The following is a 144,179-nucleotide window of genomic DNA, read 5'->3' as shown; positions in this document are numbered from 1 at the left end:
GTAGTAGTTCCTTTCAACCTTTGGTTATTTTTTTCAACATGGCCTCTGGTGCTGCACATCATGGCATACTCTTTTCCACCCACAGAACTTCCAGAATCACGAGAGTAAAAATATATATTTTCTCCTAAACAGCTGTGAACAGCATCCATAGAAGGTGGATTTAGCACATTAGATAATCCGAGGAGTTTTGCTTCTCCCATCTCTTTTTTGAGTTTTCAGTATTAAACTTGGCAGATCAGCAAGGTGGGTAAACAAGGTATCAGCCTGCAGAATGTATTACCTTAAAATGTATGTATGTATTTATTCATTTATTTTTAACTACCTATTTCTGAAATCTGGAGTCCCTAATAAAGAAATCACACAAAAAAACATCTTATATTGAAATTATTTTCACGGCATTAGCCAATAAACAATGAGACCATAGTGGTGACAAGGAACAGGGCTAGAGGTCGACCTCAGAGAGGATTCATGGACAGGGTGAGATAGAGAAGGTTGGTTTGCTGTGGCATCCCCCTTATGTGACAAACTGAAAGAAGAAGATAATGTTGACACGTAAACATATCACTTGTCCTAATTTGTTTTTCCTTTTCATTATGATCCACTTAATGTAAGAAAATCTGCACCAATACGATTCACTTATTTCTGAAAACAAAAAGGAAATGAAGATTAAATAAATAGCGTATAAATTTGAATTTAACACCCAAAGCATCAGAGCAAATGGGAAATACGGCAAGAAACAAAGGGAACTAAAGAACTAATTATTTATTAGCTTAGTGCAGTAAATAAATTGTATGTATGTGCTTTAGCATGGGGATAGATTAGCATATGTGTAAACAGAACACCTAACTTCAGCATATTCTAAGCCTCCCTGAGGACATTTTCCATTTCATTTTCTTCCTTGTTGTGTCATTACTAATAACCTGTAGAATTTGAATTTGAATTTGAGAGCGTAGATTTGAATTTAAATTATATCTAAGAAATTGAAACAGTTGTAGAATTCTGTATTTTCACACAGTACAGTAGATATTGAACATATATATATTTTGATCTCTGCTAGCTTTCAGGAACCATCCAGTGGAGCTGTCATCTGCAAACACTATGCAAGAGTTTGAGAAATACACATATAGCAAACACATAGCGGTAGAAACACATGCATTAGAGCTTTCATTGCACAATCGATAAAATTCACTGGCCCAAAGAGAGGCCGTTGCTTTTGTTTCAGCTCCACTTGCCTTTACAAGGACGGATACATTTAGATACATTATATCAGATGACAGTCCTGCCAACCAAGGCCTCGCTCATATGTCCTATTTATTGAAGCAAAACAATCTGCTGTCTTGTGCAATGGTCGACCGCATGGGCTCAGAAAGTGGGTGATCGACTCATGCTCAGACGAGCCAAGCACAAGCAAACCTGGGCATGCGAAGAACTGAAAGTGATATTTCCATTGCATCTAACATTTCAATCTGGTTTATTCAACTCTCATTCCCCGCTAAACATCAACTTTCCTGACACTTCTGTATCAGTTTATTGCCTGTCACCCGCCGCCGCTGCCAACACTTGATGACCTTCAAACATCTGTGATGTTTCTCTTGCAGCACAAGACTAAAACTATCTTGTCTTCCTCTCAGTCAATCAATTGACACTAGTGCAATGATGTTGTTTTCAGTGTTTAATGCCAGATCAATGGTTCATTGTCTTTGACCTGGGTTTTCACAGCTTTCAATGGATTTTGAAACTTAACTGTGGACCAATTAATTAAAAAGACAAGTGACAATGCACCTTTAGTGGTGTGGTCTGCAGGTAATATTGAATGTATATGCTGTGAAATACGAGCTGAATTTTAAAGGCACCACATTTTTTGAGAATATCATACCAGTCATAATATTTGGTAGCCAACTTCAAGAGAACTTCTTGGTTAACTGAGATGATGTATGATATACATGTAAGACACGTGTGAATGTGGACATGAGGAAGATTCACATGTGAATAATTTTATCCAAAAATAAAAGTTGTAGCTGCATCTGAAATGGCATGAAAGATCCATCAGTATGGTGAAATGCAGTTCTTATGACTAATTAATAATAAATAAATGACAATAGTTATTGTATAAATGACAACACATGCAGGAAGGATTCTGACGTACTGCATTTCATAAATAGTCTGGTATTATGAGTAGAATCAGTGAATATCTTGCAATTGCAATATCAGCAATCTCAGGATAGATGTTGTTCCATATATGACATTTTCTGCATTATCAAATATAATGTATTAGCGCTGCATTGCATTCCAGCATGCGTTTATGTTTATGGCCACTTTAATCTCACTCTGAGATCATATATAGGATATTATTTCCAATCTTGGCATGTGGACACCAATCTTTGGTTGGTAAGCACAATCAGGCTTCCCTCAGGAATCACCATTTTATTACTCACCATGTTTTATGTCCGGTAATTAATTTTCATTACGACAAAACTTGTCAGAAAATTGCTTTTGTGAGCTTGTTTTGCAAGCAGCTAATCCAGGTCAGTCAGAGATGTTGCGATGTAGAAAAAAATATTTTTATCATCAATTCTAACACATATGCCTACTGTATTTATTGTCATTGATATAATGAGACACTGCTAGATTACTGAACTTTCATTGCTGCTCGGCCAAGTTTGTGTCATGGGAATTCAAGCTTTTTTTGGCCCAATTAAGAATGTGCATGTTGAGTTGAAATAAAATCACATAGGAAATGCCCCAAAAATTAACCAGTCAAGCAATTCTAGAATCCTTCAAGGGATTTTATACTGGGAGAATGGCTCCTGACCATAATCCCATTAAACAATTAAAAACCCTGTATCAGACGGCTGCAAATGGGGCACAATGCATATATCATTGGGTCTGCATGCCTTTAGGGAAATATCCATCATTAATATTGTAAGGATTTGCAATTCTAGTCATTGTAGGTACTTAAATGCTGATGAAATGATAACACACTGATTGTGAAAATATAACTCCACCAAATCATTAAAAAGGCATTGGGAAATATAGCAGACACTAAAAACAAGAGACAATAATAGAGGATTGTGTCAGCCTGCACAATCACTGCTCATGTCTATTCAGCTGATTGCTCTGTGTTTCTATGCTGTGGTTTTATTACTGCCTAGATATATACTGGTATATCCTCCTGGGACCCAGCTTTGCATTAGCATGTCATCTGTAATGGACAAATGTCCACTACATAGGACATGCTAACTGTCTGCGTCTCAGGAGGATATATATTCCAAATGCTTGGACCAACCATAGACCATTGAAAACATTCTATTCATGATCTATTTATAAATTCAAATGGCCTTTTCATTTTTCAAAATTAACAATTCCAGACCATTAGCCACAACCCAATTAAAAACGATATTTACAATTTTGCTGACAGTCGGTTTAAGTTTTGTTTGAAGAGCAAATTGGACCTCACCATCCTGTAATTTTCCTTTTGAAAATCTACTGCCCACAGTCCCAGTAGCTCCCAATGGATTTAATAATGTGCTAGCCCATTTAGTTCTTGCAATTACATGTAAAGTGTCCCATTCCTCCCCACAAAATGTTAATGTAACATTTGAGCTGCGTTATCACAGTGACATTTGTCATTCCTTTACCAGATTGAAGCACAACTTCTTGTGGCTTGCCTGCCCTCCTTATTTGGGGGTGGCTTGACTTCCCGCACACAGACATGCTACCAAATGTGGCTGGCTGACTGATATTTTCAGCAAACATCAAAATGCACCATAGCATGCAGAGCTTTGCTGTGTCTCTGTGATGTCATGCGGCAGTAAGCTTGCTTTTTTTTTTTTTTTTTTTACATGCGTCTGCATGCATAAAAAGACAGTGTGAACACACTGATCTGAATGTTTGGGCACATTCATACACAGCACAGACTATGCATTGCATGTGTGAGTGTGTGCGCAGAACCCCGTGATTGATATTGCAGAGGCCAAGGTTGTTAATCGCCATGTTTTGCATTGCCACGAATACTCGTCTGCAGCCATCAAACATGATGTATGTTGATATAATACAGAAGAGAGATAACCCCCCCAATAGGGAGGTAGACAAGTGCAGTGACACTAATTTATTCATTTGTCCAACTTCCCTCTAATAACACGGCTTGGGGGTGAAGCTGTATTGTCTGCCCAAGATTTTCATACACTACGGCACATTGAGATTACACATAGTATTAGAGAATAGAATAGAATAGACTTTGTTGTCATTGACAGCACAGTACAAGTACAGTATGGCAACGAAATTACGTTTGATGAGCAAACATCGGGCCGCCACAAGAATGGGAAATTTAATAGGCATTGACAAAAAAGCTTTCTAATACAGTTAAGGGCAGAGTAAACTGATGTTTACTGAAGGGACACTTAAAAGGCATGAGTGAAAAGAGAAAATGTGCGTTGTTTAAAAGAAGCTGCAGGCCCTTAGTCTTTTCAGCAGCTCTACAGACAGCTGAATGCTGGAAATGAGCAGCTTTTTTGATGTGTGAGATTAAATGGATTGAGTACATGAATAAGTTTGTTTCTTCACACACCTGTCGGTTGTCTGAAAGGGAATGTGAAGTCCCCTTCTTTCTCCTCTCTCTCTCTCTCTCTCTTAATTAAAACAATTGTCCCACATTGCAGTCCTCAGATTTGAGTATAAGTGGCTCCTGATTTGATGGGGGCCTGTTGCGGTTTGCCTTGGTGTGTTTTTGAATGCATTTATTAGTAGATTTACTATTTTTTACAGTGTCCGAAAGTGGATGCTTGAAGATGTTTAAATCACAGGCAAATTAACATTTTAGTTTACAACATCTGATGACTGATTTGTGCCTTGTTTTAACTTTTTTTTTAATGTTTTACTCACATTTTAAAATAACTGCCAGTGATCCAAAGCCTATAAACATTTACTACCTTGTAAAACATGTAAATATCATTTATGATGGTTATTACACCTAATAATTATTTATTTAAATAAATAAATAAATAAATACTAGGTGTAATAACCATCATAAATGATTATTACACCTAATATATGCAAAGACTTTGGTTTGTGTCACATGTAGAGGGAGAGTTGATGATTCTGTTATGCATCTGTGTGACTGAAGTCTAAGAGGTTACATAAAGCCAGACAAAGAGAGGGGCACCATGCTTAATCTGTGAACAGAGGGATTGAAATGAAAGCATTAGTATTCTTGTCAATTCATTTTCAAATGCATTAAACATAATTTATAATCTATCTGTAATCCTATCTCTCCTCTGATCAGAAAGAGCAAACAAAGCTTAGCAAACTTCAGAACAATTCAGAATTCGGCTTTGCTCTGTTTTTGTGGATCAAGATGGCGTGCTGAATTACAGCAGTCTGAACATAAAATCCTGTTTTATTCAAGGTTGCTGAATGCAGCACTAAAGTTTCATCTTGTAGGTCAAGTGAGTGATCTGGAGATGGTGGGAGTTTGAAGATTTGAGATAAAACAATTCCCCTGTGTTGTCTGCCCTCATTTTCTTTTTTGCATCTCCATATTGATTTATTACTGATTGATGAAAGCTCTTCTGTCTCTTTCCTTATGAGGAAGGATTATATTGAGCACCATTGTCAATTTTCGTGGACTATTGATGTAGGAAAGTGTGAATCACAAATGCATAAGCTCACGCATTTATGGCTACATCACGTGCTTGCTAAAGGGTCTGCATCTGCATTGTCATGTGTTTTGTCATGCGTGGTTCTTTACTCATATTTATTTGCTACACTTTAAGTGTGGCGTTCATGCATTTCCCAGGTTTCCTAGTGCAGGGAGTGGTTGCGGATGCATGACTGTATTTCCAATGTGAAATGATGCTGACCTGCTAGATGGGAACAAGTTTGTGCAACACATAAGATAACATCCATACCTGAAGTGATAATTGAACTCTTGAGCCCTTTGGACACTGGGCTCAACTAAAAACATGTGTCAGTTATTCTTCAGAAGATATTATAAGATGAGATATTACTCTACATGCATAATGTGTGTGTGTGTGTGTGTCCTCCTTTCCTGATCGAGCTGTTTTTCCACTTCAGCAAGTCCATGCATGCACCAACCAAAGATGTGTGTGCTAAATGAGAGATGGGTTTTTACAAACTGTTTTGCCCCAAGCTGACAGTGCAGTTAAGTTTGAGAGAGAGAGAGAGAGAGAGATGTTGTGTTTACGTGTTATAATCACACTTGGCACCAGGCCAACGACTTTAATCTGTTCTCAGGACCTCATTCTTTCATCCGTCTGACTGCAAGTATATGTGTGTGTGAGGTGAAGTGAAAAACACTCCGGAATCTTAGCACATATAGACAGCCTTTGAATTAATCGATTAAATAAAAGGTTCTTCAGCAATTTTCCCTATCGGGTCCATCAATACATGTTACTGATATTTGTTTGGTGATGTAAGGAGAAAGGAAGGAACAGCACTTAGCTGAGGTGTACACAAAGAGGGAGGTGTTGGACTTTTTCAGAATAGGGCAGCACAGATGCTCCCAAACTCATGCGATTATTTTCAAATGAATTGACAATATTGGCATGCAAATACTTTTAAAAATAAAAATATTGTTGGCCTGTTGCAGCTGCTACATTTCATACAAATCCAGAGGCTTTCCAGCATCTCTAACATTGAGTGTCACATTTCCAGTCCCACAAGCAGAGCTGACCAGATAAGCAGACTAAAAGACAAGAGTCGTCAGTTCATTAAAAACATGTGGAATAACCACCTTCCTCTCTCTGATATTTCTCCAAACCGCCCTTGCTCCCTCTCCCGCTCCCTCTCTCACCCTGAGCCCCCACAAACACATTATCATCTACTGCTTTACTTTATAAATACTTTTTGCTGAAAACTGTCAAGTTGACTAGAATATCTGCTACCTAAGATAAATCGAAGATATATGATTTTTTTTTATCTTCAGTGTGTGTGTGTGTTTTTTTTTCCCTCCCACTTTCAAAAACATGAAACTTGGGTGAATTAGTTACTCCAAATTGTCCGTGGATATGCGTGTGAGTGGGTGTCTGTCTTTTTTGTGTGGCCTTGCAATGAACTGGCGACTTGTCCAGGGTGTACCCTGCCTTTCACCCGTAGTCAGCTAGGATAAGCTGCAGCATAACTCGTAACTGTTTGACTCATTGTGGTGAGTGAATAACAAAGGCTTCTACTCCACAAACTGTTTGACTCCTGCCCTCAAAACATGCACCTCTTTGGCCTCATTCAAAACGGCCCTAAAAATTCACCTTTCAGGGGCACAGAGATGGAGATAGTCATCACGACTCTCTCCGGATCAATTACCCCCCCCCCCCCCCCCCCTCTTTTGTCCACCTACGACCTACGTTGTACATACTATGTGTCTTTTTAATTTATTGTTATTTTATATCTGTGGTGTAATTTATTTTTATTTTATTGTTATTTTGCATCAATTGAGTAATTTAATATTGGTTTTATTGGTATTGTTACATGTCGATGATGTATGTACTAAGTACTTTCAACGGAAACAAGACCGCAGTGGCTTTTTTGAAATGCTCCTCTTAAACAGGATGTTTGACTGTACTTGTACTCCAAAATTCTATCTAATAAATATATTCATCATTCAACTCTGGGCTGAAGACAAGGCAATCATAGTCATCTTGTCTTCATGAACGTGACGACGATGAAAACTTTACAGGATGCCACTCTTACCAAAATGAATTAAGATAGCTTAAATTTTATTTTGCTAATAACAGGTTACAGCTGGGAAACATTTGAAAACATCTCCAGCATTTGTGAACACCACACACCAGCACAGTCATGGAAAGGTCTTAATTTGTTGACAGTGTAGCACCTATTCACTGCCATCCAGACCCAAATGTACATACCTGGGCGATATTAGCAAGGGTGGAATGAGCTTGTTTATTGCTGTGCGTTTAGAGCACATAAATAGTGTTGGCAAGCCAATTCATTTGCTTATGAGTTTATGCGCTGCAGCCGTCTGACCTCAGAGTCAGAAAGAGTTAGAGTGCATTTAGAAAGCTGATGGCCTCCGAATTAGAATTAGTTTGCATCTATAAAAATGAATAGAGAGGGGAGTAAGTAGGACTCAGATGGACAACAGGAACAATTGTATTTGTGACCGGCTGCAAAGTCCCATCCCACAATACACACATTTTAAATTAAAACACAGCTAGTATACCTCCAATTATCTCTGCCTCAGAAGAGCTTTCAAACTAATATTTAATTGTGATACAAGTAAGATAATGGAGACATTGATTATCAAGCTGTTTTGTTGAGGATACATAAAACCCATTTAATCTTGATGCACTCGTGCATATATAAAATCACATAATATGAATATTAATATTACTGTCTCGCGCCGAACATTATTTGTCTTAGCACCTGGAGCTAGATCGGTGTGCTTACCAAACTGGTTTAAAATGTAACTGGACAAGAGACAGCTGTGAGGAACCAAGCTAATTCTTAACGTGCTGGATCGGACAGATTTATCAAAAAAATAAACAACATATTGTGAGAGGGCAACAGCTTTTTTGAATACTTAGAGCGTCACTGTCAATCCTGTGACAGTTCATAATTGTTGACAATGTTTCTACGGGCGTGTGATGGATTACCTGATTAGGATCCTTGGCAGCAGTATGATTCACAGATGGCAGATTCCCCCAATCCACGTCCTTCCATCTCAACTCACTGCTCAACCTCAGCTGAGCACACTCCAATAACCTCTCCAGGACCAAGACTGACCTCGTCCCCACTGCCTTCTCTGTCCGGTATACCTGCATTGGTTTTAGAATGTACATGCATTTCATCTGAGTCATGCTTTTTCAAGTTTTGACTGACTTTATTGCTTCATAGGCACCTAATTTGTTCATTCGCAAACTTATTATATTGAATGTGGGATTTTGCCAAGCGGTGATCCGTTCATATATTGACAACCAAAGTGCTAATAATGTCCCTTGACCTGTTTGCATTTGTTTTTCTGCTCGTCTGACACCCTGTTCCATCTTACTCCACACTCGTCATACTATAAACTGTATTTATGCCGTCCAGAAGTTAAAAGGGAAATATTATGAAAAACGCATATACAAACTCATAATATTGTCCGTATTCATTCTGAGACATCTATGCTACAGTGTGGATCATACAGTTTCTCCTCCCACATAAAATTAAACATTATACGAAATGGCTTTATTACCAATTAACCTGTTGTTTTATGAAATAACTGACTGATTGATATTATTTAAGTTTTATTGTCCCATTGGAAGTTTGTTTTTGTGACATATATCATATTATATCACAGTCTCAGTGATGGTGTTTGCTTAAGATAACAAAAGACTTACAAAGCAAACCTATGGGATTATTTTTTTTTACATGACCTTGTACACAAAAGGTTGGACACACTGTAATATACATGTGAGGGCAGTAGTGGGCAGTTTAACAACCTCACAGAATAAGATCAAAATAGTAGTGCTGCAAATCTACATTAAGGGAACCTCTGCATCACGGATAAAACAGTCCAATGTTATTTGCTGTAGTTCTTTGTTCTGCTTGTACATGGAAATATACTGGGAATGTAATATCTATGTGCAAAGTGGAACTTTGAGGTCATTGTCTTCAGAAATGGTGCACTGCGAAATCTTTTTGCAAAATGCTGCTGTGTAAAGTAATGGCAAAACTGCAAGAAAATTGTGTGTGTGTGTGTGTGTGTGCAATCCGTGTATGACATTCTGTCTTTGTGGATTACTCTCTTTTTTTTCCAGCAGAGGGAGTTGGGAGTTGTAACCACAGCCAGTCCATCATTAATACTGTCTCCTGCAAATGTACCATCATTCTTGACAAATCAGCAGGGCCCACCACACGGGACATTACAATCCCTGCCACACACCAGAGGTACACATGTACCATGAAGGAGAACACAAGTTTTCTCTCAGTGCAACGGTGGAGGCTTCGGTAGAGAAAGGCTCTGGGGTATTGGTGTGGGCTAAGTACTTGAAGAAAGAAAGTAGGCCTGCTTTCTAATGCACAGCTAATCAACCTTTGATGTGTTCTCTCAACGTACCAACCCCAGTCTTCAGCCTGGAAATGCCTTGTTTGCTCATCCAATTAACTATGTCTTCGTTTTATCTCGCTTGAGAAATTGTGTTTTTTTTTTTTTTTTTTGTAATATAAAATGCAGCACTCTAGCTAGCAAGTGGCCTTCTCTCTTGTAAGAGAGGACATGGATAACAAAGAAACAGTTGCAGAGTCAATGTACTAATGGTTTTTACCTGTGTGTGTGTGTGTGTGTGTGTGCGTGTAAGTATTGCCGCCTCAACGCAAAAGAGTCTCGTCGCTCCAGTGGTTTGGAAAGTGCCTGTTATATTCAGTCCACAGAGCAATCGTGGGATGCAGATGGATTCGGAGCTTGTCATGTCTAAGACTCCCCCCGCAAGTGCCCTTTGCAAATGGCACAGACAATGATGGGTAGAAGTGACATGCGGTTCCATCTCCATCTGCAAGCCCGACCAACCCAGGAACAAGTGTGTCAAGTGTTAAACTTACGGTGAAATGAGCTTTATAATCCAATGATATCTTGTCAGCTCAAATCTGCTTCTCTGGACATGCAGTGAAGTTTCTTTCACCTACGCCAGAGTAATAGTTAGAGGAAATATTGGGGTAGATATTGTAGGGTTTTACCAAACCCTCTTCCGGTTCTTGTTCTCCGTTGTGGGTGCGTATTCAATGAGGAGAATGTGGGTTTAGATTAAGACATTTATATAATTAACAGATCAGTACAAGTTAGTTCAGATATCAGCGCTGAGATTCCAACACAGCTCTCGTGCCCACGCTTCATTGGAATGAAGATGCTTCCTGCTTCGTCCTCACGTCATTCTGTCCCCTGAAGGCGGGACTTTGCCCCAGCCAATCTAAGCCCATGTTTATCTGTGTTGTGTGATGTCACTGTTGTGATGCGTTCAATTGAAATCAGTCATTACAATAACAAACTAAACGTGGTGCGTCCCTGTTGTTCTGTCGGCATGTAAACACGTTGTGGAGTCCCATCTAAATACGGAAATTCCCTACAATATGCTCTGGTTCACAGAGCGGGAAAGAAAGGGTTAATGCGTCAGTAGTAATAAATAAATGTACAGCACAAGATTTTATACATAAAACATCACAAAAAAATTCAAACACTTTCAAATGGGTTAGAAACAAATCACTCACTGAAGACTTAAATTTAGTCATTCTAATGCAATGTGTTTCATACACACTGCAACAATAAAGAACACAACCGCAGTAGTGCGTACTACGAAGAACAAACAGACCTACAGAGTGCGTCTGTTTCTTTATGCCCATAACGTTAACGTTCATACACTTCACACAAACATACAAACAAGCATATGCATACACAATTGCATGGCCTGGAAGGAGCTACACTCTCCATCTGCCATCATCGGCTTTTGAGTGGGTAGTCCGTGCATTTGTGCGTCTCATCTTCCTCCATTCCTCTTCTCTTACGAATCCTCCTGTGCATTCACACCCACTCACAACTCACTCTTTTCCACACTGGAGTTCCACCACTCCACCATTTTTGAAGGATGCAGTCTTTTTTTCTTCTTCTTAATATACTCACCTCCCCACACCCCTCTCCCCTGTTCATATTTGCGTTGCCAGGATCGATCGCCAGGTTAATCCTAATATTGGTTGAGAGATGCTGACACTGTGGGCAAGCAACCAGTCCATTGATAACAGAAACATTTTCAATAATACACACACACACAAATGCACATTAGAGTAGTGCTGCAGTTTGGAGACTGTGCCAAAAGCCTGCTTGTAAATGGGCCGTTTGGGATATTAATCATTCGGTGGTAGGTTTGAGTGTGAATCTTCTCACAGTTGAAGTTTCTTCATATTTTAGATTGCTAGCAATTCGTCAAAACCTCACTCACACAACTTGTTTTATTACTATAGCAATATTCAAAATCACCCTGAGCCGTAGGTAGTACTAAGTCATTCCTTAAGACAGTAACCACTTGCCAATGCTTCATACATTATAGCTCATCCGTAGTCCTTTGTTCAGATTTTGTGTGCATGACAAAGACAAGAAAATAACCATGGGATATTTTTATTTCTGGCCTGGTGAAAACTTTATACATCTTCTGTCCTTCTCTACTCTTTTTCCTTCTTTATTTCATCTGTTGGCTCCATAGAATTTATTTCTAGCAACTTGTCTAGTGCCTTTGTGAGCAACACGCAGGCTGAGGATAGGGAAAAAGCGAGAGGTGGAAGGCCCCATTTTTCCTTCAAGGAGGGTTTCACACTCTTCCCTCGAAGGAGACTTTTTGTGCTCACCCCTTTCAGGTATTGGACAAGAACAGAGAGAATATGTGGGCACAACTATATCAAGTTTGGTTTTGCTGGAGGATGTTGAGGAAATGGCTTGCCTTCAACCCACAGAATCAGTTTGCCAGCTGAAAACTTCAGTCAACTAAATGAAAACACACCTTGAAAAGCTTGGCCCCTGACACAAGAGAAGAATAACTGAGAGAGAATTGTCATGGTACATATAAAGGGATTTTTGTTCAGCTTCAGCTCAAAGTAGGCTTTATCATCCTCTTTGAGCAAGCACTACCTTTAGGGGCACTGGTGTTTTTCCTCTGTCTAATACTCTTCTAACAAAATAATTTATCAGCTTCTATTTTCTTCTCTGAAATTTCGTGTTGACAACATCTTATAAACAGGATTTATGAATTCGTATAAAACAAGGCCATTAACTGACTACAAATGACTGTAGTTGTCAAAGCATCTTTAGTACTATTTACCCAGATTTCAACTGGATCTGTTTCCTCAGGTATGAAAGCTAGAACTAGCGAATACGGGACGACACCTAGAACGAGAGAGCCTGAAAATACTGAGGAAACAGAGAAGATATTGTGGCAGAGAACTGTCCAGAGAGGCAGGAGTTAATTAGCTGAGATCTGTAACAGGTGCATCTCCTTCAGTTCAACAATGTCTCCGCAGCTGTGCAGGGGCAGAAATCAACCTGCGGCAAGAGTCACCACAGCAACCTTCGCAAATGTGGTTTTCAATGTTAAAATAAAAGAAAAAATGTCCTGACCTCATTCTGGATCAGACCCAGAAGACATTTTGCATGACAGAATATATCTTGTTAACAGACAGATAAACAAACCAACGAAGGTGAAAACATAACCTCCTCGGCGGACATAATAACATGAATGATGAAGATCTGTCAGAGAAAAGAGAGATTGAAAGGATGAAAGAGAGAGCACCAGGAAATGTGAGAAAAGTGTCCTTATATAATTTTGGAGGGCTCACAAATAATGAACGGCTATCATCGCATGATTTCTAAATTAACCTACAGTATATGGAATCCTGGAGACAGGCTTCTGGTCAGGTCATCTAGTCTAGAGAAAAGGAATGACATATATCATAACAATTAGTCCAAAACTGTGAATGAAGGTTGTGACATAGCTTGTCAGTTGGCAACTAATTATGTTTAGGAAGGAAGATACTTTCATGATTTAATGTTCCAAAGTTATAATGGATGGTCTGAAGACCACATGATGTGAAGCACAACAATTTATATGAATGACCCTTTGATAAAAAAAATATATATATTAGAGATGGTCATTTTTTTATTTAATTTGACAATTATAATGAATGTGCACAAGGCCAACTTTATGCATACATTTTAATTTCGTTTCCAGTTTGTCATTGAGGAAGTTGACTGGTACAGAGAACTCAACTCAACACCAACCTTGTGATTTGAACAGAGCCAGATGTTAGTCGGGTCTGATCTTGCTGATTTGTCGCTCGTATAACACATCAAACGAGAAAAGTACTGAGAGCCCAGACCTTCACCGAGCAGCTCATTTCCCTCCTAATTGGATTTACACTATCCACATGGTGATCTGGATCATCACCAAATGGTTCTAAACTTTTCTTGGTATCTTTATACACCAACCATGAAAAGTAAAATTGAATCGCCGCTGATATCATCTGTGTGATATTTGTTACAATAATTACCTTGGGATTCAAATGTGTTCAAAAAAACTGACGGACATTTTTGTGTTAGTCAAAGATTTGTTGGCACGTAATTGTTTTTTAAACATTTCCCTCAGTGTGTAGGTTAATAAACTCACTTAATAAAATTAAGGAAAGCTTCCTGCACTATTTCATTTCGGACAGTGCCAAGCTCCAATTAATTCACTTATTATTACGTTTGGTTTGACTTTGGTAACTGACTTCTTGGACCCTGCAGTGATGTTGGAAAGAGTCTGGTGATTATTTTAAAGTCACTGTGCTGAATTTTGGAATGGCGAAAGCTGCGTTTGCCTCCATGTGTCACCTTCTGCTTTGGTTCTATGCCAGCATTGTGGTTTGACTTCCAATCGACTTCAGCCCCAGATGTTACCAGCTACATGCCTGGCATGTTTGTGAGTGCATGCAGCGTGGAACTGGATTTTGGCTGTGAATGTGGATGGAACATATGCATATGGGGAGATACTGGATATAAGCTCTCATGGAGCCTTTTTTTTTTTTTTTTTTACATTTTACATGCTCTGCTTTTTTTTTGCCCTGAAAAAATGTAAAGTACTACAAAGGCGTATGATGGCACAATGTGAAATGAAATATCAGTGATCAGTCTTGAAAGGAAAAATAAATCACCTTGAAAGAGAATTATATTTCTTATGATCAGTGACAGTTTTAACAAACTAAATGTTGCGCACTTGGACACAATAACTGAATGTCCAGGCGGGCATGGGTGAATTTTATATACCTTTAATCCGATTATTTGTAAATATAAACTACGGTGTGGAGCTCGACGTGGCTGCGTCATGCAGCGGCTCTTCGTCTCATTCTCCCGTACACATCTCTACACATTGACACCCGCGTAACCTAAGGACCCCTAAAGCTGCCCTCATAACGCCTGCATGAGCCCTACTCATTTAACCATTGACAACGCACCAACAATATTATATATGCGTATGCATCGGAATATTTCACATTATACAACTGAACAATATTTCATACTGCAAAATAACTAAAACTTAAATATGAGAATTGGGGGGGGGGGGGGGGTCCGTTTCCATTACATACTAAACATCATGGGTCCCACATAAAGCACATCATGATAGCATATACTTTTCATTTGCACCCATGATCCAAATCTCACCATTCCACAAAATCTCAATTTTAAATAGCCATTCTATATGTGTATTTTATTTAAGATTTAGGATACTTTACTGGGGATATTGATGGCCAGTGGGGAAATTATTTTAATAATATGAATGAGAAAAGCATCCAGAGAGAGCAGACCTTCTCCAAGCAGCCCATTCCGCTCATAATTTGATGTACACCATCCACATGGTGATCTCGATCATTATTAAAATGTTCTAAATTGTTCTTGGTGTCTTTATACACCAACTATGAAAAGTAAAATTTAATTGGAGTTGATGTGTATTTTTAACTGATTTTTGAATCTGTAAATTGAGTTTTTAATGTTGAAATGTAATTATTTTTTTGAATTCAGTATATTCAGACAGTGTGTTGGAAATTGAAGAAACTCTTCATCAAATGCGATATGCGCATTTAACACAACCCAGCTGCATCCTACTAAACAATATAATTTACAAAAACAATACAATTTAGATGTACAATACAATTGTTTTGTCCAGAAGCAAAATAAGACCGCATGACCTTTGCCAGGATCTGCACACAGTTCTGTGCTCAGAATTTGTTGTGCTGTTGGTTAATGTAAATGGAAGGTGGCACATCTGTCAATAAAACAAACAAGTAATAAAGAAAAACCAATATGTCACCAGAACAAGTCATTACTTTTGAATTCTGCCAATTTTTTTACAGGATTACAAAGGGAATAAACAAACCAAATAATTAGAACTAATGGCAGAGGCAAAATAAAATCTGTTGGAGAGTTTACTTTAGGACCTTCAAGGGTTACTGCGTAACAGTTTAAGTTGGATCCAGAAGCTGTCTCTATGTGTGTGTGTGTGGGTGCGTGTTTGAGGTTGTGATAAATAAACTAATAGAGGCGATCGGAGAGAGACCAGTTCCAGAAGGAAGAGTTGGTCTTGAAGAGATGGAGGCATTTGTCTTTAACAATCTTTCCTTTACAGGTTTACTCAAGCCATGCATGCAGTAATGTATTTTTGACTCCCATTGACTCTCTGCTGCATTTCATTCAGCACCCTACAATCCACCTTCATATCTTACTCGCTCTTTCTTTTTATTGCATCTCATCAGCCATGGGGAAACAGCCCAGCTGCTGCTGTGATGGCACTTGCGTCCAATGCGGCCTGACAGATTCCAATTAAGTTGGAAAATGTAACGTATGAATATTAGAAAGTACTCTGACACAAACATCATCCCCGTCTTTTGTTGCATTATGCAGCTTGTCGTCGGGAGTCTCCGCTAGTCCTCCATTTCCATAATGTTTCTTTCTCTGCTCCCGTCTCTACCAATCTGCTATCTCTCTGGTGCCCCCCTCTCTTTCCCTTCTTAAGCTATTTGTTAAATGGTTGAAAATAGACTCTTATTTTGACCCCAGAATATAACTGTCAATCAATGCATCTCTATTTGGCTTCCCATTTACATCCCATAACACGTGTGGATGGAGGAGTAAAGTGAATGCAGACATAGAGAATGCATAAATAAATGTAAACCCTGTGTGATATCTCATTTCTATTATGCAGTCACATAGTATGAACGGAATAGCGAGACATTGTAATTTATTTTTTCATACAAAGATATTGTATTGTATGTCAGGGACTGAATTGGCAACCCCAACAACTGCCTGCACTGTGGTAGTCACATGAACACAGGGCCCTGAGGAGCAGCTTAGTTCTGACAGACTTCCGCTACCTCAGCACTGAATTAGAACCTTCCTTTATGCTGCCACTTCCTGCAAGAATGTGTGTATGCATGTGAATATGTGTCCCGCTGTTAGCCATGAGCTGGCCTGCAGACAGTGTGTGTGACTTCATCCCAACTTGGCATCCCACTTTACCTCAGATGGCATAGAGTGAAATTGCGAATTTTACAAGCAGTCTGTCTTCTCTGTAAATTGCTTTTTAAACATGGCTACCATTACTATAATGCTGGTAGTCATGAAAGCTGACATGGCACGCTTACATATTATTCTTTTTTATTTTAAAGTCGAAAGATCCAGTTCCTGGCTAAGATCCAGTTACAGGCTAATAAGATGGCACATATGTATGTGATGTTAATGTAAAACAATAGCCAAAAACGTTTTTGATGGAACATTAAATATGCGGATTTGCAATCAAAATAAAATTTGATTTTTTTTCTTTCTTTTTTTTTACTCCACTACAGGTGAGATTCTTTTTTCGTCAGCATCTGATGGCAACTATTATAGTCACTATTGCTCGTGATATATTTTATTCAGAATTATTGGTATTAGCAAAATGTCTGAATTGCCTGTAGTTTCCATGGCCACTATCCTTGGCTTTCCCTCATAAAAGCAATAGGGGATGAAGTCAAGATGCAGTGACTGGGGCTGCAGGACAAGTTGGACAGCTTGGTTGCTAGTTGGAGAGCCAGTGACAGTGCCTCAAGTCAGAGCCTTGGCCAAGGACAGCCTTCCACACATCTCACATGCAGTGATAGCGTGTCTAACCGGGCCAGAAAAATCTGTGAGATAGTCAAAGTGGTGCAGACGCAAATCGCAAAATAGCAGTTTGTCATCTTCAAAAGCATTCCACACAGATATGGAGGTGAGGAGAGCTGAGCAGTTGGAGGAGAATTCTTTGTTGGCAACACATCCTCCCCTTCTGGCTAAAAGAACAATAGATTAGAGTGTGAATGTGTGTGTGCTTGTGTGTGTGTAAGCCTGTATACAGGGTTCATGCACTGTCCGTCACATCACTGCTTTTCAAGCAGCTTAAATGCACTTTTCTTAAATGATTCTCAAGTACTCTGAAACAATAGCACAAAATACATTTTAATGCTACCGAAAACTACAAGTTAAGAGATCTTCCTCCTCACAGCAGTGATATAAAGCTGCATTCAACTGTAATCTTTCCAAACCCAGCGTTATGTAAAGACCATCAAGCGCCAGACAGTGGAGACTGTTTTTTTTTAAAGAGCCAAGTCGAGAGTTGCTGAACGAGTGTGATTACTGTACAGATCATTGTTTGTGCCTTTGTCTTGATTACCATAGGCAGTGCAATGGCATCCTGCTGCTTTCAGCTTTGCCTTTCCCAGGATACATTTATAATTCAGAGGCAGTATGAACAGCTATTTTGTTTCGTTTTCCTCTCATTCTATCACTGATTCTGACTCGGTTTGCTCTTTGTCTCTGTCGGACAGTCAATCATTTTCCCTTTACACGTGGTTCCGTTATTGTTCTGTCTCGCTCGCTTGAACATCAGTCAAAAGAAGGCTGGTCTGTACAGTGCAAGCAAGATGAATTAGCATTAACATATACAGGGGTTATACTGGATGGATGAGCTTCAGAATGAATATGCGTTCCTCTTCATAATGTTAGCTTCAACCAAAAGTTAACCTAAATCACATATTAACCTTTGCAATACATAAATATCCATGCACGATACATAGTGTGTCTTTCAGTACTGTATAAACATCAATGCACAAGAAGCATCACTTCAAATCACACAGAGCCAGTTGAAATTCATTCATTAAAATGCATTAATTCATTTCCCTGCAATTTATCTAATTCCTTTTTTTTTTTTTTCTTTCTTTTCTTTTTTCTTTTACCTTGTCTGCATTCGTGCTCCACAGTGACGGACATAACGTCAGTCACTGCTGGAGTTCTATGCAATTTTTATTCTTATAGTCAATTTATCTAATTCTAACAATCCAGATGTTGACCAGTAACAAATGATTACAGATTGTTCACATGTATCCAAATGACACTCTGCAGTCATATCAGTACTGATTGGCTAACAAATGTCAATCGGCCATTATATAATGTTTTTAGTCATCTAATGCTGCTCGAATTTCACCATGAACAAATCACAAGGAACATCCTTTTTCAGCCATGGCTGTTACTAAACATGATGCACAGTACATAGTTGTAATAAAATGATTTATTGATATTTATAGATCACCGTTTTACATATTGCGGCCCTTTAAATGGTCAAGGAATGAATGGAAAAAAAAGAAAAGGATGGTAAAATCGCGTATATTAGGAAGGGCATTGTCAGTTTATGGGAGCAATGGGGCTTTGCATTAACCCTTGTGAAGTAATACAGTGCCTCATTTTTGAAGATCGTAAGTAGACCAGTCTTTATTTTTTAAGTTGGCTTCATCTTTTGCTTGAAAAATACATCAGTCAGAAAGATGAAGGAGAAGACCATCAGAGACATCAAAAAAATAGAGATTCATTGACCGATTTGCCTTTTTACACCCAGTTTTTACACAAACCCTCCAATGAGCCCACTTGTAATATAAACAAAGTGTTTCTTTCATTGATATGTTTCCTCTGAACACTCAAACAACCTGCTTCCCGACCCCATGACAGTTTACACTGTAATATAGTCAGCTTCATTTCGAAATAAGTTAAAATAAATTCCTTTTTGGTGGGTTTAAATCCCATTTGTGAATTAAGCTGTGGTCCATGAGATCAAGCTTCACTGCTAGGCAAAGGAAAATCAAAGCATGGCAGGAACAGTGAGGTTACACACAAATCTAATTAGCTGGAGACACAGGCAGTGCTAGGAGAGAGAGAGCTAACTTATCCATCAAGCTTTTATTTTGTTCTTTTTTTTATGACTGACTCCTCAGGCATTTTTTTGATTCCCTTAAACATGTTCCAAGATTATTGCATGTGGATAGTAAAAAACAAGCAAGAAAATTAAAACCAATTAGAGACCGATAAAGTTTTGTATGACAGAAGGTGGCGAGACAGGCGGTGTTAATCCAACCCAGCACTCATTCTACATGCAGCGTTGCCTGTCTGACTCCAGGCGGTTGCTCCTGATAGTTGAAAGCAAAGAAAGCTTTCAAGTGATCAGCCAAAGATAACAGTGGACACTTTCATTTTCGAACAAAATACAATGACAGATCATGCTTCATCATCCTTTATCATTTATAGTTTTGGTAAAATAACAAGTTTTACAGTAACAGGAATGTTATTTTCACTAAAACCACTCTAAATTGGGATTGCTTTGAGACGACCAGCTCACCTGCTATGATGCAAAGCATGTAAGCAGTTGTGCAGGGATTTTTTTGAGTATCATTTTGTATTAGCTTGTAGGGTTCTGCTGCAGATAACAAACTCAACAATTTACTTGTGAAATCTTGGAAGCTTTTTGGTTTGAAATTCTATCTGTGGCAGTCTGTAAAATAAGGACAACAAAAAAAAAAAATGTCTCATCCTCCTTGCAAAGGATGTGCCACAGTTTTTTAATATCTTCTGCCCTGATGCCCAGGGGTATTGCAGAGGGGCGGAGGACCGGGGAAGTGTGTGTGTCGGGGGTGTTGTCGGTGCCGGGTGATGGGGCATTACTCTCGCACCATTGACTTCATTACAGCCCCTCTCACATTTCCATCCCTCACCCTCTCTAAATGCCCTTGCCAGCCTCTAATTCACTTAATTCCTTGATTGTCAATTGTGACGGCATTCGGGCAGAAAGGTCAATACTTTTTTGTGGAGTTCACTTGAACTTTACAACACTGACTCACAAATGAGGTGGCTTCATCAAAGGCGAGGCCCGAAAAGATAAGAACATGATGCATTGCAATCAAACCCAAGCAGTTGGAGCCATTAAATTTTCAGCGTTCACACACTCACAGGCAGATTGTGAGAGAACACATAAAAGCGGTATGCCTCAGCACACGCAAGGATATGGAAAAACACCACAAATGCAGTCAGACACTTGATCCACACACCCGACTCTGTATCTTCCCTTCCCCTTTGATGAAATCGAGGTTGCCACGCCGTGACTGTAGACTGCAGATGCACGAACAAGTGTTTCCCCCTTGGGAGATGCGATCTAAATGGGAAAGCAACATGGCAGCTTTCCTTGGAACGGCCACATAATCAAGCACCGCACCAACAGTGACACACTACGACTTCTGTTCAGAAGGCTTTCCACTCTCTGTAACGCATGTATAAGTTACAGTGCAGTCTCCTGCGCTCTTCTGCTCTGACAATGTTGCATTCATCATTGAATGTCCTTTTGTCCTCAGCAATAGTATGTTAAGTTTTATTTTTTTAGATTTTCAGTTCAGTTTCTTGCCCTTTTTTTGAAGTGTTTTTTTTTTGGGTTTCCCTTTGCCGTGGTAACATAAAGCATTTTATGTTTCACCATATTTAGAAATGAAAAACATTTATTGAGCAAACCTTTTGAAGCGTATGAGGCTCAGGTGCAAAGTGTATATCAATGACACAAAAGTCTAGCATTTCACATAATCTGTTGCATGCCCTTGAGTCAATTCAATCTCTGCTGACTGCTTTGACCACAGGCGCTTTATTGAAGCATATCAACACAATCTGCTGGACTTTTATTGACTTATGTTAGATCTGGGGTTGTGGTGATGTGAGCTTCTCTTTCTGCTGTCCTATACATTTCCTATAAATTATGGACACAAAAAACTGTTGTATTTATTAATATTGATTAAAGGAGCTTCTGAATATACATGGCCATGTAATCACATTCTGGACCCATTTGGCATTCCACAGCACCCAGATAAAAAGCTTTTGTCAGCTGGTAAATTGGGTCTTGCTGTGTCATCTGTATATAAATCTGCAAACTGCTGTCTATAATGCAAGGATTTGATTTCCTCTATATTCATAAAAGCTGTCACTTTGGCCGAATGCATGCACCACTTGAGCATCTTGTTGAGTTTGCAATGCAATGTGTGTGTGTGGGCAGTGGTTGTGTGACAGACACAAAACAGACAAATGTGCATATCTGTTTGTCACTAAGAGCAAGATGGAGAGTCAGAGACTGTATGCCGTGTGGTTGGTGTGCTTTTGTGTGTTTATATCTCTGTGTATGTGTGCTTGAATGCGTGAATATCTGTACTGTATTGACTCAGAAATGTGTGGCATCGGAGCTGCCAGTATTAGCTGTCATTTGGACAGATCATCCTAACTCAACACACACACACACACACACACATACACACACACACACGCACACACTACCGAGCCCCTGACAGTTTGGCTGGGCTGACTTGGCTGATTCATCTGACTGGTTTGGCTTCCCTTCACCCTCTTGTTTCTTCTCTCTCTTTTTTGTTCATCAATCTCATTTAATGAGTGAGCTCAACATGAGGGTTCTCCCCACCTGAGTTGAAAATCTATGCAATTGCGTTTATTTTTTACTTTAAATTTGCTGCAGTCTATTAGTTTGTCGATCAAATTTCTTATAGATGAGACCAGTTCGGCATTTCACAGCACAGAGACAATTGTCTCATCTACAGCCGCTTTTCCACTTTGCAGGTCACGGATCCACTGGAGCTATCCCAGCTCACTATGGGGGTGAGGTGGGGTACACCTCAGACGTGTCACCAGCCTTACTTATTAATGACAGTGTTTACAGCTAAATGCTATCATCAGTGTGTTCACAATAACAGAATTTTACACGGGAGTTTCAGTCGATGGTATTGTTGTCTGGGGCTTGTTTCCAATAAGTGTAGCTCTTGGTTTCATTCAAAAAATGACATTGTTCTATCTAAATATTGAAAAGATGTTTCAATTGATGGCGTTGCTAACTGAAACATCAGGTCATTAAGCTCAAGCCATTGTAATTCATTGACAGTCGACTCCTATTATATCCAACAAAGTTTAAGATTTAATGAAGTTCTCAGTCAAACCATAATTGCTTCTCTTGAGACAAAATGCTTTAAATGCAAAACACATTGCAGCTGTTCTTATGTATTATCTGTATAGATGCATTGGTTTTGGAGAGAAGGCTGTGAGCTCATTTCAGAATTAAGGCAGGCCTCCTCCTCTCCCAGCCCAGGTGCTATGTACCCGCTACTTCATTAGCCTGGTTCTGCAAACGGACGCGGATGGAAATAGGGTTCTTGAGCTTCATTCATTGTGACTTGTTGTTAATTAAAATCAAATTATGTGTCAGGAAGCATGACTTGTTCGTGCTGTCGTGCAGGTATTGCTCAACAAGCACGTTGTCTTGCATCAGTGCGTGTCTGAGTTTGTCCTACACAGTCTGCCAGGGCAGTTGTTCTCGTTGCGAGCATTCTGTGCACCTGATGGCTAAATTTTTCACAAAGTTTTCACGGAGATGCTGGTTTTTAGTCTCAGAACACTTTTCTTATTGACTGGTGTTTGTGATCACTTCGGCGGTTAGATTCAACAGATCGTCCCGGTAGATATTGCCGAATAAAATTCATTCTAACAATGACCCAATTTATGGGGATAATCTCAAAGTGCAGGCTAAAAAAAGAAATTGCAGTCCAATCCTTTGCTTTCTTGTGTTAACCTATTTATTTGTTTTAGTAGACAGTAATTAATTGGATATTGTCCTATTAGAATGACAAACAATATGCGTTGAACACTATATCTTTGTCATCAATTACACTAAGATTCTATAAATAAAGGCAAAGGGTTGCACTTATCAATCCCATATCAGCTATTGTCAGTCATCTATTTTTCATGTATTCCCTGCACTCCCATCTGTCCTTTCTTTTGTGTTTGTCTACCAATATTTATTGTCAGTTTCTCATGGCTTAGCACGTAGTTAATGACTTTTACAAGAGACTGTCAATACTTAAACAACGTGCCTTTGTGATATTAGCACAATGATGATGATGCCAGATGACAATTTACAACAGGTCACAACTTAACACAAAGTAGAAACAAATCTGTTTTGTTCAAGCACATGCACACAGAGATATGTGTGTGCATGCTCACACACACTGTACCTTGAAATATCTTCTGGATTTTTTAAAAGCATTTGCCTTTGTCAAAGCATGAAAAACACACACACAGACACTTTATCTAATCAATCACTTAGTTTGTTATTGTCACATTAACTGTCTTCAGCTGCACTTAAAGCTGCACATAAATGTTAATGCCTAAACTTCCAGCTGCCATTATTGAATAAGCAACCAGTGGCTTGTTAGAATCAATACTAATGTTATCACATTGCCCCAGGTGAGCAAGCTATAAAGACAAAATCAGGTGTGACAACATCTCCTTGATCATCAATAGAGTTGCCTCTCTTTCTTTCCACCGACTATTGACTGTTTCTGTGGGAGTGCACCGATATCTCTTGCTTGTTCTCTCAGAGTTGGATTGAATGTGCCCAGTGAGCAAAAGGCGATCAGAGGAAGTACATGAAAGATAGAGGATACAAAACTGGGAACTGGGAGAGGTATAAGTGAATTAAGTAGTCCAAAGGGTAGTAGACCTTAATAAGAGAAGAGTCTGAAAATCTGATAAAAGTATTAACAGCTTAAAGATCCAATCATAGACGAGTTCCACCGACGCAGACACCGAAAACCTTTGCGTAATCATTTTGCAGTGTAATGTGTGTTCGAACCTAAAACCATTCCCATGCTTGTAGACGAGTCATTGGAAACAATGGCGAAATAAAAAGAGTTGCAGTTTCACACTGCTGATGTTAAACAATGTAAGAGCAGCTGTCCTTTTTTACAATCATTACACTCAGATGGAGCTGTCGCTTCATGGCACTTGTGCTGTAGATGAATCATTGCAGTCATAATCGGCAGTCACCATTATCATCTCACAGTGCTTTTCGTGTTTTAAAGTATGACAACGAATAATATAGAATAAGTTCAGGAAAAGCATTTGATGAAAAATTTTAAAAGGACAATAAAACACGTGGAAATATTTATCTGTGCACAGTCTTTTGTTGTTTTTTACAGATTTCACGCTGAATAGTGAATATTGTTTTGTCTTAATAATTGTTTAGTTAATACAAACCATGAATATGTGAGGTTTTCTGCAAACAGTTTAACGCCACATGTTTTTCATGCATTTCTCATTATTCCACAACCCAGTAATGTCTAACAGCAGAATCTGGCTTTGAAAAAAGGATAATTACAAATTAGACTTGCTTTGTTATTTTAAATAATAAAATATAGAAATAAATAACAACCACAGTATTTATATATTTATTCATATTTAACTCAAAATAAATGGAAATGTCCCCTCTTCTTTGTCACCTTTTATAACAATAGCTATCAGCCTTTGAAAGAGGGATATATTTATACTTAAAGTGGATCTGTGATGAGTTTTAAAATATTCATAAAGTTATGAAGGTCTTCTTACAACTGGGGGTATCTCCTGATAGCTTACAAACATGTTTATATATAATTATATATTGAGTGTTGGGGCAAATTACCTGTGAAATTCATAGCTGAGAGATGCAAAAGCATTTTAAAATCAATCAGCGCTCTAAATGCGTTGTAGTGTACATCTGCATCTTCTCCAGATGACACATTTATTTCCTCATCTGTCCTTGTACCTTGATATTCATGTCATGCCTTCAGAAAAGCCCTAACAGGAAATAATTGGGTCTTGTCAGCCAGCAGGAAAGTTAGACCATCAAAGATAATTGCATGCTAATGTTCAATAAGCCTTGTAAGTCGCTGCAGATAAGTGTGGCTGCCAAACAGCTTTGCCAAGGGAAAGCGCATCTAATCCCTTGGCTGTGGCCGGGGGGGAATGAATAGTAAGCTCCTTTGGCCATCAGCTTCCTGTGTGGTTCTAGAAACAATTACAACAACAACCCACAAGAGCAGAAGTAATGGACAACTGCGGAGAAACCCAGATGTCCAGTACAGTACATGCATTCTAACAAAGATGCATTTAGCTATACAAATGATTAAAAGTCATAGAGAAGGATGGGATTAGTTATACAAGTTCACTGGATGATTACGTTTCTGCAAAGGGAGCTCCTTGTTTCAGGTCTGCAATGATTCATCATGTTCACGAACCCACTCTGCTCTATCCTCTGTTTAGATGGTAGGATTGCATCTGTGTAATGGCTAATTAGAATATGACACAAAATAGACCAGGCTCGAAAAGCTGTAAAAAAATAGCTCTTTGAAATTTTTACACAAGCAAGGTTCTGTCTATGGCCTGTTCCTCCCCGAGAATGGCTTTGATCCGGATCTGGATCCAAATTCTAGAATTTTTTAAAGGATTCTTTAACATTGCGAGATATGGCACTTTTTGACATTTTTCTTAATTTCTTCAAAACATATGGCGGTATGGATCTGAAAATCACACATAAGTACTCCTTAAAGGTCTATGACCATGACTAATTTCGTCCGGATCCGGATCTGAGAGCTAATTTTCATTATAAAATCGGCATTTTTCAGGAGTCCATCCTGACCTCAATTTTGGAGCTAGAGACTTCAAATTTGGTGTGCACACTCACAGTCCATTCTAGTTTCATATATGTTACTGTTGTAGTTGTATCTTTTCCTGTTCCGGAGCAGCAAGCTAGCGCAGGTTTGGCCCCTCTGATCCGCAAGCCCTGTTTACTGTCTCACAAGATCGAATAGTCTATTGGAGGCGAGGGTCTGCAATCTCTGATTGTCTCGTGTTATTGATTTGCATTTCAGTCACCTCTTTGCTATGAAAGTGAGTATCAAGAAGCATCATTTATGTGAGTATTGAAGGAGTTCACACTTTCACAGAACTGTTTATCATTAACCGCTGTCATGAAGATGCTAAACAGTCATATCAGAGGGATATTAGAAATAAAGAGGTGATACGTATGTTGTCAAAGAAATATGTTTAATTATAAACCACAGCTGTGCATCTTGAGAAGTAAAGTGGTTTGACACTTTCTGATTAGATTGAATTTTCACTTCAAATAATGGCAAAAACAAAATGATACATTTAAATGTGATAATGCAAATGATTAATGCAATAATTCTTAAATTGAGGACCCAATTATCTCAGATGGATATGCATACTGTTGATACACACTGCTGGCTTACTACTTTTTGCTTGACTGCTCTGTTCTAATAATATTATAATTGTTATACTTATTATATCTCATAATTAATACCATAAATATTATTAGCATAAAATAAAAAATGCATTAAATATGTCGAACTGGAGTATTTTATTTTCACTGTCAGTATAGGTGAGTACAATAACAAATGTTCTACTAGTTAATAGATCATTTTAACCTATTCTTGATCATTATCTGATTGCGTATTTATTCTGTTTAATTCTAAAGAGTGATATCCAGTATATATCCAGTTTATTGAATACAGTTTAAACAGACAAAATGGCATTTTTATCCATAAAATAATATAAAGGGAACATATTGTTAAATCAGACACACAAATTATATGAAGTAAACTATATTAAAAACTATAGAATCAAATATAATATGTGTATATTCAACCATTCAAAGCATTCCAACCCAGATACCTCTGGGTACTCTTTAAAATGGTCTGCTGAGGATTACTGGTTATGTGACATGTTGGATTTCTGTGTTTCCCTAAGCTTTGCCTGCAAGTGATGCCTCCTGGTACCTGGATTTGCTTCAAATAAATCACACAGAGAAGTTCAAATAGTACAGGACAAAGTGAGAAATGTGTGATGTTTTGACACACTGCGCAGAATTATGCATCTACTTTTAGTCCATATATATATATATATATATACACACAATACAATCCCACAACCTGCATTATAAATTTCATTATTGACTGTTGTGACAAGGGGTTGGTACCTCAGACATGACCAATGAGTAACAGTAATGAAATCAGACAATGAAATGCCACCAGCCGTGTCTTGTTGTCATCTTAATGTCTCACATGTAAACATCCAGCCTGTCTGCTTGTCAGTGTGTTCCAGCGATTTAATGGAATAAATTATCTCACCAGGCTGACAGCTTCAGACATGTCTCTTGTATGTAACCTGCATTCATTTGAATACAGATGGCCTGACAGACTGAGCTAAAGAGTGAAAGATGATTGTGCTAAGGCATTCATTTTAGATGCCTGTTGGTTATTATCTTTGTAGAGTAATAGTCAGATGAAATTTATTAATCCGTTTTTTTTTTCATTCTCTTGATTGCTGTATGACTTCTTCAGAAATTTGAAACCTTGAAAGTCTGAAAAATATTTGATAGGTGTGAGGATTAATAGCAATCCGCTGCACAATCATTTCACGTGCAAAAATAGGTATGCATGCACAGACATATATGTACACTCAATCATATGCACACACACAGACAAACACACACATACAATCGTACCTTCCACTTGTGGAGAGCACCAGGTCTACAAGCCTGCTGAGAAATCATTTCCCAGGCAAGCGGATGAGGCAATTCCATCACAGCAAGGAGGAAAAAAGGCTTTTTTAATGGGGAAAAATGGGAGGCAGGGGAAGAGTTAGCAGTAGCAAGCAGGATAATTGATGGCAACTGTTTGGGTACAAGATTAAGATTCATGGGTAGGACCACATATGGGAGCTGGGGGAAACCGGTCTGCACTGGAGACATGAAAGATGAGGCAAAACGTTGACTGGGCCGGCTGGCTTAATTGATAGAGTGTCATACCACATGCGGCAGAAAAAAATAGAAAAGCATCAGAAAGGATTACACGAGATAGAATTCCTGCACCTTGGCCCGAATTATGAAGGACAGAGCTGGGGAAAATGGATGGAAAAAGAGAGAAGGAATGTGTTGGATGCTCATAGGCAAGAGGCAGGATGGCATGTGGGTTACTATCCCTCGACCGGCTGGCCACAACCTTGTGAGGAAAGGGTGCGTTACATTTTCCCACTATTCCACAACTACCCTTGAGGAGCCTTTCAGCAGTGTGCCTAGCCATCCCAGTGGAGCTTCTTAGTGGCCAACAAAAGAGGATATAGGCCTCAGTGCGCATCGAGTCTATGAATGTTATGTAAGGTGTTCATTGAGCCCAGTTCATTTTTATGGATACAGAAACCTATAGTGTAATTATATACAGTGAACACGAGGCCCTCTTTCAGTCAGCATGTGCCGCATGATGAAGCCAGAACTCCAATAGAGGACAGATGTATCACACAATGCCTTGTCTTGGGAGCAAATTGCAGCTTCATTTTGTTACATATGTGACCCACAGAGCTGTGTGTGATTTCATATAATAGTTGCTATAGTTTATTATGTAAATGTAACTATAAACAAAAGAAGAATAGGACAATTGGGAGTAGAAGACAAGGGCCGCTGGACATTATGCTGTTTCTACTATTAACATATAAAGAACATAACCGTCTTTTGTAAGCAGAGGGCTTCTGGGATTGCAGGAGCAAGGGCAAATAGATAGATAGAATACTTTTTTGGCCCTTGATAGCAACCGTAACCATCAACAGTGATAACAACAGACACATGCTCAGATATATTGTAGCAGCTTAGTTACTCATTGTCTGCATCTTCTTGGTTCCACACTCTCGTTCTGTTTTGTTTCCTGCAAGACCCTGCCCTTATATTTACAGCTGCAGTACTGATGAGCTGTTGGGTATGCCTGACATATTTGGAAGCTTATAACTGAAAGAGGGTGTGCGTCGGCTGATCTGTAATGCTCTTCAATACATAGATTCTAGTGGAATGTGTTTACAGACTTCAAACAGGGTGCTAGTGCATTTATTTCACTGGAGATAGAGGTACTTTCTCATGTTTTTCACAATTTTATTTCTTTATTTATTTTGCATGAGACTTTTGGGAACTTGCTAGTGCTCACCAACATTACAAAATATATTTTGATTGTTTTTTCTTCTTTTTCTTCTGGTGCAGAGGTCCTTGAAAATATGCAAGCACACAGCATGGATATACTCTATTATCACCTCCTAAATGTGGTTGCCACTATTTTAGCATGAGCCAAACTCTTAGGAAATAACCTAACTCTAAACTCCAGAAGCATTTCACTTTGTATTTTGACTGGCATTTTCTACATCCCATGTGATGATGGGGAGTGAGTGCACAGTTTTCCTGAGCTTGTTTTTTTTCTGAAAACATCTGCCTGCTGCAGGAAAATGGTCTCATATCGACAGCGAGACTGAATTACACAGTAAATGTACTCATAACCTTGGAGCACTTTGAAATTTATAGGGTACGCAACCAGTGTCATTGGGTGACTGACTGTTGAAAACCCCACAAAGTGTTCTGCTGTGTGCACTACAATGAATGTTAATTTATGGTGTGCTATAAAGAGACAATGGCAGTATCGTTGGTAGGTGACCACAGCTCAATGGGTAGCAACAATCCTGAATTACTTGGGCTGTGCAGTCATCACGGACACTCAACTAGCTCAATTGTTTCTGATGCTTATTAAACCGCTCAACAGATGGACAATAATCCGGGCAATGATTAGCATCAGAATCAGTGGCTTGGAACTCATACAAAGCCAGTAAAGCTCATCTGGGGGAAATTGAAGACAAATGCTCCTGACATAATTATTATTTATTTTTTGAGTGTCCACTGCCAGCCAGGAGATCAACTTCCACAAGGTTCCCCTGTTTATTCAAGGCACATTAGGAAAACTCGGCCATTGAAAGTGTTTACTTCTGGAAGTGACATTTGCAACTTAATTTAATTCTGTCAGTTACTTGCTATTGGGATGACCTTTTATTGGCTTCCTTGACCGGATGCGTATAAGCCTCATTGACATGCCAGCATTATAGCCATTCAATAATCACACAGGGCAGTATTGATGAAGTCAGTGTATGCACTACCTATGAAATGAATTGGCCAGGGAGTAGAAACACAGACATGTAGCTGAGCTGATGAGAGTGTGTGTGTTTGTGTCCATCCATCCATCCAGCCATGTATAAATTGTACCGGATGTGCATTTTCACCCAATCGGCCTATAATATTTTCATTAATCACACATATTGAAAAATTATGAATTAATTTGGTTCATTGCCATAATCCATCACTTCTGAGAGGAAATTCCCCACAAACAAATCTAATCAATTTACTCACAGAGGCAAATACATTATACATACAGAACAGGGGCAGGGAATCACATTGACATTCTCTGTTGTAAGTGTTATGGGAGTGATATCCATCAAACAGATGAGATAGATTCTCTTTTATAGAACAGCCGTATGTTTTTAAACAATATAAAGATGCATTTGTCCTCTCAGTCTGTTCCTACATCCAAAACAGTTGATAGACTCTGTCCAATACAGCACGCCGCCCTGACTCTGCAGACCGCAGTAATATAAAGGGCAGAGCCTGCACTTTATACAACCTTCACTGTGAAATCCAGGCTCATATCTAACATATTGAGCATGGAGACAAATGGATTCGATCATGCAGCGAGAGTGAGGAAATACATCCTGAGGACTATTATTTACAACTAACCCACACAGCCACACATATCACCAGTGGGATCAGCAAGTTTTGCAGTAAACCTGCAACCATCCACACCTCCTGTATACACGCTGCACACAGCACAGATGGTTTTGTTGTGGTTCACTTGGCAGTCAGCATAATATTTGGCTCATGCAGAGCTGTATGATTTTCTAAAGTTTCATTAGGAATCACAAATAAAAAAAATAAAAAATCACAAGAATACATAGATCCAGACATGTTTCGAAAATCTGCAGGTTCACTGAATGAATGCTTAAGGAGCCAAATGGGCATTAAAAAAAGTAAATTTCACCACTCATCACATGTCACAATGCACCTTTCTTCAGATCTCTGTGCCCTGCCCCAAGGGTGCAATAACAGTTTATTACACCTATCCTCACTTTATGACCCCCTATCCTTTGCCCTGCTCCCCTCAAGCCAACACTAACCGTTATTGAAAACACCCAGGTCTGCCATTTATCATTCCTGAGCAGCAAGTTATGCTATGTGCAACCCAGCTAATCACCACCAACGCATGCACGTGTTGTCCCAGCCACATTTGAATAGTTCCACTTATCTAATATCTGCCTGGGTGTAGAAGTGTTTAAACACAATCCCATTTGTCTTTACAGCCTGTGCTGCCCTGAGGCTAAACCGTCCTTCTTCCATATGTGTATGTGCTGTAATAGTGTGGAGTAAATGGGAACCAAAAAAAAAAACCACAGCACCATGGCAGTACAAATGAATACAGATTATATTGCTTCAAAGGAATATATGAGAGCATCCTTGTCTTTAAGATGGGCACAACTGAGCAATGTTACAAAACTTTTAACATGTAATTGTGGCATATAGTCCAAGTTGAGGTCAATGAATGAATGAATGATTCGTTTATTTAACAGGGACAGCGCACATTAATAAACATTTCTGTCAATGTGCCAGAATTAGCCAAAAGGCTATTTTTCATCTGTTGTTCCTGGAATGAAGTCCATCCATCCAGCCATCCATCAATCCATCTTCTTGTAGATGATACGACCTAAATTGTCTCGTCTACAGCCACTTATACGCCTGCTGGAGACTATCCTAGCTGATTATGGGCGAGAGGTTGGGTACACCACGGATCCGTCACCGGCACATTGTGGGGCCACACATGGACAGGCAACCACACATGCACACACTCACACCAATGGACAATTTAGAGTGATCAATTCAATGTCTTTGAATGGGGCGGAAACCGGAAAACACTTGCAGGCACGGGGAGAACATACAAACTCCACACTGATAGGCATCGAACCTGGTACCTTCTTGCTATGATGTGACAGCGCTACTCACTAGGCCACCGTGCTGCCCTTCAAAGAAGTCTCACTCAGAATTTCATCAAATGAAATGTCTGATTTGAAGTAATTTGGTGTCTTTCTAATTATGTGTGTGTGTGTGTGTGTGAATGATGTGTGTTCTTTCATGCTTGAGTGGGCAGCGACATCTGATTGGGCAGATGGCTAGTGTCATCACGGGGGCAAGGTGTATGATGGGTTGAATTGAGTCTGTTTAATTACACGTCAAGCGAGCAGCCCAGCTACCCACTAAAGCGCTTCCATGTGGTCCAGGTGCCCTGACTTTTGGCACAAAAATCTACCATATTCAAAATGTATCACGATACAGGGATCATCCCACATGCACCATTCGAAGACCACCAACAAAATGTGTTTTTGCTGGTTTTAAATCACCCCAAAAACATGAAAGATGTATTTTCTTTCTAAACCAAACACTGCTATATCTACAATGACTGCATTAACACCTCATTCCTCTTTTCCTCATTTCCCTAGTGTGCACTGGTACAGAGAACAAGCTAAGCACGCTATCGGACCTCGAGCAGCAGTACCGCACCCTGAGGAGGTACTACGAGAACTGCGAAGTTGTAATGGGGAACCTTGAGATCACAAGCATCGACCGCAGTCGGGACCTCACCTTCCTCAGAGTAAGGACAAAGCAATAGGGATGCTGATATTTGGTAGTGCATATATCTGGCAGTCTCATTGTACACAAGTGCGATATTTGTTTCATTGGTTTAGTGTACAAATATATTTTGGTGAAAATGTCTGTTCCACACATTTAGGATTTGTTTGATTAAAATAACACGCCTAAATTGTTCTGGCATGCGTCACCATTTCAAACCCCTGTAAGAATCAAAAGAAAATTGAAACAAACATTTTAAAGATTCACTTATCGTTATCTGTCATTAGAGTAAATTCTACATTGTCCTTATTTTCAGGACATTCTGGAACTTCCATAGAAACATCCACAATATGCGAACTTTGCGCAAGAATCTATCTGAAATGAAATGAACAGTTCTGTGTACTTTGTCATCCATGTCTTTTCATTTGACCTTTTTAACCAGAGAATGCCCTTAGCTCAGACGCCTCTAAACCAATCACCACTCAAATTAGTATCCGCATAGCCAATGACAAGCAGCAAAGAAAGTCCTTCCAATCAAGGTTAATCAGACTTCGTCTTTCCAGGCTGTTCAACTGATTGGACTCTCATACCATTGATGACTAAACGCATAATAAGCAAAATCCAAGCAACTTGATCAGATTAATCTCCCTTTGATGAAATGGAATCCTCAGGCAGAACAGGCAGTGCTTTGGGACTAACATCAACTTTTATCATGTAGAAAATATTCAGAGCATCATTCTTGTGCTACACTGAGCATAAAAACAAAACAATGCTGTTTTAGGAAGGAACAGATGTTGTCATTATTTGCATGATTTATAGCTGCGGTGAATGTTGCACAGATTTTGAGGCAGTACATGCTGTTTGTATGAGGGAGTTGCTTACATACATTTTTTGGCTTGATTGACAGATGCACACACATACCAAAAGTGTCTCATGACAGCACTCAGTCCTCCAGGGATCCAGAGCAGTAATAGTGCAGTAATGAGAGGTCAGCAAGAGGCAAGATAAGTTGCTGTAGTGAAATCTGAAAAGGAAAAAAAAAGTGCTTTTTGGCAAAATCGGATGCTGCTGTTGACCTTTGTGGCCCTCCACTTCTCAGGAACATCACCCTCGACCATTCAAACTGCACTCTGCACTGCTAACGCCATCCAATCACAATTGATTCCCATTTATCTTGGGTCTATTGGGCTCCCTTGGTGTTACACTAAAGTGCTGACTGCGCTAATGGGCGAGTATTGCTGTATGAATGTGCTGGGCTACAGAGAAGGCATTTCACATGGAGACAAGCTACTGTATGTTTTCATATTTTGCTCCTCATAGCAATAATTTTAAGTTAATATAAGGAAACAATTTTATTAAATCATTTAAAAAAATAATGGGCATCTCACATTAGCTCAATAGAATCAGAATAATCAGAATTCTTTATTAATCCCAGAGGGAAAGTCCATCAGCAACAGTGCTCCACTCAACAAGACTATATAATAATAATAGCAAGGACCAACAAATCAAGATCTATCAAAGCAGCAAGATAAAATATTAGGTCATTCAGTCTTCTACATTGTGCAATCCTTGCAATAACCACTATGATTCAAAACTGAAATTAGATAGTAAGACCAGGGAGCATTAAGCTCCAGGAACTCAGATTAAAAATACATAAATAAATAAATGAAAAAAAGGCAAGAGAGACGCAGTTCTGAATGCACAAGTGTTTGTTGTTTAACTGCACACAGCCAAATCCAAAAACCTTGAAACAACATTTAACAATATATCATCTGCACAAGATAATTTTACAAACTTGTTTTATTTATTTTGTGGGTTAAGGTTAAAAAGGTTACAATCATTCTATGTCTGCTTCTACATTACACCAACGCTCATTTACAAAAGGGCTCCCCATGGCGACAACTTGCCAGGCTATTCCACCTCTCTGAAGTTGTCAATTAACATAGGCTAATTAATAATGCTAATTAAGAACACAAGGTGCCAAACACCAGGGGAAAAAGGGCAGGGTGCAATGTATATTTTTAGGGGATATTATTATGTTTAAGATAAAACACATTAATAACATCCTTCCCTTGGGAGGAAAAACTTCACCTTGAAGTATTGAAATAGAAAAAAGAAAAAAAAAAACTATTGTGCAGCAGCTTACCATACCACCTGTCTCTGTGAGGTGATTGAAACTGATGCTTCTGCATTGGCTCCTTCTTTTCAAGATAGCCGATAGATTGATGGTTACCTCCCCCCCCAAAGCCCCCAAACAGCTTTAGCAGTAAATAGAGTCCATCTTCCAAACTGCCTCCCCGACAGATGAATCAAAGCTCGCTCTGTGATTAATAACTGCATTTCAGCAGTGAGGCGTTCAGTTCTCCACTCTCGTATGTGTTTGTTCTAGCCAACGGTCTTAGCAGACGGCTTTGCCAATGTCCAGTGTTGACATATTCAAGATTTACATCAGTCATATATTCGTGAACCCTTTGAATCTTATTTTCCTCAAATTATTAGAGTCTAATTCAAAGAACATGCACGTGCATACTGAAGGCATGCACATCAAGGACATCTAGTTTTCTTCACTGGAACACAGACGCAGGCGAAGACACTCTGGCATCTTTCTTTTCCCTCATGTATATGTCTCCCATGCACCCATACGGAATATGTGATTATGAAATATTCATGTTTCCCTTTCCTCCCATCTTCCCAGAAGGGACACAGATTGTTTGTATTGCCATCATAACCATTAGTAAACATGCAACCTTCTCCTCAACTTTAATGCGGTGATCAGATTTTTTACCAGCTCAGTGCCAATACACTGGCTCACCACCTCCCCGTAGTTGTATATAAATTATAGAAATAGAATTTGCAAATAAGCATTTAAAAAAATCAGGAAAACACAGAAGAAGCTTCGGGCCTTGACACCTGTGTATTGTTTTCTAAAGTGGTGTATTGGACTAAAATGAATAAATAATTAATACAATATTATTCTAATAAGATATCAGAACAATGTGTTATTATTATTACTATTATTGATGTTGTTGTTAATTGATTTATTGATGGATTGTATTGATCCTCAGAAGAAAGAAGGTTTATTCCCTGCATTTTACCCATCCCTGGGTTATTATGTACAATAAACAAAGGGAAGTTAGTATTCTAATAGTGTATCAGACAATTACATGCTACATAAATTGTACATATGATATACCTCCAGATACTATTGCCTACACAAGAAAGTAGCATCTATTTCTGCATTCCATCTCCTTCCTCTGCCATCTTTCCTCCTTAAATTTTTTTTACTTGCAGTTTCGTCCCTAAGGCACCATCAGTGCCCTCCTCAGCTTCTTAATCGTTGATGTACTGTTAGTTGAGTTCAGATTACATTGGCCCGTTGCTCCTCAGCAAACTCCTTCAATATTAATGAAGACTGATGAAATGCTAGGGAGCCCTTGTCTTTCAGGCTGTCCTAGATTGGATTGACAATTGCAATTAGCGTCCCCTCAAATTCATTTCTATCAATTTAATTTGACATGAAGAAGGACCGTGGTCTGGAGGAAGCAAGACCAATACTAGAAATCATTCCCGAGGAAAAAGAATTGGGAGGAAAAATGGGGCGACTGAGTTTGACCAAGAACTAATTGGTAAAACAAGGTATAGTTTTAAGGTCCCATATTATATTTTTCCACAAGTTAACGCAGTTCTCAGGCACTTATATGAAATATCTATGCCAGTCTTTGGTCAAAATAGCAAACAGATGCTGCAGGTCAGCGTCCGCCATTACTGTCTCAAACAGCTCCGTCAGAAACGCGCTAAACCCGGAAGCAAAATGCGCTACCGTGGTGACCGTGAGGGCCGTTTTTGGCACAAAATATTTGTTTTTTTGCCAATTTTCGCCGGAACATTATCATAAAAAATAAACGTCATAATAATAAACTACTCTGCTCTTCTTCTTCGACTCGTGCAGTAGACAGGGAGAGCGTTTATGTGCGGAGGGAAGACAGAGGGAAGAGTGTCTCTACACACGCACGCACACACTCGCGCTGAGCGCAGCCTAGTGATCCCTGTAAACTTCATTTCTATGTGGTCTCCTGGACACACAACACATCAACCTTTCTCCTCATCATCATGTCCACCAGCTCTCTAGCTTTTCCCGTCATCGTCCCAACATTCAAAGTCCCTACTCTCAGTCTTAAACTCTTCCATTCCCTCTTCTCTCGTGCTGATGCACCCATTTTCCTCTTCTTCATCTCTGTCTTCGGCCCACAGTAATCTGATTTCCAGCAGCTTCCTGTTGGTCAACAATGCTGGTGGCGCTCGTTGTTAACCCTGGCCTCCTTAAAACATTTACTGACATTTTTACTTTTTCAGAGTATAACTTCCTGGCACGATAGATGGATAACTTACCACACTTACTAATACAAAAAAAAAAAGAAAACGTTTGCTAGTCATTAATCTAAGGTGTTTTCTTTCTAGCATTTCATTCAAAGTCAGCTGGTCATCAGTTTATGGTGTAACACTCAGACAGTGTTCAGTCTGAGGACTAACCAGCAACCCCACTGTCTTTCCTTGTTACTATGCTTTTCTTGGATCTGCAATGCTGGCTTCCTTTTGTGTTCGCATCAACCCTCCTTTCCACGCCCATCCCCAGCTCTCCTTGTGCTAACTAGTCAGTGTTTGAAGAAAAAACTCATTAGGATTACATAGCCATTTAGCTAAGTGACAAAGGGTGTAATTGTACCATCCATCAATTGGATGTAATAACACACATGGAGGAGCTAAATGTTGATTAGACCCTCAGCCAATTTCACATGTTTTCTTTGGGGGGAAGGGGGGGGGGGATGCATAGCCAGAGGAGACTGGGTTAGTTGATGGGTTGTATGTGGCCTGGGGCAGTATGTTAGTTGGGGTCACTGACCCTTGCAAGTGAAATTAACTTGAAAACAGTGTCAAAGGCAAGCAATTTATCACTTTGTGTTCCAAGCTATAGCTTTTTTTTATTGCTCAACGCAGACATGCAATCATCATGTCACTGGGTGTTTCCATACTATTCTTATAGTCCTCGTTTGGCAGCACATAAGGAATTGTAAATTAATGTAAAATACGACTCCACGTTGACACAGACGATTTAGAACACAATCAACACTTTGATTTGTCATTTGCCTTTCAAGGCTGCTTCCTACCAAAGGAGAACCGAACTGAGTCAGCTCTCTCTTGGGGGAAGTGCCATCTCATTTCTGTTTATGAGGCCCTTAATTTCACTCAAGTCACAAATCACAATCTTTTTTCATCATCATCATCCTACATCAACTCTGTTGCTGCAATCATAGATCACAATCCATCTATAATGCAATACTACCTGTAATGACATGTTGAAGCCTAATGCACAGTGGAAGATATTTTACTTCTTTCTGTGATTGTTTCCTTTTATATTTTACTACTACTCTCCAGTATACCTCCCACTATAATTTGTTGGGTAATTTCTTCACTTATCTTTCGTGTGCTTATAATGTCATCATAATGTCAAATTCATATAGACTACACTCTTAATCCTGTAACATATTCCACAAACCACATACTTGCATACTGTTATTCTGCATGTCAGAATGTAATCACTGATTTCTTATCGCCAGAATAATACCTGAAACTAGTGTATTCTAGATGCATAAACTTGTTTGTCACGTTCACATATCCATAGAATATTAAATATTCCTCTCCCTCGGGTTTTCAATTTAGCACGAGTGAACAAATGTTGCTTAGATTTGTTTTAACAGCAGAAAGCCAGCTGGCGCTACTTCCATAGTTTGTGGGGAAAATAAGGCTGCATCATTATGATCGAACTAGAGACAGAGTCAACCATTACCAAACTTAATCTCTCCAAGAGAACTTAAAACGGGATATTCCTTTTTTTTTTTTTTACTGCTGACTGTCTCTGTCTCTGATTGCAAAAAAAAGCCTCCTATTGAAGCACCAGATACAAATATGGTGGAGAGGAAGGAGGAGGAAGTGCTCTTCTCGTTCTATTCAGAATGACTCCAATTATTCTTCCAAAGAGAATAACTTAATTGCTCGTTAAGTTGATAATATTGCTCCATGCTGATAATCGCATCTCCTCACACTGACATATAGAGCAGACAAAGGGATTTAAAATTATATGGGAACGAGTGGCGAGAGTGTCTATGAAAGAGAAGAGGAACATAAAGAAACAGAACATTACCTAGATCATTTCAAAGAGTCTTTTAGTATAATTGCAGCTTTTAGCATGAAATGAATGCATTTTGACTGCCGTACGGTGCCAGCACCATCCTTGTGAGATGTCATGTCTTTATAGCGGTGACCAATGCTTAAATTACATCACATTTTGTTAAGCCCCAAGCACAACTGCCTTGAAATTAAATACGGTGATGACCTTTTTGACATATGCAGTATTTAGGTAATCTAAACAAAGAAATAAAAAAAGTAAAAGAGGCAGATGTAAAATCAAATGAGATAATAGTTAGCATTGTGTGTCGGGAACACAATGTCCAGTTGTGGATATTTCTGGATATCCCAGACATAGTCATTTGCAATTTTATTCCTTTAAAATTCGCCACACCCTTTTCATCCACAGTGGGTGTATAATGATACTTTGTCATTTGTAAATAGGCACAGCAGTTCTATCAAGCATTTGGGTTTTAAGGGGCCAAATAGTTGCGTCTAATTTGTGCTTTCCAAGTTAAAAATAAAATAACTGTGCTTTTATCTGCTCATATACAGCCAAGGTGAAGCGTTTGCCTGAAATGTTAATGATGTGCCGGTGACGCTAGAAAATGGCATCATCAGAACTGGTGTAATGGTGCATGTTAGCCTGTGTAACACTGCTACCAGATCATACTAAATTGAAGTTGAGGTCAGCATCAGTGGTTACACAGTTGAGATGGATCCTGTTTCAACCACAATAACTGATTAAGTCCCCAAATTTGACAAGAGCAATGATTGTTCATGAGATTGATTCTCAAATACCTCCAGGTGTGGTAAGGCCCACACGTCAACAAATGATTCCTGACACCACTTTAACCTCTCATTTTGAATGAGAAAATGTCTTTATAACAAAGTCTATTGTGGGTTCTAATACAGGAGATGTTTGTCTTTCAGCTCCCATCTTCCTCCCCAATGTATCATTTATTCAAAATTGAACTTCCTAACATTCCTAGCCTTACAAAGACAAATAAGCACCTCTGTAGTATGTTTCTTTTATCTATTACATCTGAACAGGAAAACTTTACTTTTTAAAACATGTCCATCTTGTGTCAAGTATATATTTTTAAATAACAGATGTTTCACTGCACACATTTTGACATTTCATTGAAAAGAGCATAGCACATATATTAAAGAGGGATACACATTATATTTAGGCAAGTATGTCGCAGGATGGACTATGCGGATGCTGGATAATCTTAAATACATGACTGCCATCAATAATATGAATGTTCAACCTGTGTTTTTCATGCTATGAGGAGTCTCAACTCAACTCAGTCTCAACTCTCTGCAGAGAATAAGACCCTTTGAATACAAGTCTTGAAAATGTGTTGGATAGATGTGTGATTATCAGTGTTGATTTGTGGTGGACTATCTGGTAAATCAGAGTTATCAGTATTGTAATACAGTGGAACCTCGGTTCTCGAAGAACTCAGTTTTCAAACAAAAAGTTGGAGTTTAAAATGCCCGGGAAGTTGAACAGATTTTCTGAATTCGAACACACGAGAGGAGCCTAGGCAAACCGAAGAGATGGGAACACGAGTTGAGCCGACGCGGACCGAAGACACGCGAACGAAGGCAGAGTCGACTTGAGTAGAATCAGTTTGAGTTGATCTGCCGTAGGAGTCGATCTGCCACCCAGTCATTTTATGGAGCGGCCTCCATTTGAAAGGAATATCCCCTCCCCCTTATTTCTGTCCCTCCACCTCCCTCTCGACACCGCAGCCAAAGCAGGATGTAAATGCTGGAATTGTGTTAAATTAAAGCAAACCTCAGTGCCAGCATATTAGTCATGAACAGTGATGCATGATACTTCGTAGTCTGATGCTGCCTTTATCACTCTTTTTCAGATTCCTCCCTTGAACTTTCAGATTAAATTATTGGACTGTGAGATATGTTACATATTCATTCATTTGTTTTAAAACATTCAGTCTGCAGATTTATACAATTTACAAAGTCAAAGCTGTTATTCAGACTAATGCGATTGAGGGTTTAGGATGTGTGTTCTGTACAGTATTTGTATTTGAAAATGTATTTTATTTACCTTGAAAGTGCCCTACAATTCACTGGTGGCTTGCAGGAATTGAAATGTGTATATATTGATGCTGAGTTCTCTCTGTTTCCATTTGTGCCATTCTGTAATCCCATTTTCTATGTATTTTTTGTATGTATTTTTCATTTTCTATGAATGTGTACTATCATATGAGCAGTAATGTGGCGAAGTGGATAGCGCTGTTGCCTCCCAGCAAGAAGGTTTTGGGTTGATGCCATCCTGTGGCGAGTATGCATGTTCTCTCCATGTCTGCCCGGGTTCTCTCCGGGTTCTCCGGTTTCCTCCCACCTCCCAAAGCATGCAATTTAGGTGAATTTGTTACACTAAATTGTCTGTAGGCGTGAGCGTGAACATGTGTGTTTGTGTTTGTCATTCATGTGGGCCCGTAGTGAACCTCGCCTTCTGCTTGTAGCCAGCTGAGATTGGTTCCAGCAGATCCGTGACCTGCGAGGCTGTAGACAAGATGACTGTGATCTTCCGGTTTACAAGAAAATGAATTGATAGATATCCCTGTACTTTTAATTTGCAGTTGAACCATAACAATGAGACAACATCACTCAATGGCTGTTTCCAATTTGGCAAGACATAGTTTTAATAATAAAAAAGGGGTTGAGAAGTAGATATATATTAATCTAAATAGCTGCTTTCAATGTTGTAACTGAATATTTCCTAAATTATGACCTTATAATGCTTCCATACCTATGAATGTCATACATTAGCCATTTTACTCGGCTACCTTCAATAGGTTGAGTTACCTTCGCACACCCTGTCTAGTAGGACAACAGCAAGACATTTTTGATTACGATTGTAACGCAAAGAAGCAGGAAGCATCAATTTCATCCTCCATTTGTCTTGTGCGTCATAAATCTTGACAGATATGAAGACAGATAGAAAAGGAAAGCACTAGAGTGGCATCCCTTCCCATGAGGAGAACTTGCAACTCCATCAGAGCACTAGTAATGAACGGACTGTGGGGAATTCTCCAAATGGATTAATTTGTAATTGATTCAGTGCATTAATTACCGGCGTGGTTATGCCTGTGTCATGGTTAATATTGTGCAGATCTGACAAGGCTGGGAGGCTTGTCTGCGTTGGGACTGTTTGGGTGATGGCAGCCATTATTCAATTATGCCTCACATATCGGCGACAAAGCAAGTCTTAATCCGAGAGTAATCACTTCCCCACGCTCTGCACAATGTGCCGATGTGTGGGAGGATGGTGTTGAGTTTGGAGTTAGACTTAGATCCATCTAGCTCAGAGTTATCTCCTTTATCAGAGCTGTGGGCCAAATCCCCTCTGTGTGTTTGGGAGTAAACGAGAAGTCTGCATTGCAATGAAAGTTTCTAAACGTTCTGTGATGAAACTTTACTCTAAGTCTTCGTTCCAGTTTCCATGTGTGATTCCAAAACTAGTTATCCAGTTTATCTGTACTGATAAATGATGTGCACATAACATATTTTTGCATAGCAGCTGCTCTTCCACACACAGCAGATATCCCACAGCCATCACCCATATTTGGATTTGCTCCTCTCATCTATTTGTTTTTCTTTCATACTGAACATCATTACTTATATATATACTGTACATGCAACACTTCAGGTGGTACTTCAGGATGGCTGAAGTACCACCTTTTGTGATAGAGTCACTGTTTCCTCTGCACCACCATATAAAATTAAACATATCTCTGATGGCGGAGCTGGTAAGTGAATCAGTTTCTGATTAACAAACCAATTCTGTAAGTCTCCGAGACTACAGCATTATATATCTGCTTGGCTGTTTTGATTTTTGTCATTCTGCAAGCATCAATTTCCCAGTGTCAACATGCATCCATGTGATGATGTCACTTAAACATGCTGTAATAATATCATTTGTACCTGGAATATTGTAGGAATCGCAAAAAGCACAATACATGTAATATAACACTGGAAAAATGGAATCCAACTCCTGACGTTTTGTGATATACATGAGAATTCAGACAAACGTTACCACTGCTTTGCCCTCTGTGCATGGTTCCGAGATTATAGGATATAAGAAATGAAGGCACAAGGCCTTGTGGGTAAATTTCTCTTCACTGTTAAAGGAACAAATACCTGAATTGTTGAGGCACTTGAGTATAATTGGAATGTAATAGATTCTCCCTTTGGCGATAACAACAATAAAACCATGCACCCAACTGATTTGTGTGCCGTGAGAGCAACACAGACACTTCCTCCACTAGATCAGCTCCATTCGGAATGGGACTCTAACATTGTTTTATTTTGTTTATCTCTCGCTTGTATGAAACTTTGATGCAAATTCAATTACAACAGGTCAGTAAATGGCTTAATTTGGCCTCTTTGAGTTTGCTGTTCTCCATGAAAGTAGATTCTATACTCCACAGCGTTGAGAGCTGTCCACTTGACTCATTGCGTGTCCGTGTGTTCCACTTCTACTTACAAAACCATTAAAGGACCCACTCTCCTTTTTCCCTTTATCAACTTTTACTTCAACAGAAATCTGTTTCAGCCCTGAGCAAAGAGCGAAAAAGCTCTTTCCCTTACAGTTCATTAGATTTCTGCTTTGATGTAAGACAGCCATCCTACAACCATTCTCTAAGTTTGAATCAAACACAACAAAAACAACACAGACAGTCCTGAGACTACCAATACTTCGTTGTGTCCTTCAGTACATATTTCAGTGTGAAAAAACATTGGGGACCGTCATCGTCAGTGCCTGCTTCCGAGCAGGCGGGAATCTCTAGTGGTTTGATTTTATTTCATAAATGTCCATGAGCTTTCAGAAATTGTAGACAAAAACAGACAAAATGAATCCAGAGCAGGATGGAAGATTCCCAATCATGATTGCAATTTGTAAGGAGTGATTATTCAATCCTATTGAATAAACTAGGGGCGATTGGTTTTGATAGCACATCAACAAACTGGATGAAATCGTACCTTGAGGGACGAGAACAAATGGTAGACATAAACGGAACCTTGTCCTCGTCCCTCCCGGTAAGCTGCGGGGTTCCTCAAGGCAGCATTCTAGGGCCGTTACTGTTCCTCCTATACATTAACGACATGAATGCTGCCTGTAACTGCAAATTGTTCCTGTTTGCTGATGACTCAGCACTCCTGATTTCGGGAGAGGACAAAGTGCAGGTTGAGGAGGCTCTCAGCTCTGAGCTCACCAGAATCCGTACTTGGCTTACTGATAACAAACTGTCACTACATCTTGGTAAAACCGAATCGATTCTTTTTGGGTCTAAACACTCTCTACGTGAGATAAATGTTAATGATTTCAAGGTCACAGTCGATAATACAGTCATCCCCAGCAGAGAAGAGATTACCTATTTGGGCTGTGTTCTTGACAAATACCTGTCTGGCGATAGTATGGCAACTAAGGTGATCAAAAAAGTCAATCAGAGAACAAGATTTTTGGGCAGAATGTCTGCTTTTGTCAACAAAAGTGCTCTCCGGACGCTTGCTGGAGCCCTCGTTCAGCCCCTCTTTGACTATGCTAGCACCTCCTGGTATTCAAACATCAAAATGTCCCTGAAAACCAGGCTCCAAACCTCCCAAAACAAACTGATTCGGCTACTCCTCAATCTGGGGCCCATAACCCACCTTCTTCCTGGACATTTTGCTAGCCTAAAATGGCTCAGGGTAGAAGACAGGGTTAAACAACGCAAAATGGGATTGGCATTTAAAATAGTCAATGCAGCTCTGCCCTCAGTCCCCTCAATCCCTGCATACCTGACGGAACACCTCCACAGATTTAGTGACACCCACAGCCACAACACTAGAGGGAGCTCAAACAACAACCTGATTACCCCCTCCTATAGGACTAACATGGGTAAATCATCTTTCTACAATACGGCCACCCAAGGGTGGAACGGATTGACTCCCGCCCTCAAAACATGCACCTCTTTGGCCTCCTTCAAAAAGGCCCTAAAAATACACCTTTTAGGGGGACAGAAACGGAGATAGTCATCACGACTCTCTCCGGATCAAACCCCCCCTCCTTTTTTTTGTCCACCTATGTTGCACGTATTAATTGCTTTAGTAATTTATTGTAATTTATGTAAGTTATTTATTGTAATTTTGCATCAGTGGTGTAATTTATTTTAGATTAATTGTTAGTTTGCACTGGCGGTGTAATAACATTTTATTTTTGTTTTTCTAATGTTACGTTGCATCAATTGCGTAATTTAATATTGGTTTTATTTTTATTTGTATTGTTATTTGTGGATGATTTATGTACGAAGGACTTTCAACGGAAACAAGCCCGCAAGGGCTTTTTTGAAATGCTCCTCTTAGACAGGATGTTTGACGTTATTTGTACTGTAATACATGCTACTGTGTGACTGTACTTGTACTCTAACATTCTATCTAATAAATATATTCATCATCATCATCATCATCATTTTTCCCTTTGTCTGCTTTCAAGTGACACACCAATGAACCTTTGGGAATGTTGTGCTGGTCTTAGCATGATTGAAGTAGAAGTCTAGTCAGTCACCTCAGGGAGCAGGGAGGTTTTCTTGTCTCACTGCAGTCCTGTGACTTCAGTCCTCTACTACTACCCCAGTGGGACTGTTAAGTGTTGCTGTGGGGGAGCCTTGGCCATGCTTAATGGCCCCAACAGCATTATTATCTGTTAAAGGTTGATGGGCCTCTTGACTCAATAAATTTAGGAGGACAGGAGGAGAAAAAGTAGTGCTGTGTTAAGGTGAGGTTTCACTTGGGGAATGTATGGATCTCCCTTTATTTATACACTGAGCTGCAACTTCTACAGGGTTTATCTACAATAAGTTTGATCTGAAATATGTCCCTGTTTTAAAGTTTGGATGAGCATTACAGCGGGGTTCTGTAATGCTTTTAATGTTCTATGTATACCCTTTGCCTATTGTGTAAAAAGTAAATAATTTTACTTCAAATTATGCAGATGAAGCGCAACTAAATCTCTAATCTCTATACATTTAGTAAGAATTGAAAACCCAAATGATCAATTAGACCAAACCAGATAGCTAATGATTTAAACAGCCGTTGCCCTTCTACTGCTACACAAATTTGTCAAGGAAACAAAAAACAATATAGTCTATAAATAAATATGGAGTAGGATGTACATTTACAAAAGTGTGAGAGTTTGCATTTAATGAAAAAAAAATCTACTTCCAAGCATGCTTTGAAAATAATGCCCTCATTACAGCTTCTCTTGTCTCAGTAAAGTGATGGCCCCATAAAACCAGTATAAGAGAAAATGAGAAATAAGTAATGTGGCCTTATTCCGACCACAGAGGAAATCTCTGAAATTAAAGATAAAGGTCTTGCTCTCTCCACAGGGAACCAAAGAATCATTGTTCTGACCCACTTGACTGTCCCCTCTCTCTTTTTCTCTCCTATCTATCACACACACACAATAAAACATCTGGATACAGAGCATCAGTATCCAGCCTTTCGATTCGTTTTGGCAGCCAGACAATCGTGTTATTCCAAGATTTTGAAGTGTTCTGCTGGTACTGAAGTTGAAGACTTAATAATAAATAATAATAATAAAGACGAAATAATGTAATAACAAAAAGTGACCAAGACCATTCAAAGAACAAATTAAATCCACCCCAACCGTCACATGGGCAGAGCAATGTGCAGAGAGCACACAACATCAGGGAATACGCAGAGCGAGTAAAACGCATCCCATCCTAATGGAAACGGAAAGCCACTCTAGGTTGTGCAACACGTGTCTTTTCCAGTGGCAAGGTTGCATCAAGCTGTGGGAGTTGTAATAAAATACAACACATGACAGCATTACTAAATTCAATATACATTTTAAGGCTATACCTCAAATAGCACCCTCTCTCTTTGGACAGATTTTTCATTGAATACCAGTGTTGACGGTCACATTATTTTACTTGTCTACTTTGAACCATCTCCTGGATGGATTTAGACGCATAACATTATATATTAACTTCTCAAGCTCTTTTTCCTCCGATGACGAACTTCGATACTTGAGACTCATGCATGAGGCATTTTGTGTGTTTTGTCCACAACTATCTTTTCACACCACTCTGAACTTATATTATGTAGCTCATATTTGACCGTTTCTGTCAATGATGCATGCAACTTACAGGGCTTCCTGTCATCATGCTTGACAAGTCAACTGTCACACTGTTGCAAACAATGACACTCAGTTGTCAACTGAACACTATTGCCTTGGCATAAATGACATGCACACTTTAAACAGAGACCTCTCAAAGTCACCCATTCTCGGCAGTGTCATTATTGAGCGACAGCCAGCCCCAGGCTCAAACACATACAAAAAAAAACACACACGCTGTGATTTAAGTATTTGGCAGGTCGTTATTGTTTTGTTACATCTTGTGTTTGTTATATGCTTTTGTACTAGTCACTTAGTTCTATATGTATGTTTCATCTCACTGAACTTGTCAATATTGCTTTAGTATTTAAAGGAAACGTTCCTTTTGATTGTTTCATTGGAATCCTCGAGGACATCCTTGAGCAAAATGGTGCTCCGGAAAAACATCTGGCATTGACTCAGTGGAAACTAGGGAAGGACGTGGAATAGCAACAGAGAGGATTTAAACCTTTCATGTTAGTTGGAATCTTTTGGCTGTGTTACCATATATGATGACAACAACAGCAACAACAATAAAATGCAATCTCACATCACAGTTTTGTTTTATAGCAGGCATGCCTGCATATTTGGGAGTATGAGAGGTGCCATGTAAGAAACAGAAGGAACAGGTTATCTCTTCATTCTTCAAAGACTGGTCATCAGAGTACGTGCGCACACACAGAGAGATAGAGAGAGAGGGAGCGAGAGAGAGAGCTCAAAATCAGATGTTTGAAGTTGCTCATATTCATATTATTGAGGTTGTGTTTTACAGGAGAGTTTGTGATTTCCCAGACTGGAGGCAGGAACTTCCTCAAAGCAAATAACGACACATGAGGGATTTTACTAAAAATTACTCCTCCAATCAATGCTGATATGATGACACTAAGTCTTATATTCTTACTGAGGGATTGTTGCACCATGAATAGTCAGAATGGAGGGTTAACAGTCATTTATCAATGAATTAATTATTACAGAAACTTACTTTCTGTAATAAAAAACTCAAGAAGATTTCCTGACTTCAACTTGTAGACACTATCTGGATTCGGTGTCTGCTTGCTGATGTGGATGTGGTCTCAGGCAAAGGATTTAGGCAAGTGATATGGAAATAGAGGATGAGGACTTAGTGATGCAATGCAGACCTTAAGCCTTCCAAGTGCACTCCTGTGTATCAGACTTCAATGACCACAGTCCCACGGAGCACGTCGGTATGCCTCAATATGCATAGAAATGAGAGGCAATCATACTAACGTGTGTTCAGTCTCTCCAAACTCTCTAATGGTGTCATTGCCCTTTCAGGTCTGCATCACCCCTCACAACAGTTCACCTTCATCCAGGTCTCCTTGCTCTCTCTCTCTCTCTCTGAGTGTCCATTTATTTAACTGCCACAGGTGTGATTTTAATTACGCCGTAAAATGTACGTAAACTAATTCCGATGCACTTCACTGAGCACCTCCTCCTGCTGTGTGCATTCACGTCTGTCCTACTCTACCCTAAATCCTCCCTCCTGGCCCACTTGGCTTCTTTTCTTTGAGAAGTTGAGGACTGAAGGACTTAATTTGAAAACGGTGCACGTCTCTGTGACTCAAGTGAGGGGTTTGTTTGACTGCCACACTTCCGTTCACAAACATCCCAGCCTCGGAAGGAGACAGGAGGGAGAAATATCTGTTAATCTAGTGAATCTGTCTCTTTTGTTCACTGTTATTGGGACTCTTGATGCATCAATCTCTTGTGGGACATGTGAGTTGTTTATGCAGGGCGCAGGTCCATGCGAGTTGGGGATTTTCAACACAATTCATCCCTCATGCATTGACACAGACGTCTCACTTCGCATTGCACATCGCAGCCATACGGAATAACCTTGTTGACTTGAGAAATAACCTTGATAATAAATGATGATACATTTAAAAAAGCATTAAAACCTGGTGTGATGAAGATGCCCTTCATACCCGTGTCAAGATGGTCGATAAGCTATTTTTACTGGGAGAAATTCAGGACAACAATGTATTATGTTGTTATCTTTAGCAGTTAATTTACTGCTCTAATTGCAGTGTAAGTATATAGACCAGGTCATGCAAATGACTCAGGAATATATTTAGCACAAGCATGCACACAAAATAAATGTGCTGCTGCATTGGCATATGTGCCAAGCTGACAAATGCTTCTCATTCGTGTAATTTGGACTGCTAGTTTAACAAATGTGTCAGTTTCACATTTTAGTGATCATTTTTAAAGGGAGTTGCGGATGTTAAAGCTCGCTTCATTTCAAGTGGCGACTTCCCTAAAGATAATCTTGGCCTGCGCCAGTTGGTGTTGGGATGGGGAGTGCTTGTTTTGTTGATCTGTATTTAATGAAAATGACCACACAGAGAAGGTTTGGCCATTAGTTCAGCAAGGGCCTGTAATCACTACAAGTTGTTTTCCCTTTTCCCCCCATCCCATTCATTATTGAACAAACAAACAGTTGGGAGAAAAAGCATGTGTACCTGCCATCTCCTTCTCCCCTTGTTTTATTTGTCTCTGCAGTGCTGCACTTTGGGGAGTATTGATTTGTTCACTTGAAGAAAAAAGAAAAAAAAACAATTCAGAAATCATGCGAGTAGGGTAATAAACAATCGTTAAAGAAATAATGAAAAGTAAAACATTGAATTTGTGCATTGAAATAATTGCCTGTTGTTGCTTATGTTCAGATTCAGAGCTGATTGGTTTTGCTACAGTGTGAGATCCCCCCACCTCCACCACCATCCCCATTTGTTAGCAGGAAAAAGTACTTGGATTGCAGATAAGGAAGAAAATGTATGGCACATCCCCCCCGAGTCAATGTCACTGAACTATGTATATTTGATTGTGTATCAGGATAAAACAGTAGCCCAATCATCCAGCAGGGCGAATTACTGATCTCAACACACCTCAGCTCTTGCTAATTCAAATCTTAACAGAGAGTAAATTATTCTGGCTGTGTGTCCACACTGATGGCACAACACAAAACATTACAACTGTATATGCATATAAATACATGCATAAATATGGCACAACAAGGACACACCATCTTCCATAACATTTTATATCTAGATAAAGCAGCTCACGTCATCCTCTTTACCAACTAGTTCTGAACTGGTAAACGCATGTGCACATTCACACCAAAGAAATCTCCCACCACTCAATCACATAAATACACAGAGACTCGCCAGACTCTGGCCCGTCTGTTTCTATTAATGGTAATCAGCAGGGTGACGATGACAGTGCTGTGACTGCGGCCTACTTACTGGTGGCTGATGGCCATGCTCTCCGACAGCTGTCAGATGCCATGGCTGCACTGCCAGGCCCTTCTTCAGGACTTATTTCGGCTTACCACATTAGCCGCAACGACACTTCACACACAGACTTGTTGATTATCAGCATCAGCAGGCTGGCGTGGAAGCACTTTTCTGACCACCCGTCTGCTAATAACAGCCACCGTGATGGTGGATCAGAGAAAGAGGACACAGCCTGTCACTTTGATTCAAGCAACAGCAGCCTCAGTTTGGCGGCTCCTTGCCAGACCTCAATAGTTGTGGCACTCCAGCCTAAATGGCATCTAAAGTGTGAAGCAACGGCTGTCCTTGTGGTTCAGTCACCCCGGGCCAGACCCTTGACGCGAGTTCCGAACCCTGTGCCAAGATTTGCATTGAGGTTACACACCCAGGAGTGAGATCTCCTTGCTCAGATGTTGATGCTCAACTCACTGACATGAGTGCAGATGTGGAAAGTGACCTCGGAGATGGCGGCTGTCAATGATCTGATGTATTCCTAACTTCCTTTTCATTATGTTCATTTATTTTTCCTCAGCACTGCATTCTCCGTTCCTCACCTGCTTTCACTGAGTACTCGATTATAGAGGCAATTACTACACAATACATATTTATGTCTCACATATTTTAAGGCCTAAAGTTAGGCCGATTGTAAAACTGTGGGCTGTACCCTTTTTTTAATTTTAAGCTGAATATGAAGCACAAAAAAACACGTGTTTAAATTGATATGTTTCTGACATACAAAGTGCAATTAAAGGAATATCATTACTCCATTGTCCCTTGCAGTTTGTGAAAGCAAGGTAGATGCATGTGATGTCACAGTAGGTAGCTTGCCATTACACTCATTGCACTTACTGAGTAGCAGCGTTAATGTTCAGCTTTAATCTTGCAAATACATGGAAATAAAAACCACTTCAAACACGTGAAAGAGCTGTTGCGTGAGATACTGTACACATATATCTAAAAAGAAATCAAAGCTACATTCCTAAAGAGGGAAAACGTAAAGCTGCCCCAGGTTGCATGTTGTATACAGTGGTGCAATGTTGGCATGCATTACCATTTCTTTCTATATCTCTGCCCACAGTCTATCCGAGAAGTCACTGGCTATGTATTGGTAGCCTTGAACCAGTTTGACTATCTGCCTCTGGAGAACTTGAGGATCATCAGAGGAACTAAACTGTACGAGGACCGCTATTCCCTGGCAATCTTCCTCAACTACAGGCGTGATGGAAACTTTGGCCTGCGTCAACTGGGTCTGAAAAACCTCACAGGTGAATGGCTGAATTCATTTTTTGGTTGCTCTAATTTCCCAGCTCTGTGTATTCCTGTGAATATAATGAGTGCGTTTTTCAAGTGTAAATAGAAAGTGAAATCGATGGCCAACAACATGTAAGATTTTAATTACAGCTGAATACAGACTCTTACCTGAAACATGCTATACTTGTGTCGTGATATTAGCTCGTTTCAAATCACCATCTTGCAATGAATCATTTTTAAAATGTCTTGCATCTGAGATCAGCTGTGATCAGTCCTGCTGCGAGTCTTAACTATATTAATCAGTATTTGTGTTACTTTGCTAAGGATTGTCTACACTCAAGAACTTGCAAACCTACATTTTTTTTGGTCAGAAGCTAGAGATGTCTATACATGTGATTACATAAAACTTGCCTACTAAATAAAAAAGTAAAATATAACCTATAAATCCAGTGTATAATATGTAGCCCACGGGATCTTTGTGCTACTAGGTTTCCTTCAGTCGTTCTGACCCTGAGGTCAGTGAGACATAAAGTTCTTGATTTGCACAAAAAAAGAACAAGAGCTTCTCCAGCACAAGGCTGAGTGGAGCATGCCAGGGCGAGAGTCAGCACAATAAGTGTGTAATAGAAGGTCAAAGGTGTTATTTACTAATTTTGAAGTTAATTCCATCCTCACAAATTGTCTGATGGTTTTGAAATAGTGATAAAAATGTGTTTTGCTGATTAATATGATGTAAAATTGTTATCAGTAAGGGCTCGTCAGTTCTGTGTAGTACAATGATTAAAACATTGCTATTTTCTTATTTTTGTGCACTCCAGTGCAATCATAATGTAAATTACTTCCCTTATTATCTTTTACAGGTAGCACTAAGTGCCAGCCATGTCCCCGTTGAGGGGGAATGTCAGTAAAATGGGCTTTGAAATGATTTTTCCTGATCATTTCTCTAGGGGTATGAACTCACACTGCATTGAGGCTGGAATGGTGGCATACAGTATTGTACTCTGAAGTTTTGTCACAAAGTATCTGGAGCATTATAATAATGCATCAATATGCTGTCCATGAATGCATGTTGTATATACCTGTAAATTTGTTTACAAGAAAAGAAACAAAAAGATAATATGGTAGATTAAAACTAGAAAAGCACACAGTGCAGACCTCCGCCAAGCAGCTTGTTCCCCTTGTAATCGGATTTGCACCGTCCACATGGTAATCTGGATCATCATCAAAAGGTTGAAATGTAAAAATGCATCAGTTGATGTGCATTTTTAACTGATTTTTTAAATCTATTAATCGGGTTTTCAATGTTAAAATTCGATATTTTTTCCAGAACTCATTCTGGATCAGATCCAGAAGACATTTTACATGATAGTGCATATCGGACTCCTTTAGAAATTATGATTTTTGGTGAGTGAATTTAATGTATATATTACAATATATGATTTTTTTTTAAAAAGCCTAGCTATTATAAGTAAATGGGAAAATTTGGATTTATTTGTATCGCGACACTATCCACAATCCGGATTTGAGTCGGATGAAATTCAGTAGGAAGATAGAGGTCCCCACCCTACATGGATGTGGTTGATTATTGACCGATGTTTATGCGGCCAATAATCAACCGAGATATTGAGGAACACGGCCACGCGATGTGCTGGCGACGTGTCCGAGGTGTACCTGGCCTCTTGCTCATAGCAAGCTGGGATATGCTCCAGCAACTGCCGTGACCTGCAAAGCGGAAAAGCAGCTGTAGATGAGACGGATGGATGTTTTAATATCTTGCAGTTCATGTCAAGAAGACATTGATGTTTGTCAGGAAGCAGGGCACTGAACTTGTTTTCCTGCTGCTTTCAAGTTCTAAATAATTCAGTCATCTCTCATTGTTCTTCTCAACTGCTCCTTCTCTGTGATCCCCAGAGTCAAAGGAAACAACACATCCATCAGTGACTGCATGTGCAATGACATTATGTGCTTGTGCGTTATCATCCATGTTGCATTCGTACTTGCATGTTGCACTGTGCTAAGGGAATTTCATTTGTCCAGCACCACAAGTGTTTTTTTTTCCCCTTCCTCTCTTCTTTGTGGTGCCAAGTTCAACCCAATGCTGAGGGAGCCTGAGCTGGACTCTACAAAAGATTTTCTTTGATGTGCCATCTGTGGCCTAGAGCCATGAAGGAAAGGGGAATTCATGCACAACAGTCATAGCCTGAATCTGCTCTACTTATTTCTGCTTTATTTCAAAGTTTTATCCAAGTATTTCTTATTCCTACCAGCGAGTTGAATAGAGCATATTATTTTTAGAATACTTATTTTTATTTTTATCTTTTCCCAAATTCGGAAGTTTGGTAGTATAGTATATTAATTTCAGCCATTCCCGTGGGCCTTGGTAAAGAAGACTCGGCCCAGGACCCAAGTCAAGTTCAACTCTAGTTTGGTCTGGCTGTGGTATATGCAGTGCGGTGTAATTTATTTTAAAAGATACATTACTGATCCCCAGAGGGGAAATCCTACTCTGCATTTGACTCATCCCTTCAGAATAGCAGCCAGGCCTCATGTTTCCTGGGGAGAAACTTGGGGTTAAGTATCATGTTCAAATATACATTGTGCTGGTGCTTGAACCGCCTCGGCCACAGCCGTGCCCAAAATATGAATTTGTAAAGATCTAAAATAACAACTCCATAAGACAAGTGTCTTTCTATGAAGACACTTGTCTTAAAGGCAGTATCACATTTGATTTTTGCACACATGATCCTTACTGTTTAACAAGCTCTTGCTCTGGAGCAAAACAAGTCAATTGTGTCCCTGTTTGTTCTGCTGCAAGGTGTCATCATTCTCCAGTATACTGCTGAGGCAGGGTTGAAGTCTGTTCCACCAGGATGGATCGACAAGTAGTACAGATTCCTTCAATGTTTTTATTGAGTCTTAGACTGAACTTATCATTCATTTTAAAAGGGTTTGATACTGCTGCCATGCTGCTGTTCCTCTGACAGCAGCTCCCAGTAGAAGTGAGAAATAATCAATATAATCCATAAGCACATGTATAAGATGATAAAACGCATTAACTCCATAAGGGACAAATCGAGAAAAGGCACAGTAAAAGACCCATTCAGCACTGAAACCCACCCTCTTTTCTATTTGGGTTGAAATTGCCTTCGGATGAAATCAATTTGTTGTGAGTATATTGTGGCATTGCACTTATTGATTTCTCCGGTGCACTTTCTGTTGGCTGTGAATGCACTCTCTGGATTTGAAGGGACTGCAGGATTGGGTGGAGAAGATCGCTGGCTGAGCAGGGATAGGACTCCCTCTGATGCACCTTTCAATCAAGCTTAGCAAAGTTATCCTCATGAATATGAAATAATAGGCACACAGAATAAAATGTTGAGGATTGTGTGTGTCCACAAGTGAATAGGAGCAGAAAGGAAATGATAAGTCAACCATTGCTTAAGTGTGAAAACTTTAGTTAAATTATCTGACTCTTTATTTTGTTGGAACAAAATAGTTCTAATTTATGTGCCATTCGATGATTGTCCCTTCAAAATAGTACCTCTACATTTGGACCATTTTGAATGTGAACTTTTGAATGCTGCAAACGAAAGATTTGCAAGTTTGTATTTCTTCCTTTCAGGCAGCATACTTTCACATTATAATTACAGCCTGCCTTCCTGGCAAAATAATAACTGCCTCAATAAGGAGCACAGCACAGATGAGCTTTCCAATTTTAACCAATTGTACGCCCACACCCCATCCCATCCCTTCATTCTATCCAATATATTTTCCTTTTTTTTTCAGATTTGTTTAGTGCTGTTGATTCATTTTATATCCACCCTACACTGTCCAAAACGGAGCATCCAATCTGAAGCCCCATCTGCTGAATGATCCGCTCTCGTCTCATGCATGCACACAAGCCTGTATTTTACGCCAAGACGTTATCCACTCTGTCATGGCCCATCTGCTCTCTCTTTGTCTATCCTATTTTCTGTCATTCTTCCATCTCTTTTTCCCCTCATTCATTGGCAGTGTGTCTGTCATCATATTCCAGCTCGCTGTCTTGATTTGCCACATTGATACCTTTTTTTTACAAATTCATGCACTCAAGTATTTGTGCAATTCTGTACTGTATGTAACACGTACTAGCTGAGTCCTCCTCTTTTCACAAAAGCATAATGCAAGTTTTACATGCTGTTTGTCAATGATTGTTTTCTCATCCACTGAATGCATCCTGATCAGCGGGATGGGGCAAGGTGAAAGAGACAATTTGAGCCAGTGTGTTTCCCCCAGACAAGGAACTGCTCGGAGACGGGCATTAAATTGTGGCCTCCTCTGATCCTTGGCTTCCATCCACTGTCGAACGACGGGGAAAAGAAAGAGCAGTTCTGCCACAGGAGGCAGGCGAGCCTGGTTCAGTGCACACCAGCAGAATTCAGCCAAGCCTATTGTCTGGGATCCCACAGACCTTAGATCTCCTTCAATTGTGTGTCTAATTGATTACTTCCCAAGCAATTACTCTGGCGTCACACTCAATATTTCACTGCTCCACGAAGGGTGCAAGAGGGACCGTCTTTCTGAAGGACGACTTTCATATTGTCACATTTGTGAGCCCCTAATGTGGATCACGGGATGGCACATGTTAAACTGAAGTCCGGAACGGGCCATTAGTGGTGGTTGGTGTAAATTGATTGCTGTGTAATACCACTGTGTGATAGCGATAGTGCGGCGGTAAGAGACAATGTTGGGTTTCTCGGCCAGGAGAACAACGTAGTTACATTTCTTTAAAAGTTTAAATGTTTTACACAACTATATTTGAACAAAGCTAGCAAAGAAAGAGACAGGGTGAGGTGCTCAGTCACCAGGGAGGAACTAGGAGTAGTTCCACATCTATTACGGAGGCCCCATGGACGCCTCCCTGGGGAGGTGTTCCGTGCATGTTCTACTGGAAGAAGACCACGAGGAAGACCTAGCTGGCCTGGTAACGTGGCTGGGGAGAGGTAAGTCAGGAGGTCCAGTTGAAATATGGAAGATCTGGAAGATTTCAACTGGATCTGTCTCCTCAGGTATTAAATATAGAACTGGGGAGTTAGGGATGGCACATAGAACGGGAGAGCCTGAATATACTGAGGAAACAGAGAGGATATTCTGACAGAGTACTGTCCAGAGAGTCAGGTCCAAAGAGATGAGATGTGTAAAAGTTGTGGCTCGTTCAGTTCAGCAATGCCTCCGCAGTTCAAAGCGGTGAATGCATTAGGATGAGCCGAGGAAGACTCTCACCTTTCATCAGATGAAATAAATACCCCGATTTGCATAAGCATGACCACATATGCATTAATACAAATTGACCTTCCAAACTGAGGCCCCTATTCACGCGTTTCGTTGTTTCAAGGGGCGCTTCTGCTGGGGTGTAAATGGAATTTTGGTGTGTTTGCAGTGTAAAAAGTGTAACATTTCAATGATAATAAAAGTGAATCTTAATCTTAAAGTGTTAAACCAGTAAACATCAGTGGCTGATTGTGATGTTGAATGTAGACAATATATTACTTTGGTCATATTTTATTTATAGATTTACAAATGTAACCTATGTAAGCTCTACTCAGCTAAGATTAAATATTTCTCAATGACCTTGTCATACGTGTTAATATTAGTTTTCAGGCCTCAATTAACCATTATTTCTGCAATGAATATAATACAACATGTGTAAAAAGAAAAAAAATAATAGCACCACTCCATTAATCTCTGAATTGTTTTCAATGAATCCACTTAAATGTTAGTTACTTTGAATATAAGTTCTTTTTTTGTGACCCTAACACTCAACTCACAGCCAAGCACGTACACATACACTGATTGTGGAAACATTAACACAATGCACTACCTTTAGACAGACACAACATCTTATGCATAAAAGCAAACAAATAAGGGATTGACAGTTAAATTTTTCATTGAGTGATACTTGTATTGTTCTTACTTACTACTTACCTACTTCTTTCTTACATGTAGCATTACAGATTCAAAACAAACAGTCATTCTGTGACTGCCATGTTGTGTTTCCATCACTGACTGTCTGTCAGTGTGGCTTTACCATAGCAGTGTGTGGCTGACAGTTCTTGACATGAGGCTCTTACTTTGATTTTGAAGGCCAGGCAATGTTTCAGACAGGTTTTTGATGTCAGTGATGGTTAGTGCTCTGCTCACCCAAGAAACAAAACAGAAGGAGCAAACACAATAAGAGGTTACTGACAGCTCCACAGATCTCAAAAACCACAGGAATATGTCACTTTCCATCAACTAAGTTATGAGACCCTGAATGCAGGATTTATAACTGTCATCAAAAAAATATATATAAAAAAAAATGAGTGGGAATCTCTGGAAAGGCTCTCAAATGGTTGAGGTCCTACCTTGAGGTCGGAACATATTTTGTTCAGATTGGAGGCTGTGTCTCAGCTATGGTCTGTGAAGTACCCCTGCGGTCGATTCTGGGACCCCTCTTGTTCAATCTGGCCATGCTTTCTTTAGGCCAGTTGATGCGCAGCAATAATGTCAGATCTATGTTTCACTGACTTTGGCACTGCATCGAACAGAGCAGTGTATGGATGAAAAAATGGAATGGTAGCCATTATTATAAGATAGCTCATGCATTTACCTTGTTTGCCTCTCCTGGTGTAGCTGTATAAAATAGAATATAAGGCTAATGTTTAGGCTAATATTGAAGCTATAAAATGAAAATGTATGGCAATATTCAGACCCTTCTGACTGTTTCACATAGAAGGGTCTGAATGCATTACTTATTATGTGAAGAACGAGTGAATGTCGGTCAGTTTTCAACTTTTTTGGCTTCAACAAAAAGTATGAGATTTGACATTTCACAAGCCATTCTGGTAACATAAATAGGGCACATATTCCGTCTCTAGTTGAGGGTGGAAACAGGTTTGACCTCCATTGCCTGTAGTATCGCTACTCTTTCCTTTTTTTGGCTTCTGGCAGCATTTTTTATTTTTTTATTTTGTAAGTTTGTTAGAATGTTTTGTTACCTACAGGCCATGGCAAGGATTTAAACGTTTGCCTTTAAAGACCATCAATTGTCAATTTTGCTTGCCACAAAATATCAACTTGTAACAGCGATGTCATTAACCTCACAGAGGTGCATGTTCTCTGAATGCTCTGCAGTTTTGCTTTAAATGTACATATCAGGCACTGATGCACACCACATGTAAACATTGTTTCCATGAATTGAAAGTCATTGCCTATGCCGAGTAATTTAATGTCTCATGCTAATCTTGGATAAATAAGGCTTCAATGTGCTGTTGCCTTAACAAACCTGTCATGTACTGACTGAGATCAGCTTACTATGTGGCAAAACCAACATACTTGGTATGCTTGTGGTTAGACGCTCTCTCCTTTCAGGCTTTCCATCTTTTCTTCCCTTTCTTTTTGCCTTGCCTCCCCTCCTTTTTTCTTTTGCCCATGTCAGAGAAAGTAGTCCATTTTAATTCAACTGGTAGGCTGAACACACATCAGCCTTGATGAGCTAAGTGGCCCTCAGCAGCAGCGATTTAAGGTTTGTTTACTCTTTTTAACCACAGAGATGTTTTTCCACTGATACTCCTTTTCATCTCACCTTTTTGTCTTTTGTTTGTTGCTCTTTCTTGCATACTTGTCTTCTCAAGGTATTAATATAATTTTCTCCTCCCTCCCTCCCTCCGCCGCCCTATGCATTAATCAGATTGCCAGGGATTTATCACAGTTAAAGTTGAAAGTAAAGAGCCTCCTCCCCAATCACAATTCTGTCATTATATATTTTTCTCTACCTTCTCATTTTTAACCAGATGCTTTGCCTTGCATGGGTTTAATTCCATAATCCCTAAATCTCAAGCCATTTTTTAAAATAAAATCTCATTTGACACAATTGTGTGAGGGATGGACCAAATTTAATCAGGAGTCTGTGAATGCAATTGTCTGGGAGCAGTAGAGGCGTCTGTTTGGGGGATGAGACCATGGCCAGTGCCCCATTTCATTACTATAACTGAGCAAAGATCTAAACAGTTGTCCTTGTTGCTCAGGGAATGTTTTGTTTTTTTTATTATTAAAACAGTGCATCAATTTTAAAGTTTTAAAAGTTCCATTGTGGTCAACGCTTTAATAGCTATGCTCTTTGCTCGACTCAGTCAAAGGATTGGGAATGTGACACCTGGCTGCTGCACTTCTGAATGAGTTGTGGTGAATTTAAGATGCTGTGAGGATTTAAACTGACGCATAGTTTAGCTTGATTAGTTGATTCCAAACACATATATATGCATGTGACCCATTCAAAAGCTCCTGACCACATTGTTTTCAGAGACAGCGAATTCCTAGGCCTCCATCTTTCTCGTGAACTTCTCATAGAGCTCTTTTATGTCATTGAATTAAGGCAGTTGTTCTTTTCAGGTCAATAGTTAAACACATAAAAAGTGCAATTACATTTGAATGGGAACCACTTCACTTCACTTTGGGACTGCATTAAGGGCATTAAAATTACATGTCTTTCCAGTGGAATGTGCTCTATCCATTGACCTTAGAGGAGATGTGGCTTGTGATGCATGCCGTAGTAGATTTTGCACGATAGAACATTTTAAGAAGTTATAGTCTTTTAGGGTTAGGGTTAGCTAAATAAATTTTTGCTATAAAGATGAAATGAAAAGCAGCTTCTCCCTGCGATAATCTGGCGATTTATCCAGGGTGAACCCGGCCTCTGCTGGGATAGGCGCTGTAAATCTACGATCTGGATCTGGATGAGCGGCTGAAGATGAGACAATTAATGATGATCTCACCTGCAGGAAAATTAATGAATGAATGAACGAAAAGCAGTTAGAAACTCTTCAAATATGTACATGTTATTGCTCTTTAAATGAGTCCAGTCAATATATTTATATTTGTTGCCATGTCATCCACACAAAAATTCCACAAGACAAAACTCAGGCATTGGAACACATCATCTTTTTTTATTTAATCCACACTCAAACACACATGCAGGCACACGGATTCGCTTGTGCTTTACATCAGGGATTTGCAAGCACTCCCTTGGCAACAGTGAGGACAGAAGGAAAGAGATGGATCCATGCAGCTGCAGCAGATGACGGATGGGAAAGGAGATCACCTATTTGTTGAGCAAAGACAGAGATTGGCTGTCCTTACGCCTCATGTCAGCAAGGGAGTCGGAGCACAGTGATTGACACAGAGCTTGTTTGGGAACAGGAGCGGTGATTGAAAATTTCGGAAATGTCCGTTAATGCTTGTTATTAATTGTTATGCTGGTTGTATAACATGATTTTCAGTACAAGTGTCAATGGTACATGAGAGGTTGCAGTCTAGAGAGGGTAGTCAAGCAGTTTGATTCACTAATTTAACTCGAAAATCTTTTGTTCTTTCTTGGTGCATGCTAGAACGTGAGTAAGAGAGTGTGGCGTTTATGTGCTATTTCAGGGGTGGGCAAACTTTTTGACTCGCGGGCCACAATAGGTTCTAAAATTTGACAGGGGGGCCGGACCAAGAACAGATGGATGGAGTATTTGTGTGAGCTAATATAAATGACACATGAAAGCTATTGCATTAAAGTATTTGTCCTTTTACAGGTAGCATTACAGGGAAAAGGTCAAATGAATGAGGTTTAATTATAATACAATTTTGTTTAATGATATGATTGGACAAGCTTGGCGGGCCAGATTAAAAAGACCAACGGGCCGCATATGGCCCCCGGGCCTGGGTTTGCCCATGCCTGTGCTATTTTCATTCTAGCTTTTTGTATGTTTATTCACATTCAGTTTAATATAGTTTAATCACAGTAAAACAGTCGTTTTTAGTGGGTTTAAGGGAGCAGGGCGAGATCTGGTCGCCCAAAGGGACAACATGTCCGTGAGAACTGGTATCAATGTTGACACAATGCATATTGAGAAAAGAGCCTCAGTTTATAGTTTTACGGATGTTAAAAAGTTAGATGTTTCATTAGTCCAGGAAACACACATGCAGGAGTGTATGTTGATATATTGTACTTGAGGAGGGGAAAAAAGGACACTTGCTCATCATACTGCGGCGCAGAAGTAATTTTAAAAACAATGGTGCAAAGAAGACTTGCAATTGAATTCAACCATTTCAGAAAATAAAAATGATATAGCTTTAAAGATCTTGTGGTGTGCAAAAGATATGATGTGTTCTGTTATCAATGAGAAGCTTGTGTTTGATCGTTGGTTCGTTTAGTTTATGTGTACTTGATTAATTTATCATTGTCTCCATTATTTATTTATGTTTAGTGTGAATCTTTTTTCCATTTTTCTATTATTTTCCTTTTCTATTTTTATGAGTGAGATTAATATGTTATGTAAATGTTATGTAATTATCTGGCATATCAAAAGCTACCTGTGTGGCTCCATGGTGCTTTACGGTGATGGGATTAACTTTATGGTTTCTTAACTTTACCTGCACAACGTCTTGTTTTTCAGTGCAGCTAATGTTCAGCTGCAGTGTAGTGTTAACATTCCCCCACCATATTTCTATAACTCTTATATGTTAGAGTGCAATTTAATACTGATAGTAACAAGATCAAGCTAATGGATAGTTTAAGTTGTGCCCACGGCATGTATAAAAAGTGGGTACCTCATTAATACCAGACCTGAACCATGTGTTTGAGGCTATATGTGGATGTCCGCTTTATTTGTGTCAACTGGAAATGTCCACTCACCTTATAATTTGTCATTTCTGCTATCATGCATTTCGAGTGGAGCCCAGCGACAGCAGTAGTCCGCCCCTGACACAGTGCTTTAAAGGATGGTCTACACCCAAGCATTTAGCCTCTTTGACCCAGAATGTCTCCTCATCTTCCCACAGAATTTCTCCCCTCTGTTCCTCTGAGCTGATAACAGCACTGAGCTGAAATATTGGAGTCAATAACACAGTGCAGTGGAGACAAAGGAAATAATCCCTTGTTTCCCATTGCAAGAGAAGAGACAAAACACTCCTGTCTGTGAATGAATGCCTGTCAATTGACTGTTTTGAGCATCTATCGGAGTCTCTTGATGCCCTTCTGTCTTTGTAACTGCTGTCCAGCTGATTGCATTTGCTCTCATTTATCGTGATGGTATATTTGCTTCCATATTTATTTATATATGCCTCCATTGGCAGACAATACAACTGTGAATGGCTGTTTATTCTCTCTTTTATGTATCAATGGTAGTTATTGAATATACAGAAGAATACGCAGTCTTGGGAATATTTCACAATTCTGTCGTGCAACTGCGTAACACGTCAACGATTAATTACAGTGACTCTGTTGTCCTACATATTTCTTCATTAAACAATCCACACAACACTTATTAATTATTCTTGCACAAATGTAATGTGTTTGTTTTTTTCTTATCATTGCTTTGCTATTTGCCTCCCAGTCTTAATCAAACTTTTCCCCACACTGCAATAAAGAAAAAATAATTACAAGTTCTTGTCATCAAAATAATTGCCCGCATACATTTGTTCTGCCTCCATGAATTTCTGATTGTTTTCATCCAACGGTCATGCCTGATACTGAAGGTTGGTGATTTTGAAAACACATTATTTTTTTAACCAAAGCTTGGAGTTTCTCTTGGGATAAATTTGGGTTGTGAGAGGTTGTTGGGAAGCAAGAGATATGTGAACAATCTAATGAAGACATTATCTCTACCCACTATATCAACTACAGGATTTAACCATTGAGCTCCCCCTGGCCATCAAGTGCACACCCACCAAATGTGCAAGCCAAGCATTTGCTTGTAATGAAAGAAAGGCCTGCATGTGTTTCACATGTTATTGTATTCCGCAATATATGTTTATTCATTATTCACAGCTTTGTGACAGATGCATTGGGAAATATGTAACTGTCCTGGGCAAAGCGGAAGCAAGGAGCCTATTAAACTGTTATTCAGCTTCTTGAACGTTGTTATGTCACAATGATGCAATTTACATTGATTCATCCCTTCACACATTCATTTATTTATTGTTTGTGGTAAATTTTGCACATTAATGAACATTTCCAAAGCCCATTTGAGGAGTGGACGAATACATTTTGGATATGTTGACTCCGACACCAGCCAGTACTTATGTGAATGCTTGCTTACCTAAGGGCTCAGATACCCCACTGATGTTTTTGCCCTAATGACTGCTTTGTTTTGCCTTTTGGTTCATCCGTTGCCCTACTTAACCAGCAGTGTCCAATTGTACAAGTAATTTGAATTTGAGAGCGATATCCGTCCTGTGGTGAGAGATGTGATTAATTTATCTTCCCATTTCCCACTGTAAATGCAAAAAGGTAGAGGGTAAACTGAGATTGAGGGATGGGGGCTTGTGTACCAAGTAATAACACCACTCTGCATCAACCAAGGAATAGCATTTAATCAGACCTTTGTGGGATGATGTTGTATTTGGGTGTTTCTGAGTGGTGCTGGCAGACGACTTTGTGTGTTGTGTGTCTCATATGTTTTAGTCCTGTGTCAATAATCTGTTTGTAGAGAGATTAAAAAAACACACAAACTCTGTAAACAACGCAAATCTGCTACTTGGCTGCACTTTGCTTTTTATTTACTGTCATAGGTTTCTCAATACTTTTCACTGCCTTCCTTCCATCCATCCATCCATCCATCCATCCATCCATCTTCTTCCGCTTATCCGGGGCCGGGTCAATGGAATGACAGTCATTGGTTTGACAAGGCCATGGCTATCATGATGAGGATTGAGGAGATACATATTTTGGGAGTTTTTTTTCATCAAGGTGATGAGATGGAAAATTCCAAGCATGTCAGCGCTGCTGACCCTTGCTGGCACTTAAATGTCATTTGGAATTTGTGTTGCAATGGGTTCTGACATATAATTGATTATGTCTGCTGAAAGTACGAGAAGACAAGTTACGGTAAAAAAAAAATGGGAGGAGATCAGAGGTTGTAATAGCAGTTGGTCATGGTTTTGTCTTGACTGCACACAAGACAGAAGCATCAGACGATGTTTGTGTCTCAAGAGGGCATGTGCTGGTACATTTTGGTCTTTATTTAGTAAAATTATAGGAAAAGCTGGCACTGCAAAAAAATCCTGGAAGGCAGGATTTCCATATTGGGAGCTTCCTCCATGCAGAACCAGTTAATTCAGAGAGCTTTGTGTACATCTAAAACTGTGTTCTGTGCTCTCTCTCTCTTTTCCACAGAGATCCTGAGTGGAGGTGTGTATGTTGACCAGAACAAGTTCCTTTGTCATGCAGACACAATCCACTGGCAAGACATTGTCAAAAACCCACGGATCCATCCTTTGGTGGTGCCAACCAATAGCAGCGTCTCTTGTAAGTAGTCTGGCAAGCTCAAATGAAGAAGATGAAATTTGATCTGACTTGACTGTTATTTACAGCAACGTTTTTTTTCCAGAGATCTCTACTTTTGCACTGTACTTTCACATTAATATGCATGGAATCTGGATGGTAAATCATAACCAAAACCAAAGCAGCACTGAGAGTTAGTTGTATTTTATTTTTTGCATTATCAGACTTGGTAAAGAGGAGTTAAACCGTTGCTTCTAGAGCCACAAATGATTTTAGGCAACTTCTTCCACACTCTTTATTATGAGGTATTTAAAATGATGAAACATATTTAATTTTTTAAGCTTGGAGTTTTTCAGTGAATTAAAGCAGCATTAAGCCACCTCTTCTGACCGCCTCTGAACAGTCACTGACCCCAACTGTACCCTCTTGCCTTTGCGATGAATTTAGTGCTCAAGCACTCAGACATTTAAATCTGTTTTAAATCTGTTTGTTTTTAAGCTGTCCCCATGGCGTTTTTTCACAAACAAAAAGTGACATCATAAAATATGTGATCATTATGGCGCTGAATAAAATGGATTGCCTCTGCATATGTCCTTGGATTTGTGCTCACAGCACTAGCCAAAGCCTTCACATGCAGATTAACAGCCCCGATCATTGATATTCTGCTCAAACACCCTCCTTTCTACAGCCCTGTTAGCCCTGGATCAGCCCTTACTCCTATGAAAGTCCTATTCTCTGCCAGAAGATCAAATATATCCAAATCTATAATCCACAATTGAGAGCATAATTGCCATGTCATTCTTTTGGGAGACAGACGCTTCATGTTGTTATTACTTCTGTTGACTACTGTTCTTTAAATTTATATTTTGCCACATGCCAGCCATGGCATGGCAGCATTCCTGACATTTTAACCTTCAGGTGCTGTTTTAGGGAAGCTGTAAAAGGTTATGGTGCAAGAAGAAGGCTGGAACAGATTTATTCGAGCCCACTGAGAATTTATAAGTGGATACATTTAGGACCTTGGACACTAAATGAAAAGTTTTTAGTTTGACTTCCCAAGCTACAAAGCTCAGAAGAGAAATATATATATATATATATTTAAAGCAGCACAGGTTCTGCACACTTGCAGCATCAGACAACCACTTTATGTCTGGCTGATATTTGTGTTGTCTTTTTTCCACTTAAATTCCAGGTTTTTAAACTCTATTTTGAAAGTGTTGTCTCAGTGCTAGTTTTATAAGAACAGGCTTGGGAAACAGAAATAAAGAGGCAGAGACTAAAGAATGACAGAGACATGAATAGTGATTCAGAAATAAAGAACCTCCCAGGACTGATGAATCAATGAGAGATTGATTGAGGATGAAAAAGGTGAAACGTGAAGTAGAGATCGGTACAGCTGGAGAAGACCTCATCTGCCCTTATCTTCTCTCACATCCCTTTTAGTCAATTACTACTTAGTTAATAAAGCCCTGTTGGACAAGGTGCCTACAATGGTACTAGCTCAGGGGTGGGCAAACATTTTGACTCGCGGGCCACAATGGGTTCTAAAATTTGTGTGAACTGATATAAATGACAAGTAAAAGTTATTACAAAAGTCATTTGGCCTTTTACAGGTAACATTACAGGGAAAAAAATGAATTTCATTGTGTGTTTGCAGTGTAAAAACGGTAAAACATAATGACAATAAAAAGCAAATCTTAAAAAGGTAAAATTAATGAGGTTTAATTATAATAACATTTTATTATATAATTTGGACAAATTCAGCGGGCCGGATTATAAAGCCCAAGGGGCCACACATGGCCCCCGGGCCGTAGTTTGCCCATGCCTGTACTAGCTGAAGCTCAGTGGGTATGATGCTGCTTTGATGCAAGTAGAAAATGTTCATTCAAGAAGTCTTCTATTCTACATGCTTGTTGGCCTGTATTTTTTATTATTAATATTATTTATATCATGCTGTCATTCACTCCTCCAATGCATTTTCAGTATAGTTCCTGCTGTTCTTGGCTTGTCAATTGAGCTATTAGAAGTTCCTATCAGCTGGTTACATTTGTCAAACAGCAAAGAGACAGGCTGACACCATTAGCCTATCATCTTGTTTCTGTCTACTTAAATATAATTCCCTCCTTATCTTCCATACATTCATGCCATTGTTATTCATGCCCTCCTCCTCCTCCTCCTCCTCATCCATTGCTGCCCAGTCCTTGCAGATTAACCAACTCCATCATTTTATCAGTCTCAGCAGACCCATCACCCACCACCAGTGTCTGGATCTGATGAGGGGATTTATCTCACCGCTGCTACGCGCAGATGCCCCTTTATCACAAAATCTTCCTGTACTGTTTAAGCATCTAAGAAATCCTGACAAGATTTAATCATCACATATCATCTGTTGTAATCAACCATGATCTTTACTCCATCCACTTGTCTCTCGTGATTGAACTGCTTTTAACTCAACTTGATTTGCACAGATATGATTTGGATGGACTGGCATACAAGACGACTTGTGCGAAACGTATTTACATTTTTCTGACATGAGTTTTGAGTACTAGTCAAGGTACATGCTGTGGTGTAGCAAGGATCACTATTATTTTTTGCATAGTAATAATAATACCTGGGGAAAAACATTTTACGAAACATTATAATCGAGGTGAAAATAACCCGTCAACATGTAATTAGACTGGTAAAGTATTTAAATTGAATAAATGCATAAACCTATCATCATAAATACTATTATTATTTTATACTGGTAAGTTATTGTCTTGTGATCTTGTGCACAGGTCAAAGATGCCATCGTTCCTGTAACGGTCGTTGCTGGGGACCCAAAGAGGACCAGTGTCAAAGCTGTAAGTATATTGGTGACATTAGCTTGCGATATCAATCAATACATTTTAGTTGCTCGTTCTCAATGGCACCAAGTACAAATTAGAATTTGAATATTTCTATTTTCAGTACATTCCCTCCATAATATAATTATCATTATTAGTACTTAGTAGTTTAAAACTTTCAGATCTCTGTTTCATTCATTCTTTTATGTCAAATATATCCACCCCACAGGTTTGTGTTTGTGTACACAGGTGTGTACAGGTTTTGCAAGTAGACAATAGGTCAGTTTAGGTAATGAGAATTATGAAGTTGTGTTTTATGAATATAAACCCTTATTTTTCCGAGCATTCTTTTCAATATTTTCCACCCTGTGAAAAAAGTTTTAACTGATCTGTACTCACAGTTTTCCATTCCCATCACCTCTGTGGATTGCCTTAAGCTTTGGCAAAGTAAAATAAATCAAAAAACTCTTTGACGTGTGACGCTAACTGCAGCAGTTTTTCACTTTTGCTCTTTGTACTTTAACCAAACTTGTTTTTTTGTACCATAAACGGGGCCTGTTTTCACAGCAGGAAACGGACATACTGTGTTTGATCTCATGTATAATAGTTGTGTAGATACCATCACCTCAAGGCATGCACACACATAATGAACATGTCAACATTTAACAATATCCCTTGACATCCAAAACATATAACACAAAACCTCCTGCAGGGACTTGCCACCCTTCATACAAGCTGGTAGCAGCTGAAAAAAGATGAGAATGATGCGGGACTGAAGCCATCTGGAAATGAAAGCGCCGGGTTTTTTCCTCCCCTTCCATCATCATCTGTAGGCTCTCAAACTTTCTGTCAGTGTTTCTCACACACACATGCACGCAGACAGGCACGCATATACACACACGTGCACATGCGCCCACACAGTAAATCAATGAGGTTTAAGAGCTGCAGGCTGCAGACTATCCCATGGTGGTCTTAAAGTCAGAAATAAAAACTAATACTTTCAGTTTTTCTACTTGAGGTCCCAATGGATCTGACTTCTATTAACACTTAAGCAATGTCTTTGAAAACAACACACAATTAAAAAATCATACGAACAATCTGATACTGTTTTGTTTAAGGATTGGTTGGGTTTTGGCAAAGAATTGACTAATGTTTTTTGTGGCAACGGTTACGAGAAGAAACTAGTCAATTTCAGTTCGGAACAAAAAGTCAGGGCTTCGTGAAAAATGATGAAGAATATAATACAAAATTGAAAATAATGGGCTGGCGATGTTGGGAAGGTTGCTCTCTTTAAACTTAGCTAGATCACCATGGTTACCATGATCACCATGTCAGTCTGCCCCAGGGCAGCTGTGGCTAGTAGCTTACCACCACCAAGTATGGTATGAATGAGTAATGCACAATGTGAAGCGTCTTTGGGTGCCCAGAAAAGCGCTATATAAAATCAAGCATTATTATTATTATTATTATGTTACTTCTAATCACCACCTAGCCTGGCTCACAGGAGTTTGTGTTCAGAGTTTCAGATTGAGTCGCTGTCCTTTGTCATAATTGTTATCCTACAATTGATATCGATTTCTCAGATTAGATAATGTGATGCAAACTTACTGAACCATACAGTAACAACAACATAATAACAATAATAAAGCCTATGTGATTACAGCAGAGTAACACAAGGTGTATGCATTCTTCATATGCATTAAATTGGTTATTACTTATTGATTGATTTTTCCCCCCTAATTTGCTTCAGATAATAGCACTTTTTACCCAACATATCATCTCAGCTTTAAAATAATATTGCACATTCACATTCACTTCTAAATTATTAATATTTTATATCTGAACCTTACTGAACAAATTTTGCAGCAGTGTCTTTGAGAAAATATATCAAACTTGCGAATTGTTTAAAAAAAATAAAAATGTAATTGTTAGCTTTATTATAGATGCGTAATGTATAAAGCATAATCTTCTATACGGCCTTATTGTAACTTTTACTTTACCCCAAAATATCCGTTGTTAGGATGACCAATGATTGTATTTAATATCGGGACACAGTCCATTATACAGAAGTTAAACCATAAATAGCCTAACTTCAGAATGTTAGGATGTTATGTCATGGCAAACATACATTGCATGTATTACTGAAACTTGTGAGGCTAACTATGAATACAGAGAAGTACACACACACACACACACACACACATTTTTTTCCCTTTTTTGCCATTGAATAAATCTGTTTCTCTCCTCCCTTTCCAATTCCTCTGCACTGCCTCTGCCATCAATGTTCTCCTCTATTTCCATCACTCTGTGCAGGGGCCACTTCCTACCCTGACATGTCTCTTCCTATTTGTTCTGTGGTTGCGATCTCATTAAGATAATGAGGAAAGAACTGTTTGACCTAGACCTGTTACCGACAACTAGTCCCCAATAAGCTCTGGCCTTGTCTGTCCCCTTCCTTTTAGTTGATATCCCACTCCACCTTTACCATCTTCATCCATATGTGGATGTCATGATTCATCCGTCCTCTGGATTTTTCATGGGATTTTATGATTTAGTCTGTAGAAATGTATGGAATGAATGGGTGTGAACATGTCAAATGAAAAACGACTTCCAAGATGTTTCCTATGACATTGTCATGAATAATCTCTCCATCTCAAAATCAACAACAAATGGAGATGTTTGGCGTCAGCAACTCAGGGAGAAGGGAACACACTCAAGAAGAAAAAATAAAACTCTGCCCGTGTCCTGGCATTTCAAATCACTGCTATTGGATGGTGCCACCGGAAGAAAACTACTTTGTAGAAGTAAAGGAAGAATAAATCTGAAGTGGAGTTTGAGGACAGATTTGAAATATACAAGCATTGCTGATGGTGGCGTTGCATATTAGAATGTTTTTTTTATGCCTCTTGTGTGTGAAATGTTACACCTTCAGCAAGCAAATTTAGAAATTGTGTCAAGCCCATTACGAGCCCAAAGAAATGTCATTATCATACCAAACCAATTAATGGCCGGCTCGGGCGGGTTTCCTTTGTGGTGGACCCTTCGTTTAATTTGCCTCTGAATCCATCATTACTAGATAAACTGAAAGGCTTAAAAAGCACCTCTTGTGCTGTGCTCTGGTGCACCTAACTTGCCCAGTTCGGGGCATTTGGCTTGCAGCCGCTTTTCCTGCAGCATCAACACCTGCAGCTCTAACCGGCATGCAAATAGAGCCCATCCCGGAAATAAGTGCCGCTAGGCTGAGTTGCTCCCTGGAATCACCTGTGCTCAGCTTCCTCCCTTCCAGCTCACACATCTCCCTCATCCTTGTCAGGCACAGGTGCAGCTACTTATTCTAATTAGCTTCTGCAGCAGCTCCCCTCTGCGACCAGAGGCTCTCTGTTACAAGATAACTGCACATCAAAACACCCCACAGGATTACAAGGCAGCTCACCACAGGTTTCTGATAATTTTATGATGGACATTTGTGTTGCGACAGTTAAACAAACCATCTGTCAACCCGAATACGAGCCTCTTGTCTATTCGATAAGTCTATTGAGGGAGCCCAGGACAGTTTGCAAACGTTTCAAAATCATATGTTTAGTCTCTTGTGAAGAGTATCAGCTTGATCTTAAAATTGGAGACAAATTTTAATGATACTAAACCCCTCCTACATCTGATTCCACAGTTTCATGCAGTTTGTAACAATCCAAATCATAAGCACTAGAGTCAACAAGTCTATGGTGTTGGTGTTGAGGAAGACGATACAACGGACAGTGCGAAGTGGAGAACTTTGATTTCACTTGCTGTGGCATAATGAGTAATAATTATTTATGAGGTTATTTGAGAAAATGTAAAAAAAAAAATCACATTTAGCTGGCAAAAGTGCTAGAAGACCGAGAAATTGTGGTTTCAGTATTTTATGAGATGGATTCCTTCTGTGTTTATCAGTTTTTTTTCTTCTGAAAATGGATTTCTAAAGCCACATGATCTGCAGCATTCCATCACGTCTTGGCAAGGTCATTTTTTGTTTTTTGAGTGTTTTTTGAGTAAAGTAGGTTATTTCATTTTAGTGCAAGCGTTGTTAATGGTAGCCACTGATGGTACGTGTGTATGATGTGCCCTGTGGCTGGCATTGATCAGAGGGATAGTAACTTGTCACCATGCCTACAGGGAACCACTACACAGATTAAAACACATGCACATACAAATACAACAGTGCAGTAGACATTCACACAGTAATATTGGGTTATATTGGCAAGCAAGGAACACATACATATTACTGCATTACACACATTATTGTTACATCTCCATCAAATGCAGCTCAGAAGAAACCCTCAGAGGAGCATGCAAGGAGGCAGAACTATAATGGAGGACATAGAGGTGGAAGAGACGCTTCAGTGTCAACTGGACTTGGAAGACATACATGCAAATGCACTTTCCCACACTTTTTAGTTTCTATTCACTGTAAAAATTTCAGCAAGGAGTGCATGATGGTTTTTTCGTTGTATTAAGTATTTATTGTCTGTCCTGTTTCTGTACCTGTCACTCCACAGTAACTAAGACAGTGTGTGCTGAGCAGTGTGACGGCCGTTGCTTTGGTCCCTATGTTAGTGACTGCTGCCATCGTGAGTGTGCAGGTGGCTGCTATGGACCAAAGGACACAGACTGCTTTGTAAGTCGCCACACACTCTCACACGCACACACACACACACACACACACGCACACACACACACAGACAGGGGTTTAAACCAGTTTTTAACATGGTAATATACAAATCAGGGAACCATTTCCATAATGTGGCCTACTTTATTATTTTATTATATATATATATATATATATTTATATAAACTGACACATATTACTTGTACCTTTGAACTTAATTTCATTTAAAGTACATTTGTAAGAATATTTATTTTATCCAGAATAATGTTTTTGGTGAATTGCCACTAATATTGCAAATAGCATAGCATGCCATTGTGTGCCTTTGCTAAATTCCGTTTTCATTTCACCACTCCCTCTTCTATCTTGGCTCTTTGCCATGTTCCTTATCAGTTTTATTTTCACCCCCCCGCCTGTTAAATGTGTTTTTACATTTGTAATTCAGAGTTCATCTCTTACGGAGCTCCTCTGTCTGCATTTGGACAGGCAAGCTCTTCCTCATTAGATTTATATTTATTTTTTTACTTATCAGGATTCCTCACCCTTCATTTTAGTATATTAGATTATGAACAAATGGAGATCATTCATGTGACATCACAATAGGTGGAATTTGCTGACCTAAATGAAAACGGAGAACGCTCATGATTTACGGCAACATTATGGTTCACCTTGAACAGCAAGGAAACTCAGGGAATTGATTGCTTTGGCTTATTTTTTGGTTCAAACCTCTATATTAGCTCTATATTATTTGGCCAATATTGTGATTCCTAAATTAATATGGGAATGGCTATTGTTGCCGTTTGAGCTGATGGCACCTTTGACAGTTTAGTCAGAACAGAAAGACACAAAATGGTACAAACCATTTAAAAAAATGATAAAGCACTGGTGCTTTTTTGCTGTCCAAATAAATTCAACAAGAATTGCAGTGGAATATTTCTAAGACCAAGACAAGCCAAATGGTGTGATAAACAAGGTTCATGATGTCATCGCTTGTCCTCTCTCCATACAGAACTGTAAACATTAATCTGGCTCCTGCATTTCTACAATACTGTCCACATACATTTCGAATAGCCACGGTTGACCTAGTCACCCTAGACCTAGTTAGTTACATAAATTAATCCCATCTTGATCTCCAACAAAATAACATAGAAGATCATTTAAAAATATATATATATATGTCCAATTTTGCGGTGTCGCCTGTTAAAGGTTGCAATGTCAGTCTTACCACTCAGTTTCACTGAGGGACTGTGTGTTTGTGTGCAGGCCTGCACCAACTTCAATGACAGTGGGGCATGTGTGACCCAGTGCCCCCAGCCATTTGTCTACAACCCCACCACTTTCCAACTGGAGCACAACCCGAGAGCAAAGTACACCTATGGAGCCTTCTGTGTCAAGAAATGTCCACGTAAGCCCAACCATGTGTATTGGAGGATAAGGGTTTGTCTATTAAATGCAGTATTTCATCATTGATACTGTAACCGATATATCACATGTGAGACCCAGAGGTCTTGAGTTCTGTAAGCAAAGAGGAAATTCAAAGGTATATTTAATTTGTGAATGAAGAAAGTCATTCATTGGTTTGGTTGGAAGGAGATCTGTTCAGGGGAGGTAAAAATCTCGAGCCATTTAATAAATTGTATAGACAGTAAGCAATCAAGCCAGGCAGCTTACACCAAAACCACTTGAAAAAATGGAGAAATGTTTCCATAGCAACCGCTCTCTGTGCTTTCCACTCTGTCTCAGGCATTTCTGTAAAATATAGATGAGTGTGGTGATAGTGAGTTACATTCTAGCGTTACATATTCTGACATATTCTTTTACGTAACAAACGTAAAAGGTGTATGTGTAGAAGCGTCAGGTTGAGCGGAGTGAGCAAACGAACAGCACAGAGTGAAAGTGAAAGAGCAGTGAGCAGAGGGCGATGTTAGTAGTGAGCGTCAATTTAGCTGTAAATTCAAATTTCAAGACTTGGTATGCTTGTTTGTCCCTCAAACAAGTTGATAAGGCAATCCAAAATTGATTCAACCAGCCAGTGGCTGCTGATACTAAATCCATAAGTGATTAAGCCTGACTTTTAATGTTATTTTACGTAAATTTCGAAAGGAGGTACCACTTGCTATATTTTATGTTCCCGTGTGACACACAGTAGCCATCTGTACTTGACATTCACCATAAACCATTTTGCAGATAACCTTGTGGTGGATCATAGCTCCTGTGTGAGAGCATGCCCCAGCAACAAGATGGAGGTGGAGGAGAAGCGCATTAAGATGTGCATTCCTTGTACTGACATCTGTCCAAAAGGTACAACTCAAATATATGCTAATTAAAGTCATTATTAAACATATAGAATTTATCAATGTGATTATTTGGCCATTTATAAGGCTGTTAAATCTGGTCAGTATTGGTAATCCATTACTATCAATATAGGCATGTTTGTAATTAAGATGCATGTCAAACACAGGAGAATTAAAGCATAACTAATATTGGGTGCTTATTTTTTATTTTCTGAATTAATTTATTTTTTTGGGGGGGGGGGGGGGGGGGTGGAAGGGAGGCGGATGGGTGGTTTTTTGCGGAACATTAAAAATTCTGCTAACAGGAAAATGGGCCGAGCAGCTGGATCATCCATGGAGTTTCAATTTACAAAAACATGCTTTGTTTGCAGATGCTGATACTTTAGAATACTGTGCAGAATCTATTCTGGAATGTTTAATTAGACTAAACAAATATGGTATGAATACATGGTTTTGTGTGTTCCAGCTTGTGATGGCATTGGTACTGACAGCCTGCAGACGGCTCAGACGGTAGATTCCAACAACATTGATACGTTTGTCAACTGCACCAAGATCAATGGCAACTTAGTTTTCCTCATCACAGGCATCAAAGGGTGAGAGCTGAGAAAAATGCATTTACTATTATGATGATATGAACACAAAGGAAACATATATATTACACCTGAATAGAAATTCAAATTGAATGTGGGTAAAGATTCACAAGTAACAAGATAGAAAGAAAGAAACAAAACAGAGTGCCATTGCAAGCATTACAGCTAAATTTAATTGCCATATCTATGTCCGAGTGGAGACAATTGCATCCATACATATAATACAGATGTTGAGATCTGTCTGTTTCTGATTCTCTCATTTATGAATTGCAGAGATGTCTATCACAACATTAAAGCTTTGGACCCAGAAAAACTCAACGTGTTCCACACTGTTCGCGAGATCACAGGTGGGCAAAAAGAACTCTCCTAGCATGCATCCTTGCAGAAACACACCAATGAATATACAAGCACTTCCATATATAGTGTTCATATATGTTATTGTTTTCTGTGTACATATCTGTATTACTTGAATTCACTCCACCCATCCTCCCCGAGACTGTCCACACCATGGCCAGACATTTCAGCAGAAGATGAATATCACATGAGTCTTTCAATCTCCTCTCGTCTCTCTGCTACTCTTCCCTTGGGGAGTCCCCTGCCTCAGTCTCAGAGCCCCAGCTCTCCCTTCATGCTCTATGAAGAAAAGATCCAAGGCATGTGGTCCACATCGTTAATCCTCTAGCTCCTGTATGCTTCCGCCACTTCTGAGCCGCATGTACATTGTCATATTTTAAGCCCAGACGTTTGACAGTGCCATCATAAAGAAACCTCGCACCTCGGATGTGACAGTCCCTAATGAAACGGGAAAAGTATTACTGTTAAAATAAATATATATTTAAAATATATTTTTTGATTAACATATGTTTTTATCAGAATGTTCTTGACCTGCCACTAACAGTTCCTCATTATAGTAGAACAACATTATTGTCAAAATTCACTATTCTATTGTCTAAGTGCACTTTGAAAGCATTGCGTTTCACTGATATGAATGTAAATTAAGATTAAGACAAAAAATGCCGAGCCTGATTTAGTTATCTAACTGATGACTTTCTTTTGTTTGTTTGTTGTCTTTTCTTACTTGCTCTTGGTCAGTGAGTTTGGGTAAAGATAATAGGAGCAATCCATTGGCCAATGAAAATACGGACAGACAGCTCAGTTTGTCATCTCTCTGATCTGTCAAGAGAACATGACTTTCAGCAGAGGACGCCAACCTTCTGTGACCTAAAGGTCACTGCAGCATTGTAGACTGTCAGCATCCAGCATGTCAACACTCCGATTTATTTTTCTTTCTTTCAAGGTGTGAGGAAGTGAGTGGAGATTGAGAAACCTGTGCACCATTTTTGTGCTTTTCTTTTCCCAATGTCATTCACATTGCAGTTTACTATAGTTTAATCACCGTCACCCTTGTTAATTTGTGGTGGGTTTTAGGGTGCAGGGACGGATCTGGCTGCCCATCAAGCTGGCACTAACTGTCAGCTGCTCCTTGGAGGAGTGCAGTTTCGTGGTGGGAGAGAAGGTTGCGTACGGCAGTATAAAATCAGCCTCCCGTATGAACAGTGTGGTGGTGAACTTTCTGGATAGCGTTGAGAAGGTGAACCAGGTGGTTGAGAGCGGTGTAGCATCCCCACCCAGGTGAACCCGACCAAATAAGTTGTCATTTCCAACGCCCCACCGTTTATCAGCAACGGCGTCCTGGAGAATCAACAACATTTCATCTTAATATCTTATCATGACTCCTCTTACCCACACTCATTTTTATTTTTTCAATGACTTCATCCAGCTGTTTTTTTTTCTGTTATCTGGGGGATTGTGGACCCTACCATTTCTCCACTAAATATTTGATATTCCTGAATCCATTATTGAAAATCCTAAATGAGCCGCAGCCATCTTCTCAGCGCATGCATTTATTCTTCTAAATGATGGAGCAGTGCGGGAACGGAGAAAGGAAATGCAGAAATGTTGATATACTACACTTTGTGCTTCATAACTGGCACCAAAACCCTGGAACTTGTTTGTATGATTCATGTGGACTAATCCGGGCGGCTCGGTGGCGCAGTGGTAAGCACTGTTGCCTCACAGCGAGATGGTCGCAGGTTCGTCTCTGACCTGTGGCCATTCTGTGAACAGTTTGCATGTTCTCCCCGTCCCTGCGTGGGTTCTCTACGGGTTCTCCGGCTTCCTCCCACCACCAAAAACATGCAGCTCGGGTGGATTGGTTACACTAAATTGTCCGTAGGTGTGAGTGTGTGTGTGTGGCTGATTGTATGTCTCTGTGTTGCCCTGCAATGAACTGGCGGCTTGTCCAGGGTGTCCCCTGCCTCTCGCCCATTGACTGCTGGGATTGGCTCCAGCTTGGCCCGCGACCCGATAACGGATTAAGCGGTTGGGACAATGAATGAATGAATGTGGACTAATCCAGTTGTCATTCTATCCTGTTGTGTTAACTGTGATAGACTCATTTTGAACTTTTTGTTTGGCATTTAGGCTTCCTGAACATCCAGTCTTGGCCTAACAACATGACAGACTTAAGTGTTTTCTCCAATCTGGCAACTATTGGGGGGAGAGCGCTGTACAGGTAAAAATCTGACATCAGTTTTCTCTTCTTTTATGCCTTTGTTGACATGTTTTTTACATTTGAAAGTTATATGTCAGGCATTAAAACAATGAGAAATCAGTGGCTGGGTAGTGTGTTTCTTTAGCACATCTGCGTGAACAAAACAAAGCAAGAATTAGCATTAAGACAATCTCTGTCTATTTAACTGTGAACACAGCCTCTTCCTACTGTTAATTACAATTTACAGTAACATAATTTACAAGTTTAACTATAGTATTAATCCATCTTCTTGGCTTCTCTTATTTCTTCTTTTCTTCATCTCCCCCTCCTTCCAATCTGGCCATCTTTGCCCTCACCCATTGCTCCCAACAGTGGGATCTCCCTGCTGGTGTTAAAGCAGCAGGGCATCTCATCTCTCCAGCTCCAGTCCCTGAAAGAGATCAGTGCTGGGAATGTTCACATCGCAGAGAACAGCCAGCTTTGCTACCACAGCACCGTCAACTGGACAAGCCTGTTTCGCACTGGGAACCAGAAAGCTCTCATTCGCAACAATCGAAGCCCACAAAAGTGCTGTAAGTTGATGCATCTTAGGTAAACAGTTTGACCTGCTTTGCTGTGTGATAGTGTCAATATCTCATTTAACTGCAATTCTGACAGATTTGGAATCATTTCAACATTTGTGGGGTGGTAGTGGCTCAGTGGGTTGGGCTTTGGGCTGGGAAGTGGAGAAGTCCACCGGTTTGAGTCTCAGCACAGACAAAAATGAGGAATGTGTGCTGGTGGCTGGAGAGGGGCCAGTTTTACCATTGGAGCACTGCTGAGGTGCCCTTGAGCAAAGCACCGCCCCCCCAATTGCTCCAGGTGGGCCAGTCATGGTGGCACCTTCACCCTATGCCCTCTCTGCATGCTCTGGGGCCCTATGCATATGCATGATGTGTGATTGTTTCAAGGGGCCCTTGGTAAATGGAATTTCATTGCATGTAAAAAGTGTGTACATTTACAATGAAAATAAAAGCTAATCTTGGCTCTTCATAAATTTAAAATATTGAGTTGTCAATACCTTTGGTGAGGATCGTTACAATACAGCTACGGTCAGATAGAGTTTACTATCAGAGTAATTTATGAATTTGAGGGAATATATCTGAAAGAAAATCTCACCCTATTATGTTTTTTTAAGTTATCTAGATTTATTTAGTTATTTAGTACTTAATTTGTAGTTAAATACCAATTTTGTTTCTTATATAGTAAATGATCGTGTATTTGCAACAATGTTTAATTTTAGACATATCAATTGTCAGAAGACCGATCAGCTTTGTCCTCCTATTTAAATTGGAGTCAACGCGGCAAATTCCATTTTAACTGTGATTTGTCTATTTCATTGTTCGGTATCACTTAGGACCGTTGAGTATTTCTTTCTCGATAGTATTGATTGCTATGACAAAATCATGTTCTAATTTGTAAATAGGTTACAGATAATAGCAAAAGAGTTTCTGACATGACAATTTTAGACTACCGGTAAATTATAATTTTGAATGATGATCTGATGCAGTTCAGACTTCAGAGCCAACAGGATTATTTTGAAGGATTTCTTTTTTTTTTTTTTGGAACTGCAGTCCTCCATATTACAAGTTTAAGTACAATAATATCACACTTTTATGATGATCTCTATATGAGCTTACTAATTTCTAAAGATTGTCAAAAATAATAACTCTTATACTAAATAACCAAGAGTCATTGACGGAAGACAAGATATGGCTACGAGAAAATATGAACATTTAGGAAGTGATGATTCAATTACTTTTTATTATATCCATTACATAAGTGTTGGGACATGATACATTAATAAACCTGTAGTTGTTTTATGGTCAGCATGTTTTCACTGTTCAAGTGCTTCTTTCGCCCGAGCAGTTCCTTACTGGTCATTCTCGAGTGACTTTGAATAATTGGTTAGACTCAGGAATCACACACCGTTCTCCTTGACATGCCTCTGTGTGTGTGCATCACAGTGTGCATGTGTGTCTACACTTGACTGAGCCTAGCAGGGTCTGACAAAGGTCAAGTCTCACACACTTGGAGGAGAGACAAGGCAGGGAATAAAAACTCTGCATGTGTCCATTTTCTTTCCTCTGTATGTGTTTGGGCACGCATGTATATAGACTTGTGGTGATGTAGAAATGGCACGAGGTAATGAGAAGAACCTGACACCAAGAGAACCACCACAGTAGGACCTTTTGCAAGCTGCACTGATTGTATAATTTGTCAATAATTCTGCTCTGTATTACAAACATACGGTAGATATGACTATAATTACTGCAAATGACATTCAGGAAGAACTGATGGAAGCAGAAGCATTTCAGCAAAAGAATGATATAAACACATTTTGTCCTTTACCATTAGTGCAGTCCATTTAATTAATGGTGGCAAAGAGGCTCTGATGAATGTAGCAATCCATTAGAATAGCCAGTGGATCTCACAAGGACTCCATACTTTGGAAGTGTTCCTGACATTTGTTTGATTTACATCATTTATTTATTTTCATTTATTTTTAATCTATTCCTTTTGAGGTGTTCCAAAAGATTTCTCAAGGATCTAGTAATACTAAAAAACAGGAATTATTAATAAAATACACAAAATGAATTGTGTTGTCCATGTTGCACAGGAACAAGGATAATTTCCCCTTCTGCACTCTTAAGCTTTTTTCAATGCTTGCCCTTCATTGCTTTCAATGCTGCCTTTGATAAAGAAAGAAATTCAGGAAGCAACAGTCCTGCTTTCAAAACACTTTAATATGTTATCCAACAAGAACACTTCTCCAACAGACCACTATTTCATTTAATTTCATCTATTGGTTTGTTTCGTTAATTTAACTTCATTACATTTAATCATTTTTAGCACATATTCATTCATTCTTTCTTTGTTTCTTTCTCTATTTGATTCTTTCTTTTCTTCATTCCTCCTTATCCACACAGTCATCTTGTGGGATTCAGAAAGGTAGCTGACACCTGGCACCCCATGGGGTTTTGTTTCCCAGCCACGTCAGAAACATCTGAAGTTGGTATCTTTTTGATGTAGAAAGTGTTGTATAGCTTAAAAAAAAGAGCCACCCAACTCCTCTTCTGTTTATTTCTCCTTTATTTATTTCTTCACACCCTTCCTGTTTTCATCTTTCCTTCTGTGTGGTCAATTTACCCGAGGCACCAGAAACCCAACAGAGGTGGTTCTCTCTCTCGTGATAGGCAATACTTTCATCCTGTTCCTTCAAAAGAGCACTGGATTTCTGTTTTCTCCATGTATCTGCATCCTTATGTGTGAATATTTAAGCATTTTGACAGTGAAGCATAGCCTCTGGCTTACATGTGGCCAGAACCTTGAATTCAGCAGGTATTTTATAACCAAGCCAAGAAAAGAGAAGATGAGATAAGAGACTGTTTTAAAATCCATCATTACAAGGGGAAAGAACATCAAATGTAGATGCCGTGATAAAAGTTCCAAATGTATCTGCAGTGCTGTCACCCTGTTAAAGTCGTTTTGTCACTGTAATACTCTCATATGTAGCCATCTTTGTAGAGTTGAGAGGGATAAAATAACGAGTGAGAGATGACAGAAGCAGACGCAAGAGAAGAGTGGAACTAAGTAGATGTAATGGCTTGAAACTGTTGGTACTATATGAGGAACAGTGAAACAGAAAGAGAGCTTACATCAAACAGATTGTTCACTCTGAGTGGCCTTGGAGAAATGGGTAATTTTTGCCTTTGACTGAATGCAATCAGAGTGGATCAAGAGCATGGAAATAAAAAGTAGGTTTTACTATGGCAGTAAATGACTATCCTAAACATCAACCACATATGTGAGAATTACAGTATTCATCAGCTGCTATGTGCGAGCCCTTAAAGGTTGTGTTTATTATTTTATTGAATTCGGTGAAGAAAATGCATTTCCAGGTCAGATTTTCCTGGCTTCTCGTCGGTAGCTGTAGATCAACGAGCTGGCGTGTCTGTCTCCGCACTTTCTGGATCTTACGTACCAATGCTTTTTTTGTAGTTAGCTCAGCATTTTTATACTGAAGGAACAGCTTGATGTCTGCCTTGCCTCAATTAGTTGAACCGCTGTTTTGCAAAGTTGTCTCATCAAGAGGGCACCTTTTATAGACTACAACAAAAATAACAGCTGGTGTGTGTAGGTGGAGAAATTTATTGGACAAATTAGCCCACACAAATTGCATGTGCCGTAGCATCCAGTCCTGTCTCCTCTTATAAGCAATGGGCCAATTTTGGATTGATTTATGGCTGACTAATTCGGAGTAAATTAGGGTTTATATTCTGCATCTGCGCTGAGTTGTCGAAGCAGAACTGCATCCTGCTTGACTACAATTGTGTGACCTTAATAGCTTTCATTTTGTCTGTAGCTAAGGAGCACATGGTGTGCGACCCACTGTGTTCGGATGCAGGATGTTGGGGTCCAGGCCCAGACCAGTGCTTGTCCTGCAAATACTTCAGCCGTGGACGAACCTGCGTGGATATCTGCAATCTTTATGAAGGGTAAGCTACTTGTGCATTCACATATGCATTCATATATAAGCACTGCCTTCCTTCGTCATTATGACTGGTAGATTACATAATGCTAGTTGGACGTATGTACATACGTGTCTGGAGGTCTTTTAACATTCTTGATGGATGGATGGAGTCAGTTTTCTTCATGTACATTTTTGTAGAGAATGCAACATTTCCTACCAGTGGAAAAGTGATCCACTTCAAACAGGCAATCACAATTCAACGTTAAAAAAAATCTGAGATTGTATGACAAATGTATATTTTTAATCAACTAATTTATGTTGTTCAATGTTACTGTAGCCGTAGGTAGACTTGATTTGCTGTGGGATGAGATAAAACATCCTATATCCATTCAAACCAGCAGACATACATATAATACGTATACAACCGGTAAAATCATCTAGCCCCAGTAACCAAGATGTCATAAAAACGTTTGCTGACCACAATAATAAGGAAGAGCAACAACACAAGAGATTATGATTAAAATTAAACCTGATAAAAAGATGAAGGATTCAAATGTTTTATTTTGCTGCCTTCTTCCTGAGAAAATATTAACCAAAGATTATATTTATCATTGCATTATATCTGATTTTTATTTTATTAATTTTGCATTCTCCAAAAGTTGAAGTAAATAAAAGTTAATTTATTAAATTAAATTAAATTTCAATCACTCAAGTGCTATTTTTTTCAGATTTTTTTCTTTTTTCTTGGTAATCACGAGAACATGAAAACTCCCTTCTCTGGATCGTCTTGAAATTAAGCAGGACACTGAAACGTCATCCATGTTTGCGTGGAAGTCACAGACCGTTCTGCCCCCTGTGCTGCAATTAATTTCTTGAAAATAGAACATGACCAAAACCTGACAATTCGCAGTGTGGCTTTGTAGGGCAGCAGAGTTTGACAAGATAGCACAATTTCTCATCACTTGCTGAGTGCAATTGTTGTGTCAGGCTAACCACCATTATCCCTAATTTGGAAAGCAAATAGAAAAAGCAAAATCATCCCTTTTCAAGAGGAATGAAATATTTAATACAATTGTCAATGACATCCAATTTCACAGCTAACTGCATTCCTACAATGTTTATTTTCACCATCCTTGTTTGAACAGCTCAATGTGGGTAGGTCAGGGACAAAGACTTCCTCGTCTCGGCAAAGTAAATACCCACAATTCCAATAAAGCCCTAAAATCAAAATAATCAAACACAGATAATGAGGGCCGATATGGCCCCTTCATTGTCTGATTTTCATTCACTTACTTCGTTTCAATCCCTTTCTTTAACTATAAAACAGGTTTGATGAGCAAAGTTTAGCATTCTTGGCACTGAAACTGGATTAAGGCTTTTCCTTCTAAAACCCAAAATTTACATGCCTCATCTCAAGCAATTATCTGTTTTAAGCCCGAGCTTAAAGTAATTCCTGATTTTTCAAGTAGGGCTCACCATCATACACTCTTATACAACAATGTGAAGGTTACCAATGCAGCAAAGATCAAACTGATTCCTTTATTAAGTGTTTGACAGAACCCCTGCAGGAATAGTTTCAGGAGCATGCAGCATCAGGATAACATGATCAAATCAAGGACAAATACACTAAGATGTATCAACTCATCGCTTTAAGCTATGAAGACGAGTGGTTGAATTATTAAGTAATCTTCATCTGTTGGTGAAAGACCACTTTCTTTGGAAAATATTAAAGATCCGAGGGATGAAATTAATTAAATACATATGTCAATATTATATTGACGTATGTGTTTGTATATACTATAATATTATTAACAATATTATAGTTTGGGTTTTTTTTCCTGCAGAACTTCTGGAGAACTGACTTTAAGGTCAGAGTCTCAATTTGATATTTGCTGACTGTATTAAGGAGGTATGAGGAAGACCAGAAGAGGCTGTTCGGGCAGGGGGGCTAGGCGTGTCACTGCGTGTCACAGTCACTGCTTGCGCACGGGGCCACGCCCTGCCTACCTGTCCACCTGCACATCCATACCATCCACTTTGGCAAGTTTACCACAATGAGCACATCACCTACCAAAATATAGGCCTTTAAATACATATATATGGGCAGCATGGTGGCGCAGGGGTAAGCGCTGTTGCCTCACAGCAAGAAGGTCCCAGGTTCGAATACGACTTGCGGCCTTTCTGCGAGGAGTTTGCATGTTCTCCCCTTGTCTGCGTGGGTTCTCCGGCTTCCTCCGACTACCAGAAACATGCAACTTAGGTGAATTGGTTACACTAAATTGCCCATAGATATGTGTGCATGACTGATTGCTTGCTTGTCTATGTGTGGCCCTGCGATGAACTGGCGGCTTGTCCGGGGTGTACCCCAACTCTCGCCCGCTGGCTGCTCGGACAGTTCTCCAGCACAACCAGTAACGGATTAATTGGTTCAGAAGATGAATGAAGGAATTGTATCCTCCTGAGACCCAGCCAGTTAGCATGTCCTCTGTAGTAGACATTTGTCCATTGCAGATGACATGCTAACTGGCGGGCTGGGTCCCAGGAGGATATATATATACACATGCTGTCTGAGATGTTCCACACCATCTTTATTCATATATATTTTCTTTCAATGTATAAAAAGAAGGAACGAGTATTTTTTTTCACAAGAAAAGAAAATATAATTCTATGTGTAATCTCAGTCGTTCATGTTAACCTGTAGTTGACTTCTCAATGTTTATTTAAAATCATCAAGGCGATTTTTGACCTTACTGTTCAAAATGTCATATTTTTCTCACAACAGAGAAAGCACAGAACATTAGAACAATGCAGAGCAAACCACAACAGCCCATAAGTCTTAAGTGTCAGTGATATCGTCCAGCTATGCTGCAGCTCGCATGCAGACAAAGCCTGATTCCCCTGCCTGGAAGGTTTTGTGAAGACCAGACGAAGCGTAATTAATACTTATTTAATTTAGATCCCACTGGGATCTTTTGCTAAGATTCAAACTTCTGGTGTTCCTATGCTGACAAAAAGAGAATGACTCAAAATATATCCTCCTTGTCCTGTGGTGACAGGCAAAATTTCAACTCAGCCTCTTTGTGATCAAATGTCACGGACTCTTCAATGCAATTGTGGGGTTCTGGGCTTATAAGGGAAATACAAAAATTGAACAAGGTAACGGATCCAATTAATTTTCAAATATGCTGCATCTCTCTGTGTCTGTAACGTCCTTCTCTGTGATGGCATTGACTTCCGTGATCTAAACCCGACATCGACAATTAAAATGATGCAGCCACTCTTTGTATTCTTTTATGGCCATAACTTAAGGAAAAAATGTTGCAAGGCGAATTAATCCAAGATGTTAATCTTCTTGAAGGTCTTTTAAGGATGAATATACTGTATAATCCACCTGTAGTCAGCTAATGTCTCTCATCACTTTCTTTTCCCTCCCATTTTAAAATCTTCCTCCATCCATTTCATTCTTCAGGGATATCCGAGAGTATGCCAATGAGTCGGTGTGTGTGGAGTGTGACGGCCAATGTGAACAAGCAGAGGATGACTCTTTGACCTGCCACGGTCTGGTAAGCTTGTTCGTGTGCAACAGTTAGAAAATATGTTTAAGTAAAGTATACACTATTCTCCCACACAATTAAAACAAATTACAACAAAACAAGTCAGTATCGTCATATTACAGCCCTTTGGGTACCAAAATATCACCAAAATATCCTTCCAGAAAATGGTTTCAAAATAAGATGGATTACCATGTAAAAATGGCTTAACAACAAACAGTTCCTCTGAAAACACTGATGATACAGCCCCACTTCATCTTATTCACTATTTCAGTTCTGATCCAATAATACACAATACACAGTGTACAGGTACAAAACTAAAAGCAATGGTGGATTTTCAGTTTTTATTGCTTGCTAATGCCCTTTTTGAATATGCAGATTGTCTGTACCATTACCATGAACAGAGGAAACACATTAGTTAAATTAGTGTGTGCTCACAATAACCTGCTGCTAACAAAATCCTGTAGCTGTGAAAGCACAATCTGTAGTGTTAATTTTGGAAAAAATACACTGCCAACTACTGACCTGGCATGAATACTGCAATGATTTCAACAGGGGTTTTGTTTGGTTTCTGTGTGCAGCAGTATCATTTCTAAAGCATTTTCCCATATTTTCGACAAAACCATGTTAATGAGGCCATTAAATTAATTTATGTTTCAGCTTTCATGCAAGATGTTTCCTTAGTTTTAGCAGAGTGATCAGGAGTTCCATGTATTTACTTGTTAGGTCACTAATAATAATAATACTGCATTGATTTTATGTAGCGCTTTTCAAGGCACCCAAAGATGCTTTACACATTGTGCATTATTCATTCACTCCATGCTTGGTGGTCTAATATCCTTAGAGGTATCAAGGTCATGTGTGCTGTTGACCAGTTGTCAGGGTTGTTAAGGTCAAATGTGGCTCTTTAATTTACTCAACCATAACAAGGGTCATTGGGATCACATGACTGGAGTGGAGTGGAGGGGTTTTTGATATTGGATAAGCACTGGCGGCAAAGAAAATATAGCATCATTTCATTGAAAAAGATAAAAAGTGAAAACAGAAAGTTTCTGACCTTCATCTCCATCTGCCTATTTGCTGCTCTACACCCACAGCCACATAAGGCCATTGACCCTTCTTTTAAAATAGTATCTTGCTGTTTGATAGAAGGGGATGACTTGCGACAGATACAAGCCAGAGGGTGACTCTGCTGATTTTAATGTTGCATCAAATCATGTCAGATAGTTTGCTCGATATAGTTTAGAAAGTGAGCATTTTGGTGTGAGAAGCAAAGGCTTTATTTATTTATTTATTTTTGCAAAACCATTAAAGTTAATTGATTGTTTGGTATCAGACTCTTGAAGCTTTTTATTAGTCATGGCTGACAATCTCGAACTACTGCCGTGTAACTACATTTGACAATGTAGGTGGTGAAGACTGGTGATGTTTCCTTACACAGTTTGTCCACTACTTATTGACCTTAACTTAATAATGGAGTGGCCATGTACACCCTCTTATTACAGATTGCATTCGGAATTATTTCAATTGTCACCACCACATGCTATTTAGGTGAATGCATTACTTCAAATTGTCCGGACTGTACGAGCATGTGCAAGAGTATCCATCTGTCTCTGTGTGGCCCCGCGATGCGCCGACAACTCATCCGAGGTGTACCCCACCCCTCGCCCATAGCAAGCTGGGCGTGACCTGCAAAGCGGAAAAGCGGCTGTTGATGAGATGATTGTCTCGTCTACAAGAAAATGGAGGGATCGATGGTTGGATAATTATAAAATAGGGAGTGAATGGACTCACAGTAAGGTTTTGGATTGTATTGTATTAACTGCTTTAGGTTTAAGATGATTATTTCTGGTCACTCAACATCTGTTCAAGAGATGTGACGAGAACGTAAAATTGGTATTCCTTGCATTTCCTCCTGTTTTTTAGTTTGGAGCCAGATTAATCAATATTTCTTGCATGGAATTAATTTTTCATGTTGCCTTATAAATGTCCTGTATTGTAGACACAATTGCAGACATATAATATCATTGTATATCCACTGTGCAATGACAATAAAGGCTTTCTATTCTACATAGACTGAAGCACAACATGATATTTTTTTTAAAAGAAATTCATGTCAACCTGCATGAGTGACGTTACGATCTTTGAGACCAATGAATTGGAGCTACCGTATTCATTTAGGCAGATATAGTGGCAGGGTGTGATGGATCTGTCAGTTCATTATGTCAAAGTAATATAAATTATACATATTTCCTGATGTACCTGATCATGCCTTGACAAGCTTGTTATTTGGCTGCCTGTTGAAAGTCTTGAATATGAAAATAAGAATGTAGATTGATTGCCAACCTTCTGCAGATGAAAGTGTGGCTTATGCATAACAGAGGGAGAAATACGACAGAGAAAGAATACAGTCGTACACTTAGTTGTCACAAAACTAGCTCACTTATAATGTATAGGAGAAAGCTTTGGTTGTAACAGCACACACACACATACACACACAAACACACATGAATCACTGCATATGGTAGGGCACTTAAAGATCCAGGCTCATCCCAACGTGAAGCTGACAAGAGCAGCGGGAGTTTTAGTTTGCATAATTAGAGTGAGGTGAATCCATGTTCACACACTCAAGCTACAAAGGACGTATGCACGCTCACACACACAGACACACACAGACGCGAAACCAATCCCAAGCACTAGTTCTGATTTTGGATGAAGTTCTCACATACACTTTCCAGAATATCTGGTAGTTACCTGCATTTGCTATAATCTGTTTGCCCTAATGACCCATTGTTTACAGAAAAACAATGTTGCGTGTCTTTCTCACCTACGTCCCTCACGCGTAAAGCGTCTGTTAGTGTTTCATTTTTCTTGCTCGCGTGCGATTTGGACATTCATGTAAGTGGATATGTGACATTTGATTTAATTTCAATGTGCTTAGCTTATGCACGACTGTGTGCTTTGTTTGCCAATGATATGTTCTTCAGGCCCATTGATGATGGGAAAGCTGTCTGGGAGAGCTTTTCGTCTCTCTTCCTCTCCTCTCTTACCTTCTCCCTCGCCTATATTAGCTCCATAAATCCTGTTCTAGGCGGATTGTTATGGTCATTGTGTGTGCTGTGAGCGATGGTTATTATCTGCCTTCTCTGCTCACACTGCTTTATGCATCTAGTCTTCTCTCTCCCTCCCTCTCTCTTATTCATAGTATATATCACTTGCTCTCACTGCTTCTGCCTTTTGCCGCCTTTCTGCATCCATATCGGACGTCTCCCTTCCTTCACTCCCCCTTATTACTCGATAATACTTATTTTTCCTCATCTCTTCTTTCACTCTGTTCACCTTCTGTCTTTTACTCCTTGTTATCTCTATTTCACACTCATCTTTTACTGCAACACAGATGCAAGAGCAACAACTTTATCTATAAAGCTGCTAAGAGACCAGCACTCGACCGGTAATTGATGAAGTAACGTACCAATCCATCAGTCTACATTGCAAACAGAGGCTCCTGCAGACATATCATCCTTCAGATTTGTGAAAGGACAGATTTGTCCTTTATACCCAACGTCACGATGCCAGGTAGAGCTGCATTATAGCCTCCACAGGAAGTTTTGAATCAAAACTTGAGGCGAAACTTTACAAACAGCTGCACGATCTGTCCCGAAAAACCTGAACGCACCTGTAATATCCACCAGTCATGAGAAAAATCTTATAGGCAGTGGTAACCGTCTGCCCTTGTCAATTTATCATTAGAGATTTAGTGCAATGTTAAAAGAGCAGGGCTGTTGCCACAGACCATCATCATCATTATGACTGTCAGTTACTTGCCTTTTTAAATGGCAACTTCTCTAATGGTTACACAGAAGCTGTTTTCTACAGAACTATTTTTGAAAAGTAAAATAAACTTGAATGTGCTTTCACTTTCCTCAGGGCCCAGAGCACTGTGTAAAATGCCTCCATTTCAAGGATGGTCCTAATTGTGTGGAAACGTGTCCCGATGGACTGCAAGGTGCCAACAGTTTCATCTTCAAGTATGCAGAGGCCAACAATGAATGCCATCCCTGCCATGCAAACTGTACCCAGGGGTAAGTACAGTCAGGACAATGACTGTTCATTAAGTGTGGAGAAAAAGTCCAAGCAAGACATTTTCCATCATTATCTTAAAAATCATGAAATCAATTTCTACTGTGAGTCATTTTACCAGAAAAAAACAGAAGGAAATGTAACATTCATATAAAACCTGTACTGTCAGCACTGGCATGAGGTGAACTCTAATCTAAACCAGACATCAGATCAATTCCTTAATAAGGAACTTGGAAAATATGGCCAGCATTTTAATGCAGCTCATTTTCTTGCTGTAGGCTTTAGCTATAGCTTCCATTAGCCCAAATACTATGTAACAGGTGGTCCCATAACTGAATTTATTGTTACATGGCGAATCACCACTGAGCCTGAATGCAGTCTCAGATACCAGCTAAAGCCAGTTTGATGATGGGGGACACAGTATGAATCTGATTTACAGTGACAAGGACAATGACTCCGAGGATGAAAAGACACTGCAGGCTGGGACTAGACTAGACAGAGGTGAAATGGCACCGAAGAGAGATTCTGGAATCAGTTGCAGCTGAAAATGACTACGTGGGGATGGAATATGTTCACACTCTCAAATCACAAGAGTCTTGTTGAGTTCATTCAAGTCTCCTTTGAAGTGTGTTATATGACGGCTTGAAAAAGCATTTAAGCTGGAACTGGTAACATAGAGAATATTGTATGGCATCTGGTTGTTTTTCCAAAGAAGGAATTGTGTGTAATAATGTACTTGTTCTTGACACTTGTTCTTTCGTTTGTTTATTCATGATTAGACTGAGTGCTAAGGAAAGTGGGGCACCTGATTTGAATGAACCTAACAAATCAGTCAGGGCTAACGTAGCTCTGAAAATGTCTCTCATTCAATACAGAGTCTGGTAGTCAAAATATCCACTCGTTAAAGAGCCCCAGATCTTGAACGCTGATCACTCTCATAGTAGAGAGATGAGTGATCCCACTTTGGAACAAACATCTAAAACCCACAAAAAGGTAAAACACTTTCCGTGAACAACAGTCACATTGACTGGCGAATAATTGATTAAATCCTGAAGTAGCAACTAAACAATATAATGTGTGACAAGGCTACACAACTGCATTCTATAAGTGGACATCTCACTTACCAAGTAAGTGAGAAGGGAAGCAATGTAAAATTCCAATGTTAACAGAAATTAAGTACTACTTTAACTAAAAGTGAGGATCTGGTGTGGCAGAAAACGAGTACACAAAAATAAAACCCACACAATCTGCCCTGGAGAACCCAACAATCAGATAAAATGTCAATTAGCTAATCAAACCAAACTAAACAGAGCTAAGTAATGTAAAATGCAATATATAATATCTAATGTACCATTATGGAAACGCATTTGCTAATGTCTCATGAACGAAATACAATGACTAATATATTTTCAAGGAAATACAATGACTGACTGATATACTGTTAATGAAACACAATGAAAACCTTACTAACAAGTGCCTTGATGCATGTTAACAGTTTCACAAACTCCGACTCCAGTCCACAAATAACTAAAAAGTTAACTTTAGAATAAGAATCATGGTGACGGCGGTCAGCATTTGCATCACTGTCCCAAAGTTCACCGGTTTCCCCCACTTTTTTTTAAGTGTAGATCAGCTGTCACCTGATGGGACTGGAAGCAGTCTTCTGCCCAGGGGTCATTGCAGGACCCTTTGGCAGAATCTCAGCAAGAGCAGAGATGACTTCACAGTAACACATACATGGTTGATCAAGTAGGAAATTAAACAGTAAACCTGCTTTATTGATACCTGATGAATCTAGTAGTAGTCCAAAATGTCCCACCAGAAGCCCTGGGCTTTAAGAAGCCTCTCTCCTGCGGTTGAGAGTGGCTGGGCTGGGAAGAGCTGTTCAACCGTTCTTTCATCACATCTTGTTGATCATGTTAAAGTTGTAGACAAGAGAGGAGCAACTCATTTATACAATGTGGCCTTTTTCAAGTCACCAAGCCTTGTATAAATGAGATTGAGAATTGCACAGGTAGTTTGTGAAAGAAAGTTGAACGAGCATCATCTTGCAAGGACCAGGTGCAAGGACCACATGACGAACGCAGTCTTTGGCTTAAAAGGGCTCCATTAAAACCATCACTTGCTGCATGCATCTTTTAAACAGACGACAAGGTCTTATCTTTCTCAGATAGCAATGACTAAATAGGAATTTAGTTTTGATCAGTTGTTCTGTATTTCCATCCTTACTGTAGGTGCATCGGGCCGAGACTGCAAGACTGCATTGGTTGGATGGACAGGTACTGCAATTTATCTTTATACACACAAACACGTAACAACAGTAAGTAAGCTGTATGATTAATGACTACCTTTAGTGCTGAAATCTCTGCCAGTGTCTTTGATGTGTGTGGGTGCATGTGGTCAAAAGAGAGAAAGAGAGAAAGAACAAGCAATTTGCGTGGTTCGTGATAAAATGGTAGCACTTAAGATAGAGGTAAGGCAAAATGTCACAATTTAGAGCAAATTAATTACCTGCCAGAAACAATTTGACATCAAATGCCACTGATAATTATTGTGCTGTGTGTGTTTGGTTTTTTTTGGAGATCGCACTAAAAGAAAAGGAATAGACAAAGTGAGCACCCGACACTGATACTGTAGATCTGCACATCTCCAGTACAGTGACATAACAAAAAAGAATAAAGCATGCAAATCATCCAGAGTTTATCAGGAGTGTGGGGCTAGCTACAGTAACACGGATGGACCCACTCTTTAGTGGACCCAAATATTTAGTAAGCATTCACTGATCAATATTTAGTGGCAGGACAATGAATACCGATGGAGGTACCGAGAATTTCAAAGATACATATCATGCCTTCTGAATAACTTCCAAGAGCTCAACTTTCACTTCTGAAATAGTCTTTCAGATACTGCCAACAGGATGAAGGGGCTGCAGTCAAAGGGGTAATATAGCTATCAGCTGACCCGGCAAATAGATCAGTCATTATCAGATCTCAGATAGCTGTGGCGGGGATGCAGCAAGAGACGCATGGATAAACCCAGGCTTAGCTGCCTTCTCTGAAGTGTCATACATCTTACAAATCTCTTACCTGTCAGAGGCGTTGCTTGACCAAAAAGGCCTTTTCAGAAATATGTGATTACACTATGCCTTCAAAGGCCATCATTCCTCCTGACATTATCATACACCTTATGCAGGGATGGCCTGGATATCTGATTAAACTGGATTAATTACCTCCTGCCACTTATGTAATAAGTAGTCTGCTGAACCTGACAATACCTTATCTAACCCGTTCCATTTTGGCAGTGATTGAATCCATGCAATTCAAAAATATCAGTGCTCCCTGATATTATCATCCAATCTCGATTTGCTTCATGCTCAAGCCTTTTTCAATCCTGATGTGTGTAATGATGGGGAAACATTGAATTGAATTTGGTTTAATGCATCACCGGTCACACACAACGGTGGCTTTCAGGGTGCTCTTCAGAACTGTGTGTCTTGAGCTTGTTCTTAGTATACCTTTGTTCCACCTGATCACTCAGATAATGTCAGTCGGAGAGAGCATCTACATGAAGCATGTATTAGCCATCAGTGGGCCGTGATGCTTCAGTGACATCAGGTCATGCAGCACATTATTGATAGTCATTCTTTCTGGCTGATGCGTCGTTTTGATTTTATTTTTTTCTTCATTGGCCTTTCTCACCTGAATTAATGAACAGTAATGATACTTGATTAAGCAGTGATTGTACCGCAGCAGTTAAATAATATGAGGAGGACTTTCATCTGGGTCACAAAATTAATGTCAAACGAGAGATGGGGTATATAGATTGTACAAACAGAATGACTTCCTTAATGTTTGGTGCCAGTAGCACAATTTCATTATATGTTATTACTGTTTTGTTTTATTTAAAGTCTGGCAAAGTTGCGGTGACCTGATAGTCTCTAGTTAGTCCATTACAGCCACACATTGCAATCACTAAAAATAGTGTCACATACACTTTCCATGAAGCCAACTGAGAAAATATTTTATGGAGTGGAGCCTTCCAAAATGTGATATACTTCCCTGAAAGCCTGACCAAATGAGGTTATTTTCATTTTCACAAAAAAAGGACTAAGAGACGTGGGTTTATATGCTGCAAACCCAACTCTTTTCTTTCTTCATTTCTGAACTAACTATGGACCGCTGAGGGAGAATATCAGGGAAATTATTGAGGAGTCTTTTCTCTTTTCTTTTTTTCAAATGACAATGACAGTGGCGCTAATAATTCACTTTGATGGTTATTTTCTTGTTTATGACCTCAGCCTATATTTTACTGAGATGACATGGATGAAAACGTGATATCAAATGAAGTTTAATAGAAAAACAAAGAATAAAGGTGAGGGTTTTTTAAAGGATGACCCACAAGTATATTCTTTTTTTTTTACTTAATTGCTGTTGCCTCACAGCAAGAAGGTCACAGGTTCGAATCAGACGTGCGGTCTTTTCTGTGAGGAGTTTGCATGTTCTCCCCGTGTCTGCGTGAGTTCTCTCCGGGTTTTCCGGCTTCCTCCCACCAGCAAAAACGTGCAACTTAGGTGAATTGGTTACACTAAATTGTCCATAGGTGTGTGTGTGTGCGTGTGAATGAGTGTCTGTCTTTGTGTGGGCCTGCGATGAACTGGCGGCTTATCCAGGGTGTACCCCGCCTCTCGCCCGTTGACTGCTGGGATCGGGTCCAGCATGATCCGCGACCCGGTACTGGACAAAAGCGGTCAGGAAGATGAATAAATGAATGGATGAATGAATGGATAAACATTATGCCAACTTCTATCTGTTTATTGTCATCCTCCCTACACCTAACCAAATTATGTGACGACCCTTATGTCACCTACTTAACTTGTTTGCCCTGACCCTACTGCCTGTCAGCTTTCTCTCATCCCAGGATGACAGAAAAAAAAGCTTTCTTAATGCTTGCATACTCTCTTTTCTTCATCTACTTATTTTCCTCCTTCTTTGCCCCCTCTGCTTTCTTGTCTTCAGAACCCCTCTGATCGCAGCAGGGGTAATCGGTGGCCTCTTCATGGTGGTGATCATGGTCCTCAGCATAGCGGTGTCTGTGCGCCGGAAGAATATTAAGAAGAAGAGAGCCCTCCGTCGCTTCCTGGAAACAGAGGTGAGCCTGTTGCACTGACAGATAATGCTGTTAGACCAAAGGTAGTCTGAGTCAACTCAGTTTTTTAGAAATCTAGCTGCAGCTTATGCACTTCGGACCTTTACTATTGTATCATGTCAACCAAACAACCTTATCGTAGCAGATAATTAGCTCAAAAGAGTGGAGTGGTGAAATTAGAAAAATGTGATGCATCTATTTGAGATTTTAATCTTTTTTGTCTATAAGAAGACCACCTAAATGTATCTAAGTGTTTGAAGAGAACAAGATCAAAAGACATGAAATGGCTGACGATGTTAATGTATCTATGATCATGTTGTTTTCTGCATGCTATGGTGCTCACAGTGCAGAATAAAAGAAAGAAACTCGAAACAGACAGTATGTCTTCAGATGGAACTTCTTCAGAAGCGCAGAGATGGAGATATTTCCATTAACTGAGGCTCAGATGTTGACTTTGCCATATTGCACAGGAGAGGACACTTACGGTCTCACGAGGTAAGAGACGGTGGCATTAGAAGAGGTGAACTCACTCTTCCTCTTGTGTTAAAACAAGAAGAGCACATCCTGACACTTCCATAGTGAGAATCGGGCCTGCTTTCATTGCTCTATGGCTCTTCAGCGCTCACAAGTATCAGTAAAGTGTATTTGCTGATAGGTTGTATAATGCAAAAAGCAGCTGTGCTATGACTTATTACACTTGTATTCACGCATGGCAAACACTTACGAAGCAATTTCAATTACTTAATTAGGATGATGCCTCCAGTCATTTATCTAAAGACAGAATATGCTGCAAACTAGAAGGATGTAAAATGGTGTTAGTGTATATTATGCATATATAATGTATTGATTATGTCAAGTTGGATGTGAAGTTCCAGATTCATGCAGGTATTTATTAAATGGAATTTGTTCAATTGAATTTCATGTTCCGTGAATGTCTTTCTGATGAAGTAAGTGACTGCACATTTTCAGCACTTTTGTTCCCCCCACAAGGACAGCGGAAGGATGCTACAGTCTGATGAATGGGCTATTAACTTTTTTCCTGCGTGAAATTGTCATTAATATGTCAGCCTTTGAGAATGCTATAGTGGTTGACGTCTCCAAATGTTATTGTCAGCTGCACTTCCAAAGCTTATTTAATGTGATGTAACCCGAACCCTAACCCTAACCTTTCAGAACATAATATGACACGATATTATTCATGCAACGAATGTGGTGCGTTCCTACAGTCTGTATAGAGATTTATTGAGCATGTGGTCAATGGGCTGGTTTTCAGCTTTTACCTGTGGAGTGAACACCAGACAGCTCCCGTAAGCTACACTGTGACTGCTGCAGAGCCTCAGCTTCAGCACCACTACTGCTGGACAGCTCCCTGCATGATGGAATAGCAGCAAGCAGTGGATGGATAATTTTGAGACTTTATTGTGTTGTGTGTGTTTGTGTTTGGCTCCCTCCCCTCCCATTTCTACCCTGTAGAGGCTGATTTATTATTCTCTTTGAATGAAGAATGACTCTTTTTAATCAAACGGTAACCACAAGCCAGAGGGACAGAAGTTCCCGACCACAGCCAGACTGATTTACACTCTCTCTCCCTCTCTGTGTCTTCCTCCCTCAACCCTCCTTCTCTATTTCCGCTCTCTCTAACTCTCCTTATATTGCTCTCTTCTCTCTAGTGCATTTGCATCCTTGTGCCAATTCAGCTCCTCACTTTTCTGTCCCTGCCTAGTGTTTGTCGTTCCTGCCACAGTTCCTCTCCCGCTCCACATTTTCCTCCGTCCCTCCCCTCATATAATGTTTTTCCCTCTTCTGCTATTAAATCTGCTCGTTCCTCCACTTGAGCCATAATGAGACAACAAAAGTGTCAACTCCTTTTCAGGCTCACAATTATCTACCACCCACCGCCTCCGTATTTCGCTCTTTCTCCACCGTCTCTTTACTTTAATGCCATTTCTCATCTGTGATATTGAAATGGTAAAGACACTCCAAGCTTTGTATTTGTTATTTTGGGGAAAATCTCCTCCTGATCCCACTTTCACATGACGTACTGAACAGTTGCAAATTAAGACAAGTTATAGTCAACCAAATTCCATGACAGGGTTAAAAGTAAATGTAACTTTAATTCCATAAAGTAAACATTGATTTGAAATATATTGTAATATTATTGTCTATGTGTTTATGTGTGTGGCGAAAACAATTATCTTCAGTGTAACAAAACTACATAAAACACTAATGCCCGGGTGACTTCTTTGTCATCTGCATGTGTCCTTAGTTGGTGGAACCTCTAACACCCAGTGGGACAGCACCCAATCAGGCCCAACTTCGCATCCTGAAGGAGACGGAACTCAAACGGGTCAAGATCCTTGGTTCTGGGGCCTTTGGAACCGTCTACAAGGTAAAGCAGTAACTGTTTTATTGTGTTTCAATTTGTGCCTGACCAAACTAATTCAAATGCTAAATTAATTTGTGCGTGACGACCAGATTTTAATGTCCTTAATGAAAGAGAATGGGATGGAAGGCTAGAGGCAGGATGAAAAGAATCAGTAACAGCATTGAAACCCTTGGGGTTATATTGAACTGAAGGGTTGTGAGGTCATCACCGGTATGATGAGTTTGAGAAAGAGAATAACACAGCTGGAATCAGAAAGTCTCTATATAAATACATTTGGTCGTTTGGGGATCAATCCAGCGACATTATTCTGTGTGTTAGCGGTATGTTTGCAGTTTCAGAGTAACTTCTTGTACATTCCCCTGGTAAATCCTCAATCACCTCCAGGCCTTAAAGAATATGTAGTCCATTAAGAATTTGATGGATGCCCGACAGAGCCCAAACAGTCTCCCTGGAGACCAGGGGACAATGGAGAGGTACCGGAACCTCTCTCTCACTGGATCATTCCAGAAATAAAATGCAATTGATTGGTTCAGAGATCATCCATCAGAATATTATCAGAGCCTTCGTTGCATGATGTTATTCCGGGGACAACACAGAAGACACAGCTAATGCTGAGTGTCAGCATTCAGATTGTAATGAAGTTTTTCCTCACCGTTTCCTTGAGTTTCACCTGTCTGTTATGGGAAGTGCTGATTTGTACGTCAGGGAAACTGAGGGTAATTTAAGCAGTACTTTATTTATAGTAAAATTATTCACAGCGAAATTATAAGAGTACTTCAATGTTTCCCCCTCTGAATTGGCCAGATATTTAGGACAAATTTAGGTTTATTGCAAAAACTTACTTGTAAGGTTATGACTTTGATGTAGTTTAGCTCACACAGCCGTGGGAATGAATGCATAAGAGCTTCCTTCCATCACAGCGTATTTTTGTCGGCACATACAGTATAGTAGTAATCTGGAATTCACCAGTTTAGTTAAAAGGAGTTAAAGCATATTTTGGAAATTTGGAGAATATCTGTTATAAAAGTTCAGGTCAAAATGGAAATTTCTGAATGTGGTAAAACAGGTAAGAAATAATGCAATAATACAAAAGTCCTGAAAAAAAACTATTCTGCACTAAGAAATTAATGTAATATATTAAGAACCCTCAAGGCAGTTCATTTAAAAAAACGAACAGAAAAAAACGATTCAGTCTGCTGAGTAATAATCATCAACACAAACAGGAAGATGGTGTTTTCCAAGAACGCATTGCATCGAAGTTACAATCGCTGTCTTAGACTTTCTGTCACTGGAAATGAAGCTACATCAGGATCAAACAAAGATACAGCAGATTTGGAAAAACATGCCTCCTCTTTTTCAGCACTTAGACTACTTTAGTAGCTGGAGATTTGCTCTAATACCACCTGAAATTATGTTCTTCAAAATGATTAAGTAGTTTTGAGGAGAAAAATAACCTTTAATTATGCAGCATGTACAACACCCTCATTCTGGCATTGAGATTGTGAAAGACGGTTATTAAGAAAGCTTGGAAAATCAAATACAAGAAACATATTCAAGAAGATGGACTGTCAAATTGTAATAAGTACCGGTACTCTTTTACATAAATGTTGTTGTTGTTGTTGTTTTGTGCCATGCCATGTAGTATAATGAGATATCATCTGTTTGTATGTTTGTTTCTGTAGGGGATTTGGGTCCCAGAAGGAGAAAAGGTGAAGATTCCTGTCGCCATTAAAATCCTAAATGAGGCCCCAGGACCCAAGGCGAACGTAGAATTCATGGACGTGAGTATTCTAGAAACTGGAACTTAAAAACATAAACAGAGTTGTTTTGGGTTTTTTCCTCCGTTGTCTGTCTGTTTGATAAGTCCCGACAATAGTTTTACAGGAATTTGCTTTTTGTCATATAAAAGTGTTCCAGGCTTTGCTTGTTCAGGTCTGTCTGAATACAATGTTCATCAATCGATCACCATGTCATGTCTGGGCTGTGATGTAAACTTTGAGCGTGTGGAAACCAGTTCTCAGTCATATTTCAAAGAAATCACAAACTACTCATCATCTCCCCTGGTGAAATGAAGCAAATTAAAAGTACTTTTTAAGCACTAGGGGCCCATAAGGCCTATGCGCAAACACACACACATCATGCCACATGTTCCAAGTACAGTGGACAAGGAACCATTTATAAAGTATTCCCAGCTCAGCTCATTTCAAAAGGAAAAGGCAAAAAAAGAAAAATCGCAATTATCCCTATGATGATGAAATACAGATGAAATAACCCCCATCAACACTCACACAGACGCGCACACCCACACACACACACACACACACCCACACTGAAAGCAACCCAGTTGCAGCCATGTTTTTCTTATAGTTTGACAGTATGAGGCAAAGAGCTTTGGATGGTTATTCATTTTTTTGTATCACTGATCAATATCTTGTATCAATTTCATTTAAATTATCCATGTGTTTTGGGGGCTTGATAATCAGACAACAAGATATCAGAAATGAAAGGAAAACGTATAAGAAGTAGATGATGCCAGGTATTGTATAGAGAGGCACTGACATACTAAAACAAAATATTTACTGCTAGATAAGCAAACAAAACGTATGCATTTACATGCAGTGTATTTCCCACTGTGTCTGTGTGTGCATTTGTATGCGTGAGAGATAAGTTGAGTCATGTATTTGTGACTGAGGGTTCAGTCTCTATGTGGACAAGTAGAGATTTCCATTAGAATTGTTGTTCTTTTTTCAAGTATAGAAGCAGTGTGTACAAATCAGATTGCATTACTGATGGAAATCTGTTTTATAACTGAAAACATCATTGGGAGGGTGAGGAAGCGGTGAGGTAAGCTAAAACTAAAATGAATGATGCATGTGGCTTTTGCACAAATGCAGGGAACAGTAGTTAATGTTTGTTTTTCCTCCATATACATAGTTTCTTTTTCACCTTATTTGCCACTGCCACCTTACTTTACACAGTCCCAGTGTCACAACCATTGATTGTTGAGCAACTTGAGGGTCAGGCATTAGGGAACATCAGTAGTCACAGAAGAAACCATTCACATCCTGACTGGGAAAAGGCTGGTGACCTTTTGTTTTGTCGTTTTTAAGGTAAGGCTTAGGCCTTACCTTTAAAACAACATTGAAAATGTAACAAGACGTCAATGCTGCATCACGCAAGATCAGCATCAAGCGTGTGTTTGTGTCTGCATTTAATCAGAATCTCTGCTACAAGCAAACTGCATGTTATTCCTTCTCAAGGCTCTTTTCCGCTGAAGCAGGATAAACCCGTGTGGCCTGTCCTTGGAACTGCAATGACATTTTCCCTTATGAATGAAACAGAGTGCGTTGTGTTCTTTTCATTGGTGTTTTCATTAATGCGGTACGTTTGAGTCAGAGAAACAAATTGCAAATATCTATTCAAGTGAAGGTGGAACATATTCATATTTTTTTATTTATTTTTGCTCTTCGTGAAGACCTGAACCTGCAGGACAATATCTGTGTCAAAGTAAAGACACGATTCAGCAGCGGGCCGCTAGCACAGCCCAGCGCCTCGCATATTTACCAATCATCCTCAATGTGCTGCAATCACTGGACATCTTCAACACACGAGCAGCTGTCCGTTAAAGCAAGTGCTGTGCTAAATGAGACTCGTACATTATCTGTCGCTGCCAAATACATCCGCACACACACTTGCATCCGAGTGTGTGTTCACATGTCTGAGTTGCATAGATGAATAAACATGTCTTTGTTTATCTTCATCATTTAAATAATAATTTGTACATTTGTGTATGCAACAGTTGCTTTCCAAACTTCTAATTTATTGCATAATAAACAGAATACACTACACGCTAAATACATGACTTTCTCTTTTGTACATACATTTTGATCAAACTTCCAGAAACATTCCAGAGACACTGGCATCCAGCTGTCTGTTCTCAGTACATTTACTACCTTTTAGCTTGCTACTAAAGACTCTTTGTGCCGTTGAAGTCTTGTGAAGTGTTGACACTTTGATGTTGCGGTTGTTCCAGACGGAGTGGAACCTTGCTGCTCACTTCAAGTGAAATCTCAGCCTGAAACAGAATAAGTCTTTTGACTGTGTGGCCTTTGGCAGCTCAGTCTACACTTGTAAACATGATGGACACTGTTGCCAGTGTGTGGAGTCTTTATTAATTTGCTATGCCATTTCTCTTGTGACACTAAAAAGCCTACCTGATTATCAGTTGCAGCACAAAATGCATTGTGAATGTGATGCCTGCATGTAGACAGGCAGCATTTTCTAGTGCAGGAAATGAAATAAACCAGCAGTTATTTAAATGTGTTATTTATTTTGAACCAAGAACTCATTTTTTTGAACGGGCATCATTATATCTGTCAATAAACATATGTGATAACATGATCCCAAGAGTCTATGTATAGACCTTGAACCAAATAATGACCTTATAATATCACACTGGTACCTATTAGAAGATAAATACAGGACAGCTTTATTCTCACAGAGTTGGCCAACGACTGGAATGTGTCAGAACACCATTTGAAATGTCATCATCCATTATTCACTCTTTTCAAACACATGCTTGAGTGTTTTTCTGTCTCACTCAGGAGGCCCTTATCATGGCTAGTGTGGAGCACCCCCACTTGGTCCGCCTGCTGGGCGTCTGCCTCAGTCCCACCATCCAGCTGGTCACACAACTGATGCCCCACGGGTGCCTGCTCGACTATGTGCACGAGCACAAGGACAACATTGGATCCCAACTGTTGCTCAATTGGTGTGTCCAAATTGCCAAGGTAAGGATGGAAAATGTTACTAGTCAGTTCTTCCACCTGCTGTGTCTTGGTTGGTTTGATGATGGTTTCTCAGGTGGTTTGGTGGGTTCTGAATGACACTAATGAGCACAATAATTGTTTTATTTTTACAAATTACACAAGTTTTATCTTATTGACATTTTACACATTCAGATTATCTCATCATCTTCTCTTTTTTAGAAATGAAAGCATTCTATTGTCATTTTCACTATACCTATATATCTCTCCCATAATATTTTTTTTGTGATGTTGCTAATTCCCATGCACTCATTCTCTTTGAGATAAAATAGATTTGCTTTAGGATTTATGCCCATACAACAACCTATCCACTCTTATGCCCTTTTATAATTTGTATGGTGCTCCTGAAGTAAATAATTTAAATGATGATGATGATGAATATATTTATTAGATAGAATGTTAGAGTACAAGTACAGTCACACAGTAGCATGTATTACAGTACAAATAACGTCAAACATCCTGTCTAAGAGGAGCATTTCAAAAAAGCCCTTGCGGGCTTGTTTCCGTTGAAAGTCCTTCGTACATAAATCCTTGCTTGACTTTGGTGTGTGAAGTGCTGAACATGGGATCTCAATGTTTCAGAATGAGAATGTGTTGTGATATATTTAAAAATAGTTTTCTTAAATATAGTTGACAGTACATGATAATGACATCTAACCTTGCCTGAGCATTGTAAGTTTCACACATTTTTATTGCGTTATTTATTATTAAACACATGGCAGTATATTGCTCGATTTCAAGGCGTACTGTTAGGAGACTGGAACAATTTCTAGAGGAGAAGGAAAATCTAAATGATTGACTTATAAAGTGAAGAGATCTACATTGAAAATGGCTCAGAAATCACAGAATATTTAATATCTTGGACAAATATTTATTTTTGCTATTTTTGAAGAAAGCAGTACTCCACCGAGTTGCTATGGGAAAATATTAAATTAAACCATCAATTAAACATTGGTGCACGGTTGCAATCATAGAACGTGGTGGGTTTTATTTTATTTTACCAGAGGCAAACAGCGCATGCATTAAGCCTTGCCACACTGACAAACTTCCCATGCTGTGTAACACAAATACTTTCTTGGTATGGAATTAATTGCACAAATTACTTGGTGGAAAAAGGATGTAAATTGGATACATATACATAAATAAATATGAGCCTGCAGCGATCACTTGTCAAGATGGAGGGATGTATAATTCATAAAGGGATAGCTATATATTATTTATCACAGTTAAGTCTCAAGCATACATTGTTTAGTGTTTTAATGAATTGGCTTAAACTCAGGGACTCAAAAAACCACCAGAGACCCAATCATTGGTTCTTACACAAACACACAATGCATTCATCTTAATCATGCCAGCAAAGTGAATTGGGTCATCAGCATCATCAACATTCCCGACTGTAGTGTTCATAATAAACTACACTTGAATCAAATATCTATCATGTAGATAGTTTTCACTCTTGTTTAAAGGGACCCTCCCTCACAGACTTGCAGGGCTCCACTCTCAAGCAAAGTCCCTATGGCCCATATTATCAATAATACAGTGATACGCTATGAGAGTCACACTAATAAGGGGATTCGTTACAGCTAATGCGAATGCAGAGCTGCAAAACCACAGAATGCTGCTTTTTCTTTTCTTTCTTGGGACAGATTTTTCTCATCCTGTTTTATCTTCCCCCCCATAAATATATACGACATCACTTTCTCCTCATTATATCTGCTTGCATTCTAAATCTCCTCCAGTGACCACCTTTTTGCTTCTCTGTATATCAAGTATGTTGCTCATTCAGTTCATTATGTGGCCATCATCTCAGATGCAAGCGTCTTCAATTAACTGTTCAATTCATTCAATATTGTATCAGCAGTTTGATCCCATTTTATTGCAAAGTGCAGTTGTGCTGCTATTGTAAAGTTTACGATTTGTGTTATGTCCCCAAAGATCTTTCAAGACAAGCAGTTTTTATTGACTTATTTTGAGTGATAACTTTGTGCTAGTGTCACAGACCAAGGCAGATAAGAACCCAGACACACAACAGTAGAAGGGAAATCCGATAGCTGAGCTTTATTCTCCTAAACCGGGTTGTCAGCCCGAAACAGAAGACAAGACCAGATAGGGGCAGGCAATGAGACAGTTCCAGAGATCGGGCAGAGTTCACAAACAACCGGGTAACCAGAACAGACGGGCAGACAGAGCCAAATGGGCAGGCAAACAGGCGACATCATGAAACAGGCAGGGCAGTTGCTACAGTTTGCAAGAAAATGGGATCAAATGAATCTGGATCAGGATCGGGATTTAGTGTGCTGGAATGGACTCACAACAATCTGGTAAGTGTGCGTTGTCTGAGCTGAGTATATGTAGAGTCCGGGCTGAGGACAGATTAGCTGCAGGTGAGTTTAGGAGCACAGCTGACCTGAATGAGCTGATTGCAGGAGGAGGATCTGGAAGACATGAGAAGTGAGTGCATGGAAAATTTACAATTTGTTATATAACTATTTTGTTTATGTGCAAGTCGAAAAAGTTCAAAGTCTGCCTTAAAAACAATGAGACAATGAAAAAAACAAAATCAAATATATTTGCATTTCCACATATTAGTTAAAGTGAAATAGAAATACATAAAATAATTCATTCTTAATTCAAATTATGAGCATTGCAAGCTCATAATTCGGAGTGATAAATTCACATAAATGTGATGTTTTGAGAGGAGGGAGGAAACCGGAGAACACGGAGACAAGTCAGGCGGACATGGGGTGAACATAGAAAATCTGCACAGAAAGGAATCAAACCCAGAACCTTCTTGCTGTGAGGCGACAGCACTACCCACTGTGCCACAATGCCACAGAACACAACAGAATGACTAAAATGAAATAAAGCCGATAAAGCAATATTTGATGACTGCATGCCATGACCAAAGACACTGGGTTTATAAACCCAATTTTCATTCCATTTTAAATTCATATCATCAGTTGCTCTGTTACATGATGACAGAGTTCTTAGTTTCTTGCCCCTCTTCCTCATATTATATTTCTCATTTCATCAAGCTTTCTTTTAATCTTTCCAAAAACGGTGGCTAACCCCCAAAATTCACTTTATGCTCTTCTCTTCTTTCAAGCATTTACTGCTTCAAACACATCTTGAGGAGCCATTTTATCACACACCGGATCCTAAAAGTGGAAAAGCTTATTCATGCTTTTAATAACTCTGGCATGGATATCCCCCGTGAGATAAAAATGCAGAAATATTCTTTTTTTTTCTTTTTCATTATGCTTAAATTCAGAATGGCAATATGTGAGTGGAAATGGAATTGGAAATGCGTTTAATCCCTCAAGGATCTAATTTCTATTTATCAGTGTGTAATCAAAGCTTCTATTTTCACAATTTTTAATGAAACTGAATAATAATCACAGGAGCCCCTTTTAAAACGTTAAACTCCTCTACTGGGTGAATCCTCCCAGGAGACACAGCAATTACTTCTGAAACAATAATTCAGAATTTGTACCACACAGACACAGTTCTGTCTTTGTCAGAAGTTGAAGCTGCTATCGTGTCTATCTTTTTCACTCAAATCATTGAAATCTCTGTTAATTCTGAAACACACTATTCCACTTCCAAAACCGTTCACCTGCTCTTCAACCTGTATTCCTCTTGGTCTCTATAAGACTAAAGCTTTGAGTAATTTAGCCATTCCCCTGTTTGTTTTCTGTCTATTGACATTGTCTTCCTATAAAGTTAACAGTATTTCTTAAGGAAACCCTCTATTAGTTCCTGTTAGGTGTGATGCTGTGTGTGTACATCTTGCCCATTCTAAATGGCTGAGAGAAAAAATGTGTTCTTAACTTTCTTTTTTTTCTCTTAATTTAAATACGCAAAAAATGTAATTAGGTGAAATTAAATTAAGCTGTTATTTTTTTCAACTGAACCAAGACGGTAGTGTGATACTTCAACATCCATCAGTCAAAAAGGATCACAGCTCCTTTATGCGAAAAAGAGTCAATTGTAGTGCTTCACCTATTTCCCTTATGCCAAACCCAACCTGAAAGAGAAGTTAGTCAAGATCAATTTGAAGGGATTACATACCTCATCTTGAAAAACAAATTATTTTCCTGACTAGAGCTTTGGGAGTTTGGTCTGGAGAAAGCAGATGTGTATTTTGGATACTTTGCTTAGACAGAGCCGGAGTAACTTGGTTCATCAGTGGCATAAGAATGAATGCATGTTATAAGTGTAACGGCATTGTTTTACCTGACAATGGTTGATTTCATTAAGGAAATATATATGAAGAACATTGCATTTATGGTGATACTTGGTCACCCTGAAAGGCTTATTAATGCATTAAGGCAGCAGAAAGATAGATGGTCGCTACAAAGGACAGAAGGATGCACAATGACTAAAAGGCCTGTACTGACTCAGCTGCCATCTTGTCAATCCAAAACACACACAAGCAAGGTAATAGGAACACCTGCTCGCCCTTTCTTTTACAGTCTTTCTGACACACACACACACACACACACACACATCAAAAGTAGTGGCACAGTTTTAACAGCTTCTGTCTGAGTGGAGACAGATGTGGCCAGGTAGGGTAGTGGGGGAAATGGATGACTGCAGGCAACCAACACAATGGATGAGACTGGCTGCTCAGGGAGACAGGTCTACACCAGTGAGTGTCTTGCACGCACACGCCTACACACACACACACACACCTACACACCCAGGACACCATGCCTTCCAAAAAGCAAGCAGACACTGTTTGAAATACAAAGTAAGTAAACTGTCTCGTACTATTTACCTCACCTTTTCTCTTTATCACCGCTGAACTGCATGTGTTCTCACTACTCCTTAACCTTTTCGCTAGCGTAAGCACACACTTATCTGTTAGTTAATTTCGAGCCAGTGCTGTTTATTTCTTTCTGTTTCAGAGCTCGGTACAGAACAGGTTCACTCTTTCATTTTGCATTCATTTCCCAAGGGTAATCGATTTACCACCACTCCCACCTCTGCAAGCTGAGACCTGTTTCTCTTTGTGCACTGACCTGTGTGTAGACACAGGTTTGCTCAACAAGTCTATTGACATTACATTTGAGAACGGTATCAGAATGAGTCAAGAGCCTGCAGAGGCAGAGGAGAAAGGTTAGTACGCTTTAAAAACAATTAACCAATTTGTACTGTTGGAATTGTTATTGATTGCTTTGAGTGTCTTTGCAGTGTTGAGATTACAAAGGAATGAATGTGGCTTTAAAAGGTGACATTAATTCTTTTTCTATTGGTGGGCATTTGTGTGTGTGTGTGTGTGTGTGTGTGTCTTTTCTGCAGAACACAGAAACTTTACATCTATTTTACAGTTTGCAATCAAATACATAAATGCAGGCACAATTTGTATCATTTTTTATGATAGCGGATGAGTCTATGGATTTTGTTTCTCACCTAATAAAACCCATTTCAGTTTAGTCACTTATTGAGTCCGGTCAACATTGTGCAAAATATTTTCTTGTTGTTTAAGTATTTAAGTTCTTGATAAAAGTCCTGGAGGTGGTTTGAGATGTGGGTGGCTAATGTGAATTGGTGTATTTTGTATATTTACTATAATTGTCTCCATCCAGAGATTTGATAGTGGAAGCACGAGAACGTACATAATTTACACCCTCAAAGTCTGTAATAGACATACATTTTAATGAAACAGTTGTGTGGTATGCCTTTGTTAATACTTTTGAAGCAGGATCAGCAACTATCAGCCACAGATCCAGTAGAATCCAATGCATTTAATGCCTTTGTGAATCAATAAAATGGGTGACTTGATTCTGTTTATGTGCTCTAGCAGTCACTCCTCTTAGTGCTGCTCCAAGCGGTAGCACACATCTTCAGACTCCTTGAGTTGATACAATATGGAGATTTCTCTCTTGGGTTGTGCAACCTTCTGACCCAGAGAGACCAAACCCTCCAATGGAGATATAAGTGGATCATTGAGTTTGTGGTTCAGATGTTGAAGCTCCATTGACTGCAATGTTCCCAAAAATTTCAAAGTGATCCATAATCCAGGATCTCTTCTGGATCATCATCTGAGTGGTTTCCTCAGTTCCTGGTATTTCAGTTTGGGACATTTTACCTTTCTTGACCTTGTGGTTAAGAAACACATTGAGTCACTAAAGTCACATATTTACTGTTGAATCTTTCAGCAAGGCACAAAATGAAGAAAAGAGTGAAGAAAAACAGTGAACAGTGAACAGCTGAAACTCAAATGCAGTTTTTGTCTTTGCCGCCAGCCACGATTCCCATGTTTTGCTTCATGAGGATAATTTTAAAGAAATGGTGAAGGATGGTTTATATTTTATTTTCCTTGGTGTTTTGATATGTCTTCAGTGTCTGCATAATTCACTACCTCCACTTTGAAAACTTTTAATTGGACCTTTCAATCGAAAGAAAAAATGGAAACATATTCAAACGCTTGATGTGTGCTGCGTGTGGGTGGCTGTTACGTCTTTAAAATGCTTTTTTTAAGGTTTTGATCAACAAGAGTGGTGAAGCCAAAAAATTCAAAAGCAATATCGCAAAACCAAATCAAAGCAGAAATATGTGGCTGGCTAGGGTCCGCAATAAAATATAAATAAATACCTGTTATTTGGGTCAACTGAGACCCACAGGAAATTCTACTGTGTTCTGTGTGTGTTACGGTGCTCAGCAGCAATGAAATCATTTTTGTAGAGTTTGAAGTTGAAAGAAAACCACTAGGAAGCACTTTCCCGGCCTCATCCTGGAATTCCTGTTCAATGTCAGAACTGCCGGGGCCGCAACAGATCAATCATAGATCACAGTTAATGCCTCCCATTATGGCATCTGGTGATTACTCTCTTATTACCCCACTAATTATCACTACCATCATTATTATCATTTCTCAATTACAGTTCATTACACCAGGTCCAATAGAAGATAACACAATGGTCAAAGTGGCAGTTATTCCACATATTGATTGGTGTGCTTTTCACATTTTTTTCATTTCTTACTGCAGCAATCTGCATGTTTAGAGTGTTTACAGACCACTTCACCAGTTAACTCCCCACACACTCACACACACACACACATAACAGTAAGGATGGAAAGAAACAAGAAGAAAATGCAACATAGTGAATGAAGCATATGGTTCATTGGTCATCAAGTGATCTGTGTGGAAAAAAATAGCATAAACACTAGTATTTAGAAGTTTGAGAAAAAGGCCTGCCGACAAATATGTTTACACCGAGGACGATTGCCTCGCTCTGTTTAAACCTTTTCTTTTTTAAAAACATACAGGCATTTATGTGTAATCATCCGAGCCAACACATTAGGATACTCCGGCTAAACCACAATCTGCTTCCGAATCTGTTACTTTCAGAAAATTGATAATGCATTTTCTTTGAAAAACTCAGCTCAGACGTAGTGTGCGGGTTCTTTGGTGCAAATTTGCACTTCTTCGACTGCCAGCCTTTAAAAGCTGCAACCTGATTAAACTGTTTCAGGGCTTCATTTCAGGCATCAAACACTGTAATCAGAGCCTCAAGCTTTTCCAAAGTCTCGTATGAATGACGTTTTACGACTCCCAGGCTGCTTAAAAATAAAGAAATGTACAGATTTTAGGACTCATCCTTCGGGCAAAATTTCAGATCATATCACGCACAGATGTTTACTTGAGAGGTGTCTTCGCAGTGTGTTTCAACACACCCACCCGTATGCAAACATCTTGTGGCAATCTCTACACACTTCCTCACTGGAAAACAAACAGACTGGACTGCCTACACTCAAACAGGCGTAGGTGGATGTCTCACCAAATAGGGCTGCCTCTCCCATGTCTGAATGGTGAAGAAATTAGAATAATCTCACCTTGTAAATAGCGGCTGTCTGTTCTCAGTCATCAACATTTGTCCGCAGCTGGCTCATAACCATGTTTGTCGTATGCCAGACACACAAGCTGCACCAATGTGATTAAGGACAGAGAGAATGTCAAGTCATGCTGCTGCTGGACGGACATTGTTACCCTTTAGAGATGTTGAGTTTTCATGAATCAAGAGAAATGCTCTTAAGGTTAAACCAACAACCATGCATTTTGAGCGATAATGCATTAAGCTTTGAAATGGTTTCACGAGACACAGGGTCATGCACTGCGGAGGAACACAACCACATTCACTTCAACTGAATATCTCTGTAATTTAATCTTAATTACTTACAGGACCAAACTTTGAACACACCTGAGTTATTGCTTATGACAGCGAGTCCACTCCTGCTTGGATATGATAATTCTATGACTATGCTAAGTGCAAATTCAGACATGATTAATTAATTACCTTGTTCACAAGACTGAAATTACAACAACTCATGTTGATTGGAGTCGTTTTAAATAGAGTGTATCCATCTGAAGGGCATCTTTCATTCATCGTAACACAGACCAGTTACTTTGTGGTTTTATTTTGTTCACTTTCTGCTCCCACATGGACTGGTTTTTCCACCTTCACCACTAAATAAAAACAGATATCACTAAAATAATCTTACTCTGCCTTCAGTGTCTCATCCTAGATACATTTAGTGTGTCCTTCATCTTTAGATGTGAAGTGCAAAGGAAAGTACAGCACATGGAGTGAGTCAACAACGAAGAGGAAAGAAAATGACAGAACAGGGTATTTCAATGGCAGGAATTTCCCAAAATACATTCCAATGACGAAAGTGCTAAGAAAAGATGTCAACCAAATATTGAATGACTTCAGATGTGCGTTGCCGTCATTGTAATGTTTGTGCAAAGGGAAGCAGACAGCCTCAGTCTTTCTCACAATGTTTGCTTTTTTGCAGCATTGAATCTAAAATACTTTCACACATTCTGTCACAACTGTAAAGAGCAGCGAAGCAATAAAGAGATGCTGCCATGCTGGCCGCACAGTCCTTCTGTGTATTGTCTATAGATAGACAGCTAGATAGATTATCTTCCTGCTCCATGCTTATTCACCACAGTCACATCTTTCCATTGTTGTACAAACTGTATAACAATGGAAGACCTTTGAATGTAATATAATATAATAGATCAGCACCTTGCAAACCAGTTAGTTTCATATGTTTTATTTAATGCCTTTAATTGTAAGCAAAACAGTTTCTAATCAACTGTGCGTAATTGCTTTGACATTGTCAAGCATCACACCAAGCATAGCCGGCAACATTTTTACAACACTCCTTTAGAATAAATAGTTTTTCATCATTTATATATATATATATATATATATTTCGAATGCCACCTGTATTCCTTATTATAGCCTTTAGTGTGTTATTGTGTAACCACTTCAGCAGATATTTGGGTTAATCTCTGTTTTAATTAGCGAGCTCTACTCCGTCTGTTGTGATTTACTGTTTGCAGCAAATTACTGTAATTGAAGATGACTCGAATGAACCGCGTCTGTGCCAGAGATCTGATCATGTGGCTGCAGCCTTTTGGCTGCTTATTGAGGCCGGCCAGTCATATGTATGTATAACATGTCCATCTGGTGTATCATGCTTCTGCCACAGCCACTCACCCTATTGGCCCATGTTGTCCTCAACGCTGGGTTTGACTCGGGTCATCCACGACAAGGTCATGTTGTTGTCCTGAGTTATAAATCTGACACCTGATCCCAAAGTGCCCTGTGGGAGCCTGGTGCACCAGCATGCTGGCATGGTAATGGTACTCATTGTAGCAGTAAACTAACAGAAAGATCTAATAAATATATTCATCATGATCATCAAGACTTTATTACACCATGTAGGTCACAAATAAATCCGTACAAAAAGTATCACCTTTCTTTTTTCCCGGTGCTTTTCTCTGTGTTTGACTATTTCATCACTGGATGTGTTTGTATTGCAAAGATGCATGTGTGTGTGTTTGTGTTTGCTGCAGAGTTGGCAAACCATGCAGTCCCATAGCCAGCTTCTATTTAGGTTGATGACAACCAATTGTGCAATATACTACAGTAACTGCACAGAGAGGTGTTGTAACAAATAGATAGTTTGTATTTATTATTAACAAGTTTTGCTTTTGCATTTTCATGCTATTAATGCTCCCAGCATATGGCTGAGATCTCATTAGATAGATATCATTCTCACTCTGTTGCCCTACCCTTCATTTATTCAACATCAACGTACATAAACATATCTACATACATTTTATTTTGTGGGTCCTCAGAACATCGCCATCATTAAGACACTGAAACCGCATTGGACCCAAATTGCTGATACTGTGCTTTCATACACAATGTTAGGATCTCTAAAATTTCACAATTCTTTTAAATAAAATATATAAATGAAAGAGATGTTAATGTCATATAAATGTAAATTAAATTATACTGGAAAATATTTTAAAAAATGCCTATTTCCCATGCAGGTGGAACTGTTCTATCGAAACAAACGCGTTTTATAATGGAAATAGAACGTTTTTTGAGTTGATACTGACTGAAGCCCAAATTGAAGAAAAACACAAGAAATTAATTTTCTTATGTTGCTAATTTCATTTCAGAATTTGAAAGACTGCTCTTTTTCATAAATCCATGAACCGCATGAGTCACTGAGTAAGAAAAACCTTTTCTTCTTGCAAGGGTCTGTTTAGGAGTAATTATAATTATTGTGTGAGTACAAATGTGAGCTGACATTGCTTTCTAGCTGTATATCTTCAAGGCACACAGCATTGCTGCTTCCTTTAAGGTGAAACAATATTAATCTCTTCTGTTCTTCAGAGGGAAAGGAGTCGTCAAAGTAATCTAAGTAGCTTTCTAATTCCCTGGAAGCCAAATATGTCTCTTAAGATATCAAGCATGCAGTGAAATTCTAACTGACATGGTGTTATTCATGCACAAAGCTCCTTCTATCATGAGATTGTCTTCAAATTCACAGCAATCATTTTCTTTGCACAAATAGCCGAAAGTCACCTCCTTACTACTACTACTGTACTTTCGGCTTGTGAGGATTTGCCACAGCAAATCGATCTTCTCCAACACCAGCCACTCTCATGTCTTCCCTCACTACGTAACCAACCTGGCCACTCCCAAGGAGAACCTCAGCATCTTCATCTCCTCCACTTCTAGCTCCGCCTCCTGTCTTTTCCTCAGAGCCACTGTCTCTCAGCCGTCCATCATGGCTGGCCTCACCACTGTCTTGTAGACCTTTCCTTTCATCCTCGCTGACACTCTCCTGTCACAGAGCACACCTGATACTTCCCTCCACCCGTTCCAGCTTGCCTACACCCGAGTCTTCACTTCCTCCATCACTCTGCACTATTGACTCTAGGTACGGTACTTGAAGTCATCTCCCTTCTTTATGTCTATTACTAAGTTTAAATCCTTGCCATTATGAATTCCTGAGATTCTTTATGTTGAAGTCAAAAGTCACTATTTGCACCAACAACATATATACATTTTACATAGAATTCTTGCCCAAAGCAGCATCTGCTTTATTTGCATTGCCATTGTTCTGCCTTTCTCCGTCTGCCTCAGCATTCCTCTTTGCCGCTCCCTCTGTGGGTGGTGAGGTCAAAGGACATTCTTTATGCATTAATTCATGAGCGGCAAAGGCTTCAAAAATATTAGCCAACTCTTAGCTTTCTCTCAAGCAATGGCCACAGGATACTTCCCTCTCATATACTGTGTTGACTCTGGGTTTTACTTCATTATGTTGCACATACTTATATTAGATTTAGAGCGAAGGCAAACATTTATTTCCATTATTCAAAACAGAAAGTAAACGCTTGACCTGTGCAAAGGAGAATAAATGTACCTCATAGCCAAAATGCATGAATCCATAAAAGATGTGCTCGCCCTGAGACTGTATGTATTTCTCTCGTAAATTAATGTCGGAACTATCATGAAATGAGGTCACTACCCTCTCAGCTGTCACAGTGACAGCTACAGGAAAGTCAGGTAGATATACTCACAGGCCCACATAGGAAGACAAGCAACCACTCATATCCTTTTAATCTCTAAGCATTGTCCTTACATTATTGTTAGTAGCTGAAGCTTCACTTAGTAGTCAGAGAATTTACTCCAGGATGTGCGAGTGAATAGCTCTGAATAATAAGAATAACGAGGATAGGTGCTCGGGCCTAATGAAATATTGTCCTAAAGTATTAAGGTATAATGCCTTTAATTTGTCTTGAATGAATTAAAGGCCCAGTATTTAGGATTTAGTCCAGGGGTGGGCAAACTTTTTGACTCGCGGGCCACAATATGTTCTAAAATTTGACAGAGGGGCCGGACCAAGAACAGATGGATGGAGTATTTGTGTGAGCTAATATAAATGACACATGAAAGCTATTGCATTAAAGGATTTGGCCTTTTACAGGTAGCATTACAGGGAAAAGGTCAAATGAATGAGGTTTAATTATAATACAATTTTATTTAATGATATAATTTGGACAAGTTTGGCGGGCCGGATTAAAAAGACCAACGGGCCGCATATGGCCCCCGGGCCTGGGTTTGCCCATACCTGATTTAGTCGCATCAAGTATTAAAGTTGCAGATCAGGGCATTCTGGAACCGCTGGTCTCAACGTCCCCCTACCGTGGCATCAACATGAAAGACTCTCTACAGAGCCACTGTTTATTTAGGTTTATTAGTTCTGAGCTACTTAAGAAGCTTTGCAATACAACACTCAGTGGAAAAGGACAGGATCCCTTTGTGGAGAAAAAGGCTCTTTCCATGGTATATAAAAAAACACAAAACATCTTAGTTTTCGGTGATTATACACTCATGAAACATAATGAACATTAGATTCCCTCCGTGCTCGTAAAGCCGACACGCTGGACCTTTACCCTTCTTCATAATGTGATTCTCATGCAGTAAGAAAATTCTGAGGTTATGAGAGAATAATTGAAAGTAGCATTCTCCCATCCATTGCATGATTATTAGCTGCTGTATACCATTAATGTAGAATGTTTATTTAAAGGGAAAAAAACACATTCGAATAGTCCCAAAATGAGATTGTTTCAACATCTTTTTCATTGTAAATTAAAGATTTAAATATTTTGTTCAATGTTTGATCCAGATAGAGAAACAGTTGTCATGAAATAAATCCACCTGGGTGCAGGCACATCGTTTTGATTTAAATTTCTTTACACAAAACTTGATCTTCCACAAATGCATAAACATTATCTTATTGTTACTGGGAGTGATTTAACACAGACCGGTTTCTTGGAGTCAGTATCTTGAAGTTCTTGTCTTAGAGAAAGCCATGCCTGTTGCGGGCCCCAAACTGGCGTTGGCTTGCAAGCTCACGTGGCCCTCCTCATGAAGTCTGGGCTGGCACCCTACTGAAGTGTCTGGGATCTAATTGGCCAAATCCAAAAGGTCATTGAGGCCAAACAGGAAATAAACTGTCCCAAAATGACCAAAACCAAAAATGCGTTTTGCTGCAAAAGACTAAATAAAAAATAAAAGTGCTCCACAAGCAAAGAAATTCTCATTACGGCAGTAGCAGTTACAATATTCAGATATATCTGTCAGAGGCCAACAAATCATTTGACTTGAGACAAAAGGTACAAAGGATTGGTATGAATTATTCTCAAGACAAGTTCTAAGTAAAAAGGGAGAGGGAGTAAAAATACTTTGAATGTTGTCATATAATTATTAACCAGATTATTATTTCATTACTTTCTGATCATGAATGCTTTGAGGGTTAGATTGTTTGTGCGAGTGTGTTCACATGTGAGGGGCTAGCTATTCGCTATGCTCTAGGTACCGCAGGAGAATCAGCATTAGCCATTCATCAGAGAGAATAAATGTATAAAGACAAGGTTTCCCCTTACGCACTGCTAGCGCAGTCTGAAATTGTTCATATTCAAGCTGCATTGATGTCATTTTGTAAATTAATTCTGACATGGGAGCTCCAAATGAAATGAAAGCCCACTGCTTCCATCATTATTGTGTTATTCCCCCTTAGCCTCTCCTCCACATTGGTCTAATTTGTTTCACTTCATTCCTTAAACAGTTATTCACCTTCTCCGAGAAACTGAGATCCTTTTATATCCGGATCATACATTAAACATGTGCCACATCAAGCAGATGCTGCGCTGGTGTCACAGACCTCCAATAAAATTGCGTTGTTATTCGCAATATAACACCAAATAGACTGTCACCAAACATCTTGTGCCCTCCAGAAATACAGACTTCTCAGTTCAAATCAGCCGAAGTGGCTGAACAGAAAATACATTTAAAAAACAGATCAGATGAGTCATGCACTCTTACTGTTAGTCATCAAATGTTCAGAATAGAATTACTCTCATTCACAGACTCATACCCCACACATGAGAGATGTAGTATGGTGTTTCACAATGGCGGACATTGGATAATCAAAGTACATTGTACTGCCATTTTTGTGCACTTTCTGGAATGACAAATTGTAAATGTTAATTGAGAGATTCTTGAAAAAATTCAATCAGTGGGGACACCATTTTGGTAAAGATAATTACAAGTTCATTAGCGCAGGTGAAAATCACTGAGGCTCTTTCGTCAGATTGTGATTGAAGATACTTTTCATAAATATTACCAGTGGCGACTGATAACTCTGCTGAGACTGATGAATGATGAAGTTGGCTAATCTGCACAGACTGGTTGGGGATTGGGAGGTACAATAACAGAATGAGTGAACTGGACTTGCAGATAATTTAAGAAGACAGAATGAGGCGTGTCACTGTTCATGAGATAAATGTGGCCAGTTGATGAGAGCAGCTGTTACCTGAATTGACAGTCTTAGACAATGGCTAAAGGAAATTTAGATCAAGCATGTGTGACTGATGTGAATGATGAAATGAAAAAACTCAAATTGGGGGGGAAAAAAAGATGAAACGGATGTAAATATCTGATCTGGATTTGTTTTCCAGAGTACAGTGAACTACAGTGTTTAGATATTGAAAATGATTGTTCATCACCTCCTCACCACTGAAAATTACTCAGACTAAAAATGACAAAGCAGCAGTATCAACATGGATTAAACAAACATGTGGTGTGTAATTAGACTTGAACTTCAGAGTCACTGATCCCATTCAGGCTAAGGTAATTGCATTCACACGAAAAAAAGTACAGGATAATACTTTAGAAAGTATCAACCATTTCTCTCCAATTAGGTAAATCAGTTTTTCTCAAACTATTGGGAAAGCATCACATTTGCCTCAGATCAGGTACCGATAATATACTTGTGCATATTAGGTGGATAAAGGTCACATTTTTGAAGACATGTATGAACAAACAGTGGTAGTTAAGCTTGCCGAATGTTATTCACATGCCATTATACAGGGATAATCTATTATACTCTGAGGTTTCTCTTCCCAGAAAGCAGTTTCCAAATTGATGGCAACATGAAAAAGAAAATGTGTTCACCTTATTGACAAACAATTCTCTATTCCCAAGCAATCTAATAAATGAACTGTTTCTTGTGGGATTCTCGCTGATGAAAAGAAATGTTTATCACCCTGAAGAAAGAGAACACACAGGCCGTTTACAGAGCCTCTGTCGGATGTTCAATCTCATTAGAAGCGTTTGCTCATGAATAACATTGAATCACAATGAAGCGCTTGATTATAGATTTCTGCGTGTCTGTGTGTGTGTGTGTGTTGCTGGTTTGTGTTGAGCGCTTCCTCAGTGTACCAGCGTGAATATGTGGGTCTGTCATGCCAAAATAAACAAGAGTGCAAAGTGCCACTCGGTGAAAAATGGGAACTACATTTTCTCACTATTTTCCTGTTGATGTAATAGTCCCAGAAACCCCCCCCCCCCCCCACACACACACACACACACACACAAAATAAATACAGAAATAAAACACAACATCCCTGTCCACTCAGACTTTTGTCCATAAGCCTTTGTCAAATATTTGTAAACAACCATGACGACAACCATGTATTCGCCTGCAATTGGATATAATATAAAGCCTCTCTTATGTTCGTCTCATCTTTCACATTCTCTCCTTGGATTACTTTCATGTGCAAAATCTTCATGTACGGAGTTTTGGGCGCAGGCCTAATCTCTACTGATTGGAAAGCATTCTATGTCCGGAGGAGTGATCATAGTGCAATAAGGCCCGTGGATTTTTCTCCGGAGGCAGGTTTACCTGAAATACAACTCCTACAATTGGCATGTCCCTGGCTGTCAAATGGAGATTCACTTCGATTACAGACCTCTGACAGTGAGTCGTTCTCCTCATGTCCACATGGGAGGCCAGGAAATGAGAGCAGCAACTGAGTAAAAAAAAAGACTTTTCCTCAGACCCGTCTGCAGCTATTTCCCACTATGCACACCTCCTACTCTCATTTGCATCATGCTGGCAAATTAAAATCCACAGGTTGCCAAGCCATCCATTCTCTTCCAGTTAAATTGTCTTGAAAATTGAAGTGATTACTATTAAAATATATATATATAAATAAGATTCTATCACACGCCTGACTGCGGCTTATACACACTTAGGCTTGAGGATTTATGAGCTGTGTTAATTGTTGTGTTAATTTGAGAATACAGTATATTGGTTTTTTTATTAGTGCATACAACAGTACCAGGTGTTTTTATGTTTATTAACAGATTTCCCATTTCACAAGTTGGCAGCAACATTTAGCAACTGAGCTAACAGTTTATTTTGAGAGGCCAGCAATACAGGCAAGCAAGTTGTTAAAATTCAGCCTAAAAAAGTCTTTTTTTTACTCAGTTGCTCTCATATCCTGGCCTCCCATGTGGACATGAGGAGAACATTATCTTATGCACGAACAGTATTAAGTGCACTTTGCCTGTGTTTTTTCTGATTTCATAGAAGAAAGTAGCCCCGTCATGTACTGGCGATGTGTCCTGGGTGTACCCAACCTCTGGTCCCCAGTCAGCTGGGATAGGCTCCAGCAACACCCGTCACCCGCAAGACTGATCAAGCAGCTACAGACGAGATGATTGAGGTCTTCTTGTCTACAAGATGATGGGTGGATGTTACATTTAAAGCACAATGATGTCTGAAATTATGCAAAAAGAACTCTTATATGTAACATGCATGCTGCGAAACAAATAGCGTTCATGAAACAAAATCAAAACAAGCAAAGGCAAAGAAGTTGTTACTTTCAATAAAGTGTTTTCACTGCTGCACATCTTCTAATCTATCAATGTCATAACATGAACAGAAGAGCTAATGAAACTGCCAAATTTAGCTTCCTGTCTAAAATCTCAAAACCTCATTGACATATTGTAACAAGGCCTTTGTCCACCCATCCATCCATCAGGCAGGCATGTCAACTATTATGTCAGGCTCAGTAATGAAGCAGAATGGAAAAGCAACTCAGTCTCATTATCAGGATCAAACTTATCCGGCATCCAGACGAAACATCCTGTCAGTGGGGAGGCCATGACAGCGTCAGAATTGGGAAGTTGGGGAGTAGGTGAGTGTTTAAGGAAATAAAAAATATATAGTGATTAGGGGAATATAAAATATTTTATTCTCATCAGAAATAGACATAGGTTCCTCTGAGAATATAAAAGTAGAATTTGAGACATTTTTTATTTTATTTTAATAGATCTATATTGGGTCTTGTCTCAAGTCTGAACTTTATTTGCCCCCGTCTGCTTTCAAACATTTTGTTTAATCTAAAAATTGATATATTTTATGTTCTTTTTTAACACCCCTCGACCCAATTACACAGATACACTAGTAAACAGACACACTACATACTTATCCAGCATCATTCAGGCTAACTGAGTAATCTTTCTTCTACTCTATCTCTCCTGTTTCAGCCTTCTGGCATGTCCCCTCCCCTCCCCTCAAACACACACACCTACACACGCACACACACACACACACACTGCTGCATCTTCATGTCTGTTTGAGTTCATATAGCTATTCGTTGAAAGTACTTGTCCTCTCCAGGGAGGGAGCAAAATGAGGCTGTGTGATTATAGCCTTACAAATCTAATCTTACCTCTTAGACTACCTCCATTCAACCCGTTCACTTGTCCTCTCACCTCCTCCACTCCCTTTCTTCATTTCCAGCCTATTCAAACTAAATCCAATTAGATTTTTGTTAAAAATAAGGCCTTGTATTTCTGTGCTCTAGCTTCTTCAAATGAACACAGTTATTGATTGTCCAATTTGAAAAGGTTTACCATTCCACCCTTATTTCTTTCTCTTTAAATGCAATTTTCTCTCAAATTAGGTTGACTGTTACATTGAGGACCCGCAGGTTGTGCAAAAGGAATATATGTGTTACAAGATGCACTGTTCAAAACGTCCAACACAATTGTGCAGATGTTTTAGTTTCAGCCTAATGGCTTAGTCGACCATTTTTTAGATGGTTTTTATAACAACGTCACATATACTTAATATATACAGTACTTACTTGAAATATTCACATTTGATTTCATCATTTGCATTCTCAAAAGAAAACTCAAGAGCATCTTTACTGACAAACAATCAAACAATGAAAACATTGCTTTGTTTGTAAATCAAGAAATGTATGTGTTTGTAATTAGTTAATTTCCTGTGATTCTGTCGTACGTACATAACATTATAAATGTATGAAATCAAATTAAATATACGGGTCATATCAGGTTCTGTCCCAAATTTATTGGGGTTCTTGCTCATGGATGCTGCTGTTACTGCGCTGCCAGATATTTGGCATCAAGCAGGTCTATTCCTAAGTCTCCTTGTTAAATGGTGTGCATTATAATTGCAACAACAACAATATGGAGGTAATGATAATGGTGTGAATAATTGCAGAAATCTTTAAAGGGGTCTTGATGGTGATTTCAATGATGATGATGATGAAGACAGACGGTGATGTCACGTTGGAGTCACACTGGCATGTTTGCTGGTTCCTGTGTAGCGCTGCACTCTTAATCAGGTTTTAAACAAGAATGCTGTGCGTTTTCTGTCAACAGAAAAGAACAGCTTTGTGTTTGTTTGTTCTTGCAGGGGATGATGTATCTGGAGGAGCGCAGGCTGGTTCACAGGGACCTGGCAGCCAGGAATGTCTTGGTCAAATCTCCCAACCACATCAAGATCACTGACTTCGGGCTGGCTCGCCTGTTAGACGTTAACGAGAAGGAGTATAATGCTGATGGAGGAAAGGTGAATCCTGTCACCAGGCCACACGTAATTTACACATCAGACAAACACCTGATTGTCCACATGTGAATAGTTATTTTAAAGTGGACTTGAATTGCACATGTAGAAACAAGCTAAGCTAACCAGCTGCTGCTGCCTGTAAATTATGTATTAATTTGTGCATGCAATGAGTGAATTCCTACTTTGATTATCTGTCATTTGATGCGTTTGTTTTTCTGGGCTTATTGAGATGAAATGTTGAATTACTATTTTGGGCCATGCATTGACGTATTGTAAAAGACAACAACAGACATTAACATTAATTAGGGTTTTATATCTTGAGGGAGGAACTTAGGCCATAACAAAAGGGACTTTTACTGCAGTCAGTGAGACACTATTCTGCTCTATTGGACCATATTTATTTACTTTTGGGGGATGGAGCTCTCTAAATCCTATAAACGTAGTAAACAAATATGTCCTTGGAGCTCTGTGTACATGGGCTTGTGGCCTCTATAAATCTTTGTTCATCCATTCTGTCTTTTATATTTTGTTTGCAAACCCTTTCCTCTCAGGAAAACCTAGTTTATCCCCTCTTGCCCACCCTTCTAGTATGTCCATCATGGTTTGTGTCAACGCTGAGCATTCTGGTATTATCCCCTCCACTGAGAATAAGACAGACACACTCTAATCTTCAACATCCCCACCCCTCAGCCCCCATCACTGCGATCAATGGAATTGGCCTTCAAATCTAATCACAGTGTTAAGCTGTGTCTCAGACCATCCTGCCATTTGTCTCATCGTATTCCAGTATAGCTGGAGCCTTGTGTGTGCGTGTGTGTATGTGGGTGGGTTTGAGTGTGTGTCTGTTTTCTCTTCCAAACTTAAAATTTGTATTCCTTCCTTCCGTTGCATCTCTCTTTCGTATTACATGGTCTATAGTGTCCTTGAATGACAGCATCTCACCAGGAGATAACCCAAGTTATTGTGACCCAAAACGTTTGATGTCATGTGTGTGACAGTGACATGCTATGCTCTACCTGGCAGATGCCCATTAAGTGGATGGCTCTGGAGTGCATCCATTACAGGAAGTTTACTCATCAGAGTGACGTTTGGAGTTATGGTAAGCTTCGTACAAATTAAATGCATAATTTTTTTTCCCAACTGCCAATGAATTACCATAGTATATATACAGATTTCATCTGTCATCATCCTGAAAATCGCACTAACATTGTATCGGTATGTCCGTCCATATTTTGTGTAAGAATTATCACATTTGATAATGTTTGAAAACCTTTTCCTATTTGGCCTGTAGTTAAATTAACCTTGTCTTTTTTGTGGACTTATGATGTCCAAACTTGCTCCAGTCTTTTTTGGGTGAAACTCAGCCATGCATATCTCTACTGCAGCGATCAAACTGGAAGATTTCTCAACGGTACCGAGAAAGCGGTTTTATCTTCTTCTTTTGCTGGTCATCCATGAAATATGGAAAATGATTTTACGCTTGTTTGTATATCATTTCTTTGTGGGTTGTCCTCTCAGTCATTTTTAGTCAAATAGAGGCTGAGTATTCTTCATCATATTATCTCTGCTGTGATTTATACTGCTTAGATCCCTTTATCATTGCGTTATTTTATTTATTATTTTGATGTAATTTTCTCTTGAGTTCTCTTTTGAAAGTTTTCAAGTAGAGTAACACAAGGAAGTTGTTTTTTTGGTCTTTGTTTATTCAATATTTACCATAATGACTGGCTCTGCTGTCATGACTATCAAGGCACAGAGTCTGTTCAGTTTGTCAGTGTGGAGCATCTTGCGCAAGAGAACACTGAATCAAACAGTCAGAATATGTAGATGCAGGTAGAAATAATGAAAATACTTGAATATTTAATCAGGTACAGTGTACCTTCAATGTCAATGTATAGATTGAGTGGAGGGTTTTTGCACGCCAACAGCGCATGTGTTGATATGAACTCCTTGATCGTGTGGCAAACTGTGATCTATTCCTTAGAATATTGAGATATTAAATCAGTCCTCTCAGGCATCCACATTGAAATGTAAATCCCAAAGTAACTCGTGATATTTTAATTGCTAAAATGCAAGTAACAATTGTACGATAGAATATATCAGCGACTTTTAAGTTTTAGAAAGGATTTCCAAAAAAAATATGCAAGACAGGTCATATCAAAGAGAATAATGTGTGTTTGATTAAAAGTCTGAGTACGGTTTGGTGCGCCCATGTCCCTCGTGAGCGTCAATGGCCGCGGGCTATTAAACTTCTATCTTATGGTGAGCATTTACTCTGTCACTCATTAGTGCTGGCATGATTAAAGCTGATGAGTGTTGAAAGTTCAGATTTTTGATGACTTTCAAGACTGATTATTTCTTTTGTCCTCTGTTCCCTTGCATTCTCCTTCTGCCTTCATTCTTTATGTCCTTCCTTCTTCCCTACTTGTCTCTTCATCTCATTCCCTCTGATGTGCCTCGCTTTATCACCTCCTTATATGTCCTCTGTCTAATGTTAATGTTGTTTTCTCTTTTCTCTTGAACAAAATCTAACGTTTTTCACCTTTTAAATTGTTCAACTATTTCTCTTGTCATTTGTTTTCTGTCTTTTTAATCCTCTCACTGTACAACCTACTCTTTCCATCTCTTGAATCTCCCCTGATGCCTCTTCTCTTATCCTCTGATGTAATCTCCTCTCTTCACTTTATCTCTCTTCCTCCTTCCCGTTTCTTATTTTTAGGGGTAACCATTTGGGAGATAATGACCTTCGGAGGGAAACCGTATGATGGAATTTCAACGAGAGAAATCCCAGACCTGCTTGAGAAAGGGGAGCGTCTCCCTCAGCCACCTGTCTGCACCATTGATGTCTATATGGTCATGGTTAAATGTATGTATAGACACTCAACAAAAACCCCATCTAATAATGTACATTTTGGCTATTTTCTTGGTTAAATCATTAAATCAGTCTCTGAAATTCCCAACAAATATTGACCTGAAAAATATTTACTGCAGAGCTATGAAGGATTAAAATGTATTGTACATAAGTTCAAGATTTTGTCTCCATCCACTTCAAATGGATTTTGAAGGCTAAGAGAGGGCAAACAGCTTTCTCATTGAAACAGGCAAAAAATAATAATAAGTGGATTTTCAAAATAGCACAGCAGAGTCCATGTGGTGTTATTGGATCAGATGTATAAGATATATAAAATATATATTTTTGTCGATTCATCTGAACAATCCATCCACAGTATGATAATGTGAATGCCACAGAATGATCTGTTGGTTGAAAATCCATTGAAACTAACAAAGATTAAGAGACCCACATATCACATGTGTCCCTCACTGCGCGGTCACTGCTGTCATGCTGTCAGGCAGGGGGTCACAGGGCGGGGGGGGGGGGGGGTTGTGACCTCTTACCACTACTGCCAGGACAAGGACTTGGTGCCAGCTCCACCCAGGACTTGTCCTCTAGTCTCACAGCCTCTGGGCCTCTGTCACCTTGGCTTCAAGTAACAGCCCGAGCCTGTGCCAACCTGGCAAGCAGATGCACGCACACACACACACACAGCCTGTTATCTGTCTTTGTCTTTGCAGTACTACACATGCAGAATACAATCACACAATGACTGAAACACTAGTAGAAATGAACTATAACTAAAATTACTTTTAGCCTTATTGGCATTGCTGTAGATGAAAAGATAATCATTTTCCCATTTGAAATCTTGCATAGCCATATGTGTAAAACAACATATCTGTCTTTCAGTCCCATCTCTTATTTCCCTGAATGTGTTGATGGGCTGTACCCAGGCCCACATCAGATTGCTTTGGTATCATAGCTTTGTGTTCAATGGGATATTGTCACAGGACAGAATTATGCCATATGTCCATATAGGGATATAATGATGTTTATTTTTGGACTGGAGAAAGTGATGACAATAAATAGAGCATCACTAAAATCCTGTAATTCATTTGAATTGGACAAGTAATGCAAAATACAACAGAACAAAAAATATATATTCTATCTAAATATGAAATAAATCAATGAAGGCCTAACAAGTTGAAAAGGAGATTGGGCATGTCTAAATGGCACATTCTTTTACACACTGTAGCCACATTTGCCTGTAAATTTTATGTACTAATTATGAATGTTTTACGCAAGTAGCACAAAAAAACAACCTGACATGAATGAAAGTTTGAAAAAAATCCTGTGTGTCTACATGCTTGTTATTATCAATATTAATTTGGAGCCGGCTATTGATCGTGTTCTAACACAAACACATTCTTCAGGCTGGATGATTGATGCAGACAGTCGACCGAAATTCAAGGAGCTGGCCGCAGAGTTCATTCGGATGGCTCGTGATCCGCAAAGATTCCTGGTTATCCAGGTAGGTAATAAGATGTAGGGTACAGATTACACGTCTGTAAGATGGTTTGATTGTTGTTTTTGTTGTTCGCTGTTGTTGTTTTGTTTCTTCCATGTTTGCTTAAAAAGCAGAATCTGTAAGATGCGTTAAAAGTGAAGGCTGTCCTCTTTATGCTTTATTTTGCCTAACTAATATATTGCCAGTTTCTACAGCATTTGGATATATATGGGTGATCCACACTGACATATATATTCTCTATGCAAGTCATATTAATAATTTACATTTATATGAACTACTTCTGCTATATTCCGTTTGCTGCTTTTGATGCAAGACATTTAAAACTGATTAGTTACACAACTTTAATCTCCTGAATTAGCACTACAAATGACTGGACCTACACATGCTGTTCATCCTATCTCAGGGTGATGACCGCATGACGCTGCCGAGCCCCAACGACAGCAAGTTTTTCCAGAGCATCTTGAATGAGGAGGAGTTGGAGGACCTGATGGATGCTGACGAGTACCTGGTGCCTCAGTCCTTCAACATCCCACCGCTGGCATACAATCCCCGCACATGCATGGACCCCAGCAAGGTTAATTTCTTCCCGTTTTTATTCCTTATATTAAAGCAATAGAACCATCTAACGACCTGTCAGTGTAAGTGATGGGTACAAATTTTAAGATATTTATCTGAATCCAGCAGGAAGGTCAAATGAGCATCTTCAAGAGCTGCAGCATTATGTTGTGTTTCCCTGGAAAATATTTCCACCTAAATCATCTATCTTTTTGAGCTTTCAATGGCCAACATGTACAGAGAGAAATCAATCCATGACAGTGTTTATGGACACCCAAGTGTTGATTCAGGAGAAAAAATGTTTGGGGGGATAGGTACGTTTAAATTAGAATGTTGAGTATATCAAATGCGGGGGAACAAAGACAAATTGTTCTCCATTATTATATCCGTGGGCTGCTTTGTTGACTTGGATGTCAGGAGGGAACTGTCAGTTTTATTGGTTCTTATAGATGTTATGCTGTAAATGTATCTATGGAGACATCAGATAAAATATTCATATAAGCAGTTTTACAGTAGCTCTGTTGAAATCAAGACATTTTCAGACAAACCAAAGCACATGCACAGGAAAAGAGCAGATCCTTTAGTGTAGTCTCAGATTATAGTAGGATCATATAGGTTACTAAAAGGCAGCAAGTTTCTATCACTGAGTAATTGCATTACCATTTGTAATAATTAGAAGGCTTCAAAAGTATCTGATAGGATTTTGTAAATGCACTGAACATTCATTTTCAAGTATTCAAAAACCATCAAGTGTATTTTGTGCCTCTGCATTCAGTGTGTTTTTCATTTAGATGCCGTTGACCTACTTTTCCTGCCTTATGATAAGTTCATTTGTTTAATTTACTTGTGTTTGAGGATTCTGTCAGAATATGTTTCAAATTAAAAAAAATATATAATATTATATAAAGTGCTGATAATGCTAATGATGCCTAGGATTATTATTAAATAGTAATACGTACATTATAGTAATAAGTAGTAATAGTAATAAGTAATAATTACAATGTATAATATAAACTATATATTGTATTGTATTGTATCATCATTTCTTGATGTAATATTCAACCTGGAAAAGAAGGTTTTGTAAATTACATTAGATTTATTTTATTTTCAATTATATTGTCATTACACATCACAAGGCTGTGAAGTGAAATGCACACTCTTCTGATAAATAATTATCTATTATACTGTATATCACAAAAAATAACTTTTCAAACGTGCATTGAGGAAGATGAGTACAGGAAACTCAGTAATAAGTCTGGTGGCATGGCAGCGGATGCCTCAGAGTCGTTTGCCATGTGGCAGCAGGGTGAACAGTCGGTGGCTCAGGCGTTTGTTGTCTCTTAGACGTTTGGCTACAGACACGTCGTCTCACTGATTTCACAGATGCTCAGACGGGCAGCAATGATGTTGGGTGGTTTTAATCACCTGCTGTAAAGCCTTCCTGTGCTGGGCCATGCATGAGCCATGCCAGTTTGTGATATTTCCTGTCAACATATTTTCTGTTGCTCCCCTCCAAGAGTTAATTAGAACTTGGCACAGATATTTGGCCATCTTGGGTTTCCTTCAGAAGAATTTAACATTTGTTCTTTCATATTACCATTTATTTCTCAGTGTCACAGCAGGGTGATTGAGCTGTGATGGAAAGGAGGCAATATTAAGTCAAAGTCGTTATTCATATAAATCAGGGGGTCTCTAAAGTGATGTGGGAATGAGTTTTCTCAGCATGTTCTGCAGGACTCTCCTGTTCAAGGACAAACACTCTCACAGCTTCCTTACTGTCACTCTCATCTTTCTCTTCCTCTATGGTTTCCCTTTTTCTTTTGCCATTGTGAAACTACAATAATTGCCTTCTTCAAAATTGCGGTTTACAGCCAGACTCCCCCAGTTATTCAACTGTTTATTATTATCTTTTATTTATCTTTGGACTTACACACATCACAAAAGCAGTCACACAGCCAGGCGACACAACCAGATTGTAGCCAATGGCCCTCTTTGTTCAAATCAGGCTGCACACGCCTGCTGACTGCCAGTGAGAAAAATGACTCATTTTACAAATACATGTTGTGCATTACGGGAGATTAAAAATGATTTATTTACATACATTTTCCAAAGTTGTTATCCATTTGTTTTTACTTTCTTATTGGGGTACGTTCAGAATGAATGCAAACGATTGGAATGGACTCAAATATTGCGGCCAACAAAATGCATTACTTACAAATAAATGCTATCTTAACAAGCAAGATGTTATAATTAGTATGCATTCTCGTGCAATTACAGAATTTCCATGATATGCAAATGTAACAACAACCAAAACACGGAGGACGTTCGTTTGCTCCTGCTGATATTGAGATACATTGAAATGTACAATGATGCTTTACTCTATTAATATTATGTAGTGATGTTTTTCTTCCACTACAGCGCTTCAATAATGCCCTGTGGAAATGGGCATTATTGATTTCATAATGGCCCGCGAACCGACGACGGAATAAGCGGTTGGCAAATGAATGAATGAATGAATTATTTCATAATGGCCGTCACGAGCAAGATCTTGACAATATAATGTCACCATAACACTGGCAGTTTAGTGAAATCATTTCAAACTTAACTTTAAGACACTTTATTGTGTTAGTGGTGCTATTTTCCCTTTAATACTTGAGACAGGGGAGATGGAGGACATATAAATGAGGACAGAGAGAGACGGTGATTTAATTATTATAGTTATAGGGGACGGAAAACACAACATGAGCTCTGAAGCTTTGACTAAGACCCTCCAAACTTTAAGTGATGCTGATAGCCTGTCCATCACTTCAAGAATAAGCACACCTCTTAAAGGTGTACTTAAATTGAATAATAATCATGGGCATTATAAATTTATATTTAATGCTGCTGGTCAGAATTGGAATGCGAGTCTGCAGTCAGAAAAGCAGACACTTTTTGCAACTTTTGAACATGTGCCCGATAAGTAAATAAAATAAAATAAAATGCATACCTTTTACGGACAGACAAGAAAAAAAGTAAACGAAGTGAAGTAAAATGAATCAAATTGAAGTGAAATGAGGAACAGAGAATGGTAAAGAAACATATGCTGATACAAATTCAGAATAAAGCACATGGCAGGTTCTAACAAAAGCCGTTTTCCTTTTGAGCACGGCAGGTCTGATTTGGCTACTCTGAGACCTTGGAGCCTTTTAATTGAAGTCGTTGTAATTAAACTGTCCTTGGCTGGCATGCTGCCATGTCATTGTTTGGTGCTGCAGTTTGTCTCCCCTGCCTTTTACATTTAGATATTACAGAGCAACAGAAGAACTTCACTTGTTTATTTTTTGAGGCACATTTTAGAACTGCTTTTTTTTATTATCTAAATGTTCTCAATTAGATGTATTTAATTGGTAATTAAACATTTCACTTGGAAATCAAGTCACCTGCTTTCAGTGCCAGTCAAGTCTTGATAACAAGCACATCACTGTTCTTCAATAACCAGCAACATTCTATTTATCTCCATTTGTATTTGTTTTATTTAGCGTGCCCCTCGGTTTTCACTCTCTTTCTGTCCTTCTGCTCAGAGCCAATTTGGCTACCAGGACACCAGCTTGCCTGTAAGCATGGAGGACATACTGGTGACTCTCCCCAGAGGTGTCTCTGTTCCACCTGTGTCCAGAGGCTGCCTCCCGACACAAGACCTGGCTTCAGGGGGGCAGATTGGTGGCGGATTTGCCCGAAGCAACCAGGACAACCCTCGCTGCAACGGCACCCTGAGGAAACAGGTTTCCCCAAGGTCGAGCGCCCTCGTGGCGTGCTCGGCTCTCGCTGCTGGACAAGGTACAAGAAAGGCATTTTAAAAATGAACTCTCATTGAAAAACATTTGTATCCATTTTCCTTTCCCTACACAATTAGTTTCCGAAGCCTCGGCAGTGAAATACAAGTGGAAAAAAACGTAATAATAAGCCTTAAAAAATTCTGAAATAACTTTTACACAAATCAAATGTTTACAAAAATTGATCAAAGGACGCAAACGTCCACAGAGAAGGGAATATATGGTTTCCTTGCAGGCTCTTTTCTCATCACTATTGCACTGTGACAGTCAATCAGTCTCCAGACAAAAAGGATGAGCTCGATTCTAGCAACGGTGTCAACAAACCGAGCCACATATAACATCTCATGCGACAGGTGGGACACAGCAGGAGTTGTGACTTGCACGTCTTTCAGCCCCACTGAAAGAATTTATATTATTCCTCTATATTCCTCCTTTAAATATTTTTTTTTCAGAAATTAAGTACTGATGCTGTATGTACAATGTTTAACATGTTCATTTTCCGTTCTTCTTGTTCCCAAGGCGGAGATGAGGATAGCAGTGGACAGCGTTACAGTGCCGATCCAACTGTTCTTTTGGCAGAAAGAGGAACAAAAGGAGAAACGGACCAGGATGGCTATGTGGCTGCCATGAGGGACAAGAAAAATTCAGGTAACTTTGATAGTTTCAGAAGTAGTGAAATATATCCTTATGACCACCTGATGTTTAAATGCAATTGTAGTAATACCCGAAGAGTTTGCATTTATATATTATTATATTATATTTGATATGTCAGGTGCTTTTTTTTATAAAAATCTTTTCCTTCTTTTTGTCTTTTTTTTTCTAACTTGTCTGCATTTGTGCTCGAAAATGACAACATCCATGGTGTCAGTCATTGTTGGAGTTTTATGCTATTTAGTGTTATTGTGATCGTGACTGTCACCTGCCCTCTTGGCAGACTAGCCCATTATGTTTTATTCAGTCCTATTTCCTACTTTACACCATCAAGGGTTGTGCTGACCCAAAGGGCCACTGAAATGTAGCCCCCATAATGTATAAGCATTATTTAAGTATCATAATGAATTCAAGTGCCTGCAGCAGCAATAAAGGCCTGACTGATCTCATTATCCTGTTTTTTGTTTTATTTCAGACTATCTCAACCCTGTAGAGGAAAATCCCTTCGTCACACGCCGTAGAAATGGTGACGCCCATGCAGTGATCGATGGAGCAGGTTGCCACACCCTCCACCTGGCTGGAGCCACCGCTGCGCCAAAGAGGAAGTCCGTTCATGTGGATGACGAGTGCATCAATGAGCCGCTATATCTGAATACCTTCCTCAACCCTGGGGACAAAAACGGATTGGCTGGTACAATCTCTGGGTCCTCTACCACCCAATCTGTACCGCAGACAGTCAACCCATCAACATCAAGCCACGTGGTCTCGTCCTCTGGATACGTGATGGCGCCCGGCCACGTCTCCCACCAATCATACCCATCACACACTCTGCATCCGGGACATTCGGGACACGCTCTGCACTCAGGAATCACTAGCGGCTCCATCATGTTTGATAAGAAAGGAAAGAAGGCTAATTTTGACAATCCTGAGTACTGGCAGCACAGTCTACCCCCCAAGTCTTCAATGCACAACCCTGAGTACCTGCAAGACTGCAGTACACGTTTCTTCTACCGGCAGAATGGACGCATTCGCCCTGCTGTGGCTGAAAACCAGGAGTACTTATCTGAGGCTGCTATGAAAGCCGGCAACGTGTTGCCACCTCCTCCATACAGACAGAGGAACACTGTAGTGTAGTGACCCACCTGTAGCACAATGGAGGGATGACTAGATGGATAAGTGGGGAGATGAATGGACTTTGAATAGTCCCCTCATTTCTATACCATTCTCCTCCACCTGGGTTCTCCTTGTACTGTTCCTGAACACGTCTCTGCTCTGTCTGATTGCAAGACTTTTATTCTCGCCCCAAGGCTCTGCTCTTTTGTGGCACGACTACCATAGTGGCAGCCTCACTCAACATTCAAGGGAACTTTTTTTCAGCTCTGTCTTTTTCCCTGATTCCCAACAGCAATTGGACGTGTTTGTTTGAGGTTGGTTCTGGACTAGAGTAGACTATTCTGCCACCTTTAGAGCCAAACAGGCACAAATGCAAAATGAAATTAAATGTTTAGCCAGATAAAAAGGAGGAACAACAGAAGTTAGCACAAAGACAAGAGAATCATCATGTCCTTCGTTGCTATTATTTATCCAACCATGAAATGAAATTCACAATGTGCTTTTAGCGCAAACACACACAGCCCACAGCTGAATGAACACATTTCAGTCACACACTGCTATCGATTGTGTGCACTGTTAGCTGATACATGCACTAAAAGTTGTGGCATGGTTAAAGCAAACCTACAATCATGCTAAAGAACTTAGACGTGGTTTGCATGTCTTCCCACACATTTCGGATGATGCTGTACAAGTAAAGGCATTGAAAACATTGTAAACTGTGCTTTTAACATGCCTGCAGTTCTGACACATGAACTACAACCATACGTTCATTCATAAGTCCGCACATGCACATATTGATAGACAGGTATGCTAGAGAGGAAAATTTGGTGAAAAGCACTGAATGACAATGGGAGCCAGTAGAACAGCATCATAACGCTGTCAACAGGAAGGTAGTTTCAATGAAAGTTGCACTATCACCAAAAAGCTGGTGAAAAGCATCCCACGGTGTAAAAGGTTGACCAGTTAAAAGAAAAGAAAATGTCCCACAGCTCTGTCCTCCTTTAATCCACACCAATATAGATGAAGAGCCAGCAAACAATCCACTTTGTTTACCTTGATAAGATCGCTGTAAACTGTGTAGTGACTGACAAATGATGTGATGTAGGAAAAATATACAATTTCAGAATTTGAATCTGCAGTTGTTTTTCAGATATCTGTTTACTTAAAGAAAAAACAGCACAGACACCCGTCATTAAAAGAGCACTGTTGATATGACAACGAAGTTAACCCAGCAGAGCTGTAAATATGTCAATTACATGTCATTACTGTACAGATACAAATCTGCTTCGAGGCTCCGTTGACCAAAACTGAGTCTGGAATGACATGAAAATACATCCAAAGACAAGGATAAAATATTGTTGCACCTCTCACACCTCAGCGTCTAAACTGTTTAGGTCATGATGACAAAAGAGTCACTTTGCCCACCGAGTCACGACTGCAGGGTTGTGTCAAAGGACGGACGGTCAAACCATCTAAGACTGCCTGCAGCATAGTTTTACTACTCAGCACCATCAATACGATCAGCAGGATCATCTTTTTATTGGGGTTTGATATTATCGGTCAGGCGTCACAAATGATTGCAGAATGAATTGATGGGAAGTTCTCATACTCAGTACTCGCCAGATGCCACAGTAATCTCTGACGGACGTCGCCAGCATCTGTCGTCAAGTGACTTAAAAGCCTAATTTAGGGCTTGATAATGTAACAGCACTTACAGCTCTGACGCAGCCAAATGATTTTGCTGTTATTCTCGCGCATAGCAGTAAGCAATTTTCATCTCAAAATAATTCCACTCTAATTTTCTTCCACCACACTGTAGCTGCGTCTTATGTGTTTGATTAATTATTATTTTTTATTAAAGAATATCATTACAGCAAAATGTGGAATCCAACAGAATGTGACGATGAAGGATATAAACATGTTTCATTCATGGACAGGGTTTTGAATCAGTTAGACCAAACATTGATTATGTAAGCTCCAAAAAAGATAAAATCCAAGAATTTTCACAAAACAACTCAATTCATCTAACTCCTTTTCCCCCTTCGAAGCCTGCAGCTCCTTTTCCGATTACCGGTACATCAAAACAGGTCAAGTACAGGTCATGCAGGTCAGAAATGCAGCATGTAGTGACCAATTGCCAGACGTTCCCATCTATTAGGACATTTTTTTAAATTTCAAATGTACAATGTTGTGTTATGAGACAATATTGGAGCTTTTATTTTATTTTATCTATACATATACCTGCAGATTAGATTTTACTTTTTGTCACTCACCCTGAGGAAGATAATGATGCTAATATCATGGAATTCTCAGACCAACTGAAGCCTGTGATTTCATCACTGCTGACAAACCAATACACAACCATTGTTACACATCTTTGCAACTCTATATTGAAAACACCAGGCAGAGGGAATCGTCGGCTGAGCAGTGCCGATGATTTACTGTCCAAAACACAGATGTTGCCCTCGAAAAGTGTTTTCTCCCCTCTCGGATTTTATGGGGAATAATAATCATTGCAGTTGAGCTCCAGCTGAGGCACAAGTTATCACATCATTATGTATGTCAAAGCTACTGAAATAAAACTACAATGGAGGACAGATGCCATGGTAACATATTAGATATCCTGCCAAAGCAAAAAGGAATGTGAATTTCATAAGTGGGATGGTAGATTTATATTGACAAAAGGTCATTGAGTACTCTTTTACTAACTGGATGAAGCTGCGCTGGATCTGTTTTGCCACACGACTATTTTCATATCCATGTCATCCGTATACATGCAAGTTATTTCCTTGTGTACATGTATGCAATGACAGTATGTTTTTAGAATGGGAAGTTGGTTTTGTGCTTCTGTTTTTACCATCACTCATAATGTATTAGGTGCTTTGTGTATAGACTACTGTATATGGCTGTGTTTGAGTGCAATGACAGCAGTGAAGAGTCACCCAAAGGCTTTGTAATGGACCTCTATGGAAAAATAGAGCCAATCTTCTGGAGGCGAAAACCTGCCGGTGCTCTCAGCCGGCAAGCATCACAAGGGGCTTTTAGCTTTTTGAATGTGATTTTATCCCCTATCCCTTGTTGCTCTGTGGGGAAATCATGATGCCTAACATCTCACCCTGTGCACCAGCTGAGAAACACTGCAAATCTAAGGTATTAGCATTCCAGAAATGTTACCCGACCAATGCATCAATGTTACAAAGCATAGCAGGGGGGAAAGCTCCAAGTGCACCATAAGTGGTGGTAGAGGAGGCCAAAGTTGATTGCCGTTGTTTCCTCCTCCTCGGATTCAACTGTATAACTGTAGGATGTAGCTAACACTGTTCTGTTGACGAAGCAGTGGAAACTCAAAATCCACGTGTGGAATGGATATAAACAAATAATTCAACATTTGATCTGGAAAAGAAAGATTGTGGTCAAATGTTAACTGGAGTTATGTCAATATCCATGAGTACAGCAATTATTACCGTATACAATAAAATAGATATTATTCTCAATGTTGGCTTTAGCAAGTTTACCCTCATGGTAACACTCCTTTTTCACTTTGGGCATCCTCTTTTGTTTTAGATTTTAATGTACTTTAAATGTATTACGTGAAGGTTTTATCTTTTGTTTTTTATATGCATTATTTTTCTTCTCATTGTTATTTTGGCAACAGAGTTTTCGTGATGTGGTTTGACAACTTTATCATATTTTTTTGCATCAATGTTCTCTAAACAAGTTACCGCAAGTCATAGCATCTCCCAATTCAGGGACTTGAGAAGTTCATCTATTTATGTAAATGCCAACATGTAGAGAATGACCTGGAGTTAGAGGGAAAACGGCCAAATAAGATTTATGAACATGTTTGGGCTGCAAGGCAAAGCAAAAGTGGATTGATTCTTGAAATTTGAAATGGAAGTCCTTAATAAATACATAGATAAATGTGGATCAGTCCCTGAACTGAGTCAGTATTTCTCGTGCTCCCTCTAACTCGCCTAAGCTTTTATTTTCCTTCTCTAATTGCAAGGACTTTTGTCAGTGTCTTTGATGTCAAGCTGCTTGAACAGGATATGTAATATTTCAAAGAGATTCATTATTGACTGACTGATACAGTTATTCAAAGGAAACCCATAAAGCACCTGAAAACTTTTCCATCATTGTTGCCATATCAAACTCTGATTTTACACTGATCAATATATGTGTATTCTACCATTCCATGTTAACAGGGGTAGAGGACAGTGGTTGAATAAGCACAGTTTACAATGTATTGAATTAATGGTTGAACTGTAAAATGAAATTAATAGTTGTCCTTTAGCCAAATTACATTCAGCCAATGTTTGGGTCACTCAGTTTTACCAGTTAAAAAATGAATTTTAAAAAAGTGGAAAGTATTTTTATAGGTAGTTAAAAAGGTGGTCACGTCTATCTGTAAATAAGTCAATGATCCTTCTATTTCCTGCTGATGTTATTTGTCCTTGCATCACTGCATTTTTAATGCTCTACTGTATCTTTATTTTTCCTTTGAAGAGTATCCTTTCTTTATGTATAAATATCTATACAGTATATATACATACATATATATATATATATATATTCTGTAAATGTAATTTTAAGAGTGAGCTCCGATTTTGAAAACGCTTGCAGGGTCTTTCGTCATTCCCAACCCATCATTTCCTCTGTGATTGTTTGATTGTATTTTCAGCACAACTTGGTGGATTTTGTGTTTTGACCTCTGCTCTTGCTAATTTTGAAGGAGTGAACCTTTCTTTTTTTTTTTTTTACTGGGTGTATTATACCTCCACTACCCGCTACACTTCCCTCAGTATTATCCACCTCTCGTGATTTTTTAAAAAGTTTTTCTACAATTGAACTGCTCTTGCAATACTGTTGAATATTGAATATTGTATCCCCATTTTCTCTCGGTAGTTTCTTAACCGATGTTATTAATCCACCGGTGCCACTTTACTCCCCGAGTTTTAAGGACCTATGATATTTCTTTGACTAGTTTATTTCCATTTGCACTGAACTCAGTCGATGTTTACTTTCAGATGATATTCAGCTTGTCAACCAGTCGGGGCAATACTGATTGAACTGTATGTAGCAATAGCATGTCACAGCTTCTAGCGTGACAAAATGAAAGACAGTTAACATGAGCTGGACTGATCATTTAAATAACTGAGCCAACTAGAGCTTTTTTCAGGATTTCTTTTTTTAGACTGGGACTTAAATATTGACTATTCCAGAAGCCCATGTTAAGAAGAGTTCATATTTCCATCTAACAAGATCATTCGCAGACTTTTTGGAAGTTCGGAGTGGCACCAAAAGTGTTGTGTCAAACTCTTATTTGGCATTGCAGGTATATTTTGGATAAGTTGACCATGAACATAAATTAAGATATCAATCACAACTTGAGTTGTTAATGCAGGACGCCAACAATGCAATTTGGGGTTTTGTGCTGTTTTCTCACAATGCTTTAGACTGTATTTCATTTACAAAAAGATGTCCTCATTTGTGTGTATTGGCTCACACTGAATTGGCACAGGAAGGCTTGGTTTGGATTGACACAAATTATTTTGGTGCCAATCTCCAGCACTCACTTTTAGTAAAGGGGACAGTTTTGAAAAAGTCCACGTATCTGTTAAAAAGTACACTAAAGATTGAAAGTGTATTCGATCATAAAAACTGATGATCATTAATCATTGCTTTGTATCGCCTCGTTAGAATAAGTCTTATAGATCGTACCCTGGCACATATTACCAGTGGTAATCCTTTGTCCTCACTGGTTAATTGGCACATTTAAGTATGTATGCCCACTGTTTTGTTACATGAAACTGTCAAAACTATATTTTTAATTCAATATGAATAAAGATCAGTCAATATTTAAGTTGGCGTGTGTTTATTTTAACTTAACATGTTAGTCTTAAATAATAAATGTGGGCTATTGCTTAAAAAAAAGAACAACAACAACCCCAGCAATGCCTCGCTCATGATCCTCACTGAGGCAGCACAGGACCAAAGTGAGTAGCAGTCCCGGGTTCTATTCCGCCTGGTGTCTTTCTGTGTTAGTTTGCTCTTTCTGTCTGGCTGTGTGAGGTGTTTCAGCGTTTTCCACCTCCTTCCCACCTTAAACTTAGGTAAATTGGACACGCTAAATTTATCTGATGTTGATAAATTATTCATTCATGTTCATATTTCTTTTTTCGAAAATAGCTGCCGTGAGAAATCCAAAATAATCACGCATCACTGTTTATTTCAAAAAGACTCGCTTCAGTGAGGTCATCCATCTGTAATCCTGCACACGTCTTTATATCAAATGTCAGCTACGGCTCTTCTGTAGTTTAGACAGACACATGGGAGTGTTGTGTAGCCTGAAGCCATAGCATGGCATCGTCATTCTGCCCAGGAGACAGCATGCTATCTGTCTCTCACCATTCAGCAAATTATACCTTAAGGTTAGGAAGGACTCGGTATGAAGTAGTTTCCCACCAAATCTGGCTTTTCATAATGCGTAAAATGTACCGGTGCACACTTCTACGCTTGTTTGAAATTCACACCGGAACACCGATAATAAAGTGTCATAACTTCTGACGCTTGTGCATGATAGATGCATCTCCTTTTCAGCTGATGACATTTTATTGCATTATCATGGGAAATCCAATAACGGCATCGGCATCTTGGAGCCTTTTGCCCCGTACAAAGTCAAATCGCTTGCTTTAAGTCGGTAATAGAGTGTGAGCGAGCCAATCTGTCAGCGCTCACTCTCACACGCCAACCCTTTGACAAAGTGTATGGATTTTTACCTGATATGAAGGATGATCGGCACTGTTGAATGCAAATGACCCTTAATGTCACCGGATAAGTTGATTCACAGATGCTTCTCGGCAAATAAAAGTGAAGACCGTATTGGACAGTGCATCAGTCTTCACCACAACATCTGTGGAGCACTGCAAAATGACTTGACTGGCTACATGTTTCCATCTGCAGCTATTTTAAACTTATTAGGACACAGGTTTAAGAGTTGGCTGCTTGTCAAAAAAAAAAAAATCCTGCAGGATTCTATCTGGTGTAATGCAAGAACTGCTTCCTGCCACATGGGCCGGGTCAGAGCCATGACGTCACATTGTCAGTGTGAAAAGTGTTCAATATGAAACATATTTACAACCTATACACAAAAGAGTCTGGAATGAAGGAGGATCGAGGATATATTTGGCTGGCTGGATCACCGGGCCCAGGTGAGCAGTCAGCTGTCGTTCAAGCACCGCCCGGCAATTTACCTGTTAGAGATGTCAAAGAGGATGAACAACAACAACGGGCTAAAGGCCGTCACACAACTGTCACAAAAAACTACCTGTCATCTTCATTGTAGACATCATTTTAAGTCAATTGCATCCTCTCACCTGATACACCTGTAGTTACATCAATCTTAATGACAGAAGACTGGAGCAGCTCACAACTCTCTGACACCGCTCCATTTCTCCCGCTGCCTTGGCATTGCCATCTCTTTTTCTCAGAGCCAGCGGTGAGGGCGGCTGCCTCTAAATCCCAGCATGTTGGCAGCTTCTGATTGAATGGACTATACAAAGCCCTCTAAGCAGTGTTGCTATCCCCCTTGAGAGCTTTCATTATGGAACAGCATATTGGATTCTCTTTGCGGGCTGTCTGTCTCTGGAGGCTAAGATCTCTCTAGGAATGTACACACACAAACGCACACACCATTATTATATTAGAGAACATGTAGACAACCCAGGGATAAATTCTGTCTCATTCTTGGGTAATCTGCTTCCTTATAATCCAAACAAATGCACACAGCCTTATGTATTGTATTTCACTTCGCCTCGTCTGTAGGTGGTTGTGGTGGCTTGGTCCAGCCCCACGGCAGAAAGAGCCAGAGTGACGGGCGGAGGCCGTGGATAACAGCATGGACTCAACCATCCGCACATCGGACCCGGGGGGGGACAACACGTTTGGACAACACGCGCTTCCTAGGTGTGGCCATATGTTTGTCGCTGTGACTTTCTCCGAGTTATGTTTGTTTTCTTGTGAGCACGTCAAGTGCTGGATTCTCAAGGCTGATTTATTTTGGGAATGTTGGGAATGTTGATTGGGTCATGCCTCCTGCTTATTACGTGGGTTACTCCACCCCTACTTAAGGAGTTGTTTGGGTTTCACGGGTCTTCTTGTGACTCTGACCTCATTAAAGGAGAACAGTCACACCTTTTCAAACACCCTCGTCCTTGCCTTCCTGCAAGGGTCCACGACAATCATTCTCATAGAACATCTTAACAGCATGCAGATCCTGTGAACATGGCAGCTCCACAACACGAGGTTTCCACAACGGCAAAGGTTTGGGTAAAACTGCACAAAGTGGACACAAGAGGAAAACCTTGGCTTTTATTAGTTTAGAAAACGGTGATGATGATGAAGTTCAATCTGACTCCAGACCAATCAACACCCTAAAAAGCTTCAATGGGATTCAGAGCAACTCATTTAATGAAAGCAAGTTGATCAGTTCTTAAATGAATGGACTTTATCAGCTAAGCAGACTCCGAATGTCTTCCATTATGCACCGTAATTTATAAATCCTGATGCCTCCAAATCCTAATCCAGAGTCCAGTTATTGCTGGACTCTGGATTAGGTTATGTTTTTGCCAGCATTTGTTTGTCTGTCCGTCCGTCTGTTAGCAAGAGAACTCAAAATGTTCTGGACGGATCTTGATGTGATTTCCAGGAAATGTTTCCTGGATTATGGATCAGTTTGAAACTTTTAGTAACATTGCGGTCAGTGTCAGGAAAAACAAATGTACATTTTAACATTGGAAAAATTTGAAGGATTCAAAAATCTGTTAAAAATAATCTGATTCACTTTTACTTTTCATGGTTGGTGTATAAAGACCAATTTATAACCTTTTGGGGATGCTCCAGATCACCATGGAGACGGTGTAAATGTAATTATCAGGGGAATGAGCTGCTCGGCGGAGGTCTGCGTCAGAGATTTTCACAAAGCAATTTTGTTTTTGGACACTTTCAATAATATCTCTTATCAGGTTCTGCTTTTGCTGACCTTTAACAAGACGCTGTGGAGCTAGTAGTGGGAAAACGGATTTGTTGTAACTTCAAAAGCTACGGATCCAGATCCAGAAGAATCCACCGTTACTGGAAGTGTGCTTTTAGTGAATAACTTCTAAACTAACAATTATATCAATGCGAATCCAATCGCTAAAGTTCTGTTTTCATGGTTAAGGAATCTAAAAATATAGATAAAATAAATGTCAGGCCATTATTCTGGCGGTAAATCACAATATGGGGAGACTGATTGAATAGGGTTCTTAAAAATCATTTTTTACAAGTTAATAAACTTTGTTGTTTAAACAAAACCCTGGAGGTACAGTCAGTTAGTTTGTCTTTCTTTCGAATGACACGTTGTTTTTCTTCCTTTGATGGTGAAATCAGTACACAGCATCCACATTCAGAACCACTTCAGGCAGGCATGTACGTACCCCTTAGATCTTACTATTCATTCCTTGCTGGCAAAATAATAATCAACTTGGAATTCCTTTGCCGTGTACCTTTAAGAGGTTGTATGGCGTCCAGGCAAAGACGGTCCAACGACAGTTTACAATGAATGTAGGTCTAATGTACAGCGTGGGAGAGTGATACAAGTTGACTGGCAACAAAAAACAACCTCAGTTGCACTAAACCTCTGTTGAGTGTTAGTGATGTACTGTTTTTTTTTAACATCAAAATAACAGTGCATACTCAGTGTGCACCAGTATATGTTTCTACTCGGTATTAATACTGCTAAAGAAATGTAATGTTGCAATCTGAATATCATCTTAAACTCTTGTGAGAGAGGGTTTCCATCGTCTCTTGCTCTAATTCCAAACATCCCAAACGTTTGCTCTCGTGTTAATACGGCTGCTACAACCAGTTGTTAGGCCTGTTAGTCCAACGTAAGAGATAACGTTACGCAGGGCAGCAAACTATTTCAACTTAACCTTTGTAACTGTGAGGACAACAGTTTGACTTTTTGTTTAGTCTTTTTATTACACTATATAAGCATGATTTCTCCCACTCTATCTGCTCTCACAGGGCTGGCAGTGCAGACAATGCCCTCAGCTTTTGGCTTGCACTCGCCCTAAACAAGAAATAATAAATGGCTGTAAATAAACAGTAAACAAACATGGACAAAAAAATGGGCTGATAATCAATTTATACTTAAAAATATATTTATTCTGCATCAGGATTCTCAGAGAGAGAGAGAGAGAGAGAGAGAGAGAGAGAGAGAGGGGGGGGGGGGGGGGGGAGAGCAGGAGCAGACAAAAACAAAATGTAACATCTCAGCTGCTGAACAAGATACTGCTAAAGAGCTGCTATATAAAACTACAAATGCGAATGCTAGCGATGTGGACATCAGTGTTGAGGGTCCAGGTTCTGCACCACCACAGACAGAAGGACCTGCAGACAGAGAGACAGAAAGAGGGACAGACATACTATCAGTGTAATCCTCCTCACCAGCACCAGTATCAATGTTGTCTCACGCTCGTACGAGGATTACACTGAAAGTGGGTCAGACAGACATCTGTCCCTCTTTCTGTCTCTCTGTCTGCAGGTCCTTCTGTCCGCGGTGCTGCAGAACCTGGGACCTGTACCCCTCAACACTGATGTCCACATCGCTAGCATTAGCATTTGTAGTTTTATACAGCAGCTCTTTAGCAGTATCTTGTTCAGCAGCCTCTATGTTACGTTTCTGTAGGGTTTCACCAAACCCTCTTCCGGTTCTTTGTTCTCCTTAGTGGGTGCGTGTCAATGAGGAGAATGTGGGTTCAGATCAGCTAGTTCGGATTTATCAGCGCTGGATTCCAACATAGCTCTCGTGCCCGCGCTTCGAGTCCGGCCTTCCCCCCCTGAAGGCCGAACTTTGCCCCAGCCAATCTAAGCCCATGTTTATCTGTGTTGTGAGACGTTCATTGGAAATCAGTCATAACAACATCAAACTAAATGTGATGCCCTCCCTGTTGTGATGTTGGCGTAATCACGTTGTGGAATCACATCTAATATGGAAATACCCTACAATTTTGTTTTTGTCTGCTCCTGCTCGCTCCCCCTCCAACCCCCTCCCTCTCCCTCTCACTCTTCCCCCCCCCCCCCCCCCTCTCCATCCCTCCCTCTCTCTCCTTCTCAACCCAGCCGATTAATGGGTCTTCTGGAGCCTACTCCAGCAGTTTATGGGCATGCGGTACACCACGGATGAGTCGCCAGCTTATCTTAGGACCATTGCTGGAGCTTGAACTCACACTGAATTAAAATTCAATGTTGTCTCAAGCTGGAGTTTTAAAACCCATGAAGGAAGGTGCTGAGATACATTCTTCATCCATGGTCCTTTGCTTTGCCTCCTGTAGTTTCTCATTCACGCGGCATATGTGCCGATCCAAAAGCATCTGGTCGATTTTCCTTGCATCTGGATTTTGTAATAGTTTTTTCATTGTCTTGGCATCAAACCTCGCTACTTCCTCAGGTGACAACACCCCCTTTGGTGTCTGCTCTTTAGGGTTTGGTGGCATTTGGGCGGCAGCCCAAGCCTTAATTTGTTTCTGTCTCATTACATTCCTTTTACTGAATGTTGTTGGAATGTTGTCCAACAGTTCCTGTACGGAAGGTTTCCTTTGTGTTGACAAGTTCATCGTAATCGTCGGCTTTGATTCTTTCATATTTATATGTTTTCTCATCTTAATTGTTTTGATGTTAAAATCCTTTGATGTTCAAAGCAA

At 39.4% G+C, this 144,179-nt stretch overlaps 1 protein-coding gene across 1 annotated transcript; it reads left to right on the top strand.

The window, feature by feature from the left end:
• Nucleotides 1-32,808: 32,808 nt before the first annotated feature.
• On the top strand, nt 32,809-132,453 carry LOC137913800 (receptor tyrosine-protein kinase erbB-4-like). Its single transcript, XM_068757436.1, has 28 exons — nt 32,809-32,836; nt 33,140-33,291; nt 52,024-52,210; nt 65,374-65,505; nt 68,259-68,324; nt 72,842-72,960; nt 74,212-74,353; nt 75,136-75,249; nt 75,709-75,835; nt 76,106-76,179; nt 78,317-78,407; nt 78,759-78,958; nt 82,792-82,924; nt 86,369-86,462; nt 90,378-90,532; nt 92,765-92,809; nt 95,546-95,678; nt 97,942-98,064; nt 99,744-99,842; nt 102,666-102,851; nt 121,785-121,940; nt 122,961-123,036; nt 124,657-124,803; nt 126,204-126,301; nt 126,702-126,872; nt 130,417-130,672; nt 131,188-131,316; nt 131,795-132,453. The coding sequence occupies exons 1-28, from the start codon at nt 32,809-32,811 to the stop codon at nt 132,451-132,453; spliced, it is 4,092 nt and encodes a 1,363-aa protein (XP_068613537.1).
• Nucleotides 132,454-144,179: the final 11,726 nt, after the last annotated feature.

This window comes from Brachionichthys hirsutus, unplaced genomic scaffold (genome assembly GCF_040956055.1).
Source record: "Brachionichthys hirsutus isolate HB-005 unplaced genomic scaffold, CSIRO-AGI_Bhir_v1 contig_909, whole genome shotgun sequence".
Taxonomy (NCBI): domain Eukaryota; kingdom Metazoa; phylum Chordata; class Actinopteri; order Lophiiformes; family Brachionichthyidae; genus Brachionichthys; species Brachionichthys hirsutus.
Note: the sequence above shows the minus strand (reverse complement) of the source record. Positions and strands in the feature narration are given on the sequence as shown.

Coding starts and splice junctions, on each gene's coding strand:
- LOC137913800 (XM_068757436.1), top strand. CDS start 32,809: ATGGCTAGTGTCATCACGGGGGCAAGGT. Junction 75,250..75,708: donor TACTGACATCTGTCCAAAAG/GTACAACTCAAA, acceptor TGTGTGTTCCAG/CTTGTGATGGCATTGGTACT. Junction 86,463..90,377: donor CTTTGACCTGCCACGGTCTG/GTAAGCTTGTTC, acceptor CACTTTCCTCAG/GGCCCAGAGCACTGTGTAAA.